The following is a 144,179-nucleotide window of genomic DNA, read 5'->3' as shown; positions in this document are numbered from 1 at the left end:
AAACCAAATCAACTGATGACTCTCTCATCACAAGGGAGACAATGGTTATCAGATGCAATGAATGATGAACATGATATATATATATATAATCATCATCCATGCAACAACCCCAAACCTCATAAATACCTCCAACAAGAGTATAATCGTCATGATACCTCCACGTATCCCACCAAGCATATGTACACACTACACACGTATAATCAACCAAAAATCTCCAGTAATCCCACCAGACACATGTACACAAAAATATAAGTACAATCAACATGTATCCTCCAATAAAAACATAACGGACATGTGTATATACTCCAAACATACCATCAACACAACTCCTCCAAAAGTACATGACAAATACGTGTGTACATACAACATGCAAATGCACGGTCAACAAGATGACTCATATAACACATACCCACCTATGTACAGTCCACATCATATCCCCAATCAGCATGGTAATACCAACAACCCGACAATCCCTACAAGACATACTCTACACGTGTAATCACAACAGAGTAGATATTAAAAGTGAAGACTGTATGAATTACATAGATCATCACAAGGGTCAAGCATAAGTATCATGCAGGAAAAACAGCAAACGAACACGATATAGGGTAAAGCAACCTAATCCGTCAAACAACAACCATGCACTAAGCTCAAAGAAAATACATAGAGGCAAAGGAAGAAATACCCGCCTTTATCTGTCAACCGCGTCAGATAAATCAATTCCACTTCGAGACGCTCGTCCCGAATCCAAGTCCTGCGAATCACATGGTATATATATAATGTTTAGCTAATCACATAATCAACAATAAACTAAACCCGAAACCTAATCCTACGTCGATTAGGTAACCCTGTTTAGTTTCAACCCAATGATCCAAACCAAAGTAGATGATAGGTCCATCCTTAAACTCCACTCTTTCTAAATCCAACCACAATCCATAATCTATTAATCAATCCAAAACTCATTAATCAACACATCTTAAATCCAACTCACATAATTCATCATCAATCAAACACTAATCCAAACTCATCATAAATCCTTCAAATCATAAACTAAACACCCCACATCTAATAATCAATCTAATGATCCCAATGACAAATATGAAATCATGATATTCATCCACCCTATATAATCCATCAACAACTAATCAACCAAAACGCAACAACTTACAACTAGAAGTAAAACCCTAAACCTTCTTTCAACCTTCCATGATCACCCAAAATAAAGCAAACCTAATAAGAACCTAGTGGCAAACACTTACCTTGAGGCATAGCCACCAATCAAGAGCTCACAACCCCTACTCCCACTGTCCAAAATCTACAAAAATGCCTACACACCAATTCCTTCCAAAATCAATCCACAACCTAGTAGTAGAGAAATTAGTTTGCTAAAACCCCAAAATACAGAGTCTTACTCACCTCAAACAGGCCTCCACCTCTACACTGGAACCTTAACAGTTGCAAGAATTGAAGAAGATGAAGCTCTGCTCAGGGGAGGTCCATCACTAGGTTGATCCGAAGCTTCCCCTAGCCCAAAACAGAATGATGTCAACATTAGAACCCATAGAAACTGAAACCTTGAATCCACAAGATTTGCCCGACGAAACTTTACCTCAATCGATCACCTACCGCTGGTGTGGCACAATCCCCCTCATCTAGTGATGATCCAGTTTGCCCTCCAGCGAGCAGATCGAAGAGGAGAAGAGAAAGGGCTCGATCGGCCGGAAAAGATACGAATCAACCTCTTCACGTCGTGCCCTAGATGCCAAACCGCCGCCCATCGCGCACAAGGAACCGACGAGGAAGCGATTGGTTAGCACCTTCAAGATTCCGATGAGGTCCTCAGGCGGCGCTGTGAGGCCGAGACTGTCGGGGAAACCGTCGGCGTCGGGGTTGCCCGTGCGCATGAGAGAAATCGAGATAGAGGGAGAGATCGGCAAGAGGAAGGAGAGGCTCCACACCTTGAGAGGGAGAGGGGGAAGGAGGCTCGACGTCGATGATCGGGCGGAGAAATCGCCGGAGAAGAAAGGGGATTTCGGGTGTGAGGTCGAGGAAGAGGAGATCGGGGAAGAGGGGAAGAGTTCGGGTGAATTCGGGGATGAGAAAAGGAAAAGAAATTAGAAGAAATAAAACCTAGGTTAGATTAATTAAATCCTAAGTCCATTCACAAATCAACTCCCACTTAAATGGGTATTCCAAACAGGCTTTCACTGTACCCCAAATCCATCCCCTCAAAACGGGTCATACGGACTCCGTTTAAATCCCGAAAAATTTCTAAAAAATTCGGAAAAATCCAATAAGATTTTTCGTCCAATAATAATTATTATTTAATTTTATCGTATTTTACAAATCAAGTCAAGTCTTCCAGCTCTAGTCAAATCTAACTGGACTAAAGGACTTAACTCGACTTACCAAGTGAAAGCTGCTGCCCTCTAGGCAATCAACAAGTAACTAAAGGTTAGACAGTTGGTGAAGGAAATATTAAGATTAAGCATGCTTGTACTTTAGGGCTCTGATACCTGATCAAAACAAATTTTGACTCATGCTTGGACTTAAGGACCAACCAATTTGATTAACTGAACTAAATATTTAGTTTCTCCCTCTTCTTTCTAAAAATTAAAAAGTTCTTACTCCTATGTTTTCAACAATAAGTATTATTTTATTCAAATTAAGCTAAGTGTCTTTTTAACTTAAGCTCTATTTTCAAAATTCAATCTTTGCAAAAGACTAAGCTAAGTATTTCATATAGAAACCTTCCAACTTTTTCAAACTTAGTTTTTATAAATTCTTACTAAGCTACTTTTACTTACCTAAAAGTATTAAAAATCACTACTTTCAAAATATTTCTTTTGCTAAGTAAAAAGAGACTTCAATTTTCTTTAAGATTTTCAAAATTTAGCTAAGTATATTTCAAAAACAACTAAGTTTCAAAAATTGCTAAAATCGTCCTTCACAGTCTACTATATATTAGCCTTTTAAAACTTAGGTGAAAATTCTTTTCAAAAGTCAATTTAGCTTTTATCCAGTCTTTCAAGCCTAATATGTCTTTCAATAAGAAAAATTAAAAATTACTTAAAACTGACTTGTTTTTTTTGATAAATGGCAAAGAGGGAGAGTAGGAAATTCAAAAGTAAAAATTCAAAAAGGAAACCCTAAATTAAGGGGGAGCTTCACAAAAGTTTAAGTGTTAGCTTAAGTTATGCTTTTATTTGAAATTTATATACTTAAGTTTGCTCACTTTAAATACTTATACATTTGTTTTACTTAACTTTGAATTTGGATTGCCATAATCAAAAAGGGGGAGATTGTTGGTGCGGGAACATCCGACGATCAAACCTGAGTTTTGATAATGGCAAAGGATTCAAAGTTAAGGTGTGTTGTGATCTAACAAGACTGTTGAGTGTTTCAGGAAAAGACCTAACTGTGGTTAGGCAAGGTAAAAACCCTAGGGGGTGGTAACCCTAGGTCATAGGGGGTGGCAACCCTATGCGGAAAGTCTTGGTGAGTCTAGTGCTTCAGGCAAAAGTCCTAGGGGGTAACCCTAGGTGGAAAGTCCTGGTGTCGCGAACTAAGTGAAAGACTGGACCAGCCGGGAAGCGGAAGTCCAGCAGAAAGTCCGGAAGCATCGAGCACCGAGTAAAAGTTCAGTCGATCTGGAGGATCGCACTGGCATCAGGTAAATCTCCTGAGTGGAGTAGGTGAGGATGCGTTCCCCGTAGAGGGAACAGTAGGCGTCGGGTCGACCTAGGGTTTCCGGTTGGAAATCCGAAGTCAGACCCAGACAGTCCGGAGACTGTCATAATATTCTGTTATCATATTTACTGTTGTTTTGTGCTAACTTGGTTTTGCAAGGTATGCGTTTGGGACTAACACTTTTGCAGGACCAAATGAGCACAAGTTTACCTCGGATGAACAGTGTCCGAGGCGCCTCCATGGAGCTTGGAGGCGCCTCGGGTGCAAAACATGAGCTGGCTGTGAAGCAGGCTTGGAGGCGCCTCGGGTGCAAAACATGAGCTGGCTGCGAAGCAGGCTTGGAGGCACCTTGAAGGAGGCTCAAGGCGCCTTGGACTGGAGGATGAAGGTGCCTTGAGGAACCATGAAGGTACCTTGAGCCTGATAAGGTTCGACCAGTTCAACCCTTATCGCAGCGTGTGACTCGGCCAGCATGGAGGCGCCTTGGATGGCTTTCAAGGCGCCTTGGATGGCTTTCAAGGCGCCTTGAATACCCTTTATAAGAGGGTTTCGACCAACAGCTCAACATATCTGATTCCAAGCAATCCTTCTGATACAAGCTGCCTACGAGACGATCCCGAAGTGCTGTGACTTGACACCGACAACCCGAAGCTCTTCATCTACTATTTCTCTTGTTGTTGGTAAATTTAACAGCTTTTATTGTAATTAGTTTGTAACACATTTCTGAAATATAGTTGTTGCCCACGGAAAGCGATCAAGGATCGCGGGTCTTTGAGTAGGAGTCGATCTAGGCTCCGAACGAAGTAAATTCTCCTGTGTCTCTGTGTTTGTTTCTTTATTCCACTGCGTGTTTTAACTCTGATAGTTTTACGAATCGAACGAAATAGCCGTGAGCGCTATTTACCCCCCTCTAGCGCTTCTCGATCCAACAACCTTCTCCTGATCCTCCCGGGCAAGCGGTACTTGGTGGTACCCTTGGTATGTGTTGAGCATGCAGATTAGCTCGTAGCTTGCTGTAGAGTCCACCATCTGATCGATTCTTGGAAGTGGGTAGAAATCCTTTGAGCACGCCTTATTCAAGTCATGGAAGTCGATGCAGACCCTCCATTTATTGTCCGTCTTGGAGACCAACACAACATTAGCGAGCCAACTCACGAATTGGACTTCCCGGATGTATCCATCCTCCAGTAATTTTTTGATCTCCGCCCGGATGATCAGGTTATGCTCCACGCTGAAGTCCTTCTTTTTTTGCTTCACGGGCTTAGCGTCCGGTCAGACATGAAGCTCATGCTGAGCCACACTCGGCGAAATCCCAGGGAGCTCATGTGTCGACCAGGCGAATGTTGGTGCAACCTTAGGTCAAGGTTGACCTGGTTGACCTGACTCGAGTTGACCTGACTCGAGTTGTATTTTGATGTTTGACGAGAATAGAAAAGTTCTATTCTGATGTTTGACGAGAGTAGAAAAGTTGTATTCTGATGTTTGACAGAATACAAACTTGGGAGATTGGTGAGTGAAGCCAGGCAAGGGAAAGTCCTGGTGAGTGAAGCCAGGCAGTTGGAAAGTCCTGGTGAGTGAAGCCAGGCAAGGGAAATCCAGATAGGTCAAGGTTGAGTCGACCTGATTCGGGAAATCCTGGTGAGTGAAGCCAGGTGAAAGTCCTGGTGAGAGAAGCCAGGCAAGGGAAATCCAGATAGGTCAAGGTTGACCAGACATCTGGTGAAAAGTCCAAGCAGGGAGCTTGGCACGAGAAAAGTCCAAGTATGGAGACTTGGCACGAGAAAAGTCCAAGTATGGAGACTTGGCACGGAAAAGTCCAAGTATAGAGACTTGGCACGAGAAAAGTCCAAGTATGGAGACTTGGCACGGAAAAGTCCAAGCAGGGAGCTTGGCACGGGAAAAGTCCAAGTATGGAAACTTGGCATGGGAAGTCGGAGAGGGCTTGGTAGCTCGTTCTCTAGACCGGACGAAGTCGGAGAGGGCTCGGTAGCTCGTTCTCCGGACTAGGTCAGAGAGGGCTCGGTAGCTCGTTCTCTGGACCGGACGAAGTCGGAGAGGGCTCGACAGCTCGTTCTCCGGACTAGGTCAGAGAGGGCTCGGTAGCTCGTTCTCTGGACCGGACGAAGTTGGAGAGGGCTCGGTAGCTCGTTCTCAGGACCAGGTAGGGTTTAGGGCTGGGAGCTCTAAACCTGGATCGGTCTGGTGACCGATCCGATGTCTGTTGGTTGGTGATCGGTCAGTGACCGATCGGTAACCAACATGTGTTTCGTGAATTACGATCGGTCCGGTGACCGATCAATAATCTGAAGCGAAGAAGATCGGGAGAAGAAGAGGGGATCGGTCCGTGGACCGATCCATTGAATCCTGATCGGTCCACGGACCGATCGAGGATCTCTCTATGTGAGCGTGCTGATCGGTGCGGGACCGATCAGGAGGTCTCGATCGGTCCCAAGACCGATCAGAGAAAGTCTGGACCGATGGGTGGAGCTGATTTCGATGTTTGAGTCACAACGGCTAGCTTTCTGCTGTGTCCTCTGCCCTCTTCACAGGTTCGCAGGTTCAGGGATATAAAGGGGTCGAGTGCCTCTACAGTAGGTGTAGCCTCTCTTTTCTTTCTGATCTTACTGCAATCAGAGCTTTGCTGAGCTCTCATTTTCCTGAAGCTTCGTGGAAGCTTCCTTCGGCTGGTTCCTGCTGTTGTTGGTATTTCGTGAAGTTGCTGCTTCATCCAGTCGACGAGAAGGCAAGCTATGTTTTTACATTCTTACTTCCTTTGTATTGTGCTGTATCTTTGTACTCCTATCTTGCTGTTGCAAGAAGTTTGTGGCGAGGTTTCTCCACCCAGAAGGAGTTTCTATTAGCCGATTTTCCGGGGTCTCATCCACCGACGGATTGATAGGCTTCGTCCACCTTACGGACACACCGAGGAGTAGGAGTATCATCTCTGAACCTCGTTACATCATCGTGTTTGAGGTTTGATCTTCTCCACTTTCGTTTCTACATTGTATTTCCGCTGCGCTAACCTAAATTGTAGGAAGAAACGATAATTTGAGGTCGGCTATTCACACCCCCCCTCTCTAGCCGCATCCGAAGGTCCTAACAGCGAACACGTTGTGATTTTGTATGAGGCAGGCGACTAGCTCTGGCTTCTTCTCACTTTCCAGGTCATCGGCGATAAAGGTATTTGCCTCCGACGGGCTTGGATGAATTTGCACCTCCTCCTTCTCGTCATAATCCAGCGTCGGAAGCTTCTCTGTGATAGCGTTAACCTTCAAGCGTAGGTTCTTCCGAGCGACCCTTGCTTCTGATTTGACCATCTCGACATAGCATCGCCGAGTGGTCAACTGGTCACCCTTGACTTTGCCCACTTTGTCGTCCACCGGGAATTTAATCTTCTAGCAAAAAGTGGACACTACCACTCGGAACTCATTAAGTGCTGGTCGGCCCAGTGTGACGTTGTAGGCCAACTGCGCGTTCGCCATGATGAAATTTGTGGTCCTTGTCCTTTTCAGCAGTTCCTCTCTAAGTGAGACAGCCAATCAGACTTGGTCAATTGATAACACTTTGTTTCTTGTGAATCCGTAGAGTGGAGTCGTCATAGGTAGTAAATTGCTCTGATCGATTTGTAGCTAATCAAACGTCTTCTTGAATATGATATTCACCGAGCTCCCTGTGTCAACAAAGGTTCGGTGAATAACGTAGTTAGCGATTACCGCTTGGATGATCAGCACGCCGTCATGAGGGATCTCCACTCCCTCTAGGTCCCTCGGGCAGAAGCTGATCTCGGGTCCTTCGGCCCTCTCCTTGCTGCAACCAACAACGTGGATTTCAAGTCGCCAAGCATGCGACTTCCTCGCTCGGTTGGAATTATCGCCAATTGGCCCTTCAGCGATCATATCTATTTCTCCCCGAGTGGAGTTGCTCAGGTTCTCCTCCTCTTGAGCCGAAGGCCTGCTTCACTTGGCGGATGCTCGGGCGGGACTTGGGTGGTTCCTTGCTGGGGATGGTGGTGTTGGGGCTCAGCCGTTGTCCTTCTTCCCTTTGTCTGGTTGATCGTCGCCTATGTCTCTGATCAGGAGATGGTGATCGACGTCGATACCCCCTTGGGGCCAGCTTGTTGGCTATCAGCGCCAGGTCGTAGCAGTCCTAGGTGTTGTGTGTCACTGACTGATGGAAGGAACAAAACATTAGCGTCCATATTTTGCCCTTTACAGCTTTTGGTCGACCGATTGCCACATGCTGCATGGCATGCATCCTGGGCTCATTGTGTGGCTGAGCTCCTCTTGATCGAGGCCCCTTAGGGGGTTGATGGTTGCTCCGCTACCGCCGTTTAGATGCTCTTGCGGGCTCGGCGGGCGTCTCCCTCTTCCTCGCCGTCTGGGCTTCTTCCACATTGATATATTCGATAACCTTCTTTTGTAGGTGGCCGAAGTCCCTTGGCGGCTTTCGAATGAGCGATCGGAAGAACTCGCCTTTGGTGAGCCCCTGGGTGAAGGCGTTTACCAGCATGTTTGAGGAGATCGCTGAGATGTCCATGGCCACCTGATTGAAGCATTGGATGTAGACCCTCAATGCTTCTTTTGACCCTTCCTTCATTGAGAACAAATTCCCGCTCGTCTTCTAATGACGATGGCTGTTGGCGAAGTGGTGTAGGAACGTCGCTCGGAAGTCCTTAAAGCTATGGATTGATCCGTCTGGCAACCTCTTGAACCAGCGTTGTGCTGACCCGGAGAGAGTGGTGAGAAAGACTCGACACTTCACTCCATTGGTGTACTGATTAAGTGTGGCCGCGTTGTCGAATTTGGCCAAATGGTCGTCCGGGTCGATAGTTCCGTTATACTCTCCGATCGCTAGCGACGTGTAGTGCCTTGGTAGAGGGTCATTCAGAATCCCCTGCGAAAATTACTGATTGATCCTCTTGGGTGAATCATCCTCTTCGGGTGCCTTCCCTTTCCTTGCATCTTGAACGGGTGCATCATCTGAAGAAGACCTCCGGTCCTTGTCCACTCGGCCCCATTCCTCTGATGGGGGTTGGAATCACTCTTAGTGGAAGAGGATAGGCACATTGGGCACTTCCCCATACGTGCTAATCGACTTCTTGCTATTACCCCGAGCGGATACTCGGTTTGCTCGGTCACTGTGTTCAGCTGGTCGATCAACGACTGATGCTGCGGGATCCTGTGCTTAGTGTTCGGCCAGTGCTTGTTGTTGTTGCTGCTCCACTATCTTGGTTGCTCGAGCTTGTACTAGTATGTCAAGCTCCTCTTGTGTCAGCGTCACCGTGGTGAATCGTCCAACGTCCTCCATCTTTTTGTTTGGATGCAGGCCACGTTCCCTAAGATGGCGCTAAAATGATCTTGTCCGAAAGTGGGAAGGTGGAAAATTGGAGATGTGGTGGCTTTGCTGACCGACTATAGACCTCGCTTCGCTCTACAAAACAAGTAATGTCAGTGTCGAGCTAGGGAAGAGATCTCGGCATCGGCCCTCTGACGCTCAAGTCAGTCACTGGAAGTAGAAGAAGTGGAGCAATAGTAGAACTAGCACCAAACACTACTGGTGATGGACCCCCCTTTATATAGAGCCCTGGTGGGCGACGTGAATGCTTCTCGAGGTATGGGCACACTCTCCAATATGTCCTATGAAAGGACCTGTCAGGAAAGTACCTCTGATAACATACCTTAATAAGGCATGCATATCCTTAACGAGACAGTAGAAGCTTCCGTAGTACGATCCGCTTGTCGATCATGCCTCGTGTCAGCGGCACTACCTCCCAAAAGGATGTCGAGAGATACTATAGTGGTCCCGTTGCTTGACTGAGTAGGATAACCACTCGGCCGGGATTCAGCTCCGTCCACGGTCAGGTCCCGCTGCTTGGCCGTGGGGGTAGCTGCTCGGCCGAGAGCGCTCCGCTCTGGTGACCTCAGTTGCTCTCCCTTGCGGTGACTGTTGGTTGCTACTCGGAAAACCTAGAGGTTCCACTGTACAAAAATTTTGTACAAAGGTCTGAACCTTTTCCTAGCTACCATGTGTTCTTTTAAATTAAATTTTGGATCGCCTGCGGAACTTAACACGTTTGATCCAAAACTTAATCTATTTGTTCTTTTAGGTTTATACTTGGATCTCCTGCGGAACTTAACACGTTCGACCCAAATCACCTTAAGTTATTAATTTCATTAAATATTAATTTCCATAATTGGTTCCCAGTACTGACGTGGCGAGGCACATGGCCTTCTTGGATATGGGAGCAACCACCACCGACTAGACAAAACCTTTTATGGAAAGCTAATATTTAATTTCCTAAAATAACTTTAGGTTAACCAAAAAGAACAATCAAATCACAAGGAAAAGAAAAACAAAAGAACACTATATCGAAAACAAATTCGAAACACTATAATCGTATGCCTCTTGTATTTAGTATTATTTCCAAAAATATCTAGTATGATGCGGAAAGAAAAATACTAGTTATACCTTTTAGAAAAACCTCTTGATCTTCTACCGTAATCCTCTTCTAACCTTGGACGATGTGTGGGCAACGATCTTCCGAGATGAGAACCACCAAGCACCTTCTTCTTCCTTGCAAGTTTCGGCCATCAAAACTTCTTCTCGGATGAAGAGGTTCGGCCACCACCACCATGCTCCAAGGGATGCTAGAAAAGAGCCATCTTTTCTCTCCTTCTTCTCCTTCTTAGATCCGGCCACCAAAGCTATCTCCACCATGAGAAAGTTTCGGCCACACAAAGGAGAGGAGAGAAAAGAAAGGGCCGGCCACACCCAAAGAAGAAAAGAGGGAGAAAAATAATAGAGACGTTCACCATGAAGCCTCCTCTACCTCCTCTTTTATAATCCTTGGTCTTGGCAAATAAGGAAAATTTAATAAAAACTTCCTTAATTCTTTTGCCATTGAAAAGGAAAATTTATTTAATTAAAAATAATTTTCTTTTCATCATGTTAATGACCATTAATCCCGTTAATCGAGGAAGTTTTAATTCACACAAGAATTAAAACTTCCTAATTTGCTTCCGGAAATTTATAAAAATTTCTCAAATAATTTTTTCCTTCATGGTGGTTAATAAAAGGAAATTTTATAAATTAAAATATTTCTTTTAAACATGTGGATAAAAAGAAAGTTATCTCTAAAAATTAAAATCTCTTTTAATCTACAAATAAGGAAAGATATCAAATCTTTTCTTAATCTTTTGTAGAAACTTATAAAAGAGAATATTTAATTTTAAACTCTCTTTTAAATCATGAACATGATTAAAAATGAAAGTTTTCTTAAAATTTAAAATCCTCCTTTAATCAACAAATAAGGAAAGATTTCAAATTTTAAACTCTCTTTTAAACATGTAGATGATTTACAAATAAGGAAAGTTTTTACCAAAAATTAAAATCATCCTTTTAAACTACAAATAAGGAAAGAGATTAATCTCTTCTCTTAATCTTTTGTAGAAAGTTATAAAAGGAAATTTTTAATTTTTTAAACTCTCTTTTAAAATCATGATATCCACATAAGAAATAATTTTAATAAAAATCCTTTTTAATATTCTAGTGGCCGACCACCTAAGCTTGGGACCCAAGCTTTAGCCGGCCACCTACATGACTCATCCACTTGGTCTTGGCCGGCCTTAGCTTGGGTTCCAAGCTAGCTTGGCCGGCCCCATTGGATGGGTAAGAAGGTGGGTATGCGGTGGGTATAAATCTCTATATACTAGAGGCTACGATAGGGACCGAGAGGAGGAATTGGTTTTGGTCTCCCGATGAAATTAAGCATCCCGTGTTCGCCCCGAACACACAACTTAATTTCATCAATAATAATTCATTCCACTAAAAAACTATTATTGAACTACCACACCAATCCCAAATTACATTTTGGGCTCCTTCTTATTATGAGTGTGTTAGTCTCCCTGTGTTTAAGATAACAAATGTCCACTAATTAAGTAAGTTACTGACAACTCACTTAATTAATATCTAGCTCCAAGAGTAGTACCACTCAACTTCATCGTCATGTCGGACTAAGTCCACCTGCAGGGTTTAACATGACAATCCTTATGAGCTCCTCTTGGGGACATTCTCAACCTAGATCAAGGACACAGGTTTCCTTCTATAATCAACAACACACACTATAAGTGATATCATTTTCCAACTTATCGGGCTTATTGATTTATCGAACTAAATCTCACCCATTGATACATTAAAGAAATAAATATCAAATATATGTGCTTGTTATTATATTAGGATTAAGAGCACACACTTCCATAATAACTGAGGTTTTGTTCCTTCATAAAGTCAGTATAAAAGGAACGACCTCAAATGGTCCTACTCAATACACTCTAAGTGTATTAGTGTAATTATATAGTTAAGATAAACTAATACCTAATTACACTACGACTTTCCAATGGTTTGTTCCTTTCCATCTAAGTCGTGAGCTACTGTTTATAATTTATAAGGAAACCGATAACATGATCTTTTGTGTGTGACACCACACACCATGTTATCTACAATATAAATTAATTGAACAACTACATTTATCATAAATGTAGACATTTGACCAATGTGATTCTTATTTCTAGATAAATATTTATACCAAAAGCTAGGCTTTTAGTATGCACTCTAACAATCTCCCACTTATACTAAAAGACTAAGCTGCCATATCTGCTGCCATACATCTGATTCTCAACCCTTCAACATGCCCAACAAAAGCTCTTGCCTTAAGGACCTTAGTGAAAGGATCTATAGGTCATCACCTGATGCAATCTAGGCGGCAACAACTTCTCCTCGTTTATACGATTTCTCATATTGGGTGGTACTTGCGCTATATTGTGTTTACTTGCCTTATAGACTTATGGTTTCTTCGAGTTTGCTACTGCACCAACATTATTACAATAAATTGTAATAATCTTTGGACAAACCAGAAATCATATCTAAGTCTATCTTGAGGTTATTGAGTCATTCAGCTTTTATGGCTACCTCAGAGGCTTGCCATATACTAAGCTTCTATGGTGGAGTCCAGAAAAACACCTATGTTTATCACTCTTCCATAGTTATGACTTTACCTCCTAAAGTAAACACAAAACCCCGAGGTTGACTTATTATTGTCCCTATCCGATTGGAAGTCAAAATCCATGTAACTCACAAGGACCAAATTAACTGCCTTGTAAGCTAGCATATAATCTCTAGTGCCTCTAAGGTACTTCAATATATGCTTTACTGCAGTCCACTGCCCTTGTCCTGGGTTACTTTGATATCTGCTAACTATGCCCTTGGCAAAACAGATTTCTGATCTCGTGCATAGCATACATTAGGCTTCCGACAGCCGAAGCATAAAGAACTGCCTTTATTTCCTTTATCTCCTTTGATGTCTACAGAGACATATCTTTAGATAAAGTTACTCCATGCTGAAAAGGTAAGAAACCTTTCTTGGAGTTTGCATGCTTTAAAACGAGCAAGGATTTTTCCGATGTATGAAGCTTGGGATAAGTAAAATATTCTTTCCTTGCGATCCCTTATTACTTTGATCTCAAGAATATATACATTCTCCCAAGTCCTTTATATCGAATTGTTTGGACAACCATACCCTTACTTCTGACAACATTTTGATATTGTTTCCAACTACCAAAAATGTTATCTACGTATAGTACAAGAAATACCACCACGCTTCCATCATACCTTTTGTATACACAAGACTTATCCGGTTACTAAATCCATAGATCTGGATTACTTTGATAAACCGGATGTTCCAAGACCTTGAATCTTTGCCTCAGTCCATAGACTGATTGAGCTTGCACACAAGATGCTCTTAGCCCTTTGCAATGAACCCTTCTGGTTGCTTTATATGGATGCTTTCTTCAAGACTTCCATTAAGGAATGCTGTCTTGTCATCCACTTGCCAAATAGATAAAAGAATCCGGATAGACTTAAGCATGGCTACCAGTGAAAAAGTTTCCTTTTTCATCAAGCCTTGCTTTGAAAGTTACTACTTTCCTGTCTATCCCTCTTTTCCTATTATAGACCTTTTTACACCTAACGGCTTTTACACCATTTGGTGATTCTACAAGCTTCCAGATTTTATTAGAATACATATATTCTAATTCTGCTATTCATTACTCTTTGCCAAGATACTGCATCTTTATCTTGGAGTACTTCATCATATGACCGGAGATCAGGTTCATGTCCTCTAGGGATCGAATCCAAAAACTCTCCCAAAACATGAACCTATTTAGGTTGCCTAACAACCCTCCCACTACGACAAGACACTTTCTGCAATTGTGTATCATTTGTGATACGTGTTGCAGTTTTCTTGTGGTATCTCATCTTGTACAATTGGTACTAGGTTAGACATGTCCTTTATTATTTCCTTAAGAACAAATTTACTTATGAGCACGTGGTTCATTATATAGTCCTTTTCTAAAAATCAGTCATTGATGCTAACAATGACCTTCTGATTTTTAAGACTATAATCTTACTTTTGTTTATCTAGGATAACTTACAAACAAGTGAACTCCTATCCAACTTATCATTGTCTCTCTTTAACATATGTGTTGGATTACCCGAATCCAAATATGCTTCAAAATAGGTTTTCACCTATTCATCAATTCTATATGAGTAGAGAGTTCTAACTTGGAAGGTACTATGTTCACTTTCGTTTTCAGAGTTTATCCTTAAAATAAATTTGGTAATTTTCTGAATAACTCATCATCTATCTAATTATTCCACAAGAGTCCTTTACCTTCTTTCTACTACACCATTCTGTTGGGGTGTACCAGATGCAGTTAGTTGGGATTGAAATCCAACTTCTGATAAGTGACTCCTAAAATCTCTCAAGAGGTACTTGCCACTACGATCTTCCATAGTGACTTTTTACTTTAACATTTCTCCGCATCAACCTTGTACTCTTTGAACTAATCAAAGTACTTAGTCTTGCGGTTCATTAAGTAAATTTATCTGTATCTTGAATAGTTGTCTATAAAATAGACAAAATATTCAATACTACCTCTTGTCTGGATAGTCATAGGATCACACAAATTAGAATGAACCGATTTCAACATATCTTTGACTCCATACCCCTTGGACTTAAAAGCTTCTTGGTTATTTTCCTTCCAAGTAAGACTCGCAGGTTGGAAAGATTTCCACTACCAATGAACCCAAAAGTTCATCAGCCACCAATGAATCCTACTCAAGTATAACCTAGCTTTAGATGCCAAAGATATAATTGGTTCATTTCCGAAGGTTGCTTTCTCTTAAAATTAGAAGATGTGTTACTAATTTCCATTTGTTGCATCGTGGGAGTTATTGGATTATAAATTGTCAACAATCATACTAGAATAGATAACTTCTCTATTTTTCTTGATAACAACTTTGTTATCAAAATAGACACAATATCTATAATAGTTTAGAAACTGAAATCAGGTTCTTTCTAAACTTGGTACGTAAAGACAATTACTTAAAATCCATATTTTATTCTTATCAAAGGATAAACATCTCCCACTACAACAGCTACCACTTTTACAGTAGTGCCCATGTGGACGGTGATTTACCTTTCATTTAGTTGTCGGGTTTCCTGGAACCCTGCAATGAATTACAGACATGATTAATGGCATCTTGTATCTACACTCCAGGTTCTGGTAGATAACACCACTAGACATGTTTCAACTAATGAATTAAATACACCTAAATTGTTCTTAGTTCTTAGAAGACAGTCTACCTTAATGTCCAAGTCCTATTTCCAATCATTACAATTGGGACTACTAAGTCTTTTCTATAGTATAACAACTAGGGAATTGACAAACATTTTAAATCCTAAGAATCACAAAAATATTTGGTCAAGATCAATTCCTTAAAATCCCCATGAATTTTATATGCCACGATAGTGTGGACGTATACAAAATCAAAGAGGAGATTTTATCCATTAATTTTATTATCTCGTCAACTTACTTTATGACGAATAAAATTAATAGTTGATCTGTCTTTGATCAAATATTTGGTCAAAAACTTTTGAATTTAAAAAAAATATTGATTCCTCAAACAATATTATTTAAATTCACCAACACCTCAAACACCGTGACTTTTGCATGCAACGTTAGTGTGGACGTATACAAATTCAACATTTGTAAAAGGAGAGTTTTAACCCATTAATTTTATTATCTTGTCAACCTAACTTTTTGACAAATAAAATTAATAGTTGGTATCATTTGGTCACACAAATAATAGCAGTGACTCCGATGGGGAGGATACTATTAGATGTGTCTAAGTGTATACCATTACTTGACACTAAGTCCATTAATAAGATTATGCCCCTTCCGTTGGGGAAGATCACACGCTCTTAATTAACTTCCTATAGTCATCCAAAAATGGAAGTCTGTTCTAGTGATCCACAAACAAGCTCATCAGTTATGGAGGAAGGCACTCAGAGCCAACGCGCAAGCTTGTTTGCATCACTTACAAACCAGTAATGGAGACCATGGGATTTACTTAAAAATCCCTCTCCCACTTAGTTATTTATAAATGAGGAATTTTAACTATGCTAGCCTACTAACATGCACACACAGCACAATATAAAAGAAATAAATAGAAAATCTAATTTTCAACTATTATGGCTTTTATCTCTTGTTGTCCTCCGTGTGTTGTCATCCCAAGCTGCTGTCATATTTGGCCACTGCCACCGGGTCTAGCTGTCGCATCCATCTTGCTCCTAGTTCCGCTGTGCCTCTGGTCCTTAGAAGGTTTCACGCTTTGCAAGATTCGATCCGCGACATATATAAAATTTTACATTTTGATCCTATATTCCTCGAAGGAATGTACATGTAAACTAGATCGAACATAAAATAAAATTTACATCCATCGATCCTATATTCCATAAAAGGAATGTACATGTAACTAGATCAAAAATAAAATCCTAATAAAACTAAATACAGCTCCTGCTGTATTTTATAATACAATCATGCACACACAATAAAATGCCCTTGACATGTCCAAGGGTCCAATCACACACATAATAACTATAAGCCATAATAGTTGGATCCTGCATCCACAAAGTTAGCACATCCTACTATTATCCTGCCTAAATTATGTATGACATGTGCATAATTAAACTAATACCAAATACACAGAGGCAAAAACCTAGCTCTGATACCAATTGTTGGTTGCTACTCGGAAAACCTAAAGGTTCCACTGTACAAAAATTTTGTACAAAGGTCTGAATCTTTTCCTAGCTACCATGTGTTCTTTTAAATTAAATTTTGGATCGCCTGCGGAACTTAACACGTTAGATCCAAAACTTAATCTATTTGTTCTTTTATGTTTAGACTTGGATCTCCTGCGGAACTTAACACGTTCGACCCAAATCACCTTAAGTTATTAATTCCATTAAATATTAATTTCCATAATTGGTTCCCAGTACTAACGTGGCGAGGCACATGACCTTCTTGGATATGGGAGCAACCACCACCGACTAGACAAAACCTTTTATGGAAAGCTAATATTTAATTTCCTAAAACAACTTTAGGATAACCAAAAAGAACAATCAAATCACAAGGAAAAGAAAAACAAAAGAACACTATATCGAAAACAAATTCGAAACACTAGAATCGTATGCCTCTTGTATTTAGTATTATTTCCAAAAATAACTAGTATGATGCGGAAAGAAAAATACTAGTTATACCTTTTAGAAAAACCTCTTGATCTTCTACCGTATTCCTCTTCTAACCTTGGACGTTGTGTGGGCAATGATCTTCCGAGATGAGAACCACCAAGCACCTTCTTCTTCCTTGCAAGTTTTGGCCATCAAAACTTCTTCTCGGATGAAGAGGTTCGGCCACCACCACCATGCTCCAAGGGATGCTAGAAAAGAGGCATCTTTTCTCTCCTTCTTCTCCTTCTTAGATCCGGCCACCAAAGCTATCTCCACCATGAGAAAGTTTCGGCCACACAAAGGAGAGGAGAGAAAAGAAAGGGCCGGCCACACCCAAAGAAGAAAAGAGGGAGAAAAATAATAGAGACGTTCACCATGAAGCCTCCTCTACCTCCTCTTTTATAATCCTTGGTCTTGGCAAATAAGGAAAATTTAATAAAAACTTCCTTAATTCTTTTGCCATTGAAAAGGAAAATTTATTTAATTAAAAATAATTTTCTTTTCATCATGTTAATGGCCGACCACCTTAATCCCTTTAATCAAGGAAATTTTAATTCACACAAGAATTAAAACTTCCTAATTTGCTTCCGAAAATTTATAAAAATTTCTCAAATAATTTTTCCCTTCATGGTGGTTAATAAAAAGGAAATTTTATAAATTAAAATATTTCTTTTAAACATGTGGATAAAAAGAAAGTTATCTCTAAAAAAATAAAATCTCTTTTAATCTACAAATAAGGAAAGATATCAAATATTTTCTTAATCTTTTGTAGAAACTTATAAAAGAGAATATTTAATTTTAAACTCTCTTTTAAATCATGAACATGATTAAAAATGAAAGTTTTCTTAAAATTTAAAATCCTCCTTTAATCAACAAATAAGGAAAGATTTCAAATTTTAAACTCTCTTTTAAACATGTAGATGATTTACAAATAAGGAAAGTTTTTACCAAAAAATTAAAATCATCCTTTTAAACTACAAATAAGGAAAGAGATTAATCTCTTCTCTTAATCTTTTGTAGAAAGTTATAAAAGGAAATTTTTAATTTTTAAACTCTCTTTTAAAATCATGATATCCACATAAGAAATAATTTTAATAAAAAACCTTTTTAATATTCTAGTGGCCGGCCACCTAAGCTTGGGACCCAAGCTTTGGCCGGCCACCTACATGACTCATCCACTTGGTCTTGGCCAGCCTTAGCTTGGGTTCCAAGCTAGCTTGGCCGGCCCCATTGGATGGGTAAGAAGGTGGGTATGCGGTGGGTATAAATCTCTATATACTAGAGGCTACGATAGGGACCGAGAGGAGGAATTGGTTTTGGTCTCCCGATGAAATTAAGCATCCCGTGTTCGCCCCGAACACACAACTTAATTTCATCAATAATAATTCATTCCACTAAAGAACTATTATTGAACTACCGCACCAATCCCAAATTACATTTTGGGCTCCTTCTTATTATGAGTGTGTTAGTCTCCACGTGTTTAAGATGTCCACTAATTAAGTAAGTTACTGACAACTCACTTAATTAATATCTAGCTCCAAGAGTAGTACCACTCAACTTCATCGTCATGTTGGACTAAGTCCACCTGCAGGGTTTAACATGACAATCCTTATGAGCTCCTCTTGGGGACATTCTCAACCTAGATCAGTAGGACACAGTTTCCTTCTATAATCAACAACACACACTATAAGTGATATCATTTCCCAACTTATCGGGCTTATTGATTTATCGAACTAAATCTCACCCATTGATATATTAAAGAAATAAATATCAAATATATGTGCTTGTTATTATATTAGGATTAAAAGCACACACTTCCATAATAACTGAGGTTTTTGTTCCTTCATAAAGTCAGTATAAAAGGAACGACCTCAAATGGTCCTACTCAATACACTCTAAGTGTATTAGTGTAATTATATAGTTAAGATAAACTAATACCTAATTACACTACGACTTTCCAATGGTTTGTTCCTTTCCATCTAAGTCGTGAGCTACTGTTTATAATTTATAAGGAAACCGATAACATGATCTTCTGTGTGTGACACCACACACCATGTTATCTACAATATAAATTAATTGAACAACTACATTTATCATAAATGTAGACATTTGACCAATGTGATTCTTATTTCTAGATAAATGTTTATACCAAAAGCTAGGCTTTTAGTATACACTCTAACAGTGACTGTGCAGTAACATGTGTTCCCCCGTTCAGACCAGCTATCCGATCTCCCTCGACGTCCCGCTACTCTGTATTGAGCGTCGGCTGTCTTATATATTATCCTGAGCTGGACTGGAGGTCTGCTCGGTCATGTCTCCCGCCAATCGGGCCTTGACTGCCCGACCGGTCATTGCAATTGTCCTCCATTCGACCCTTTGACACATAGGCATTGACCACCTTAACTTTGACCTCTACCCTGGCAGTTGACTCGGTGCCAAGTTCACCGCATCAACTCTAAAATTTTTCATTGATAGATTATGTTCTCTTCCATCTGAAAATTTTAATGAAATAAGTTATGGAAACTTTTTCACTATAAATTTTTTTCCTTAATTTTACTTTTCGCTCTCTCAAATAAACTGACCTTCGACACCATACCCCCAAGCTTCTCATTTCTACTTGCTCCAACGATAGTCACTAAATAGAAAATTCTACTCCAAATTATATATATATATATATATATATATATATATATATATAGAGAGAGAGAGAGAGAGAGAGAGAGAGAGAAATGTTATGCTAGGCGCAGCTCAATTTCACTACAAATAAAATAATCCACAAAAGTTACTCTCTCCCTTTCTCGCCTTTGTTCAAAATTTCGACGGCACTTATTACCAAAAATAAAATCTCCCTCGCCGCTCTCTCTCTCTCCCTCCCTCTCCCTCGCCGCTCTCTCTCCCTCGCTCCCGGTCCCCTCCGACGTCCGTCCTCCGGGCGACCTGACGCTTCATTTTTTGTCTGGCTCGCCGCTCGCCCCCTTCCCTTAATCCCTCCGTCGAAACTCGTCCCTCGCGCTCCCGGTCGGAAAGTTGCTCCGGCGTCTTCAATCGCAGGTCTACTGTGAGATCCTACCACCTCACTCCAATTTAATTTCTTAATCCACACCGTTATTACCTTGTGAAATCGGTATAAAAATAGCTGTAATAATTGTATAAAGATGCACCGCGGCTTTGCTCCCATTTCTAACCGTTGCATCAACTACTACGACTGATGAAACCGTGCTTGTAGGATATGACTTGGATTGGTCGTGGTAGAAGGTCGGAAGGACTTATGCTATGACCGGGATGGTCGATGGCTCCAACAACCGCCTGCTCTCCGGTGGACTTTCATTTTGCTGCTACAAGGTGTAGCAGCTTCATGGGGAGGAAGCTGCTACAACGTGTAGCAGTTAACTGTGCATGAAGCTGCCACACCTTGTAGCAGCTACCTTGATATTTTCTAGCAGAGATTAACGTACTCGGTACCCATAGTTTTCATATTGTCTTTATCAACCCGATTCAAAAATTATTCTTAAAAAAAATTTTCACTGCTTCAGCGCCTTTCCTGCTACAGATTGATTGGAATTCTCTCTCCTTCGCTCCCTCCGTCTCCCTCGTCTTCGTCGAAGGTCGTCTGGCTGACCACTTGGGCCCCTGCCGGGAAAGTGAAAGGTCGGCTGCACCAACCGCCTGCTCTCCGGTGGACTTTCATTTTGCTGCTACAAGGTGTAGCAACTTCATGGGAAGGAAGCTGCTACAACGTGTAGCAGTTAACTGTGTATGAAGCTGCCACACCTTGTAGCAGCTAACTTGATATTTTCTAGCAGATATTAACGTACTCGGTACCCATAATTTTCATATTGTCTTTATCAACCCGATTCAGAAATTATTCTTAAAAAAAATTTTCACTGCTTCAGCGCCTTTCCTGCTACAAATTGATTGGAATTCTCTCTCCTTCGCTCCCTCCGTCTCCCTCGTCTTCGTTGAAGGTCATCCGACTGACCACTTGGGCCCCTGCAGGGAAAGTGAAAGTCGGCTGCACTAACTGCCTGCTCTCCGGTGGACTTTCATTTTGCTGCTACAAGGTGTAGCAGTTTCAAGGGGAGGAAGCTGCTACAACGTGTAGTAGTTAACTGTGCATGAAGCTGCCACACCTTGTAGCAGCTGACTTGGTTAGTCGGATTTCTAGCCCCTCTATTTTCTAGCATAGATTAACACTACACTTTAGCCATTAACCCTCTATTTTCAGCAACAATGTTGGTTTGTCGGTCTTCTAGCAGGCCTATTTTCTAGCAGAGATTAACCCAGTAGCAGAGTTTTCATCTTGCTAAAAAAAATGTGAAAATGTAAGATGCGATGTTGCACCGGCTTTGCCTTGTTTTTGTGCCACGCGTTGAAGCAGTTACTTCGACTAATAAGCACTACACATTGTAGCAGTTACCTCAACATGTAGCTGCCACAACTTGTTGCAGCTAATGCGGTAAGGCCCATTTTTAGTAGCAATATTTTTGTAATAAGATTAACCCCAAAAATATTTACTGGTCATGTCTTTAATTAAAATTGCTTAATATTTGATTTAAAAATATTTCAGATGCTTCAACACCTTTGATTTTATTTGCTTTGCTGCGACGCGGTGTAGCAGCTCCCTCTGCTAATAACTGCAACACCTTGTAGCAGCTACATCTACATGTAGCTGGCAAAACATGTGCCAGCTAAATTCATAAGTCCTATTGTTGGTAGCCATGATTTTCTTATTGTACACAGATTATCAACATGAAAAAAAAAGTTTTTAAAATTATCTCCTCTGCCTGAGCTGGTTTGGTTAGTTTTTCAATTATTGTGATAATATATATTTATAATGTTCAAATACAATTTTACCTTCATAGATCAAAGTTTTTTACCCTAAACTCGCCGTGTGACAAATATTTCGAAGAAATTTCTTCGATAGTTGTTCGGTGGGCCACAGAGTCTTCATCAATCAACCTCTCTGCTCTGCGACGTTCTTTGTGTCATTCGAAGCTTCGCCTTCATTGTAAGTAATATGTTAGGGTTTATGTTCCAAAGCTTCGGCTACTTGGATATTTTGAATATTTAGGGTTGAGAACCGTCTCCTAGCTGCTAGGGGTTTAATGTTTTTAGGTCGCTCACCAAAGATGGTTTACTTTGAGGGATCAATGAGGTTAAAACAAAAATATATATCTTTCGTGGTGCAGCTCTTGTCGTTGAACTGCTACAAAATGAAACAACTCGCTTAACCACTACAGTCTCCATTATCTTCTTACATATGTTGCAGCTACTTGACACTAACTGCTACAATGTGTAGAGTACTCATGTTAAGCACAACTAGTCACATTGATATATATAGGAGAGATTATAGAACTTGTAATGTATTAGATTATGGTTACTTATAACAGTCTCAGGTTTCATATTATGGTTGATAATATAGAGATTATAGACATGGTAATGTATTAGGGTCTGGTTACTACTTACTAATAACAGTATCGGGGTTTATATTATGGTTTATAATATAGAGATTACACATAAGGGAAGTGAGTAGCATTATGAGCTTATGTTTGTGTTTGACAGAACTAAATGGCGAGCCAGAGAACTGCAGCTTCCCGTGCATATCGTAAGAAAGTGCACTGGAAAAGTAACTACCCTTACTTCAAGGGGTTTATATCATCACTCCACATAACCGACCGGCAGCTGGAGATGATCAATGGAAGCCCATTTGCTTGGGCATTAGCCATGCCTGAAATTACAAATATTCGTAGTCTTATTCAAAATATGTTTGACAATTGGGACGTGCAAGCCAGATGCTTCATCTTTCATAACAAGGAGATTAGCTTCACCAGGAAAGACGTCTCTTTGATACTTGGACTTCCAGACCACGGCGCTGAAGTTATTTTGCAACAGCATGCAGCTACCACCCCACTATTTCTACAACACTTCCATAATGTGGAGTGTACACAGAAGGAGCTGGAGAAGAAGATGATAAACCTCAGCAACCAACCTCCCTCTGCTGAAACCGATACTCTGTTTTATCAATTATTAATATTGTATTTCTTTGTTAGTGTTTTATTTACTACTACTAGCAGCATATCTAGATTACCAGTACAATCACTAATAGATTGCGTAGATGATTTTGCCAATTTAGGTAAGTATAATTGGTGTAAGGCTGTATATGACTATATCAGCTCGTAGCTGGAGGCCATTGGTTCGATGCTTTCACTGAGGGTGAAACCTGAGGGCCTTGCGGGAATGCAAGCTCCCATGCTCAGAGGGTTCGCACATCTCCTTGTTGTAAGTCTCTAAATATAATGATAGTCTCATAAGATAAATCCAGAATGTATCAAATTTTAATAGTTTTTATTATATTGCAGGTCTGGATGTGTGAACATGTCAGAATAATGGATCCTTACAGATAGCATGCCCTTCCAAGAATATGCAGATGGAAGTGGTCAGGCTCCCGCGTGGAGACAATAAAGTCGAGGATCGCTGAATTACCTCCTGCACAAATAATTGTTGATTTGCAACCTTCGGACCTAGAGACACACCTGCTCTCAAACGATCCCCTAGAAGATATTGTAGAGCATATAGATCAACAAATTGCAGAGGGTTTTTACAATTAGCTTGGGAGGGCAATGCTGATCAAATTCCTGAGCAATCTAATGAAGAGGCAGTCGATGCTCAGGGTATTCCCCACCAAGTTCCTGTACAGGCAGTAGAATGTATGGAAAAGTCGTATCGAGGTCTAGAGCCATTTTCTGTAGAATATGTTGAGGAAAAAGAGGCTTGTACAAAATGTCAAGCCTGGGAGGCAGAAAAATCTCGACTGGAGTCTGTGGTTGAGGGCAAGGACCAGGTCATTGCCCAGATGGAGCGCATAATAAGTGAGCTAAATCAGGGGAAAAAATATTTTGCAAGTAATGCAGAAAAATCATTATCTTCCAAGGATAAAATAATAGATGAGAAGGACAGAAGTATAAAGTTAAAAGAGCAAAATATAGCAGAACAAGAGAGGAAAATCAAAGAGCTTGAAAGTCAGTTGCTTGCCAAGGTTATTGACCCATTACCTGCCACGCGGCCAGTACCCAGGACAAAGACTTGTGCTACAAAGAGAAGGAAACCCCCAACTGGCAAAGAGATTAAGGGATTGCACTTGGCCAAAAGGAGTAAAAGAGTAATTTTTGAAGATGAGCATGAGGTAGAGAAGGCCAAGGGCAAAGGAGAGGCAGTTGGGGAGGCTCCTGTTAAAGTACAAGAAGGCCATGTACCATCTACTGATGTAGCTGCCACATCTTCATCGAATGAAAATTTGTCTACCCTTACCCAACTTAAATCCAAAATACTTAAGGTGCCGGTTAGGTTGGTTAAATGTGTCTTCTATTACTCTTAATTCACATTTGAATACTCACGTTGAAACCTTGCCTATATATTGTGTTTCAGCAATCGAAGTCATATTTTAAGAAAAATAAAGATGTTGTTGTGGCAGAGACGTTGTTGAAACTGAGGCAGCTAACGTGAGTTGGAAGTTTCTTGAGTTATATACCATTTGATTGTCAACACAAGGTTATTTATCTTGGAAGTGGTTTTGCTTAATTAATAGTGAATCAAACATTTCATTGTGTTTAAGCAAATCTACTGCTACACCTGATATTAAAGTTTATATAACACATATAATTTAGGCAACTGCTTTAAGTGTAGCAGCTATTGGGAGGGGTGACATAAACAAAATTAATGTAAAGGTTTTTTTTTTAATTTTTTTTTTTAGGGTTACGACAAAACCAATATGGTCCAATGGAACTATATCATTGGGTTTGGCATCTTTCATGGGTATCTTTGATTGGACTGGCTACAGAGATGGTGATTGCATAAATACATATTTTGCAGTAATTGCAGAGGAAGCCAAAACTTTCGGCATCCCTTATTGGCCATCTATATTTTGTCCGGTTGGTTTTGATGTAAGGATGACAACAACTACTCCTATGTAGTTTTTATTTTCAATATATGCCTCCAACAATGTTTGTCTGCATACATAGGATTTGTTTGCAATGATATCATATGAGGCATTTGGCCTAGCAGCAAGCACTGACACCGACAAACCACTCAGGTATATATTGTAACGACCCAAATTTCCTCATTTTGAGCCCCAAAAATAATTCAAAAATATTTAGAAATACCTTTAAAATATTATAGAGATTTTTAGGAATTTTTAGAGTATTTTTACGTAATTTTTGGAGTTTGTTTGGTATTTTTACCAAGAGGAAGAAGTTTAAAAATAATAATAAAATAAAATAAAAAGTGTTAAGGTCGGGGTTTGAACCCAAGATCTCGGACCGAACTAGACCCTAACCAAAGTCAGCCAACCAACTGAGCTAAGCAAGTTTTGTTAAATATATATGGTGCGAAATATTCTTAAGCCGTAGTTAGATAATAGGAAACCCTAGTATAAGAAAGGAATTGAGTTTCTTTTTTTTTTCAAAAACCTAGAAATTTCTCTCATAATTCCCGATCCCTTTCCTCTCTCGGCGACGGTGACTCTCTCGCGCGACAAAGGCAGCTCGGGCGGCTTCTCTCGGGCGAAACCGCAGCCAAGGCTAGGGTTCTTCTCTCCGGCGCCGGCAAAGGGTTTTTCTAGCAGGTCCTCAACCGTGTGCGACCACCATTGTCGAGGGGGATCTGTGGGCGCAAGAAGAAGCCGAAAACTCAAGTTAACCGAACCCTAGAAAGTTCCTCCTTCAGCTGTGAGTCAAGGAAACGGAAGTAAGTCGCTTACTCACCTGAGGTAAGGGTAGCTCTCGAATTCATTCTTTGATTTTGGTAAAGTTTGTAGCTTTAGAATTTTATGCCGTGAGTTTTATAAAGAAGATTGTTCTTTTTTTGGGCTTTCGGATTTTGTTGTAAAGAATTTCGGAATTTCTAGGGACTTAGTTTCTTCTTGCTTTAGAATTTTTGCTGTGAAGATTGGGTTTAGGGCTTGCTGCCGTGAGACTCAAAGTAAGGATATGGAAGAGTTAAGTATGATTGAGCAATTGGTTTCCTTATAGTTTCCTTGTCGTAGCACTGAACAGCGAGAATTGTTGTGATTTTGGTTGCAAGTTTAAGCTGTGAACAGGTTTATTCGAGTTCTGTTCTTAATTTCCAGCAAGCCTTATTGACCTTGCTGTGCAGGTCTAGATCTGTGCTATGAGAGGGGCACGAGCAACCTTAATGTAAGTTTCGGTTGTGCTATCCAATGAATAAGAACAGCCCATAAGTTTATACCAATTTTAGACCGTAGTTAGTTTCGTTGTTACGATTTTGGTTGTGTAGCCTTGCAAATCTTGGTTTGTGATTGGTATGGAATTGCTGCCGTGAGTTTCCAAGGGATTGAACCTTGAAGTTCTACCGTGGGTTGAGGTTTTGGATTAGATTTCTTTTGGGTATTTAATAGACCACGAAATACCTGCCTTGGTGTTAGAATAGATTTTTCTTCCTTGCAATTCTGCCGAATCAATGAATCAGTTTATATAGTTTTTGCTTTAAGTCTTGAGCAGGTTTAATTGGGTCTGTTTTGGGCTATGTATGGGATTCATGAAAGCTTTTCTGCTAATTAAGTTGCTAACATATATAGATATTAATAGTGGTTGTATATTACTTGATGGTTTTTGGTTTTCATGGAGGAAAGGAACACGAAAGAGGAATAGCTGGGTGATTAGAGGTAGAATTGAAGGTGCCCTTGGTTTTGAGTTAGTTATGATCTGGTGGGAAAGTTTAAAAGGGTATAACATGAATTCAAATTGGTTCTGTTTTAAGTGTTGGCTTTAGATGTTGATTATTTCCTTTTGGACAGATAGCAAGTTACTGTTTTGTTTTGAGATGCACTGGATTTGAACAAGTTCTATATAGGTTTCGAATTAGTTGTTAGAGATAAGAGTAGTTTCAAGATTTTACCCTCTTCTTTACATTACTGTTGAAACATGCTTGAGGATTCTATTGCTCTATATAAGTATGAGATTTCAGTTTCAGATTTAGTTTCTTATGCTTCCTTAATTAGTTAGAACAACCCATTCCTCTTGTGCTATATGATGAACAAGAACAGCCCATTAATCCTATACTAGTTTTAGAGCTTGCATGCAGATTTGATGCAGTTTAAGGATATGCTGCTTTGTGTTCCTTGCATTGTTTAAATAACAGAGATTTAGAACTGAAAAAAAAAGAAAAAAGTTGTAAGTATAACAAGTTTTTAAGCATATAGTGATTTCTGTAATAACCTTAAAACCATGAATTGAGATAGATATCATATTGATTGATTTATGGGAAGAAAATGCATAGATTTAAGGGATTGTTAGATTTTGAAAAGATGATGATCAAATGTTGATGACGTAAATTAAGGAAGGAAACTTTACCTTCGGATTTAGCCATAAAGAATTTCGGAAGTGCTAGAGTTTCAAGTTCTAACAAGTTTAGACCTTTTTTTTTTAGTGTTATTTAATGGGTAAGGATAGCCCTTTGTTAAAGTATAAGTATTAGTTCTAGCTATGAAATGGGCACAAACAACCCCCTTTGGAGTTTCTGTTTAGATGTTTTATTACGGTTTTAAGAAGCATGATCAGCCTTGTTTTTTTTTAGCATGGCAAATTTAGTTTCCGTGCATTGATAAGCATGAACAGTCGTAGCTATTATGCAGATTTTTATTAAGTTAGTATGCAGATTTCTGTTAAGCTATTATGCAGATTTTTATTAAGCTAGTATGCAGATGTTTGTTAAGCATTAGTGCAGATTTTTGATAAGTATTGTATGTGCAAATTTCTTTTGTATTCTATGCATGATTACGTGTTACATAGTCAGTTTCATTCATAGATGCATACGAAAGATACCCTAACAGTATTTTGGGTTTAAGAAAAGTATAAGAAAGATAAAGAAAAGAAAGAAAAGGCCAAGGCCTTAAGTAGATCCCAAAGTCAAGACTTTAGGGATTTTTGGCACACAAGGTGCCTATTAAAATGCCAAGGCATTTAAAGAAGTAAACAAGATAATAAGTATTTTACTTTTAAGAAGAGGCTAGTACCCGACTTCACAAGGTTGTCGTTAAACAAATCCAGGTGTCCAATTCCAAGGTCTTGGCCCTAGTAGACCGAGGTCTGCTCTTTTAGGATTGGTGGCTCGCTACCCCAACCTATTAGGGAACGCGCATAAGATGGTACTATGCCTGGGCCCAAGAAGAAGTTGATTATTATTTTGAAGTATTATAAATATAAGTTTTTGAACAAGTAAAACGAGTTTTACATAAACATAAAGTATTAAAGATTAAGTTTAGAACAAATGAAATAAGTTTCATATAGTTCTAAAATCAACAAGTTTAGTTCTTTACGCTAGTATGATTGTATAGATTTACTTTACATGTTTAGCCTTTCAGTATGTTTCTTTCACTAGTAGATGAGCATGAGTAGATTTCCTTTTGAGCATTCAGTTTTAGATTTCAGTATATCCTCATGCATATCGAGATTTTGTGAGTTAGATAGCGCTTACTAAGCAAATTTTGCTTATAGATTGCACTTCCTCTTACTGCAGATACAGGAAAGGAAAAGATATATAAAGGAAGGCGACAAGGAGGTGTTCGAAGGATGTGTGATGCCAGGACTATGGAAGCCTTGGGACTAGGAAAGAAGTTTTATTTTAGTTTCCATTGTCTTTTGCTATGTTAGGAGTATTTGAGATAGTATTTGTTATTTTGATATGATTAGGACATAGTAGAAGAATTATAATCTTGTGTGATGATTTCTGGTGTTGTTTTCTTTATTTTGGATTTATTATACTGCGTGGTTGATTGATATGTGTTCCAGCCGCTTGTGGCTGAGTATATATTGCATGTATTGTTGAATATGGTCACCGGTACAGGGGAGACTCTGTCGAAATTTTTCGGTAGGGTTTCCATGTGATTTTTAATCCTACCGGTTAAGTAGAGTTAGTAGTTAAGTAACGGTCATCCTTAGAGTGTAGTAGTAGTAAGAAGGGTGGTCGTTACATATATTCTGTCCATTAAATAATGCAGATTATCACTGGCACCTACTGATCATAGACCTCCAAGAAGCTCAATATTTGCATTACAACTCACTTGGATCCTCACAACTATACACATCTAAGTTTCGAAAGTTTGTAAGTAACTTCCATGTTGAGTAAATCATATTGTAATGGATGTATGTGTTGTAGGATCGAAAAGAATTTAGATATCTCCACAATGACATGATATTGTCCACTTTGGGCCCTAAGTTCTCATGGTTTTGCTCTTGGGCTTTACCCAAAAGGCCTCATGCCAATGGAGATATCTTTTTCTTATAAACCCATGATCTTTTCCATGTGTTTTCAATATGGGACTATGTTTGCAACCTTGCAACCCCAACAATCCCCCCTCAAACAAAGGACCATGGGCTTCCCACGTCCGATCCTCGACCCACCAGGTCTTCCTGCCCCTCGGTCTACTCGACCTACTAGGACTTCCTACCCCTCGGTCTACCCAACCTACTAGGACTTCCTTGCCTAGCCGCAACTAGGACTTCCTGCCCCTCGGTCCACCCGACCTACTAGGACTTCCTGCCTGGTGTCTGGTCCTCTTGATCCGAACATAGGAGCACCCACTTTCTTTGTTCGAGGTCAATATTGTACTCACATGGTTCAATCAGACCATAACTCTTGTGCACAGTCGGCGGTTAAATCTTCTGGCAGTCCGGGCTCTGATACCAATTGTAGGATCGAAAAGAATTTTGATATCTCCACAATGACATGATATTGTCCACTTTGGGCCCTAAGTCCTCATGGTTTTGCTTTTGGGCTTTACCCAAAAGGTCTCATGCCAATGGAGATATCTTTTTCTTATAAACCCATGATCTTTTCCATGTGTTTTCAATATGGGACTATGTTTGCAACCTTGCAACCCCAACATGTGTGTATTGGTTACAAACTTTAAACTCGTGCAGGTTGATATTTTTAAAAATATTGACCCACCTTACTATGAAATGTGGTATCAAGGGCTACATTCCTTAATGTCAAGAAAATTTGAGGTTTCTACGATCCCGGGGCCAACACAAGTTAAATCGTAAGTAGATATGCTTAATCATAAATTTGATACATGTCCTCTGCTACTAATTATGTTATTGACAGTGTGATATTAACTCTATCTTGCAGGCTAGATTGTGCAATTTTTGTGATGCGATACGCTGAGAGTTTAATGTATCGAAGGCCAACAAATTTTGGACAAGATGGAATGAGAGAATTTAGTTTTCATGTTGGTCATAAAATTTTTAATAGCAAATACTGGATTAATGACAAGGTGGGGGTGTAAAGGTATTGATAATCTGATTGTAAACGCATTGTGAAACTGATTAGAGTAAAAAATTTAGGCTTCGTGGTGGTAATTTATTTGTAATACTGTTGTTAATGTCTTGCGAAGATAATACATTGTATAGCAGCTAAAGATATGTATATTAAATGTGGCAAAAGACAATTGTATATTTTTTTGATAGGAAGTAGATACTACAACTTGTTGATGCTAATCGTGAGCAGCTTAAAAAATGTAGCGTGATAAATTATACTAAATTTTTACCACCCCATCAGGTTGCCATTAATGCGGTTTATGGAATGGAGGAGAAAAAACTGCTACAATATTGGTATGTATAATAAGTTGAAAAAAAAATGTGAAATACTTCTACTCAGCAGTTGCTACGACAACGTTTTGGGCATGCAATGCACTAGTGGCCGCGCGTGGTAGTAGATACATCATAAAGTATAACACTAGCATAACTGCTACACGTTGTAGCAGATAATACTAGGTAGCTGCTACAAAGTGCAGCAGATACAATTAAGATATATTGCTATAAGCTGTAGTAGCTGATCCGCACTAACTGCTACTTAGTGTAGCAGCTAATCTTGATAAGCTACTGAAATTTTTATCACTTTACACCTCTTTATTGACAAAAATATTATTTTATATGACTGACCCCTTCGGTTGCAATTAATGTGTAATATGGAAACGAAGGTTCAGCTACAAGTGCAAAACTATGGTTATCCGGTGTCTATAATCATATTGCAGTAGATGCTACATAATGTAGTTTCTACTCAGTACTAGGATAACAAGATATAGCACCAATACGATACGTGACTACGTTAAACCTATAAATTAGCTTACGTGAGTAATTATAGACAAACCCAGCGCATGTTATTGACGAGTCAAAAGGTCGACTCTTTTCGAGGACTTGTTGCACAAAAGCTGCTACACCATGTATTGAATTCCTGCCTGCAATTAATGTACTAAAGCTGCTACACCATGTATTGAATTCCTGCCTACAATTAATGTACAAAAGCTGCTACACCATGTCGCAGCTTAAATTGTTTATAACTTATATTTTATTACACCTGGGAAAAGGGGATGATGCTAAGCCAGATAGAAGTAAACAAATACTAGCTGCTACAAAGTGTGGCAGTTGACTGTTGGTAAGCTGCTACTATATGCAGCATCAAATTACAAGAGAATCTTGTTTGTGTTACGTTATTAGCTTTATTTACAATATTAAATTTATTACATGAACAATATCAACTCCTTGTGAATATTACCATATCACAGACCCCGCCCGTTGCTACTTTGGTGTACCAGCTATAATATTGTAGCTGCTACGACGTGCACCAGATTTACCAATACCATGTTCCTAGTTATTGACAATGATATAGAATAATGAATCCATTTTATTTTACCGATTAAGCATATCCCCACATGCCAATGAAATATAATTAGACTAATACATTAATTAGTAGCTGCTACAGATATTCCATAGTAACTGTAAACTCGCCGACGCCATAATGTATATGTAAATCAAATAGAATTCCTGAGGGAATGACTGAGGGGTTGTGGTGCACAAACGGAAGATTGTACAAAAGTCAGACCACTCCCTTACAGGCCATAACGCAGGAACGAACGATGATCCTTTGATAGTGGTGTTCACAAAACTAAAATTCCTTGCCGGTGGGAGAAGTGGGAGAAGGTCGTGGAAGCACGATTCGTAGAGTTACTCCATTATGATTTCCTCAGTGAACTCTAAGGGTCTAATTGCGAAGACAAGAGTGTTGGGCGATGATAGACCACCATAGCTTATCCACATTATTTGGTCAAGGTTGGGAGAAGTTCGTCGTCACAAGAATCATATGGAGCCTCGTTACTGCATGAAAGAAACACTTGAATATGTTGCCTAGTTGCAATGAAAGAAAAGAGGATGGTGGTGTCGTGAAAATGGCGTAAATCCAAGTTGAACTACTCATCTTGGAATCAGATGGTCATGTAAGCAGCCTCCCTGCCGGTGTTATATAGAAAACCAGAGTCGCTTTCTATTCGATATGGGAATAGTTGCCTTGCCATGACGCGGCCACAGCTGTGCTTCTGACAAGCCCCATTTTGTGAGTCTTCATTAGTCAAGATTTATGACAGTTATGAGTTGTCATAGCTTTCATAAAAACATCTATGAGTGGTCATTCCATGGACGTGACGGATGAATGGACCTTGATGTGGTATGTTACAATTATTTATTTGGTGTGTCTCTATAAATTTATTACTTTCACAAAAGCAGCGTCTTTGATTTGCTGTGTCTCTATAATTGTAGTTAAATTAAATGGGGTGTAACAATTTAAGTTTTAAATGTCTTGTGAAGTTGGCTAGTCCAACTTGTAGCATCACATCTACAGCTGATAAAAATATTAATACTATGTTAAATGGAAAAAAAATGTGAAAAAAATTTAATCACCCCTAGCTAGTACATTTGTGGTCCTAGTTATTGCAGTAGTTGCTAGATGTTGTAGCAGCTAGATCATAAAGTATAAAAATAGAGTCAATGTTAAACGGTGTGGCAGTTAATCCAATTAATCTGCAACCCCATGTAGCAGCTTATCGCCATTAACTGCTACATGTTAAATTACTATCCTTTTGTTGTGTTATCTGTCCTTGTAACATAAAATTCTAAATGTTGGCGCAGCTAGATAGTGGGTACGGAACGTATGTCTAATTAATTGTATGATTTAAATATTTTTAGATGCGACCTGTTGCAGGAGCCGTTAGACAATACATGCACGGTAGGAATTCATACCCGAGGGTTCATTAATCCTTGTATTTACTATATGTAAGATAGTCCTATCTTTTTCCAGCTCGTAATGGGGTGTAGTGAGAGTTTCAATGGCCCATTTACTTGAAAAGACGCGTCCGTTTGACTTCTGTATAGGAAGCGGTAGGGTTTGGTAGGGGCTTTTTCCTATAATTACGCGATTCACTGGACAGACTCATCCAACTTGCCTTGCATTTGGTATCCATTTACATCTCTTTCATGATCATGTCTATATTTAGCAGAAAGACGAAACCTACTATGGGTGGGGTTAAACACCCCCCTTTGGAAGAGGATTCAAGCTGTGCCTCTTCTTCACCAGAAATATCATCTGTATCACTGGATCCGTATGCTTCCAGGTTTGTATTATTTCATCGTGTTGTTCTTTATAAATATCTTTATTTATTTTGAATCTCGATTTTTCCAACATATTCGTGACAGGTATCTCAGTTTATCCATGGAACATCATATAGTTTGTGGCTATCTTAAGAATCTCACAGAACAACGAGACCAGGCGAGGAAGGAGTTAGAAGCTGCCCTTTTCCGAGAGAAAAAGAACCAAACAGAAATTGTGCAGCTACGACGTAAACTGTCCCAAGTCAATGGGGGCATTAGAGGAGGCCGCAATTCAAAATAATGAGTAAAATATCACTCTTTGTGAAGCTCTGCCTCACATCTCCATAGGAATGCTGCCTTTCAGCAGGAGAAAAAGAGTACAATTATATGTGTCCAAGGAGGATGATACCTATGTCTTTGTAATGTATCATTAGTTACTGCTATAAAGGGAATGAATTACACACTAATGTTTGAATAAACTCTTTGTTAAGATATTGTTTGTCTTATGTTATTATGAAACCTAACTATAGACTCCAAGCCTTCCTCGTCTACGCTGAACAATATTTGTAGTCCCTCAATCTAAATGTTGACTTTGGATATCATTTTTGGCCATCTTTACGTTTTATGTATTTGTTTATAGTTAGCCACAAGCTGCTACATGTTGTAGCAGCTTCAACGGTACAATGTTGCAATATCATCAGCTTGTAAGGAGGTGCTCCTTGTCCCCACAGGATGGTCTAGTGGCCAACACATGAGTTGTTACCGGCATGACGTCTGGGGTGCAATACTCGGCCAAGCCGAGATTAAAAGCCTCTCCTACACTTTGTAGCAGTTTGTACGGATTGGATGCCACCTCGTGTAGCAGTTACTTTGAATTGGCTACCACATCGTGTGACAGTTAATTTGAATTAGCTGCTACAACCTGTAGGAACTAATCCTATTTTGTGAGATCCAAGAAGATGTAGCCATTGTTAATGCTGAAGTAACTAATAAATACATTTGTATGCAGACTTATCAAATAGAGTATAGGTGACCTACGACATCTTTCCATTCATCCGTCACATCCATAAATGACGACTCATACCTGTCAGTTATGGGAGGTGTGACAAGCAATACCTGTCATAAACCACGGTTAGTGAAAGGAAATCCGAATCTTACTTTTTCAGACCGCCAGTTGGATGCGTGAAGTGGATTGATTTTGCCCCCTCCCGCTTTCACAGCGCACCCCTCTTCCGCCGTCTCTCTCACTGTCAAATGACAGTTGTACCCTTATTTTTCCTTTTTGTTCAATTTTATTTAATGTATATTTTTTTAATTTTTTTATAATTTTGAAGATTTTTAATTTACTTATTATTTTTTTATTTAATTTATTATATAATTTTTCCATCAAAATTTATATATATATTAGTAATTTTATTTACATTTTTATTAGTTTTATGTTTAAATGATTATGTTTATCCAAAGAAATATAATAACCTAACACAACCAAGATTATATAAATTTATATAGGTAATTTAAAGACTGAGGATTTTCAGCTTAGTACCAGTGATGTAGTAGCTGGATTTTCTTCATTGAATGGTCTAAAATGTCTTATTATATAAAGTGTCCTTTGTGAGGATTAAAGTATAGCGCCAATAGAACCAACTACCCTTAATATTCATGCCCACAACGAATATGGTAGTATAAGATTGGAGACAAAAGGTAAAATGATATGACATTATGACCTATCAAGTAAATGCTCTACATTGTACCAGTATACCTTTCAATTAGCTGCTACACGTTGTAGCAGTAAAATATCCACGCATAACTCGCCTCTACTCCACGTTGTAGGATGTTAGGGTCCTAGCTGCTTAATTAGCTTACCGCGTGAAGCGTTATTGTGTATTTTTTTAATTATTTTTTTTGCCATCTGCAGCATTAACGCGTTCATAAATTTGAACGCGTTAATGCTACAGTAAATAAAAAAACGCCACGTATCTCTGCAGAAGTAAAAAAAAGGTGCCACGTCGGCGTTAATGCTTAGGCATTAACGCCCGTTGCAGATGCTCTAAAAATTTGTAATCGTAGCATAAATCTTTGAGGGTCTATTGAATGACCACTCAGAGCAGGCATCGACCCTAGAATGACCACTCAGAGCAGACCCATCACCCATATGACTATACATAGCTGACATAATTAATGACCCCTGCCTCGTTTTCTTCTAAGTAGCTTTCTCAGTCAGATTTGTTTTTGCTCGTGCCTGCACCTGATTTCTATTTATAATTGAGGGTCGCACCGTTCATGAATGTGGCAAAGGGTAATGAGTAGCAGTTTCATCGGTTGCCCACATTTTATCGGCACCACCTCTGTCAATCCATCCATGCCTTCCTATATAAAGCTGGAGGTGCATGAAGCTCCCAAATCACAAAAGGCAAAGCGATCAACTAGACTTCTACACTCTAGAGTACAGTTCCATATGTTAAATCCTATTTCCTTAATACAATCATCATCGTCTAGCTCTCATCAACATACGTGGATGATAGGCGGATGGTCATGCAAATTTCTCACTTCTGTCTTAAATCATGTGTGCGCAACAAAGTGCTTCTTCATCGCCCTGAGGAATCGTCATGGAGCACATTCTTTGTGATTCTCTCCTCCTCGAACTTGGACCAACCTCGACCAAGTGATGTGAGGTGTATCAAGCTCCTATTTTGCCCAAGACAAAGCGGTCATGTATCCTTCCGCGGTATAGATTATGGTTCCATACTCATCAAATTAGTTCCTCATTCCAAACACCATCGTCAAGCCCTGATGCGTGTATGTTGATGAGGTTTGGCTGCTGGAATACATTAGGGAGAGGATGATGGCCTCGAATAAGTTTTCCCAGCCAGTCATAAAGGATGCGAGGCATGTGGAAAATAATACAATCACTTTACTGGTCACAACACTCTGTACGATTGATGAAGGGTGTTTCCGAATGGAGATGAATGTGGATGATATTTGACCTATATGAATATGACGTTGCTGGTATGAGAGCAGTAGGTGTTGTTGGAGGTTTTAAACACTGGTCAATATATGACCACTGATGCAATGGAAATGTAAATGTATTAACATTATTAGCTCTTGTCTTTGTAATAATTCAATGTACGGGTGCTATACATTGTTATCCACGTACTAAGTATCTACTACATTATATAGCAGTTACTACAATATATTGTTAACCACATGAATTTTTTTTAAATTTTATTATTCTCATTTTGTGTCGTAAGTGTATCGTAGAAGCATGAACTGATATATTCAAGTGGACTAATGCATACTTGAACAAGCACGCGACCTCATGAACTGACGTCCACGCTGGAGCAGCTACGTTGTGGCAGACAGAAACACCGTTATAGGAACTTAATTACCCTTCCAATATTAACACCTCCGGGAGAAGTCGGTGATAATAATTTTAACTTACGTTAAAGTGTAGCAGTTACTAGTCTGTAACTAAACCAACACAGACCACGTCCGTCTGTATATTTATTGGAGGTGTCAAGGTTTGTAAAAATTTATTTCCAAACTATATTTCTAAGATGTTAATTGTACGAAATAGTTTGTTCGACCGTTGGGCGTTGGCTACTTCAAAGTGTAGCAGCTATTCGGCCGGAACTACGACAGAGTGTCGCATCATCTCTTAACAAGCTACCAGAAGGCAGAAAGTGTAGCAGCTATTAGGTCCATGTTGTAGCAGCTACAACATTATAGCTGCTACACCAATGTAGCAACGGATGGGGCCGGAGAAATGTAAATCTACTTAAGGTGATGATATAGCAGTTACGGATGACAAAAAACTTATAACTTATTGTTATAGTAGTTACGGTTGTAACAAGTTACAAGTACTGCCAACTATCTGATGTCATTACTCTGATTTCTGTGAGGTATCTGGAAAAGGCGAAAAGCATACTAATTGTTTCCTTGTATATTTTATGTAGGAGAGTAGATGCTACAAAGAGGATTTGAATTGACAGTAACCAATACACCAGTTGCATCTCCATATAGGGGGTAGCTGCTACAATGTCTAGAAACTAATTTGAATTAAATGCTAAAGAAATCAGCAGCTCACGGTCAGTGCCTTCTCCGAAAATGTGTAGTAGCTAATCTATAGAAACTGCTACTGAGTGTATCAGCTAATCTATAGAAACTGCTTCTCCCATCTTAAGTTCGACCGTCAGGACCGTCGTAGCTCCCCCCAACCTCACTGCGACATCTTGTTTCCGCCTTTGATTCTTCGACTTTTGTAAGTTATTTTGACTCTTCACTTTGGGAATAGGGTTACGATGGTAAGGGTTCAGATGGAATATTTTCTCCTTTTAGATTATCGTACTTATATCTTCGATCATATAACCATTTTCGCAATCTAATATTTTAACATAATTAGTCATCATCATTGATTGTAATTCATACCTACAATCGGTCCTAAATATGTCATCCTCTAGCAATGACAGACACCACTGAGGGTCCTCACCTATACAATCCCCAAGTGGGGGAAGATCGAAAACCACAGATTGGGATGGAATTTCCATCATTGGAGGAGGCCTTCGCGTTCTATAATCAATATGCACGTGAATCCGGCTTTAGTGCAAGATTAGGTAACAGTAAGAAGAATAAGCAGACAAATGAAGTTGGATGGAAACAATTTGTATGCTTTAAAGAAGGGCATACAGATGAAAAACGGAAAAAAGTTGCTCATGTTGACAGTGTAAAGGAAAGAGCACGTGGGGAAGTAAGGACTGGATGTAGGGCAAAATTATCACTTGTTAAAGAACAGACCGGTGCAAATTGGATTGTCACTAAATTCTTGGAAAGTCATAATCATCCACTCTCAACACCTTCGAAGGTGCATTTGCTCCGCTCACATCGCCATGTTTCTGAAGCCAAGAAAGTTTTGACGTAGCAGTTTGTAGAAGCTAATATCCCAACTTGTCAACAAGTCCGATTATTGGAGATAGATTCCGGAGGCCCTGAGTTTCTAGGTTGCACGAAACGGGATATTAGAAACTTTGAGAGAGAGTTAAGGGATGAACAAAAGGGAATTGACGCTGAAATACTGATTGAGTTTTTTGTGACTGAGAAAGAGAAGAATTCCGCCTTTTTCTATGCTTATGAGATTGATTCAACAGGAAGATTCACTAGGTGTTTCTGGGCGGATCATGTATCAAGGAGGGCATACAGCGTCTTTGGTGATGCTGTTGTATTTGATACAACCTATAACACCAACAAATATGGGTTGATTTTCGCACCCTTCATAGGAGTTAATCATCATCATCAGAGCATCGTATTCGGTTGTGCCTTTTTAAGTGATGAGAAAACTGAGTCGTTTGTTTGGTTGCTTACAAAGTTCATTGAAGCAATGCCTAAAGGTCCACCAACTGTGATTATCACTGATCAAGATCCAACGTTGACTAAGGCCATTGGCCAGGTTTTACCTCAAACAGTGCATCGGTATTGTTTGTGGCACATACTCAATAAATTTCAAGATAAATTACCCCCCTTGACTTTTCGCAACTACTATCAAAGGATGTAATTGTTAACTCCTCATCCCCAGCCGAATTTGAGAAGACATGGGAAGAAGTTATCAGGTGTTCTGGATTGGAGAACAATGATTGGTTAACATTGATGTATGAAATAAGACAAAGGTGGGTCCCATTATTTTTTAACCATGTTTTTTCTGCTGGAATGTCAAGCAGTCAGCGATCTGAAAGTTCACATTCATTTTTCAAGAAGTATGTATCACATAAGAATTCATTGATGGATTTTATCACACGTTTTAATAGAGCATTGCGACACTAACGACACAATGAGTTAGTTGCCAACCATATTGATATGGTCGAGCAACCTAAGATTAAGACAAACTGGCCTATGGAATATCAAATGGTCAGGGTGTACACAAAAAAAAATGATTGGACTTTCAAAGTGAAATGACTGTGAGTCATGGTTATTATGTGCAACAAGCATCTATGGTTGGTGATTTAGTGGGTTACCATGTCATGAATTTTCAAAGTGGTTCATCTGCAAAGCCAAGGGTCCTCACACATGACAAACTTGCAGACTACATATCGTGTAGTTGTAGTAAATTTGAATTTGAGGGTATTCCATGTAGGCATATGTTAGCATTTTTCCGTATCAACCAAGTGTTTCTACTGCCTGATAAGTACATATTCAACCGATGGACAAGAAATGCCAAGGTGGGGGCAATCTATGACTTTGGTGCGCAAACTTCCATCGACACTCCAGATGCAAAGTTGATGGCAAGACACCCTAGGCTATCCTATAAAGCTTCAGTAGTTATTGATGTTGCATCTTTAACTGATGAGGGGACAAACATGTTGGATGATCAATTCGATTGTATATACAGTAAACTTCAAGATCTTAACATTAGCAGTAAAAATGACAACCAAAGTCAAAGAAACCAAAGCATCGATGGGGGGCCCTCTATTGTTGACCCTTCTTTGGTCAGGGCAAAGGGGTGTGGAAAACGATTGAAATCGTCAAAAGAGACAACAACCTTAAAAGTGAGGCTATGTCGTGGATGCGGTCACCGAGGTGTCTCACACGACAAGCGCAATTGTCCTTTACTGCAGCAGAGGTATGCGTCCATTAGTTATCGCCTTAGATCATACATATTTAGCTGCGCATATCAATTTATATCATCCAAAAACAATATAGTAAATAACTATATGATTTCCAAATCAAATGCTACAGAGAAGGATAATACCAACGACGACTAATCGTATGAAGAAGATTTGGCATCTATAGCTGGTACAATCATGTTTTTGTGTACCTATATGACTCAATCTGGACGCATATTTTTCTTATAATTTTTGCACTAATCTTGTAGGGTTTAACACCTTGCCCTTTTCGTTCTGAGGATAGGTACTACCACTCTCTAGTCTAAGTTGAAGAGAGTAATATAGGCAATCCTAGAGGTATTGAACATTGTGCAAAATATATCTGAACACGCCCTCGAAATGTAAATGTTTTGACATTACTTTCTCAGGTAATTATATTAGTGAAATGTATGGATGCTATAACGTGTTATCCTCGTACTAAGTAGCTACTACATTTTGTAGCGCCAACTACCATATATTACTCTATTTGTAAACACCGGATTAAGTTATTGTTGCACATATCACTGATCCATCATTTCCATATGGAGCGCATATTAGCTGCTACACTATATGGCAATTAGTGAGGATTAGCTGATATACGATGTAGAATCTAATTCGATGATGTGACGTGATCTGCTAAGGCCACACCGGTCACACATATTAATACCAAATATATTTATACTCGTTAAGAGCTGCTACACGAGGTAGCATGCTGCTACAACGTCTAACAGTTTTACTAGCGGTAAGCACTACACACATACATCCAATAGATTATAATTTACTGAAACATGGAAGTTACTTACAAACTTTTTAAAGGTAAATAAAACAATAACAAAGAAATACAAATTTGGGTAAATGCAACAAGTTATGGAAGCTACATGTATATGTAAATGCTACAATGTGTGGCAGTTATTAGTCATGGTAGCTGCTACAACGCTTTGCAAACCAAAGGAATTCCGATGCATCATCACATATCGCTTTTTTCAGTGCCTTTAAACAATATGATATACAATTACAAACAGGTGTAGCAAGTTATTAGTCTAGGAAGCTGCTACACCGTGTAGCAGCAAACCTAAACACATGGCCCTGCAGAAGAATAAAAATTTTTAAAAAATTTTAAAAAATTTTAAATCTAATGTATATACATGTTCCAATCATCCTGTAGCAGGAAAGACGCTGAAAGAGCGAAAAGTCATGCATCAAAAATAATTTTTCAATCAAGTTGATATGTACAATATGCAAACTATGGCTAAAGTGTAATGTTAATCTATGCTAGAAAATAGAGGGGCTAGAAATCTGACTAACAAAGTCAGCTGCTATAAGGTGTGACAGCTTCATGCATAGTTAATTGCTACACGTTGTAGCAGCTTCCTTCCCATGAAGCTGCTACACCATGTAGCAGCAAAATGAAAGTCCACCGGAGAGCAGGCGGTTTGTGCAGCCGACCTTTCACTTTCCCTGCAGGGGCCCAAGTGGTTAGCCGGACGACCTTCGACGAAGACGAGGGAGACGGAGGGAGCGAAGGAGAGAGAATTCCAATTAATCTGTAGCAGGAAAGACGCTGAAGCAGTGAAAATTTTTTTTAAGAATAATTTCTGAATAGGGTTGATAAAGACAATATGAAAACTATGGGTACCGAGTACGTTAATCTCTGCTAGAAAATATCAAGTTAGCTGCTACAAGGTGTGGCAGCTTCATGCACAGTTAACTGCTACACGTTGTAGCAGCAAAATGAAAGTCCACCGGAGAGCAGGCGGTTGGTGCAGCCGACCTTTCACTTTCCCTGCAGGGGCCCAAGTGGTCAGTCAGACGACCTTCGACGAAGACGAGGGAGACGGAGGGAGCGAAGGAGAGAGAATTCCAATCAATCTGTAGCAGGAAAGGCGCTGAAACAGTGAAAAAAATTTTCAAGAATAATTTCTAAATCGGGTTGATAAAGACAATATGAAAACTATGGGTACCGAGTACGTTAATCTCTGCTAGAAAATATCAAGTTAGCTGCTACAAGGTGTGACAGCTTCATGCACAGTTAACTGCTACACGTTGTAGCAGCTTCCTCCCCATGAAGCTGTTACACCTTGTAGCAGCAAAATGAAAGTCCACCGGAGAGCAGGCGGTTGGTGCAGCCGACCTTTAACTTTCCCGGCAGGGGCCCAAGTGGTCAGCGGGACGACCTTCGACGAAGACGAGGGAGACGGAGGGAGCGAAGGAGAGAGAATTCCAATCAATCTGTAGCAGGAAAGGCGCTGAAGCAGTGAAAAATTTTTTTAAGAATAATTTTTTAATCGGATTGATAAAGACAATATGAAAACTATGGGTAACGAGTACGTTAATCTCTACTAGAAAATATCAAGGTAGCTGCTACAAGGTGTGGCAGCTTCATGCACAGTTAACTGCTACACGTTGTAGCAGCTTCCTCCCCATGAAGCTGCTACACCTTGTAGCAGCAAAATGAAAGTCCACTGGAGAGCAGGCGGTTGTTGGAGCCGTCGACCATCCAGGTCGTAGCATAAGTCCTTCCGACCTTCTATCACGACCAATCCAAGTCATATCCTACACGCACGGTTTCATCAGTCGTAGTAGTTGATGCAACGGTTAGAAATGGGAGCAAAGCCGTGGTGCATCTTTATACAATTATTACAGTTATTTTTATACCGATTTTACAAGGTAATAACGGTGTGGATTAAGAAATTAAATTGGAGTGAGGTGGTAGGATCTCACAGTAGACCTGCGATTGAAGACGCCGGAGCAACTTTCCGGCCGTGAGCGCGAGGGACAAATTTCGATGGAGGGATCGAGGGAAGGGGGCGAGCTGCGAGCCAGACAAAAAATATTGAACTTTCCGGGGAAGCGTCAGGTCGCCCGGAGGACGAACGCCGGAGGGGACTGGGAGCGAGGGAGAGAGAGCGGCGAGGGAGAGGGAGGGAGAGAGAGAGAGCGGTGAGGGAGATTTTATTTTTGGTAATAAGCGTCGCCGAAATTTTGAACAAAGGCGAGAAAGGGAGAGAGTAACTTTTGTGAATTATTTTATTTGTAGTGAAATCGAGCTGGCGGTGCCACGTCTGCGCGTCGCTCACGGTCGCGCACAAAGCATCGCCCAGCATAACATTTCTCTCTCTATCTCTCTCTCTCTCTCTCTCTCTCTCTATATATATATATATATTATATATATATATATATATAAGACAAAGGACGCCCCACTGAGTGTGCCATTAATTAATTAGAGGGTACATAATAGGCACGGATCCATTCCGGATGAGATGAAGCAATAGATTCACAAGTCGAAGGGAAAGTTGGGTTCGAATCCGCCGGAATCGAGCAATAGATTCAAGTCCACAGCGTAGGAATCGTACTCGTTCGTCAGAGCCGCAGCAGCAGCGACCACCTCCGCGAGTTCAGACGCCGTCCCGGCCGCGTGCGTCGCCGACGGGGAGACGTACGGAGGAGAGAAGACGCTCGCCGGAGTAGATACGAAGGCCGAGGAGCCCCGCTCCCGCTCCTCCTCCATGTTCGAGCCCACGCGATCCGTTTCCACCTTGAGGCTCTGGAAGCTCAACAGCAGCGACTGATCTTGATCCGGCCTGTGCCGCGACGTCGTCGTCGACGACGACTCCACGCAAGTGTGCTCTCCTCGGTAAATGATCTCGAAGACGGAGGGGTCGTCGTTGGATCGCTGCACTTGCTTCATCGCCTGACACCCGGCTGTGCTCTTGTGTGTGCATCTGAAGTATGCTCTGCAATTATATTGCAGATAATTAATCACTGATCAGATAAAGATTAATTAAGAAGCAATTCAAGCAAATCGATCGATCGATCGATCGATCAAAGTCCTTAATTAATTCGATAGTTTGGAACAGTAGTTGCCGATCTGCACCTCGGATGCTTGGCCCCAAGGATCATCTTTTGCCCGTACTTGCGCCAGCTATAGTCATCCTTGTGCGTGCCCAAATAAGACACGTGAACTCGTCTCGTCCATTTCTTCGATATAGTCTTCCTGTTTTACATGCATCGATCGATATATTATATATATATCGAATTCAGCTGCTAATTAATTAATTAATTAATTAATTACCTCTTTTTGCACATCTCCCTGCGGTCTTGTTCCCTGAGAGCAGCTGCCTGCTCGGGGGCTGCGAGTCGTCCTTTGGCCATTCGAATCGCCTGGCGGACGCAGGATTGTGCGCGGAGGAGGAGCTGCTTCTCCGGCTCCGCCGCCAAGCAGGCGTCCAGCTGCGCCAAGTGCTCTTCGCCTTGCGTTAGCACCTCCACCAGCGAGTCGAGGTCCCAATTGCCGCCGCCGGAAGAGGCCTCCATTGGGAGAGTACTTTCAGGAGGAGGAGGAAAATGCTCAATGCAGTGCAGTGCAGTGGCTGAGAAATGTATATAATGGGACTTTGACTTGTAGTTGTTATTAATAATTAATTTTCGTGGTTTTTTATTCTTCTACGTTGACTGACTGTTCTCTGGTCAAATGTTCCACAGGATGAATAGACGGAGAAACCTCTGTGCTGGCCGAAATCAGCCCTTGTTTATTTTTATAAATCTATTATATAGGAGAAAAGAAAATTTGTGTGCGAAATGAATGGACTGTAGAGAGGGAGAGAGGGGATGAGGAAGGCGAAGTGACGTTGGATCAGTGTCGCCATTTTGGATGACGTAGCAAGTGACATAGATGGATTTGGATTTGGCGGTTGACTGGTCAAGGAATCAGTTAGGAATTAGACGGTCCTCTACTTCTGCATATGAGAATCCATTGACAGGCTCATGACTGGTTGCCAACTAAAGTTGAGTTTAATTACTCATGTATCTACGCTTGCAAACTTACATACTGTCATTTGAAAAAACAAAAGAGGAGAAAAAATAAAAAGAGATATAATAAACTCTCGTACCATTAATATAATTAGAGTTCAAATCTCTCATAAAATATATATTATATGTCTATGGTCTCGTGATATTATGATATTATGATTTTAGGGCCTTAAGCAAACATCAAAATTGGTGCCCCCAAAATTTGATATTCATATATTTTTTCAAGCAATGTAAATATAATAGTATTTGTAACATAAATTCTAAAAATAAAATATAGATAAAATAAATCATCCAAAATAATATGTCATAAGTAAATACTAATAAAACCAAGATGATCCAAATAAAAAATAAAATTCATGTTCCAAATCACTTGAATATTGCCCGTCTCACAGTTTCAGAAGTGAAAATATTATTTATTAAGTTCTCATAATCAACTTTCTTAACCATTTTTTTCTCAATAAATAATATAGCCAAGCTATTTAGTTTTTCTTGTGACATAATTGATCGGATATAAGTTTTGATCAATTTTAATTTGAAAAAACTCTTTTCGACAGATCCAACTGTAATTAGTAAGTCAACAAAATTCGATAAGCGATATAAGTATTTGGATAATAACCATTCATTTTCTTCAAATAATTCAGCACATTAATTATTCTTTTTGTTTCTCTTAGTAATGAGTGTCTTAACAATTTTAGTTCTGGATATTGGATCCATCAATATCAGAGTGTCCATTATGTGTTAAATAATCTCGAAGATTGACACATGAGTATAGGAATCTATCATCATCAATAGATTTCAATCTCTCTAAACTAAATAAAACACAACTATTTCTTCGCATTTTTGAAATTGTTCAAACCAAATTTGAAGTGAAGAAAGAGCTTGCTCAATTATAAATAGAAAGTAATTAACTCTAAAAGATTCTTTAGGAAACTAGATTACCTCTTTACTGTTGATCTCATCAAATTGTCTCTTTCTTTGAATGTTGCATTTTTAACTCTATAATGAACCAGTCATGGCCGGTCCCAAGCTAGGATAAACGAGGATTGCGTTAGGTTGTCAGCCAACATTAAAACTATGACAAATGTTCAATAAATGGATCTATTGAACTATTGTGCTAATGTTAAAATGTTAAAAAAAAATGCATTGTAGTGTCCGATTGTAATGTTTTGGTAAGGACCGCTATATTTTCAGAACTCGGGTATAGTACTAAATATGTAAGAGTTCACGTTGTAGGATTTGACTATAACGTATCGGCAAGAATTGCTACATTTCCATGAGAACTTGGGTGCAGTGTTAAATAGGCAAGAGTTCTCACATCGTAGATTGAATAAGAACAAATATGATCATAGGAAAATTAATAGTCTAAGATTTGGAATATGAAGTATAGGAACCTTCACTGGTAAATCAATAGAGGTAGTAGATATGATGATTAGGAAAAATATTAGTATTTTGTGTATATAAGAGACAAAATGGATAAGCGAGAAGGTAAAGATGATAGAGAACTTTGGTTTTAAGTTATGGTACATAGGAAAAAGTAAAATAAGTAATGAAGTGGATATTATTGTAGATAGTTCGTTATATGATAAAGTTGTAGGAGTAGTTAGAAAAGAGGATAGAATTATAACCCTTAAGATAATAGTGACGAAAGAAACTATGAACATAATTAGCGTATATGCATTGCAAGTAGAATTAGATGAAACTAACAAATCAAGGTTATGGGATGACTTAGATGAAGTATTACAAAATATTCTATCAAATGGAATGATTTTAATAGGAGGTGATTTAAATAGATATGTTAGAGTAAAAATTGAAGAATATAAAAGGGTATATGTGGGTATGGGTATGGAATGAGAAATGAAGAAAGGAAAACTATATTAGATTTTGCAATAGCATATGACCTTATATTAACTAATATATTTTTAAGAAAAGAGAAAAATACTTAGTCATGTTCAAAACTAGGAATAATAAATCTTAAATTAACTTTCTTATGATTAGGAAAAAAGATAGAAAGATTTGTAAAGATTGCAAGTCATCGCTGGAGAAAGTTTAACTATCCAACATAGGTTAGTAATGCTTGATATACATCTCAAGTATAGTATCATTAGAAATAAAATATATATGACTCCTAGAATTAAGTGGTGGAAGTTAAAGGATGGAAAGTGAAATATATTTAAGGAGAAGGTAAGAATATAAGTATTAGGTGAAATATATGGTGACTCTAATACAACATGAGATAAGATGATATCAAAGTTGAAAATAATAGCTAAGAGTGTATTCGGTGAGTTAAAGGGATATGCACCACTAAATAAAGAATCTTGGTGGTGGAATGAGAAAGTACAAGAGAAATTGAAGGAAAAATGAACAGTTGATAAGGAATTATATATTTATTGAACGCGAAAAGTCTAAAAAAATAGATAATAACCAAGAAAGATGCCAAGAAAGTAGTGAATGAAGTAAAAAAAAAAAAACTTTTGAATGATTATATAAAAAATTAGATACAAAAGAAGGGGAAAAAGATATTATAGAATAGTTAAAGTGAGAGAAAGGAAGACAAGAGATCTTATCCAAACAAAATTTGTTAAAGATGAATATAATAGGGTACTAGGAAATGATGGAGAAATGAAAGAGTGGTGGAAGAGGTATTTTCATCAACTTTTTAATGAAGGTTTAGGTGACCAACTTAAATTAGGTAATTTAAGTAGGTCAATTGAGCATAGAAATTTAAATTTTTATCATAGAATTCAAACTTCAGAAGTAGCTAGAACAAACTTTAAATGGGATGCACAATAGAAAAACTATGGGACTAGATGATATTCTGATAGAAGTATGGAAGTGCCTAGGGAGACAAGGTATTGAATGACTTATAAAACTATTTAATATGATATTAAAAATAAAAAAATATTTAATCAATGAAGGGTAAGTACTCTAGTTTCCTTATATAAGAACAAAGAAGATATACAAAATTGTGAAAATTATAGGGGTATTAAACTAATGAGTCATACCATAAAATTTTGAGAAAAAGTAATAGAAAAAAAGATCAAGGAAGGAAACAACGACGATCGAAAATTAATTTGGGTTCATGCCTGAAAGGTCGACAATAGAAGCTATACATTTTCTTAAATAATTAAAAAATATTAGGAGCAAAAACAAGATCTACCCATGGTATTCATTGAATTAGAAAAAGTTTATGATAGAGTCTAAGAGAAATTATATGAAAATTCTAGAAAAGAGAGGTGTTAGTATAATATTTATTGAACTCATTAAGGATATGTATGAGGATGTAATGACCAGAGTAAAGACTTCAGGTAGAGTAACTGAAGCATTTCTAATAAGGATAGGATTACATTAAGGATCAACTCTAAGTCCCTATCTTTTTACACTAATTATGAACGAACTTACTGCATATATTCAAGACACAGTACCGTGGTGCATATTGTTTAGAAATGAAACAAGTGAAAGAGTAAATGCTAAATTGGAATCTTGGCGGGAAACACTAGAAGGGAAAGATTTTGGGCTTAGTAGAATAAAGACAGAATATATAGAATTTAAGTTTAACAATATTAGATGTAATGAAATAATTATAAGATAGGAGATGATGTGTTGTTCTAAACTAAGAGGTTTAAATATTTAGGATTATTTTTGCAAAACAATGGAGGGATTGAGAGAGATGACTTATATAGAATACAAGCAGGATGGTTAAAATGGAGGAGAACTTTGAGTGTTTTATGCAACATTAAAGTACCTCTAAAACTTAAAGAAAAGTTCTACAAAATTATCGTTAGACTTGCTATATTATATGGAGCTAAATGTTGGGCTATGACTCGAGCACGTGAGCAAAAAATGTGAGTTGTAGAGATGAGGATGTTAAGGTGGTGTGTAGACATACGAAGATGGACAGAATAAGAAATGAGAGCATTAGAGCGAAAGTAGGAGTTGCATTTATTGAGGGAAAACTTTGAGAGACATGTTTAAGATGATACGAACATGTACTTAGATGATCAATAAATGCTATAGTTAGGCAAGTGAAACTATGACAAACACGCATATCAAACAAGAAAGAGGAAGAACAAAAAAGACTTGGTTAGTAATAATAAAACAAGATAAATTTATTTAAGTATAAATGATGATATAATAGGAGATAGAACTCAATGACATAAAATAATCCATATAACCGACCCCACCTAGTGGTGAGATAAGGTTTGATTGTTGTTGTTGTTGTTAGTTTGAATGATGCATTTTTCTCAAAAATTAGGTTCAATTTCCATTTCATTTGCAGTATGTTCAACTTGAATCAGTGCTTGATCAAATTCAAATTCTCTAAACTCTTGGAGAGGAGAAATAAGTCCCTTTAACTGTCTAATGGAAACATTAATATCCATGTTTTCTTCTTAGGAAAACTTACTAACAATGTTAATCTCATATAACAACTTGTACCAAATTACCATTCTAGACATGAACTCAAAATTCTCAAGTTCAAATAATGCCAACATCTCAACTTCACTCTTTATTTTTGAGTCATCAGAAATGTTTGCCAAATCAATTAAAGCATCTCGTATGTTTGAAGTTTGATCTTTTATGGGCTTCATGTTATCAACATCATTTCCCCATCATGTTTGTGATAATGGTTTGATTGTAAGACCTTACACATGATCTTTAAAGATTTTCCACCGCTTGGTAGAAGAAGAAAATACTGAATATATGCATTGTATAACAACGAAAAAGGATATTGCTTTAGGACAACATTTCACCATATCACATAATGTGAAATTAAGACTGTAGAAAGCTTTAGAATTAATTTTAAGTAATCTACTTTGTACACTCTTGTGCTTTCTTTTCATATTAGATCCATTGTCATATCCTTGACCTCTTTTATTATCAATGTCAAGTCCGAGATTGCTCAAAATATTTTTTAGCTCTTTAAAAAGCCCAATCCCTTAAGTTTCATTAACTTTCAAAAATCCAATCCAAAATTCCTCAACTACTATTGCATTTTTTGAATCATCCACACATCTAATTACTAGAGACATCTATTCCTCGGGACTTGCATCTAGAGTGCAATCAAGTATGACAGTGAAATACTTTACATGTTTAATTTTTACAACAATTGAACTTTTTACTTCAGCCACCAACATCTATATCAATTCATTTTGGATTTTGGGCCCAAGATAAGTGTAATGAATTTGTCTTTCTTGAACACGCCGAAGGTACTCCTCTATTATTGCGTTAAATTCAACAATCATTTCAATTAACTATAAAAATATTCCATTATTCTCAACATAAATCTTCTCATTATCTCCCTAAAGTGCCAAGTTAGTTTTTGCAATTCTTTGTACAACTGTAATTACTCTCTTCAATACCTGTTTCCAATGTTCTCTCTCATTGTTAATTGCTACTTGCATATTTTTATCAATTGTCTTTTTTTTTCTTTCGAAGTCTTCTTTCTAATTCAATCCAACTAGTCATGCAATCAATATGACCATTACTAGTTTCATGAAGATTGAGACATTAACTGATATTATTCCAATCCTTGTATCCTTTGTCAGCCAGATACCAAGTTTCATTATGGTTCTTTGAGTCTTGAATAACTTGCAATAGAAACAAAAGATTTTGTTCATAGAAATAGAATACACAAACCATTTTCTGTCACTTTCCTCACCATTTGGTAATTGCCTCTTATAATGTGATGGATTGAATTGTCTTCCAGTGTTACCAAGAGGAGACAAAATACCATCATCTTTTCTAGGACCTCTTTCAACGAGAAAGTCCCTAATATTTTAAATTTTGTCCCAATTTCCTTGATCATCAATAGTTAAAGGAAATAAGATCTCTTGATTTATATTTTCATCATTATCATTTTCATGTATATTGACTTCACCTTTATTATTTTCAGATTGTTTTAGGCTTTTATTGTGAAGTTCATTCAATTCACTATGTTCTTGATCATTCAACTTATTATCAGTGTCATCCTGATTCACTTATTTTATTACTTCTATTTGTTCTACTCTTTGCTAGTAAAATACTTATTAAGACTTCTTGCTTGGCTTTGGATCAAAACTTTTTCATTTTGTTTTTCTTCCTTTTTCTTGCTCCAAACAATTGTTTTTTTATGGGAGGCATGTTTGCTAAAAGTATAAATGTTAATATGCACCGACAGTTCATAGATTAACATAGTTCCAACGTCTAAATGCAGAAAAGATTCACCAAATTATAATCCATTTAAATACCATCATGCTAAATCATAATCATAATCATATTTTTATCTAATCTTAAAAACTATGGCGGGCTTAAACAAATAATTTAAAGATTTTGTACATATGTCATTATGTGTAAAATGAGAAATTACCACATCATTAGTACAAGTACACCCACTTCAGTCGAATTAGACTATAAACTTTCAAATAAATTCAATCACAATGGTTATAACTCAAAAGAGTCAACTATATTCATCTCTACTATTTTTGCAAGCCGTCAATTTGTTTCAACTGAGATCCTTTGTTTATTTTCCATTTTTTTATACAAATTTTTTCTAATTAATAACTGAAGTATAACTGTAACAAATTAACAGCACACAACCTACCATTGTCATTGACGATGTCTAAATATTTTCTATAAACAATAAAAATAGAGAAGAAATATCTGATTTAAAAATTTGGATGATTGAAAAAACAAACTCTAAATATGAAATCTGTTTGAAGTTGAAAGAGAAATGCTCGCCTTTTTGGAGTATTACGAAATATGTTTGAAGTTGAAAGAGAAATGCTCGCCTCTTTGAAGTATTACTAATTTTATTGAATGATGTTTAAAAGTGAGATTAAAATGATTTAATTTATGTATAAATAAATGGATAATGAGCTTCAATGTCACTCATGAGCCATTAAATAATATTCATGATGGATGTGCATAGACATAGTTATATAGTCAATATTAATTATTTTTTCAAAAAGATTTTGGTGCCCCTCAAATTTATGGATCTAAGGCACTGACCTCACATGCTATATAAAAGGTCGAGGCCTATCCGCTATGACCCATTTATGTTTTGTGAATTTATTTTAATGGTCGATAAAAAATTTCTATGGAATCATACCGGTGACCTTTAAAATTAATCGATTTGAACAGTTGGAGACATGTATTAACAAAAAAAAAAAAAAATTGTCATGTCAAAATTTATAGGGTAACGGGAGTTATAATATCTTATAGGGTATATCATACATCTATCGTGCTCGAACCCCTCGTAATATTGTACCTTTTGTTATGAATCATTTATACTTTCTGGATTTACTTTAACGGGATGAAAAATTTTGATGGGCGAAACCAATACCTCCAACATTAATGGATTCAAAGGCTGAGCTATGACTTAACGACGGAAGAAAAAAAACACCATGTCAAAATTTAGACATCTAGATTATTAAAAAGACCTTTAATTTTTTTCTTGTTAAATAAGTATTTTTTAAAAAGGTGAGAAAAATGAAGAGAACTCTGAATCAGAAAAACAGAGGAGATTGAAAAAAAATGAATAAATGACAATAAGGAATTTGAAAAATGAAATACATACTAAATGTAATATATAAAATTTCCTAAGATTGAGTCCTAAAAATATATCCTTGTTTCAGCTACTGTAATATTAAAGTAAATCATTTTTCTTTTTTACTCAACTTAATAAAAATATTAATTATATAAAAATACTTTTATACTTATAAAAAAATATTAACTTATCAAAATTATTTAAATTTAATTAAAATCATTTTAATACGATCAAAATCATTGTAAAATTATTGAATTGAGTTTAACAAATTTTTATAATGATTTTGACCATATTGAAATGAGTTCATTAAATTAAGCGATTTTGATTAAATTTATGTATATTTAACTAAGTTAAAAATAGAATTTTTTTATACATATAAAAATATTTTATGTATATATTAATATTAATTTTAATTTTTAAAAAAAATAAGAGTCACCTTCTTGTTTAAAATAATAATTAAAGGTCTCAAAATTTTGTGTTGAAAGGTATTCATTCTTCCACCCACATCCAACGCTTACGCAACACCGGTCTTAGTTGGAGTTGTAAATGAAATTCATTTATGAGCAAATGGAATTGGTCTGCTTTTTCTTTTCCTTCTTCTCTTTTTTCTTCAGCTTTCTAAATCACCAGGAAAATACAAATAAATAACCCGCCCTCAAGGCATATATGCAATCAATTACGACGGCGACGTCTGGTTCAACGTCACACATCATGTAAATTAATCTGGTGGAAATTGCTCGGCAGAACGTTCTGTTGTAGCAAGTCTTTGTTCTAAGTTTGGACTTTGAACACTTCAAAATTTGAAAATTTGTAAACCAGATCGATCGCTCTCTAGATCTCACCCATACAAGACGTAGACGCCATGACCCATTCAAACTAATCAAGACTTAACAAGAAGCTAGGGAGAAATAAAGAGTTGCAGATCTAAGCTTTCAGGGTCTGCATGCACACAGATGCAAAAGGTGATTAAGGTTGATGTCTTTGGTTTGGGAGACAATATCAGGACTAGAACTAAAGCAAGCTCTGTATGAGTTGACTTGACGTACAGTGTGTTAAAATTATATGCCCTTTGATCCTGTTTGCGAGATGGAGAGATAGTGCGCTGGTAATGATGATTTGATCATTGATGAAGAGAAGACCTCTTGACTTTGAGAAGATGATTTCCTTTAAATTCTGTGCACATTTAGACGATCTAATAAGACGTTAGTAACTAAAGACGAAGGAAAGGATCTCTGGCAAGACCCTCCAATGCTCAAGTTAGTACGATCTCTAGTGAGTGAGATGAAGAACAGTAATGTATCTGTGAGAGCGTAGGTTTCAGATGCAAATGATGCATACCTTGCCAACGGAGAGGATCCTCCTTTTTATATAACCTCTCACAACCTCCGTGATCATGAGATGACATCGTGCGTTGGAGTATGTTAAGTGATGGAAAAAGTATAATTTGGATGATATACAGTAACAGTCTGAGGAATCTTTTTTCTATCATCAGATATACCTCTTTTATCGTTTATGGCTTAAACCCTTGATGAACTTGCCGAGGAAGTATGCTGTCATAATTAACCTTCGTAAGAAGTACCCAGGAATATTCCCAGACAATCTTGACAGACTGTTAAAATATTGTCCGCTGCTTGTTTGTTGAGTATATTTCGGCCAATCCTTAAGTTGACCTGCTTGTTTAACTGATGTACTTTGCATTGAATATATCTCGGCTAGTTCTTAAGCCGATCTCTTTTATTGAACTATTCAATTACATTCTGCATTGCCCTGGAAAGTTTAATGCATATGAGGACTTTAAGTCCAGACAATCGGTCACATACATGGGAATTGATGAAGTTGAGTACCTTTAACTCGACCGATCTTTATCTGACCGATCACACATATAGGAACTGATAAAGCTAAGCGCCTTTATTTCGACGGGCATTATTTGACCGGTCATACACATGGGAACTAATGAGGCTAAAGGTCTTTATTTCGACTGGGCGTTGTTCGACCGGTTATATACATGGGAACTGATGAGGCTAAAGACCTTTATCTCGGTTGGGCGTTATCCGACCTATTACACATATGAGAATTGATGAGCTTAAGAGCCTTTATCTCGGTCAGACTTTACCCGACCGATTACACATATAAGAACTGATGAGGCTGAGCACCTTTATCTCTACTGGACTTTAGCTGACTGATTACACATATAAGAACCGACAAGGTTGAGCACTTTATCCCAGTCGAGCTTTATCCAACCTGTTACACATATGGGAACTGATGAGGCTGAGCGCCTTTATCTCAGTCGGGCTTTATCCGACCGATTACACATATAAGTACTGATGAGGCTAAGCACATTTTATCCCTGTCGGGCTTTATCCGACCGATTACACTATGAGAACTGATGATGCTGAGTGCCTTTATCCCGGTCGGGCTTTATCCGTTCGGTCGAATATTCATAAGATCATAGCATACATGCTTGCCCTGACTTTAAGACCAAATGCATGCACATACACACTGTCGTTTATGATTGATATGTTGTTGAACGAGTCAGCATTCTAGCCGCTATGCAAGACCTCCCCAAGGTCTAACTGCCCTTGAGACATTATACACCTTAGTTTGCTCGGCTTAACAACTGACCATCTTCCCTTGGTCGGATTAAAACTCGGTCTGGTTAACCCAAGGATTTTAACACTGGGAAACTGATCCAAGCCAAATGAGAGGATATTACTCCTTTCGGTGTAGGACTACCATGTCATCTTGACTTTGACTGCCACATCACTGTTAGGATGTATACTAAAAGTCTAGCTTTTGGTATAAATATTTATCTAGAAATAAGAATCACATTGGTCAAATGCCTACATTTATGATAAATATAGTTGTTCAATTAATTTATATTGTAGATAACATGGTGTGTGGTGTCACACACAGAGGATCATGTTATCAGTACCTTATAAATTATAAACAGTAGCTCACGACCAAGATGGAAAGGAGCAAACCATTGGAAGGTCGTAGTGTAATTAGGTATTAGTTTATCTTAACTATATAATTACACTAGTACACTTAGAGTGTATTGAGTAGGACCATTAGAGGTCGTTTCTTTTTATACTGACTTTATGAAGGAACAATGACCTCAGTTATTATGGAAGTGTGTGCTCTTAATCCTAATATAATAACAAGCACATATATTTGATATTTATTTCTTTAATTTATCAATGGGTGAGATTTAGTTCGATAAGTTAATAAGCCCGATAAGTTGGGAAATGATATCACTTATAGTGTGTGTTGTTGATTATAGAAGAAAACTGTGTCCTAGTAATCTAGGTTGAGAATGTCCCCAAGAGGAGCTCATAAGGATTGTCATGTTAAACCCTGTAGGTGGACTTAGTCCGACATGACGATGAAGTTGAGTGGTACTACTCTTGGAGCTAGATATTAATTAAGTGAGTTGTCAGTAACTTACTTAATTAGTGGACATTTGTTATCTTAAACACAGGGAGACTAACACACTCATAATAAGAAGGAGCCCAAAATGTAATTTGGAATTGGTGCGAAAGTTCAATAATAGTTCTTTAGTGGAATGAATTATTATTGATGAAATTAAGTTGTGTGTTCGGGGCGAACACGAGATGCTTAATTTCATCGGAAGACCAAAACCAATTCCTCCTCTCGGTCTCTATCGTAGCCTCTTGTATATAGAGATTTATACCCACCACATACCCACCTTCTTACCCATCCAATGGGGCCGGCCAAGCTAGCTTGGAACCCAAGCTTGGGCTGGCCAAGACCAAGTGGATGAGTCAAGTTGGTGGCCGGCTAAAGCTTGGGTCCCAAGCTTAGGTGGCCGACCACTAGAGTATTAAAAGGATTTTTATTAAAATTATTTCTTATGTGGATATCAAGATTTTTAAAAGAGAGTTTAAAAATTAAAAATTTTCTTTTATAGATTTCTACAAAAGATTAAGAGAAGAGATTAATCTCTTTCCTTATTTGTAGATTAAAAGGATGGTTTTAATTTTTGGTAAAAACTTTCCTTATTTGTAAATCATCTACATGTTTAAAAGAGAGTTTAAAATTTGAAATCTTTCCTTATTTGTTGATTAAAAGGTGGATTTTAAATTTTAAGAAAACTTTCCTTTTTAACCATGTTCATGATTTAAAAGAGAGTTTAAAAATTAAATATTCTCTTTTATAAGTTTCTATTAAAGATTAAGAAAAGATTTGATATCTTTCCTTATTTGTAGATTAAAAGAGATTTTAATTTTTAGAGATAACTTTCTTTTTATCCACATGTTTAAAAGAAAGATTTTAATTTATTAAATTTCCTTTTTATAAACCAATCATGATTAGATAAAAATTATTAGAGAAATTTTATTTTAAAATTTCCGGAAACAAATTAGGAAGGTTTTAATTCTTGATTGAATTAAATTTTCTTTGCTTAGTTTATTGTGGCCGGCCATGTTGATTAATAAAAGAGAAATTGATTTTATATCAATTAAATTTATTTTTCATGGAAAAAGAATTAAGGAAGTTTTTATTAAAATTTCCTTATTTGCCAAGACCAAGGATTATAAAAGAGGGGGTAGAGGTGCCTTCATGACAAGAACTCTATTCTATTTTTCTCCCTCTTTTTCTTCCTTGGTGTGGCCGGCCATCCTCTCCTCCTCTCTTCTCTTTGATGGCCGAACCTCATCCTTCTTGTGGAGATTCATATGGTGGCCGGATCAAGTTTAGAGAAGAAGAAGAAGAAGGAGAGAAAGAAAGCTTTGTTTCTAGCATCCCTTGGAGCATGGTGGTGGTGGCCGAACCTCTTCATCCTAGGAGAAGTTTTGATGACCGAATCTTGCAAGGAAGAAGAAGGTGCTTGGTGGTTCTCATCTCGGAAGGTCGTTGCCCACACAACGTCCGAGGTTAGAAAAGGAATACGGTAGAAGATCAAGAGGTCTTTTTAAAAGGTATAACTAGTATTTTTCCTTTCCGCATCATACTAGTTATTTTTGGAAATAATACCAAATACAAGAGGCATGCGATTCTAGTATTTCGAATTTATTTTTGATGTTGTGTTCTTTTGTTTTTATTTTTCCTTGTGATTTGATTGTTCTTTTCGGTTGACCTAAAGTTATTTAAGGAAATTAAATATTAGCTTTCCTTAAAAGGCTTTGTCTAGTCAGTGGTGGTTGCTCCCATATCCAAGAAGGCCATGTGCCTCGCCACGTCAGTACTGGAAGCCAATTTTGGAAATTAATATTTAATAGAATTAATAACCTAGGTGATTTGGATCGAAAGTGTTAAGTTTCGCAGGAGATCCAAGTCTAAACCTAAAAGAACAAATAGATTAAACTTTGGATCAAACGTGTTAAGTTCCACAGGCGATCCAAGTTTAATTTAAAAGAACACATGGTAGCTAGGAAAAGGTTCAGACCTTTGTACAAAATTTTTGTACAGTGGAACCATTAGGTTTTCCGAGTAGTAACCAACAATCACCTCCCGGGTCCATCCGTTATAACCCGTATCACTAGCCTCCCCTTCAAGTCTAGTTGAAGGAGGTATAACCGACTGATTAGACTCAAGTCTTAAATTTTCCCGCTCCATCTTTTCGAGCTTCCTTCCTTTTGTACCTTGAAAACTTGGCAAACTTTTCAAAAACTATTCACCCGCAACTAGCTTTTCCCAGCGGAGATTAACGAGGATGCGCGTAGAGGTTCATGGTCAGAGGAATAATATAGTTGCCACTTCCATCATAAATGCCTGCTTATGAGCTGAAGCCACGTGACTTCCTTTTTATTTTCCAAAATGGCTTATGACGCATGCCTCTTCGTGCATCTTAACCGCACGTATTTTCCTGTATATCAACGACCTTTCCAGCATAGGTCGTTTTAATCCAACGGTGATAATTAAATTTCACTTTATAAAACTCTAAGCAACGTGTGCTCTCCGTACTTTGCATTTCCTCTTCCTTGCTTTTCTTCTCCGGCAATCCTTCCTCTCCAAACTTCTCCTTTTTTTCTACCCTTAAGCGATTCAAATTCCCCTTCTTTTGAATTTACATCCTATTGTGGCTCAGGAATCATTCGCCCCTAGTATACCTTTACATGCTCCCCTTTAACAATTCCAATAAGGCTAACATCCGATCCAAGTTTGAAATCCCTAAAGAGTATACCGTCATCTTGCCTTCTTCCGACGATTGGCCTCACCTTCCTCCCCCTAATCACGTTACCTTCGTTTCTAACCAATTATCGGCAGGTTTATGCTTTCCTGTCTAACCTTTTTTATCGAAAGTAAGTTGATACTTTCAAATCCCTTTGTAACAGTTGATTCCAAATGATTTCCGATACATGTGTAGTGTAGGTTGGTCCTAGGAAGATTGTACCGATTCCACTGTACAAAAATTTTGTACAAGTCCCGAACCTTTCCTAACAACCTATTGTGTTCTTTAGAAATTAAATTCGGAATCGCAAACGGAACTTAACATTATTGATTCCAAATTTAACTTATCTGTTCTTAATAGTTTAGACTTGGATTGCAAACGATGCTTAACACTATTGATCCAAATCCACCTATGTTATAAATTCAATTAAATATTAATTTCAATAATTAGCTTCCAGGACTGCATGGCGAGGCACTAGGCCTTCTTGGATATGGGATCATCCACCATCGCCTAGACAAAACCTTTTAAAGAAACCTAATATTTAATTTCCTTATATAACTCTAGGTTTAACCAAAAGGAACAATCGAATCACAAATTCGAAAAAACAAAACAAAAGAAATACAACTTCGAATATCTAATCCGAAAATCTAGAATCACTAGCCTCTTGTGTTTGGAATTCATACAAAGAAAACTAGTATGATGCGGAAAATAATTACTAGTTATACCTTTCTTTGTAAGCAATAACCTCTTGATCTTCTACTGTATTCCTCTTTTTATCTCGGGCGTTGTGTGGGCAACGATCTATCGAGATGAGAACCACCAAGTCTCCTTTCTTCTAGCAAGATTCGACCACCAACCAATGAGCTCCAAGGGATGCAAGAGGAAAGCCTCCTTTCTCTCCTTCTTCTCCAAGCTAGAACCGGCCACCAATGACTCCTCTTGTGTTGATGCCGCCGGCCACCAAGGAGGAAGAGAAAAGGAGAAGAGAAAGGAGCTTATGGCCGGCCACCACCAAGGAAGAGAGGAGAGGAAAATAGAGTAGAGTTCTCTCTCATGAAGGCACCCCCTCCCTCTCTTTTATAATCCTTGATCTTGGAAAATAAGGAAAATTTAAATAAAACCTCCTTATTTTCTTTGCCATAAAAAGGAAAATTTAATTGATTAAAATCAATTTCATTTTCTCAAAACATCATGGCCGGCCACCTCATAGCTCCAAGCAAGAAAAGTTTTAATAACACAAGAATTAGAACTTTCTAATTTGCTTTCGAAATTTTTAATAAAAATTTCTCTAATAATTTTTCCCTTCATGGTTGGTTATAAAAGGAAATTTTATAAATTAAAATCTCTCTATTAAAACATGTGGATTATTACCAAAAAGGAAAGTTTTCTTTAAAATTAAAATCTTCCTTTCAATCTACAAATAAGAAAAGATATCAAATCTCTTCTTAATCTTTTGTAGAAACTTATAAAAGAAAATATTTAATTTTAAAACTCTCTTTTAAATCATCAACATGGTTACAAAGAAGGAAAGTTTTATCAAAAATTAAAATATTCCTTTTAACTTCAAATAAGGAAAGATATCAAATCTTTCACTTAATCTTTTGTAGAAGGAAATATTTAAATTTTAAACTCTCCTTTAAAACCATGATATCCACATAAGAAAAGATTTTAAATAAAATCCCTTTTATTTTTCTAGTGGCCAACCACCTAAGCTTGGGATCCAAGCTTTGGTCGACCACCTTAATTGACTCCACCCTTAGCTTTGGCTGACCCTAGATTGGGCTCCAAGCTAGCTTGGCTGGCCACCTCAAGGTGGGTATGCGGTGGGTATATTCTCTATATACAAGAGGCTACGATAGGGACCGAGAGGAAGAATTGGTTTTGGTCTCCCGACGAAATTAAGCTTCTCGTATTCGCCCCGAACACCCAACTTAATTTCATCAATAATAATTCATACCACTAAAGAATTATTATTGAACTACCGCACCAATCCCAAATTACATTTTGGGCTCCTTCATATAATGTGTGTGTTAGTTTCTCTGTGTTTAAGATGTCAAATGTTCATTAATTAAATGAGTTACTTACAACTCTCTTTAATTAATATCTTAGTCCAAGAGTAGTACCACTCAACCTTATTGTCATATTGGACTAAGTCCACCTGCAGGGTTTAACATGACAATCCTTATGAGTTCCTCTTGAGGACATTATCAACCTAGATTACTAGGACATAGTTCCTTCTATAATCAACAATACACACTATAAGGAATATCATTTCCCAACTTATCAGGCCTTTTGATTTATCGAGCTAAATCTCACCCTTTGATAAGTTAAAGAAATGAACACTAAATATATGTGCTTGTTATTATATTAGGATTAAGAGCACACACTTCCATAATAACTAAGGTCTTGTTCGTTTATTAAGTCAGTACAAAAAGAACTTACCTTAAATGGTCCTGCTCAGTACATTCAGAATGTACTAGTGTAATTTTATAGTTAAGATAAACTAATAACAAATTGCACTACGACTATTCCAATGGTTTGCTCCTATCCATCTTAGTCGTGAGCTCCTGTTTATAATTTATAAAGAACCGAAAACATGATCTTCTGTGTGTGACACCACACACCATGTTATCTACAATATAAATTAATTGAACAGCTACACTTAGCATATAAATGTATACATTTTTGACCAATGTGATTCTTTATTTTAAAATAAATGTTTACAAAAACTAGGCTTTTAGTATACATTTTAACAATCTCCCACTTATACTAAAAGACTAAGTTGCCATATCTGCTGCCATACATCTGATTCCCATCCCCTCTACATGCCGATCAAAAGCTTTCGTCGGAAGGGCCTCAGTGAAAGGATCTGCTGATGCAATCTTAGTGACAACAACTTCTCCTCGCTTGACAATGTCTCGTATCAGGTGGTACTTGCCCTCTATATGTTTACTCGCCTTATGGGCTCATGGTTCCTTCGAGTTTGCAACTGTATCGCTATTATCACAATAAATTGTGATGATTTTGGGCAAACCAGGAATCACATCTAAGTCCATTAGAAAGTTCCTAAGCCATATAGCTTCTTTGGCTGCCTCAGAGGTTGCCACATACTCAGCTTCCATGGTTGAGTCTAAAACGTATTTCTTCTTAACACTCCTCCATGCAATGACTCCATCTCCTAAAGTAAACACATAGCCTGATGTAGACTTACTATTGTCCCTATCTGATTGGAAGTTTGAATCCGTATAACCCACAGGGAGCATATTATCTGCTTGGTAAACTAGCATATAATCTCTAGTCCTTCTCAAGTACTTCAATATATATTCTTTACAGCAGTCCAATGTCCTTGTCTAGTGTTACTTTGATATCTGCTAACCATGCCTACGGCAAAACAGATATCTGGTCTCGTACACAGCATTGCATACATTCGGCTTCCCGCAGCCGAAGCATAATGAACTGCCTTCATGTCCTCTATCTCCTTTGATGTCTTCGAAGACATCTCTTTAGATAAAGCTACTCCATGCCGAAAAGGTAAGAAACCTTTCTTGGAGTTTTGCATGCTAAAACGAGCAAGGATTGTATCTATATATGAAGCTTGAGATAGACACAACATCCTTTTGTTGCGATCCCTTATAACTTTGATCCCAAGAATGTGTGCACATTCTCCTAAGTCCATCATATCAAATTGTTTTGACAACCATACCCTTACATCCGATAACAATTTGACATTGTTGCCAATTAACAAAATGTCATCTACATATAGTACAAGAAATACCACCATGTTTCCGTTACACTTCTTGTATACACAAGACTCAGCCGGACACTAAATAAATCTATATGACTGGACTACTTCATTAAACCAGATGTTCCAAGATCTTGAAGCTTACTTTAGTCCATAAATGGACCGATTGAGCTTGCACACTAGATGCTCTTTGCCTTTTTCAATGAACCCCTCTAGTTGCTTCATATGGATGTTTTCTTCAAGACTTCTGTTAAGGAAAGCTGTCTTGACATCCATTTGCCAAACCTCATAATCCATATGAGCGGCAATAGATAAGAGTATCCGCATAGACTTAAGCATGACTACCGGTGAAAAAGTTTCCTCATAATCGATTCCCTCTTTCTGAGTGTACCCTTTCGCAACAAGCCTTACTTTGAAGGTTTCTACCTTCCCGTCTATCCCTCTTTTCCTTTTGTAGACTCACTTGCACCCAACGGCTTTTACACCATTTGGTGGTTCTACAAGCTCCCAGACCTTATTAGAATACATAGATTCTATTTCTGAATTCATCGCCTTTTGCCAAGATACTGCATCTTTATCTTGGAGTGCTTCGTCATATGTCCGGGGATCAGGTTCATGTTTACCCGGGATCAAATCTGAAGACTCTCCCAAAAACATGAATCTCTCAGGTTGTCTCACAACCCTCCCACTACGACGAGACAATGTCTGTAACTGTGCATCATTTGTAACACGTGTTACAGTTTCTTATGGAACTTCATCTTGTACTGGTGGTATTAAAGTAGACGTGTCATCTCTAATTTCTTCTAGAACAATTTCACTCATGGGCTTATGGTTCATTACATAATCTTCTTCTAAAAATCGAGCATTGGTGCTAACAATAATCTTCTGATTTTTAGGATTATAAAACAAACCACCTTTCGTTCCCTTAGGATATCCCCAAACAGACAAACTTCTGTACGTGATTCCAACTTGTCAGTATCTCCTTTCAGCACATGTGCTGGACTACCCCATATCCGGATATGACTCAGACTAGGCTTACGCCCATTCCACAATTCCATGGGAGTAGAAGGAACTGCTTTAGAAGGTACCATATTTAGAATGTACACTGCTATTTCAAAAGCATATCCCCAAAATGAATTTGGTAATTCTGAATAACTCATCATCGATCTAACCATTTCCATAAAAGTCTTATTCATTCTTTCTGCCACACCATTCTGTTGGAGTGTACCAGGTGCAGACAATTGGGATTGGATCCCGACTTCTGATAAGTAATTCCTAAACTCTCCAAAGAGGTATTCGTCACCACGGTCAGACCGTAGTGTCTTGATACTTTTACCAAGACGTTTCTCCACATCAACCCTATATTCTTTGAACTTATCAAAACATTCAGACTTGCGGCACATCAAGTAAATGTATCCGTATCTTGAATAATCGTCTATGAAAGAGACAAAATATTCATAATCACCTCTTGCCTGGATAGACATAGGACCACACAAATCAGAATGAACCCGTTCTAATACATCTTTGTCTCTATACCCCTTGACCTTAAAAGGTCTCTTGGTCATTTTTCCTTCCAAGCAGGATTCACATGTTGGAAAATTTTCCAACATTAACGAACCCAAGAGTCTATCGGTTATAAACCTTTGAATCCTACTTAAGTTAATATGACCAAGACTTAGATGTCAAAGATATGTTTGGTTCATCTCCGAAGGTTCCTTTCTCTTATTGGAATTAGAAGATGTGTTATTAATTTTTATTTGTTGTTTTATAGAAGAAATTAGATTTAAAGTATATAAATTGCCAACCAATGCACCAGAACAGATAATAACCCTATTTCTCTTTATAACCACATTGTTATTAAAAGAAACAGAATATCCATCCAAATATAGTTTAGAAACTGAAATTAAATTCTTTCTGAAACTGGGTACATAAAGACAATTTCTTAAAATCAAACTTCTATTCCTATCAAAAGATAAGTAGACGTCTCTCTCTGCAACAGCCGCCACCTTAGTAGCATTACCCATGTAGACTGTTATTTCTCCTTCAAATAGTCGTCGGGTTTCCTGGAACCCCTGCAAAGAATTGTAGATATGATTAGTGGCTCCCATATCTACACATCAGGTGCTGGTAGATAATACCGCTAAGCATGTTTCAACTACTAGAGAATGAGATATACCTTTATTGTTCTCTTTCCTACGAGGGCAGTCTGCCTTCCAATGTCCAGTCTGCTTGCAGATGAAGCACTTGCCCCTTTGGCTTCTTCATTCCAGCTTTAGATCCAGTACCTAGAGATCTATTCACTTTCTTTGCTGAGCCAGCTTGTTTCTTCTTCTTCTTGCCTTTCGACTTAGAAGAGGAAACATTTTCAACAAAGTGAATCTGAGAACTATGACGAAATATTCCTTCTGCTCCCTGAAGTTCTGTCAGAAGTTCTACAAACGTATACTCCCTTTTGTTCATGTTATAGTTCAGGCGGAACTGCTCAAAACTTTTGGGTAGCGTTTGGAGAATAATATCGACCTGGGTTTCCCCATCGATTTCAACTCTAAGGATCTGTATTTCATTCAGATAACCCATCATCTAGAGGATATGATCCCTTACGGGTGTCCCGTCTGACATGGTGGCTGTCATTAACTTTCTCATTACCTCATGCCTAGCAGCCCTACTCTGGTGTCCGAAGAGTTCTTTGAGATTGTTTATTATGTCATAAGCAGTTGGTAAATCCTGATGTTGATGTTGCAGCACATTTGACATTGAAGCCAAAATGTAACACCGCGCAATCTCATCTGCCTTTACCCATTTCTTATGAGCCTCAATCTCCTCTTCACTAGAATCACTATTAGGCATATTAGGGCAGACCTCCAACAGTACAAACTTATAGCCTTCAGCAGTTAGGACAATGTCCAAATTTCTTTTCCAATCTATGTAATTGGGACCAATAAGTTTGTTCTCTTTCAGTATAATGGCCAGTGGGTTGAAAGTCATCCTAAAAATCACAAAACAAACTTTAGTCAAGACTCTAAATTTAGAATAATATTGATTCCTCAAATAAAACTATTTAAATTTAGCAACACCTCAAAACCCCGTGAATTTTGCATGCCACGTTAGTGTGGACGTATACAAATTCAACATTTGTAAGAGGAGGGTCTTACCCATTAATTTTATTATCTTGACAAATAAAATTAATAGTTGGTTTTCCTTTGGTCACGCAAAACAACAGCAGTGACTCCGTTGGGGAGGATACTATTGAATGTGTCTAAGTGTGTACCATTACTTGATACTTAGTCCATTAAATAGGATTGTGGCCCTTCAGTTGGAGAAGATCACACGCTCCTAAATAATTTCTTATAACCATCTATAAAGGAAGTTTGATCTAGTAATCCGCAACAAACCCATCCGTTGTGGAGGGAGGCACTCAGAGCCAACACACAAGCTTGTTGCATCACTTACAAACCAGTAATGAAGACTGTGGAATTTATTTAAAATCTCTCTCCCACTTAGTTATTTAAGGTGAGGAATTTTAACCTAGCAAGCACACATCACACACACCACAGTAAATAAAAGCAATAAATATGGAAATTCATTTTCCAACTATTATGGCATTTTCCATCACTGTCCTTCGCGTGCTACCAGCCCTAGGGTTCATGCCGTCGGGTCCATCGAGCTTCCTTTTCTGCTGCGCTTCTGGTCCTCCAATAGCACCACGCCTTGCAAGAATACGATCCGCGATAAAAATATAATTTTACATATATCGATCCTATATTCCACAAAGGAATGTACATGTAATCTAGATCGAAACAAAAATGTAAAATCCTAAAACTAATACCGCTCCTGCTGTATTTAATACATACAATAATATACACACAAAAATACCCTTGACATGTCGAAGGGTCCAATCACACACAATATCTATAAGCCATAATAGTTGGAGCCTGCAACCACAGCGTTAGGACATCCTACTATTATCCTACCTAAATTATGTATGACATGTGCATAATTAAACTGAAAACCAAACACACAGAGGCAAACCCTAGCTCTAATACCAATTGTTGGTTGGTCCTAAGAAGATCGTACCGATTCCACTCTACAAAAATTTTGTACAAGTCTTGAACTTTTCCTAACAACCAATTGTGTTCTTTAGAAATTAAATTCGGAATCACAAACGGAACTTAACATTATTGATTCCAAATTTAACTTATCTGTTCTTAATGGTTTAGACTTGGATCGCAAATGATGCTTAACATTATTGATCCAAATCCACATATGTTATAAATTCAATTAAATATTAATTTCTATAATTGACTTCCAGAACTGCATGGTGAGGCACTAGGCCTTCTTGGGTATGGGATCATCTACCACCGCCTAGACAAAGCCTTTTAAAGAAACCTAATATTTAATTTTATTATATAACTCTAGGTTTAACCAAAAGGAACAATCGAATCACAAATTCGAAAAAACAAAACAAAAGAAACACAACTTCGAATATCTAATCCGAAAATCTAGAATCACTAGCCTCTTGTGTTTGGAATTCATACAAAGAAAACTAGTATGATGCGGAAAATAATTACTAGTTATACATTTCTTTGTAACCAATAACCTCTTGATCTTCTACCGTATTCCTCTTCTTATCTCAGACGTTGTGTGGGCAATGATCTACCGAGATGAGAACCACCAAGCCTCCTTTCTTCTAGCAAGATTCGGCCACCAACCAATGAGCTCCAAGGGATGCAAGAGGAAAGCCTCCTTTCTCTCCTTCTTCTCCAAGCTAGAACCGGCCACCAAGGACTCCTCTTGTGTTAATGCCGCCAGCCACCAAGGAGGAAGAGAAAAGGAGAAGAGCAAGGAGCTTATGGCCGGCCACCACCAAGGAAGAGAGGAGAGGAAAATAGAATAGAGTTCTCTCTCATGAAAGCACCCCCTTCCTCTCTTTTATAATCCTTGATCTTGGCAAATAAGGAAAATTCAAATAAAACTTTCTTATTTTCATTGCCATGAAAAGGAAAATTTAATTGATTAAAACCAATTTCCTTTTCTTAAAACATCATGGTCGTCCACCTCATAGCTCCAAGCAAGGAAAGTTTTAATAACACAAGAATTAAAACTTCCTAATTTGCTTCCGAAATTTTTAATAAAAATTTCTCTAATAATTTTTCTCTTTATGGTTGGTTATAAAAGGAAATTTAATAAATTAAAATCTCTATATTAAAATATGTGGATGATTACTAAAAAGGAAAGTTTTCTTTAAAATTAAAATCTTCCTTTCAATCTACAAATAAGGAAAGATATCAAATCGCTTCTTAATCTTTTGTAGAAACTTATAAAAGGAAATATTTAATTTTGAAACTCTCTTTTAAATCATAAACATGGTTACAAAAAAGGAAAGTTTTATCAAAATTTAAAATCTTCCTTTTAACTACAAATAAGGAAAGATATCAAATCTTTCACTTAATCTTTTGTAGAAGAAAAGATTTAAATTTTAAACTTTCCTTTAAAACAATGATATCCACATAAGAAAATATTTTAAATAAAATACCTTTTATTTTTCTAGTGGCCGGCCACCTAAGCTTGGGATCCAAGCTTTGGCCGACCACCTTAATTGACTCCACCCTTAGCTTTAGCTGGCCCTAGCTTGGGCTCCAAGCTAGCTTTGTCGGCCACCTCAAGGTGGGTAGAAAGGTGGGTATGCAGTGAGTATATTCTCTATATACAAGAGGCTACGATAGGGACCGAGAGGAGGAATTGGTTTTGGTCTCCCGATGAAATTAATCTTCCCGTGTTCGCCTCGAACACCCAACTTAATTTCATCAATAATAATTCATACCACTAAAGAGTTATTATTTAACTACCGCACAAATCCCAAATTACATTTTGGGCTCCTTCATATAATGAGTGTGTTAGTCTCCCTATGTTTAAGATGTCAAATATCCATTAATTAAATGAGTTACTGACAACTTTCTTTAATTAATATCTTAGTCCAAGAGTAGTACCACTCAACCTTATTGTCATGTCAGACTAAGTTGTTGGTTAGTCCTAGGAAGATCGTACTGGTTCCACTGTATAAAAATTTTATACAAGTGTCAAACCTTTCCTAAACAACCACCATCAATTCTCCAAGAGAAGTAGAGGTCCAACCACCACCACCAAGCTCCAAGGGATGCAAGAAACAAAGCCTCCTTTCTCTCCTTCTTCTCCTAGCTAGAACCGGCCACCATCACCAACTCCAAAAGAAAGATGAAACCGACCACTAAAGAAGAAGAGAAGAGGAGAGGGAGAACCTCTAGGGTCGGCCACACCAAGGAGGAAAAAATAGGAAGAAAAGAATAGAGTTAGCACCCATGAAGGCACCTCTACCCCCTCTTTTATAATCCTTGGCCTTGGCAAATAAGGAAAGTTTAATAAAACTTTCTTATTTTCTTTGCCATGAAAAAGAAAAAAATTAATTGATAAAAATCAATTTTATTTTCTCTTATTAAAGTGGTCGGCCACCTTAAGAGCTTCCAAAACTAGGTAAGTTTTAAACAAAATTAAAACTCCCTTATTTGTTTCTAGAAATTTTAAAAAATAAAATTTCTCTAATAATATTTCCCTTCATGGTGAGTTATAAAAGAAAATTTTATAAATTAAAATCTTTCTTTTAAACATGTGGATGATTTTCAAAAAGGAAAGTTATCTCTAAAAATTAAAATCTCCTTTCAATCTACAAATAAGGAAAGATATCAAATCTTTTCTTAATCTTTTATAGAAACTTATAAAAGAAATATTTAATTTTTAAACTCTCTTTTAAATCATGAAGATGGTTAAAAAGGAAAGTTTTCTCAAAATTAAAATCTACCTTTTAATCTACAAATAAGGAAAGATTTCAAATCTTTTCTTAATCTTTTATAGAAAGCTATAAAAGGGAAGATTTAAATTAAATTTTAAATTCTCTTTTAAAACTATGGAATCCACATAAGAACAATTTATAAATAAAATTCCTTTTAATGTGATGTGACCGGCCACATCATGCTTGGATTCCAAGCATTGGCCAGCCACCAACTTGGCTCAACCACTTGGTCTTGGCCGGCCCTAGCTTGGGTTCCAAGCTAGCTTGGCCGGCCCCCTTGGGTTGGATAAAAAGTGGGTATGTGGTGGGTATAAATCTCTATATACAAGAGGCTATGATAGGGACCGAGAGGAGGAATTAGTTTTGGTCTCCCGATGAAATTAAGCTTCTCGTGTTCGCCCCGAACACACAACTTAATTTCATCAATAATAATTCATACTACTAAAGAATTATTATTGAACTACCGCACCAATCCCAAATTACATTTTGGGCTCCTTCTTATTATGAGTGTGTTAGTCTCCCTGTGTTTAAGATGTCGAATGTCCACTAATTAAATGAGTTACTGACAACTCACTTAATTAATATCTTAGTCCAAGAGTAGTACCACTCAACCTCATCATCATGTCGGACTAAGTCCACCTGTAGGGTTTAACATGAGAATCCTTATGAGCACCTCTTGGGGGCATTCTCAACCTAGATTACTAGGACACAGTTTCCTTTTATAATCAACAACACACACTATAAGTAATATCATTTCCCAACTTATCGGGCTTATTGATTTATCGCGCTAAATCTCACCCATTGATAAGTCAAAGAAATAAATACTAAATATATGTGTTTGTTATTATATTAGGATTAAGAGCACACACTTCCATAATAACTAAGGTCTAGTTCTTTTATCAAGTCAGTATAAAAAGAACTTACCTAAAATGGTCCTACTCAATACACTTAAAGTGTACTAGTGTAATTTATTAGTCAAGATAGACTAATCCCTAATCACACTATGACTTTACCGACGGTTTGTTCCTTTCCATCTTAGCCATGAACAACTATTTATAATTTATAAAGAACTGATAACATGATCTTCTGTGTATGACACCACACACCGTGTTATCTACAATATAAATTAATTGAACGACTACACTTAGTATATATAAATGTAGATACTTGACCAATGTGATTCTTATTTTTAAATAAATGTTTATACAAAAGCTAGGCTTTTAGTATACACTCTAACATAAGTCCATCTGCAGGGTTTAACATGACAATCCTTATGAGTTCCTCTTGGGGACATTATCAACCTAGATTAGTAGGACACAGTTTCCTTCTATAATCAACAACACACACTATAAGAAATATCATTTCTCAACTTATCGAGCATTTTGATTTATCAAGCTAAATCTCACCATTTGATAAGTTAAAGAAATGAATACTAAATATATGTGCTTGTTATTATATTAGGATTAAGAGCACACACTTCCATAATAACTAAGGTCTTGTTCTTTTATTAAGTCAGTACAAAAAGAACTTACCTTAAATGGTTCTACTCAGTACACTCAGAGTGTACTAGTGTAATTTTATAGTTAAGATAAACTAATACCAAATTACACTACGACTATTCCAATGGTTTGTTCCTATCCATCTTAGTCGTGAGCTACTGTTTATAATTTATAAAAAACCGATAACATGATCTTCTGTGTGTGACACCACACACCATGTTATCTACAATATAAATTAATTGAACAACTACATTTAGCATATATATGTAGACATTTTTGACCAATGTGATTTCTTTATTTCAAAATAAATGTTTACAAAAGCTAGGCTTTTAGTATACATTCTAACAGTGTGGAATGTTCATTTTGTTCCGCCTATTTGACATTCCACCAACACTCTGTAATATTTTTCTCTTCTCCTATCCCAAGAAATCAGAACCTAGTGCCTTTCTCTTCCAGACCCGACTAAAGGCAGTCTTCTTCAAAGATATGCCATTTTCGAACAAAGGCTGGAAATCTCATTTCTTTTTTAAGAAAATGTCTGGGCCGGTTACCTAGCCTATCGAATGGCGATCCTCTTTTCCTTCTCTTCTTGACCTAGGCCAATTCAGACATGATCCTATTTTTGTTTCGTATCTTCCTAAGATGAATAATCAGCGTTTTAGAATTCATAGATGGCTACACAAAGGCTTCCTATATCTATTTGTCTTAAGCCCCATCCGTAAGAAGCTACCCCTCTCTTTCGATAAGTTTTGGTAATTCAATCCTTATGTTATTGCTAACTAAGGTGTTTTTTTATTTTGTGGAGTGGATGCCAGTTTGAAGTCCTTGGTCGATGCAGGAATTGACCTGATCGTCGAAAAGATTCATGCCAAGGAACAAGAATTGCTAATCGAACGAGGTTTACCCTTGGTCGCTTCTTCTGACGAGGCTTCTGGACACCACACAACTGCACCCATTGAGGCTACCCCTTCTGAAGAATTACTCCTTGATGTTCTTCCAGCATCGGAGATTTGTCCGATAGAGAAGGATGTCTCCCAAAAGAAAAATGCAAAGGGTGAAAGATTACCCTTGCCCCTCCTCCCAAGAGGTTAGCGGTCCTCACGGAGACATCTTCTTTACCGTTGTCTTCTGCCCAGGAGGATTCTGCCTCGAGGGATACATAAGAGAAATCTCTTAAGCAAACCTTAGCTGCCCTTTATCCGACCCTCTCAACCCTCAGTCCAACTCAAACTCGAGAGGACGTTCCTTTGCCGGGTAGTTCTTCAAGCCCCAGTTTCTCCGTGTCCCCTCATGTAGAGACCGCCACCGTTGCTCCTGAGTGGCTTCATCAATCATCCATCATTTTTTCCTTACCCTTTGCCCAAGCTCTAATTGCTTCAACATCCACCCCTTTTTGTACCCTTCCAATACTATTAGGAGATCATTTAATAAATGCCTGGGAGGATGTAGAAAACAAACTTAGCTAGCTTACTCCTATAGAGCTGGCAGACGAATTTTCTTATGAATAGACTAAGGTAATGTAACTTTAATTGATTGTATTTCATCCATTATGAAGGCTCATAATGACGCTCTTCTTTTAGCATTGGGCAATTAGCATGTGTTGCTCAACAACTATACAACTTGGCCTAGGAGAACGGGTTGCTAAAGCAATGAGTCATCGAAGCAACTTCTGAGCGTACCTCTAACCGAATTAATGAGCTAGATGCTCAACTACATGAAGCTCAACAGTTAGCTAAAACCAAGCAAGAGAAGGCAATCCAATGGAAGACTACCCTGAACACTTTCAAATCTCAACTTCAATTAGAAACAAGTTCCCAGGTAGAAATACAGAAAAAACTAGATGAGAAAATGACAAAGAACATACAATTGTCTGCTCAAGTACAAGAATTGAAGGTAGCAAACATTCTTGAACTATCTATCAAAGAATCTGAACTAGTGACTCAAAAGGCCAAGTGAGATTCTATGCTATCAAATCCGATGACTACTCAAATTGAATCAATAGCAGTCTGGTCGGAGTTGGCAGCCTATCAGGTGGGAGAGGACGAGCGATTTGAGGCCAAGAAAAAAGCTTTGTTTCTAACACGTGACTTCAACATCCCCATTGTTGGCTCCATTACTAAAGCTCTCTTCCTTGGAGCAGAAGGTGCAATGAAGAAATTAAAAGAAGGCAGATATCTCACCTCCGATCCTCCTACCAATTTTTTGGATCACAAAAAGATAACCCGTAGCGCTCCTCCTGATCTATTTCCAAACCTATTGTGATCCATCTTGTTCTCCTTTATTTGTCTTGTTCAATGAATTAGATACTGGTTTCTATTGTATGATTGAACTTATCAAATATCTTTTCCTTAAAGCTCGATTGTATGACCATTTATGGTTTTACTTAACACATGTATACCATCTTATGGATCATCTAAATCTGACCGGCCAAAAATCCGAATGGGATAGGGTAAGAATGCTTAGGGTTGACCATCTAGGTCGATCGAGCTATAGCGCCTAACACTTGTTCACCTAAGGATACCAATCTTTACGACCAGTTATAATTAAAACCTGTTCTAGTTTATTCTTGATCGGGCTTACACTCATTCGTACCTTATGTTTTAGGATAATACAAACTGCGACTAGTATTATTTACTCTAAACTAATCGAAATTGAACTTGCTCGCTACAACCTTGTCTAAGTAAACAATCTATCTTGTATACATTCGTTCGAGCTTCTATCTATTATTTCCCTTATCAAATCACTAAAGGCTCGTTTGAACTTGGGATTGGCCATGCTTCTAAAAGAGTTACACAAGAAACCAAGCTCACCTCAAAAACATCACCAATGCTGATGTGGAGAAACGTCATGGTAAAAGTATCAAGACACTACGGTCTGATCGTGGTGGCGAATACCTCTTTGGAGAGTTTAGGAATTACTTGTCAGAGGCTGGGATTCAATCCCAACTGTCTACACCTGGTACACCCCAATAGAATAGTGTGGCAGAACGAAAGAATAGGACTCTTATGGAAATGGTTAGATCGATGATGAGTTATTCAAAATTACCAAATACATTTTGGGGATGTGCTCTAGAAAGAACAGTGTACATTCTGAATATGGTACCTTCTAAATCAGTACCCTTTACTCCCATGAAATTGTGGAATAGGCGTAAGCCTAGTCTGAGTCATATTCAGATATGGGGTAGTCCAGCACATGTGCTGAAGGGAGATACTGACAAGTTGGAATCACGTACAGAAGGTTGTCTGTTTGTGGGATATCCTAAAGGAACAAAAGGTGGTTTGTTTTATAATTCTAAAAATCAGAATATCATTGTTAGCACCAATGCTCGATTTTTAGAAGAAGTGTTGGAGTGTATATTGAAAGCCTAAGCTTTGTAAACATTCATTATGAATAAAGAATCACATTTGGTCAAATTGTCTACATTTAGTTGTAGTTGTTCAATTAATTTATACTGTAGATAACATAGTATGTGGTGTCACATGCAGAAGATGATGTTGTCAGTACCTTATAAATTATAAACAGTAGCTCACGACCAAAATGGAAAGGAACAAACCATTAGAAGGTCGTAGTGTAATTAGGTATTAGTTTATCTTGACTGTATAATTACACTAGTACACTTAGAGTGTATTGAGTAGGACCATTTGAGGTCGTTTCTTTTATACTGACTTTATAAAGAAACAAAAACCTCGGTTATTATGGAAGTGTGTGTTCTTAATCCTGATATAATAACAAGCACATGTATTTAATATTTATTTCTTTAATTTATCAATGGGTGAGATTTAGTTCGATGAATCAATAAGCCCGATAAGTTGGGAAATGGTATCACTTATAGTGTGTGTTGTTGATTATAGAAGGAAACTGTGTCCTAGAGATACTAGGTTGATAATGTCCTCAAGAGGAGCTCATAAGGATTGTCATGTTAAACCCTGCAGGTGGACTTAGTCCGACATGACGATAAGGTTGAGTGGTACTACTCTTGGACTAAGATATTAATTAAATGAGTTGTCAGTAACTCACTTAATTAGTGGACATTCGATATCTTAAACACAGGGAGACTAACACACTCATAATAAGAAGGAGCCCAAAAATATAATTTGGGATTGGTGCGGTAGTTCAATAATAGTTCTCTAGTGGAATGAATTATTATTGATAAAATTAAATTGTGTGTTCGGGGCGAACACGGGATGCTTAATTTTATCGGGAGACCAAAACCAATTCCTCCTCTCGGTCCCTATCGTAGCCTCTTATTTATAGAGTACTATACCCACCTATACCCACCTTCTATACCCACCAATAGGGGGCCGACCAAGCTAGCTTGGGAACCAAGCTAGGGCCGGCCTAGGTATAAAATTGGGTGGCCGGCCCTAGCTTGAACCCAAGCTAGAGGGGCCGGCCAAATTAAATTAAAAAGGGATTTTAATTTTAATTTTTATTATGTGGAAGAAATAATTTATTAAAGAGAATTAAAATTAAAATATCTCTCTTGTAAAAGATCTACAAAAGATTAAAGAAAGAGATTAAATCTCTTTCCTTATTTGTAGATTGGTGAGATATTTTATTTTCTCTTTAAAATTATCCACATGTTGATAAAATTAAAATTATAGAAATTTCCTTTTATCAACCATGAAGAGATTTTTAAAGAGAAATTTTATTTTTAAAATTTCCAGAAACAAATTAGGAAGTTTTAATTTGTTGATTAAAACTTGTCTAATTTATTTCCTCTTGATGTGGCCGGCCATTAGAGATTAATTGGGGAAATATTATTTTATTTTTCTCAATTAAATTATGTCAAGGGAATTAAGGAAATTTTATTGTAATTAAATTTTCTAATTTGCCTAGGCCAAGGAATATAAAAGAAGGGGTGAGGGTGCCTTCACAAGACACAACCTCTATTATTCTCCCTCTCCTATTCTTTGGTGTGGCTGGCCAACATCTTCTCCCTTTCTTCCTCTTTGTGGTGGCCGAAATTCTCTATTGCTTGGAGCTCTTGTGGAGGCCGGATACTACTTGGAGAAGAAGAAGAAGGAGAGAAAGCTTGCATCTCTTGGAGCTTGGTTGGTGTTTTTCTTCTTCCTTGGTGAAGCTTTATTTTTTTGTGGTCGAACCTAGCTAGGAGGAGAAGAAGGTGGTTGGTGGTTTCTCATCTCGGAAGATCGTTGCCCACACAACGTCCGAGGTTAGAAGAGGAATACGGTAGAAGATCAAGAGGTTTTTCTACAAGGTATAACTAGTAATTTTTCTTTCCGCATCATACTAGTTATTTATGAAAATAATACCAAATACAAGAGGCTTACGATTCTAGAATTTCGAATATGTTTTTCGATGTTGTGTTCTTTTGTTTTTTTCTTTTCCTTGTGATTTGATTGTTCTTTTCGGTTAACTTAAAGTTATTTTAGGAAATTAAATATTAGATTTCTATAAAAGGTTTTGTCTAGTCGGTGGTGGTTACTCCCATATCCAAGAAGGCCGTGTGCCTCGCCACGTCAGTACTGGGAACCAATTATGGAAATTAATATTTAATGGAATTAATAACTTAAGGTGATTTGGGTCGAACGTGTTAAGTTCCGCAGGAGATCCAAGTCAAAACCTAAAAGAACAAATAGATTAAGTTTTGGATCAAACGTGTTAAGTTCCGAGCGATCCAAAATTTAATTTAAAGAACACATGGTAGCTAGGAAAAGGTTCAGACCTTTGTACAAAATTTTTGTACAAGGAACCTCTAAGTTTTCGAGTAGCAACCAACAATTGGTATCGAGCTAGGGTTTTCCCTGTGTATTTGGTATTAGGTTAATTATGCACATGTCATACATAATTTAGGCAGGTTAATAGTAGGATGTGCTAACTTTGTGGATGCAGGATCCAACTATTATGGCTTTTAGTTATTATGTGTGTGATTGGACCCTTGGACATGTCAAGGGCATTTATATGTGTGTGCATGATTGTATTAAAATACAGCAGGAGCTGTATTTAGTTTTATTAGGATTTTATTTTTGATCTAGATACATGTACATTCCTTTTATGGAATATAGGATCAAAAATGTAAAATTCTATTTATGTCGCAGATCGAATCTTGCAAAGCGTGGAACCTTCTAAGGACCAGAGGCGCAGCGGAACTAAGAGCAAGATGGATGCGACAGCTAGATCCAATGGCGGTGGCCAAATATGGCAGCAGCTTGGGATGACAACACACGGAGAATAACTAGATATAAAAGCCATAATAGTTGAAAATTAGATTTTCTATTTATTGCTTTTATATTGTGTTGTGTGTGCATGTTAGTTTACAAGTTTAGTAGGCTAGCATAGTTAAAATTCCTCATTTATAAATAACTAAGTGGGAGAGGGATTTTTAAATAAATCCCATGGTCTCCATTACTGGTTTGTAAGTGATGCAAACAAGCTTGCGCGTTGGCTCTGAGTGCCTTCCTCCATAACGGATGAGCTTGTTTGCGGATCACTAGAACAAACTTCCATTTTTGGATGACTATAGGAAGTTAATTAAGAGCGTGTGATCTTCCCCAACGGAAGGGGCATAATCTTATTAATGGACTTAGTGTCAAGTAATGATATACACTTAGACACATCTAATAGTATGCTCCCCATCGGAGTCACTGCTATTATTTGTGTGACCAAATGATACCAACTATTAATTTTATTTGTCAAAAGTTAGGTTGACAAGATAATAAAATTAATGGGTTAAAACCTTTCTTTTACAAATGTTGAATTTGTATACGTCCACACTAACGTGGCATACAAAATTCACGGTGTTATGAGGTGTTGGTTAATTTAAAATAGTATTGTTTGAGGAATCAATATTATTCTAAATTTAGAGTTCTGACCAAAAGTTATTTGTGATTCTTAGGATGACTTTCAACCCACTGTCCATCATACTTCAACAGAATAGACTTACTGGACCTAATTACATAGATTGGAAAAGGAACTTGGACATTGTTCTGACTGCTGAAAGCTATAAATTTGTATTGACTGAACCATATCCTGATGCACCCACTGGTGAATCTACCCAAGAGGAGATTGAATATCATAGGAGATGGGTAAAGGCAGATGAGATGGCGCGATGTTACATTTTGGCTTCAATGTCAAATGTATTGCAACATCAGCATTTTACCAACGACTTATGATATTATGAACAATCTCAAGGAACTCTTTGGTCATCAGATAGAGCTTCTAGACAAGAAGCTATGAGAAAGATAATGACCACCATGCAAGAGGGTACTGTAGGGATCATATCCTAAAGATGATGGCTTATCCGAAGAGATACGGATCCTTGGAGGAGAAATTGATGGGAAACCCAGATCGATATGATCCTCAAACACTACCTAGAAGTTTTGAGCAATTCCGAATTACAATATGAACAAAGGGTATATTCATTGGCGGAACTAATTATTTCGTCACAATGCTCAAATTCACTATCGAAAATGGTTCTACTTCTAAACCGAGAGGAAAGAAGAAGAAGAAACAAGTTCAGGAAAGAAAGTGAATAAGTCTCAGAGATTTAAAGCTGGAGTGAAGAAGCCAAAGGGCAAGTGCTTCATCCGCAAGCAGTCAGGACAGGACTGTCCTCGTAGGAACCAAAACAAAGGTATATCTCATGCTCTAGTTGTTGAAACATGTTTAGCGGTGTTATCTACAAGCACCTGGTGTGTAGATGTAATTCCTTGCAGGGGTTCCAGGAAACCCGACGACTATCTGAAGGAGAAATTATTATCTACATGGGCAATGCTACTAAGGTGGTGACTGTTGCGGTGGGAGACGTCTACTTATCTTTTAGTAGAAATAGGAATTTGGTTTTAAGAAATTATCTTTATGTACCCAGTTTTAGAAAGAATTTAATTTCAGTTTCTAAAATATTTTTAGATGGATATTCAGTTCATTAATGATGTAGTTATTAAAAGAAATAAAGTGATTATCTGTTTTGGTGCATTAGTTGGCAATTTGTATACTTTAAATCCAATTTCTTCCACAAAGCAAAACATGAAAATTTATAACTCATCTTCTAACTCTAATAAGAGAAAAGAACCTTCGAAAATGAACCAAGCATATCTTTAGCATCTAAGGCTTGGTCATATTAACTTAAGTAGGATTCAGAGGCTTATAGCCGATGGACTTTTGGGTTCATTAGAGTTGGAAAATTTTCCAACTTGTGAATCCTGCTTGGAAGGTAAAATGACCAAGAGGCCGTTCAAGGCCAAGGAGTATAGAGCCAAAGAAGTGTTAGAGTTGGTTCACTCTGATTTGTGTGGTCCTATGTCTGTCCAGGCAAGAGGAGGTTTTGAATATTTTGTCTCTTTCATAGACGATTATTCAAGATATGGATACATTTACCTAATGCGCCGCAAGTCCGAGTGCTTTGATAAGTTCAAAGAATACAAGGCTGATGTGGAAAAACGACTAGGTAAAAGTATCAAGACATTACGGTCAGATCGTGGTGGCGAATACCTCTTAGGAGAGTTTAGGAATTACTTATCAGAGGCCGGGATTCAATCCCAATTGTCTGCACCTGGAACACCCCAATAGAATGGTGTAGTAGAACGAAGGAAAAGGACTCTTATGGAGATGGTTAGATCAATGATGAGTTATTCAGAATTACCAAATTCGTTTTGGGAATATGCTCTGGAAACAGCAATATACGTTCTGAACTTAGTACCTTCTAAATCAGTTTCTTCTACTCCCATAGAATTGTGGAATGGGCGAAAGCCCAGTCTAAGACATATTCGGATTTGGGGTAGTCCAGCACATGTGCTGAAACCAGATGCAGATAAGTTAGAATCCCGTACAGAAGTTCGCGTGTTTGTAGGATATCCCAAAGGAACGAAAGGTGGTTTATTTTATAGTCCTAAAGACCAGAAGGTCATTGTTAGCACCAATGCCCAGTTTTTAGAAGAAGACTATATAATGGATCACAAGCCCAGTAGCAAAGTTGTTTTAGAAGAACTTAGAGAGGACATGTCTACTTCAGTACCAACAGTACAAGATGAAGTACTACAAGAGACTGCAACACGTGTCACACATGATACACAACCAGCGCCTCGTCAGAGTGGGAGGGTTATAAGAAACTGAAAGATTCATGTTTTGGGAGAGTCTTCGACTTGATCCGGGTAAACATGAACACGATCCACGAACATATGACAAGCACTCCAAGATATAGATGCAACATCTTGGCAAAGAATGAATTCAAATAGAGTCTATGTACTCTAATAAGGTTTGGGAGCTTGTAGAACCACCTGATGGTGTAAAAGCCGTTGGATGCAAGTGGATTTCAAAAGGAAAAGAGGGCAGACGGGAAGGTAGAGACCTTCAAAGCTAGGCTTGTTGCGAAAGGGTACACTCGGAAGAGGAATCGATTATGAGGAGACCTTTTCACCGTAGCCATGCTTAAGTCTATCCGGATACTCTTATCCATTCTTGCTCAAATGGATTATGAGATTTGGCAAATGGATGTCAAGAGCGGCTTTCCTTAATGGAAGTCTTGAAAAGAACATTCATATGAAGCAACCGGGTTCATTGAAAAGGCAAAATGCATCTAGTGTGCAAGCTCAATCGGTCCATTTATGGTGAAGCAAGCTTCAAGGTCTTGGAACATCCGGTTTAATGAAGTAATCCAATATGGATTTATTCGGTCCTGAGTCTTATGTATACAAGAAGTGTAACGGAAACGTGGTGGTATTTCTTGTACTATCGTAGATGATATTTTGTTAATTGGCAACAATGTCAAGGTATTATCGACGTAAGGGTATAGTTGTCCAAACAATTTGATATGAAGGACTTAGGAGAGTGTGCACACATTCTTGGGATCAAAGTGATAAGGGATCGCAAGAAAAGAATGTTGTGTCTGTCCCAAGCTTCATATATAGATACAATCCTTGCTCGTTTTAGTATGCAGGATTCCAAGAAAGGTTTCTTACCTTTAGGCATGGAATAGCTCTATCTAAAGAGATGTCTCCAAGACATCAAAGGAGATAGAAGACATGAAAGCGCTTCGGCTGTGGGAAGCCTTATGTATGCAATCGATATTTGTTTTTCCGTGGGCATGGTCAGCAGATATCGAAGTAACCTGGAGACAAGGACATTGGACTGCGATAAAGCATATATTAAAGTACCTGAAGGACTAGAGATTATATGCTAATTTACCAAGCAGACGATTTACTCCCTGTGGGTTACAGGATTGATTTCCAATCGATAGGGACAATAGTAAGTCTACATCGGGCTATGTGTTTACTTTAGGAGGAGGAGCCATTTCATGGAGGAGTGTTAGCAGCGTGTCGGACTCAACCATGGAAGCGAGTATGTAGCAGCTAAGAAGCAGTATGGCTCGGGAACTTTCTAATGGACTTAGATGTGATTCTGGTTTTGCCCAAAATTATCACAATTTATTGTGATAATAGCGGCGAACTCGAAGGAACCACGAGCTCATAAGGCAAGTAAACATATAGAGCGCAAGTACCACGATACGAGATATCGTGAAGCGAGGAGAAGTTGTCATCGCCAAGATTGCATCACGGATAACTGGCGATCCTTTCACTAAGGCCCTTCCAGTGAGACTTTTGACATGTGGAGGGAATGGTAATCAGATGTATGGTAGAAGATATGGCAGCTTAGTCATTAGTATAAGTGGGAGATTGTTGGAGTGTATACTGAAAGCCTAAGCTTTGTAAACATTCATTATGAATAAAGAATCACATTTGGTCAAATTGTCTACATTTAGTTGTAGTTGTTCAATTAATTTATACTGTAGATAACATAGTATGTGGTGTCACATGCAGAAGATGATGTTATAAACAGTAGCTCACGACCAAAATGGAAAGGAACAAACCATTAGAAGGTCGTAGTGTAATTAGGTATCAGTTTATCTTGACTGTATAATTACACTAGTATACTTAGAGTGTATTGAGTAGGACCATTTGAGATCGTTTCTTTTATACTGACTTTATAAAGAAACAAAGACCTCGGTTATTATGGAAGTGTGTGCTCTTAATCCTGATATAATAACAAGCACATATATTTGATATTTATTTCTTTAATTTATCAATGGGTGAGATTTAGTTCGATGAATCAATAAGTCCGATAAGTTGGGAAATGGTATCACTTATAGTGTGTGTTGTTGATTATAGAAGGAAACTGTGTCCTAGAGATATTAGGTTGATAATGTCCCCAAGAGGAGCTCATAAGGATTGTCATGTTAAACCCTGCAGGTGGACTTAGTCCGACATGACGATAAGGTTGAGTGGTACCACTCTTGGACTAAGATATTAATTAAATGAGTTGTCAGTAACTCACTTAATTAGTGGACATTCGATATCTTAAACACAGGGAGACTAACACACTCATAATAAGAAGGAGCCCAAAAATGTAATTTGGGATTGGTGCGGTAGTTCAATAATAGTTCTCTAGTGGAATGAATTATTATTGATAAAATTAAATTGTGTGTTCGGGGCGAACACGGGATGCTTAATTTTATCGGGAGACCAAAACCAATTCCTCCTCTCGGTCCCTATCGTAGCCTCTTATTTATAGAGTACTATACCCACCTATACCCACCTTCTATACCCACATAAAGGGGGCCGCCAAGCTAGCTTGGGAACCAAGCTAGGGCCGGCTAGGTGGTCGGCCCTAGCTTGAACCCAAGCTAGTGGGGCCGACCAAATTAAATTAAAAATGGATTTTAATTTTAATTTTTATTATGTGGAAGAAATAATTTATTAAAGAGAATTAAAATTAAAATATCTCTTGTAAAAGATCTACAAAGGATTAAAGAAAGAGATTAAATCTCTTTCCTTATTTGTAGATTGGTGAGATATTTTATTTTCTCTTTAAAATTATCCACATGTTGATAAAATTAAAATTATAGAAATTTCCTTTATCAACCATGAAGAGATTTTAAAGAGAAATTTTATTTTAAATTTTCCGAAACAAATTAGGAAGTTTTAATTTGTTGATTAAAACTTGTCTAATTTATTTCCTCTTGATGTGGCCGGCCATTAGAGATTAATTGGGGAAATATTATTTTATTTTTCTCAATTAAATCATGTCAAGGGAATTAAGGAAATTTTATTTTAATTAAATTTCCTAATTTGCCTAGGCCAAGGAATATAAAAGAAGGGGTGAGGGTGCCTTCACAAGACACAACCTCTATTATTCTCCCTCTCCTATTCTTTGGTGTGGCCGGCCAACATCTTCTCCCTTTCTTCCTCTTTGTGGTGGCCGAAATTCTCTATTGCTTGGAGCTCTTGTGGAGGCCGGATACTACTTGGAGAAGAAGAAGAAGGAGAGAAAGCTTGCATCTCTTGGAGCTTGGTTGGTGTTTTTCTTCTTCCTTGGTGAAGCTTTATTTTTTTGTGGTCGAACCTAGCTAGGAGGAGAAGAAGGTGGTTGGTGGTTTCTCATCTCGGAAGATCGTTGCCCACACAACGTCCGAGGTTAGAAGAGGAATACGGTAGAAGATCAAGAGGTTTTTCTACAAGGTATAACTAGTAATTTTTCTTTCCGCATCATACTAGTTATTTATGGAAATAATATCAAATACAAGAGGCTTACGATTCTAGAATTTCGAATATGTTTTTCGATGTTGTGTTCTTTTGTTTTTTTCTTTTCCTTGTGATTTGATTGTTCTTTTCGGTTAACCTAAAGTTATTTTAGGAAATTAAATATTAGATTTCTATAAAAGGTTTTGTCTAGTCGGTGGTGGTTGCTCCCATATCCAAGAAGGCCGTGTGCCTCGCCACGTCAGTACTGGGAACCAATTATGGAAATTAATATTTAATGGAATTAATAACTTAAGGTGATTTGGGTCGAACGTGTTAAGTTCCGCAGGAGATCCAAGTCAAAACCTAAAAGAACAAATAGATTAAGTTTTGGATCAAACGTGTTAAGTTCCGCAGGCGATCCAAAATTTAATTTAAAAGAACACATGGTAGCTAGGAAAAGGTTCAGACCTTTGTACAAAATTTTTGTACAGTGGAACCTCTAGGTTTTTCGAGTTGCAAGCAACAGGAAGATTATGTAATAAACCATAAGTTCATGAGTGAAATTGTTCTAGAAGAAATGAGAGAGGGCATGCCTACTTTAGTACCAACAGTGCAAGATGAAATATCACAAGAAACTACAACACGTATCACAAATGATACACAACAACAGACAGTACCTCGTCGTAGTGGGTGGGTTGTCAGGCAACCTGAAAGATTCATGTTTTTGGGAGAGTCATCGGACTTGATCCCAGGTAAACATGAATCTGATCCCCGAACATATGATGAAGCACTCCAAGATAAAGATGCAGTATCTTGGCAAAGAGCAATGAATTCAGAAATAGAATCTATGTATTCTAACAAAGTCTGGGAGCTAGTAGAACCATCAAATATTGCAAAAGCTATTGGATGTAAATGGATCTACAAAAGGAAAAGAAGGACAGACGGGAAGGTGGAAACCTTCAAAGCAAGGCTTGTTGCGAAGGGGTATACTCAGAAAGAGGGAATCGATTATGAGGAAACCTTTTCGCCAGTAGCTATGCTTAAGTCCATCCAGATACTCTTATCTATCGCTGCTCATATGGATTATGAGGTTTGGCAAATGGATGTCAAGACAGCTTTCCTTAATGGAAGTCTTGAAGAAAACATTCATATGAAGCAACCAGAAGGATTTATTGCAAAGGGCAAAGAGCATCTAGTATGTAAGCTCAATCGGTCTATTTATGGACTGAAGCAAGCTTCAAGGTCTTGGAACATCCGGTTTAATGAAGTAATCCAGTCATATGGATTTATTCAGTGCCCGGATGAGTCTTGTGTATACAAGAAGTGTGATGGAAACGTGGTGGTATTTCTTGTACTATACATAGATGACATTTTGTTAGTTGGAAACAATATCAAAGTGTTGTCGGAAGTAAGGATATGGTTGTCCAAGCAATTCGATATGAAGGAATTGGGAGAATGTGCACATATTCTCGGTATCAAAGTAATAAGGGATCGCAAGAAAGAATGTCGTGCTTATCTCAAGCTTCATATATCGATACAATCCTAGCTCGTTTTAGCATGCAAGACTCCAAGAAAGGTTTTCTACCCTTTAGGCATGAAGTATCTTTATCTAAAGAGATGTCTCCGAAGACATCAAAAGAGATAGAAGAGATGAAGGCAGTTCCTTATGCTTCATCTGTAGGAAGCCTAATGTATGTTATGTTGTGCACGAGACCGGATATCTGTTTTACCGTGGGCATGGTTAGCAGATTTCAAAGTAATCCAGGACAGAGACATTGGACTGCCGTAAAGCATATATTAAAGTACCTGAGAAGGACTAGAGATTATATGCTGGTTTACCAAGCAGATGATTTGCTCCCTGTGGGTTACACGGATTCCGACTTCTAATCAGATAGGGATAATAGTAAGTCTACATCAGGCTATGTATTTACTTTAGGAGGTGGAGCCATTGCATGGAGGAGTGTTAAGTAGAAATGTGTTTCAGACTCAACCATGGAAGCTGAGTATGTGGTAGCCTCTGAGGCAGCCAAAGAAGCTGTATGGCTTCGGAATTTCCTAATGGACTTAGATGTGATTCCTGATTTGCCTAAAATCATCACAATTTATTGTGATAATAGTGGTGCAGTAGCAAACTCGAAGGAACCACGAGCCCATAAGGCGAGTAAACACATAGAGCGCAAGTACCACCTGATACGAGACATCGTAAAGTGAGGAGAAGTTGTTGTCGCCAAGATTGCATCAGCAGATAACCTGACAGATCCTTTCACTAAGGCCCTTCCGGCGAAAGCTTTGGATCGACATGTTGAAGGAATAGGAATCAGATGTATGACAGCGTTTATGACATCATAGTCTTTTAGTACAAGTGGGAGATTGTTAGAGTGTATACTAAAAGCCTAGCCTTTTGTAAACATTTAATTTGAAATAAAGAATCACATTGGTCAAATGTCTACATTTATATGCTAAGTGTAGTTATTCAATTAATTTATATTGTAGATAACATGGTGTGTGGTGTCACACACAGAAGATCATGTTATCAGTTCCTTATAAGTTATAAATAGTAGTTCACGACTAAGATGGATATGAACAAACCATTGAAATAGTCGTAGTGTAATTTGGTATTAGTTTATCTTGACTATAAAATTACACTAGTACACTCTGAGTGTATTAAGCAGGATCATTTGAGGTAGTTTCTTTTTATACTGACTATATAAAAGAATAATACCTCTGTTATTATGGAAGTGTGTACTCTTAATCATGATATAATAACAAGCACATATATTTAATACTTATTTCTTTAATTTATCAAAGGGTGCAATTTAGCTCGTTAAATCAATAGGCCCGATAAGTTGGGAAATGATATTATTTATATGGTGTGTTGTTGATTATAGAATGAAACTGTGTCCTAGTAATCTAGGTTGATGATGTCCCCTTGAGAAGCTCATAAGGATTGTCATGTAAACCCTGTAGGTGGACTTAGTCCGACATGATGATAAGGTTGAGTGGTACTACTCTTGGAGCTAGATATTAATTAAGTGAGTTATCAGTAACTCATTTAATTAGTGGGCATTCAATATCTTAAACACAGGGAGATTAATGCACTCATGATAAGAAGGAGCCCATATAGTAATATGGGATTGGTGCAATAGTGCAATAATAACTCTTTAGTGGAATGAGATGTTATTGATGAACTCGAGTTGGATGTTTTGGGCGAACACGAGAAGCTCAAGTTCATCGGGAGACCAAAACCAATTCCTCCTTGTGGTCCTTATCATAGCCTCTTATTTATAAAGTCTTGTACCCACCTAAACCCACATTCTTACCCATCAATAGGTGGCCGGCCAAGTCAAGCTTGGAGCCCAAGCAAGGGTCGGCCAAGATAAGCCTTGGATGGATCAAGTGGTGGTCGTCCCTAGCTTGGAGCCCAATCTTAGGTGGCCGGCCACAATAAAATAAAAAAGATTTTATTTTAAAATCTTTCCTAATGTGGAAGACATAATTTTGAAAGAGAGTTTTAAAATTAAAATTTTACCTTTTATAGTTTCTACAAAGGATTAAGAGAAAGATTTGATATCTTTCCTTATTTGTAGATTGAAAGGAAGATTTTAATTTTGGAGAAAATTTTCCTCATTGTAATCATCCACATGTTTTAATAGAGAGATTTTAATTTATAAAAGTTTCCTTTTATAACCAACCATGAAGGGAATTTTTAAAAGAGAAATTTTTATTTTAAAAATTTTCGGAAATAAATTAGGAAGTTTTAATTTTGTATTTAAAACTTTCCTTGTTTGGAGGAGTTGTAGGGGTTGGACACATTAAAGGGTTAAAAGGAAATTTTAATTAAAATTTTCTTATTAACCATTGGCAATGAAAATAAGGAAGTTTTAATTATGTTTAAAACTTTCCTTATTTGCCAAGACCAAGGAATATAAAAGAGAGGGTAGAGGTGCCTCACCTCACTGTTAGAGTGTATACTAAAAGCTTAGCTTTTGTAAACATTTATTTTTGAAATAAAAGAATCACATTGGTCAAATGTCTATATTTATTTGTTGAATATAGATCATGTTATCGGTTCTTTATAAATTATAAACAGTTGCTCACGACTAAGATGGAAAGGAATAAACCATCGGAATAGTCGTAGTGTAATTAGATATTAGTTTATCTTAATTAATAAATTACACTGGTACACTCTAAGTGTATTGAGTAGGATCATTTTAGGTAAGTTCTTTTTGTACTGACTTTATAAAAGAACTAGACCTTAGTTATTATGGAAGTGTGTGCTCTTAATCCTAATATAATAACAAGCACATATATTTAATATTTATTTCTTTGACTTATCAAAGGGTGAGGTTTGGCTCGATAAATCAATATGCCCGATAAGTTGGGAAATGATATTACTTATAGTGTGTGTTGTTGATTATAGAAGGAATCTGTGTCCTAGTTATCTAGGTTGAGAATGCCCCCAAGAGGAGCTCATAAGGATTGCCATGTTAAACTCTGCAGGTGGACTTAGTCCAACATGACAATGAGGTTGAGTGGTACTACTCTTGTCACGCCCCAGGTAGTCCCTGTCCGAACAAATTTCGGCAGCATCTCCCCTGTACGGCGGACAATATGAAGCTCAGTATACATATATCTCTATACCTCGGCCACACACGGCCGGAATAATACAATACAAATAAGAAACAAACCACGCAGTTTATATCAACATTCCACACAGATATAATATATGATCAATCCACGCAGTTTAATAAAGAAAGACGATATAGAACCTCGAAGATATATGTAAACAGCCTACTCCACTACAACGAAGAAACAAATCCACGAAGTAATGGAAATACAACCGCAGCGGAAAACAAAAGTAGCAAACCCGAATGTGCAATGTAAAGTCCACAATACAAACCCACAATACAAGTATATAAGATGCAAAAGCAAAATATAATCCGACAAAGAAAATCCTCGCGATAATGGGGCTAGCGACTGGAATCTCTCCTGACGGCCTCAACCTGAAAAATAGTAACAACGGGGTGAGTTCAAAGAACTCAGCAGGTAATCCAATAGATATGTACAGCAACATATAACTACCAGTAATATCCTAAGGTACAGTCTCCTAAACCATAGGATCAAGAGTACAGTTCTCTAACCATACAACCTACGGTGTAGTCTCCTAACAGAATAACAGGTATGCATAGCTGAATAAACTGTAATGAGTAACCAGAAGCATGTAATACAGTTTACAGCAAGAATAATAAGAAATGCATAACTGAAATAAACTGTACTCACCTGCGAGGCTTGGGCGAATGACTGTGGACATACACAGATAAAGATAGTCAGGACAAATACGCATGTATCCTGTATGCATGTCAATCATATGCAGTCACCCAAGTGCATCATCCAATATGCAACAATCACAATAAATGCAATCTGTGCATATGATGCGATATGACATGGTCACCCCTGACGCCAGTCTGTATCTCACACACAATGGTGAGACCGCGTGGGTAGGGCTGTGACACCGTGCACTCTGCCGTCACTGAGTGGACGGGATGCTGTCGGAGTACACCTATCCTCCTACCTCAAACATAGTGAGGGAGCGCAATGCTCTCAACTCCCGGTACGCGATGACGGGGAGGGATCCCGGCTGCAACCCCGCTGTATCGTGCTACCCATGAGCACCCCGGCGGTGCACCACCGAGCAACCCGCCATACACACCCTGAGGGTTGTGCCACTACCCATGCAGTGAAACACGTTGTGTGCAGGCCCGTGTAGCCGGCTGACGAGCACAACAATAATGGAGTCGTCAATCGTCCAGCATGCAATCATGCAGGATGGTGCATGATGCTACAGTATGTCATACCTGAACATAGCCTCCTCCATATATGTGTGTGCCCAAAAGGTAAACGCATATATATAACCATGATAAAAACAGCATAAATCCAAAGACATCACATATAACAATGATGTAAGTAACATGAATCCAAGAGCATGTATCACACATGTAAGCAACCAATCCAGTAGAGTAGAGCACTATAGATATGCATCTCAATGAACATATATACACATGGCAAGAGGTAAATATCCAATCCTGAAGTAAAGCAACTAACAGATGAAGCATGCGATAGGTATCAACTAGCTAAGACCAGGGAAGAAATAAATCTACCACCTATCACTAGTAACTATATATAAACTATACATATCATAAGACAGTATCAAAAGATAAGTCAAAGGGTACCCGCCTCAAATAGAAGGTACGATCAAGCAATCCAAGGTCGAGACGTCTGTCTCTAATCAGAGTCCTGTGTCAATCAAATAATATATATATTTTATTTAGCTAAATCCAAATGAATAGCTAAATAAAATCCCTAAACTAAATTAGGACAAAACCCTAATCCATACAACCTCAATCTACTTAATTAATCTAATGGTTAATTAGGGTTAGTTACCTAATCCATAATCGCCAATTAGATTAGAAATCTAATAGTTGACTAGGATTAATAACCTTAACCCTAATCATTCCATTAAATTAATCTAAACAATTAATTCTAATCACAATAACTAACCATCTAGTAATCATGTAATCCAATTATCCCTAATTCAACACATAAACCTAAATTAACCATTCTACAACAAGATCAAAACCTACACACAATCAACAACTAGTATAATCCATCCACAACATGCTCATGTATCAATTACTCCTACACATACCTCAATCAAGCTACTGTTGATGCTGGTTTGAGGGCTGCCGGCAAGGAAACACCACAGCAAGAACAGAACAGCCCCCACAGCCCTAATGTAGCTACTGTCCACCAACCCGATACCTCTGGTGAGCAAGGGAAAGGAAGAACCGGTCACACAATCATCTCAATATCCTAAATCAACTTTAGAACAGAGTAGATCACACCATGGGAACCGTAGATCAAAACAATACCCTAACCTCACCTCAACCAATTGTCTCCATAAGGTGTCGCCCGATCCGATTCTGTGTACCAAGGATTCCTCTAACCCTCAATCAACAACAAAAATGAAGGAATCCATGACCTAACCTGAGATCACCCACAATCAGCGAGGAAGCGAACAAGAATCGGAAAAGAAGACTCGAACTAGGGTCGGAATCAGAGAACAGAAAAGAGGATGGATCGGTCGCTTACCCTCAAAACCCTAATGGTCTCTTCACGCCGGCGATCGGATGGCAAAGACTCGACCCAGTGGCGTCGAATCGGGGAAGGAAGAATCGACAGAACAGGGAGGAAAGCTCAGGGAAGACCTGAGAATAATAGATCGGGATGATCCGAGCCTCCTGGTTCTGTCTCCGGCAACCTCCAGCAACGAGCTCCTCCGGCGAAGTCGACGATCGCCACAGATCCGTCCCAGTAGAAGACCCTCGTCGGCGATCAATTCCCTGGTGGCATCGATGTCCGATCCGGCCTCAGCGTCGCATCGGAGAAGAGACGAGCGGAAGAAGGGGAGTTTGGGGAAGGAGGAAGAAGACTAGGGTCAGGTGAGGAGAGGATCGGCGTTAGAGGAGGGGGGAAAAATAAGAAAAAGAAAAGAATTTATATAATCAAACATTTCCTCTCTTAAATGGGTATCCCAAACAGACTTTATCCGTACACGTTAATTGATCCCCTCAAAATCCGTCGTACGAGCTCCGAAAAATTCTCAGAAAATTCCTAAAATTCCAGAAAAATTTTATAAGGCTATTTCCCAAATAACCCTATTATTTAAATTTTCCGAGATCTCACATCCTCCCCTACTAATAAAAATTTGGTCCCCAAATTTCGCTATAACCAACAGCAAACACTGAAATATAACCATGCAGTATAAATGCTGAAAGGAACTCTAACCCACATACCTCAAGTAAAAAGATGAGGGTATCGAGCTCGAATCGTATCCTCCAACTCCTAAGTAGCCTCCTCGTCAGAATGATGCTGCCATCCGACTTTAACCAGTCGGACAGTCTTGTTCCGCAGCTGACGCTCTCTATGGTCCAGAATCCGCACCGGAACCTCCTCGTAAGTAACATCAGGCTGAATAGGAACAGCTATATCTGACAGAACATGTGCCAGATCGGATACGTATCTCCTCAGCATAGATACATGGAATACATCGTGAATGCCAGCTAGAGATGGTGGTAGCGCCAGACGGTAAGCTACTGCTCCAATCCTCTCCAAGATCTGGAAAGGTCCGATATATCGCGGAGCTAACTTACCTCGAAGACCAAATCTCTTCACCCCTTTCGTGGGTGAAACCCTCAGAAATACATGATCACCAATAGAGAACTCCAGGGGTCTCCGTCTCTGATCAGCATAACTCTTCTGACGGTCCTGAGCCTCTGACATCCTCCGTCTGATAGTGCGAACTAACTCTGCATCCTGCTGAGCTCTCTGAGGTCCTACCAACTGAGCCTCCCCAATCTCTTCCTAGAGGATGGGTGTCCGACAAGGCCTACCATACAACGCCTCAAACGGTGCCATCTGGATAGCCGAATGATAGCTGTTGTTGTATGTGAACTCCACTAATGGCAGGTGGTCCTCCCAACTGCCTCCGAAATCCATAACGCAAGACCTCAACAAGTCCTCTAAAGTCTGAATGGTCCGCTCTGACTGTCCATCTGTCTGCAGATGGAATGCCGTACTGAAACGAAGCTGTGTGCCCAAGGCCTGCTGCAGACTCTGCCAGAATCGGGACGTGAATCGTGGGTCTCTATCTGATATGATGCTCAAAGGAACACCATGTAATCTAATAATCTCACGACAATATAACTCAGCTAATCGATCCAGAGAATCAGTCTTCCGGATCGCTAAAAAGTGTGCGGATTTGGTTAATCGGTCAACGATTACCCAAATCGCATCATGGCCTCGACGAGTCCTAGGCAAACCGACCACGAAATCCATAGTAATGTGCTCCCACTTCCACTCGGGAATAGGGATCCTCTGAAGTAATCCAGCAGGTCTCTGATGCTCGGCCTTCACCTGCTGACAGACAAGACATCTAGCTACAAAATCTGCGATGTCTTTCTTCATACCGTTCCACCAATAGGAACGCCTCAAATCCCGATACATACGGGTCCCACCTGGGTGGATAGCAAACCTAGAACGATGAGCCTCCTGAAGTAACTCCTCCATGACCGGGTGAGACTGAGGTACACATAATCTGCCTCGGAAATAAACAATACCCTCGTCATCTCGTGTAAACTCGGTCTGCTGTCCGGAAGCTATCTGGCTGCTAATGAACTGTAAATGCTGATCTCCGGCCTGGGCCTCTCGAATCCTCATCCTGATCGACGACTGAGCAACCATGGTAACAAGAATACCCTGCTCTGTCCGTCCCTGCTCCTCAAGGCCCAACTCGGCGAATCCCTGAATCAAGTCCGTGACTGTAACTCGATGACAAGCTAAAGTCCCTCTGGACTTCCTGCTCAGTGCATCAGCAACCACATTAGCTTTACCCGGATGGTAGCTAATAGTACAATCATAATCCTTCAGGAACTCCATCCATCTCCTCTGTCGGAGATTGAGTTCCTTCTGGGTGAAAATATATTTGAGACTCTTATGATCAGTAAGAATCTCAAAAGTAATACCATAAAGATGATGTCGCCAAATCTTCAAAGCAAAGATAATAGCGGCTAGCTCTAAATCATGTACTGGGTAGTTCTTCTCATGCTCCTTCAACTGACGAGAAGCATAGGAGACTACCTTACCGTGCTGCATCAATACAGCGCCCAAGCCCTGAAGAGATGCGTCTGTATAAAGTATGAATCCGTCATCACCAGAAGGTAAAACCAAGACCGGTGCTGATACCAATCTCCGCTTCAGCTCCTGGAAGCTGGTCTCGCAAGCCTCTGACCACGTGAACTTCACGCCTTTCCTAGTCAGACGTGTCAATGGCATAGCAATGCTGGAGAAACCCTCAACGAATCGTCGATAATATCCAGCCAAGCCCAAGAAACTACGGATCTCCTGGACTGACTTCGGCTGCTCCCAGCTAGTGATAGCCTCGATCTTCTGAGGATCTACAGAAATACCTCGGCTAGACACCACATGTCCCAGAAAACCAACTGAGGATAGCCAAAATGCACATTTGCTGAACTTCGCATACAGATGATGTCGTCGAAGAGTCTCCAGGACTATGCGAAGGTGCTGCGCATGTTCCTCCTCGGAACGTGAATAGATCAATATGTCATCGATAAACACAATCACAAACTGATCTAAATACTCCAAAAAGATACGGTTCATCAAATCCATAAATACTGCAGGAGCATTGGTAAGCCCAAATGGCATTACCAAAAACTCGTAATGTCCGTATCTGGTGCGGAATGCTGTCTTCTGAATATCAGAATCTCTGACTCTCAGCTGATGATATCCAGACCGCAGATCAATCTTGGATTACACTGATGTATCTCTAAGCTGATCAAATAAATCCTCAATCTGTGGCAAGGGGTACTTATTTCTGATAGTCACTGCATTCAGCTGCCTATAATCGATGCACAACCTCAGAGTACCATCCTTCTTCTTGACGAATAGTACTGGAGAACATTAAGATGAAATACCATGGGGTTCTCCATAAGGACATCGAAATGCTCCTGCCCGTGCATGCCATATACAGCTGCTGCAGGGGGAGCTGTCCTTTGTTGACGATGCGAAGATTGGGCTTTCGGCCCACCTCGCTGAATCTCGGACTGACCAAATTGTCCTCCCAGAACAGAAATCCCGGAAGCTACATACTGAGCCTTCAGCGAACAGTCTGGCTCAAATGTCCAGGCAGTTTGTAATAATAGCAAACTGACTGTCCCAGAGTGCATGCAGAGATGATGTGATCTCGAAATCCGCATTGGATGTAGTGAGAGTCATCGGTGGACTGTTTCCGATTTTGCTGAGAAGACCGAGAACGTCCTGATGAAGATCGTCCTAATTTCTAGGGTCGGCCAAATGGCCCAGAAGTGTCCTGACCCGTCTGAGTGCGACTGCTCTACTGCTGCCCATGAGTCTGTGTCTGCTGGCTCTATCCGAAAGTCCGATCAGTCTGCTTCCTCTTCTTGCCCGCTTCACTCTCGGATGAGTAGACTCAATCATAAGAGCTCTATCCAATGTCTCTGTGTATGATGAAGTACTAAACCGGAAATCTTCAGTTGAAGATGCCCGTCCAGTCCCTGGACAAACTAAGCATACGAGATCTGCCATCGGCAACTAACTCGGGACAGAATCTGGCCAACCGATTAAATTCAGCATTATATTCCATCACTCAGCGGTTATTTTGTCGAAGACTCAGAAAATCCTACCGTCGTGTCATCTGATACGCCCGGGGAAAACACTGACTCTCGAATGCCTCTCTAAATCTCGTATATATAACATGCTGCTCGCCTATAATCGAGCGCTGTGTGTCCCACCAGATCTCTGCCCCGTCTCGTAAGTGGTAAGCAGCCAGCTCAGCCTTCTCCCACTCGGAGCAGGCCATGTAAAAGAATGTCCGCTCCATAGACTCTATCCAAGATTGAGCCACGCTCGGATCAGTCTCCCCGCGAAATAGCGTGAATTGGCTTTTCACCAACTCCGCCAAGGCTGGGATCCATGCTCGTGCCACAACCATATCCGTAGATATCGCTGCGGTACTGGGCAGAATCACTGGAGTTGATCTTATGGGTGGTACTGATGGATAGGTTGGAAGAGGTACCACTGGTGCTGCCACATAAACAGGGTAGGAACCACTAGTGGAACTACAGAGTAGGCATAAGTAGGGACGACTAAAGGTACGATGGGCGGTACCGGGTAAGATGTAACTGGTACTGCTAGTGCAGGTACCGAGTATGTAGTAACCAGTACAGATGTCTGTGGTGGTACCGAGTACGCAGTAGGCACGGCTAGAGAAGGTGCCGAGTACCCTATAGGTACTACTGGCGGTACAGGCGAGGTAGGTACCTCTGACGTCGGAACTATCGGGATTTGGTACGCAGACGTACCCACAATGACCGGAGGAGTCTGCCCCTGACGGGCAGGCTCAGCCCTAGCAGACCTCTCTGAAGACTCTGCCTCAGGAGAATCTAACGGCCTCTTACGTGGCCGCCCACGTCTCGGTGCCGGTACACGTGTAGGCGGCATATCTGTAAAGAATGTTACCCATATATCACTACAAGTATAAGAACTGAAAAATTACCTAAATTACCTATTTGCCGTCTGGAGATATCCTGTCGCTGCTTAGCCCCAAATAGAACCAATAAAACTCGTCAAAATGCCTCGAAATTCCGAAATGAGTAAGTCGACGAAATCCGTACAAATCTGAAATACCGAAATATCCAAGCTAAATCAAAAATTTAGCTCTGATACCAAATAAATTGTCACGCCCCAGGTAGTCCCTGTCCGAACAAATTTCGGCAGCATCTCCCCTGTACGGCGGACAATATGAAGCTCAGTATACATATATCTCTATACCTCGGCCACACACGGCCGGAATAATACAATACAAATAAGAAACAAACCACGCAGTTTATATCAACATTCCACACAGATATAATATATGATCAATCCACGCAGTTTAATAAAGAAAGACGATATAGAACCTCGAAGATATATGTAAACAGCCTACTCCACTACAACGAAGAAACAAATCCACAAAGTAATGGAAATACAACCGCAGCGGAAAACAAAAGTAGCAAACCCGAATGTGCAATGTAAAGTCCACAATACAAACCCACAATACAAGTATATAAGATGCAAAAGCAAAATATAATCCGACAAAGAAAATCCTCGCGATAATGGGGCTAGCGACTGGAATCTCTCCTGACGGCCTCAACCTGAAAAATAGTAACAACGGGGTGAGTTCAAAGAACTCAGCAGGTAATCCAATAGATATGTACAGCAACATATAACTACCAGTAATATCCTAAGGTACAGTCTCCTAAACCATAGGATCAAGAGTACAGTTCTCTAACCATACAACCTACGGTGTAGTCTCCTAACAGAATAACAGGTATGCATAGCTGAATAAACTGTAATGAGTAACCAGAAGCATGTAATACAGTTTACAACAAGAATAATAAGAAATGCATAACTGAAATAAACTGACTCACCGCGAGGCTTGGGCGAATGATCGTGGACATACATGATAAAGATAGTCGGGACAACACGCATGTATCCCGATGCATGTCAATCATATGCAATCACCCAAGTGCATCATCCAATATGCAACAATCACAATAAATGCAACTGTGCATATGATGCGATATGACATGGTCACCCCGACGCCATCCAGATCTCACACACAATGGTGAGACCTGCTGGGCTGTGACACCTGCACTCTGCCGTCACTACCCTCAAGAGTGACCGACGGGATGCTGTCGAGTACACCTATCCTCCTACCTCAAACATAGTGAGGGCGCAATGCTCTCAACTCCCGACGCTGATGACGGGAGGGATCCCACTGCAACCCCTCAGATCGTGCTACCCATGAGCACCCGGCGGTGCACCACCGAGCAACCCGCCATACACACCACGAGTGCTGTGCCACTACCCATGCAGTAGACACGTTGTGTGCAGGCCCTCATGTAGCCGGCCGACGAGCTCAACAATAATGGAGTCGTCAATCGCCCAGCATGCAATCATGCAGGATGGTGCATGATGCTATAGTATGTCATACCTGAACATAGCCTCCTCCATATATGTGTGTGTCCAAAAGGTAAACGCATATATATATAACCATGATAAAAACAGCATAAATCCAAAGACATCACATATAACAATGATGTAAGTAACATGAATCCAAGAGCATGTATCACACATGTAAGCAACCAATCCAGTAGAGTAGAGCACTATAGATATACATCTCAATGAACATATATACACATGGCAAGAGGTAAATATCCAATCCTGAAGTAAAGCAACTAACAGATGAAGCATGCGATAGGTATCAACTAGCTAAGACCAGGGAAGAAATAAATCTACCACCTATCACTAGTAACTATATATAAACTATACATATCATAAGACAGTATCAAAAGATAAGTCAAAGGGTACCCGCCTCAAATAGAAGGTACGATCAAGCAATCCAAGGTCGAGACGTCTGTCTCTAATCAGAGTCCTGTGTCAATCAAATAATATATATATTTTATTTAGCTAAATCCAAATGAATAGCTAAATAAAATCCCTAAACTAAATTAGGACAAAACCCTAATCCATACAACCTCAATCTACTTAATTAATCTAATGGTTAATTAGGGTTAGTTACCTAATCCATAATCGCCAATTAGATTAGAAATCTAATAGTTGACTAGGATTAATAACCTTAACCCTAATCATTCCATTAAATTAATCTAAACAATTAATTCTAATCACAATAACTAACCATCTAGTAATCATGTAATCCAATTATCCCTAATTCAACACATAAACCTAAATTAACCATTCTACAACAAGATCAAAACCTACACACAATCAACAACTAGTATAATCCATCCACAACATGCTCATGTATCAATTACTCCTACACATACCTCAATCAAGCTACTGTTGATGCTGGTTTGAGGGCTGCCGGCAAGGAAACACCACAGCAAGAACAGAACAGCCCCCACAGCCCTAATGTAGCTACTGTCCACCAACCCGATACCTCTGGTGAGCAAGGGAAAGGAAGAACCGGTCACACAATCATCTCAATATCCTAAATCAACTTTAGAACAGAGTAGATCACACCATGGGAACCGTAGATCAAAACAATACCCTAACCTCACCTCAACCAATTGTCTCCATAAGGTGTCGCCCGATCCGATTCTGTGTACCAAGGATTCCTCTAACCCTCAATCAACAACAAAAATGAAGGAATCCATGACCTAACCTGAGATCACCCACAATCAGCGAGGAAGCGAACAAGAATCGGAAAAGAAGACTCGAACTAGGGCCGGAATCAGAGAACAGAAAAGAGGATGGATCGGTCGCTTACCCTCAAAACCCTAATGGTCTCTTCACGCCGGTGATCGGATGGCAAAGACTCGACCCAGTGGCGTCGAATCGGGGAAGGAAGAATCGACAGAACAGGGAGGAAAGCTCAGGGAAGACCTGAGAATAATAGATCGGGATGATCCGAGCCTCCTGGTTCTGTCTCCGGCAACCTCCAGCAACGAGCTCCTCCGGCGATCTAGGGCACGGGTCCGCAAGAAGAAAGCTCCGATGAAGCTAGCCCCTCTCTCTCAGAACTCCAGTAGAAGACCCTCGTCGGCGATCAATTCCCTGGTGGCATCGATGTCCGATCCGGCCTCAGCGTCGCATCGGAGAAGAGACGAGCGGAAGAAGGGGAGTTTGGGGAAGGAGGAAGAAGACTAGGGTCGGGTGAGGAGAGGATCGGCGTTAGAGGAGGGGGGAAAATAAGAAAAAGAAAAGAATTTATATAATCAAACATTTCCTCTCTTAAATGGGTATCCCAAACAGACTTTATCCGTACCCGTTAATTGATCCCCTCAAAATCCGTCGTACGAGCTCCGAAAAATTCCCAGAAAATTCCTAAAATTCCAGAAAAATTTTATAAGGCTATTTCCCAAATAACCCTATTATTTAAATTTTCCGAGATCTCACAACTCTTGGAGCTAGATATTAATTAAGTGAGTTGTCAGTAACTTACTTAATTAGTGGACATTCGTTATCTTAAACATAGGGAGACTAACACACTCATGATAAGAAGGAGCCCATAATGTAATTTGGGATTGGTGCGGTAGTGCGATAATAACTCTCTAGCGGAATAAGTTGTTATCGATGAACTTGAGTTGTGTGTTCGGGGTGAACATGGGATACTCAAGCTCATCGGAAGACCAAAATCAATTTCTCCTCTAGGTCCCTATCGTAGCCTCATTAAAGCCTCAAGTTCATCCAAAGAAAGACCCATCTTGGTGTCCAAGAAGGGGGCCGGTCCATTGCTTGGTGACCAAGCAATGGCCGACCACATTATTCTCTTAAGGGGCTGACCCCTTTGCTTGGTGCCCAAGCATGTAGGGGCCCTCCACAATAATTCAAACAAGGAGGGGTGTTTTGAATTTTTAAAATCTTCTCTTTGTAGAAAACTACAAGTTTTAAAAGAGAGATTTTAAATTTTAAAACTTTCCTTATTTGAATTAGGTCACATGTTTTAAAAGAAAGTTTAAAAGGTTTTAAAACTTTCCTTTTTTAACCATCCTCATGGTTTACGAAAAAAAAGGAAGATAAGTTTTAAAATTTAAATTTTTTATCACCATGTTAAAAAAGAAAAGTTTATAAGAGAAGTTTTAAATTTTAAAACATGGTTTTAATTTTTAGAACTTTTCTTTTTTTTTTAACTCCTACTTTAGAAAAGAGAGCTTGTAAATTTTATAAGAGGATTTATTCTTGTAAAATTTTAAAAAATATATTTCCTTATCCTTGATGTGGTCGCTGGCCACCTTGCTTGGAGCCCAAGCAAGGGGCCGGCCAATTATAAAAAAAAAATCATCATCTAATTGATTTGGTGATTGATTCAATCAAGAGGAAAGAAAAGGAAAATTAAAAGGGAAAAGGAAAAATTAGAGGAAGATTTTAATTTTTGTAAAAATTCTTTCCTTATTTGCCTTGGGCAAGTATTATAAAAGAAGGGGTGGGGAGGCTTCATGAGACACAACTCTTATTCTCTTGCTTGGAGATCTCTTGGTGGCCGGTCCTCTCTCTTCTCCCTTTCCCTTTGCTCTCTTCTCGTTGGTGGTGGTGGTGGCCGGATTTTAGAGGAAGAGGAAGAAAGCTTTTGGGTGGTGTTCATCTTGGAGGATCGTCACCCACACGATGTCCAAAGCGAGGCGAGGAATACGACAGAAGATCTCGAGGTCATTAGTTTACAAAGAGAAGGTATAATTAGCAATTGTTTTCCGCATCATGCTAGTTATTTCTTTTTGTAAGAATTCCAAACACAAGAGGCATTAGATCTAGTTTTTCGGATTAGTTTTTCAAGTTTGTGTTTTCTTCTTTTTCGAATTTGTGATTCGATTGTTCTTTTTAGTTAACCTAGAGTTATTTAAGGAAATTAAATATTAGCTTTCCTTAAAAGACTTTGTCTAGGCGGTGGTGGTTACTTCCATATCCAAGAAGGTCATGTGCCTCGTCATGCAGTCCTGGAAGCCAATTTTGGAAATTAATATTTAATGAAAATAATAACATAGGTGGATTTGAATCAATAGTGTTAAGTTTCGCCTGCGATTCAAATTTAAACCATTAAGAACAGATAAGTTAAATTTGGAATCAATGATGTTAAGTTCCATCTGCGATTCCTAATTTAATTTCTAAAGAACACAATAGGTTATTTAAGGAAAGGTTCGACACTTGTACAAAAAATTTTTGTACAGTGGAACCGGTACGTTTTCCTAGGACTAACCAACAATTGGTATCAGAGCTAGGGTTTGTCTTTGTGTGTTTTGGTTTTCAAATTAATTATGCACATGTCATACATAATTTAGGCAGGATAATAGTAGGATGTGCTAACTTTATGGTTGTAGGCTCAAACTATTATGGCATTTAGATATTGTGTGTGATTGGACCCTTGGACATGTCAAGGGTATTATTTTGTGTGCATGATTGTATGTATCAAATACAGTAGGAGCTGTATTATTTTTAGAATTTTATTTTTGTTTGATCTAGAATACATGTACATTTCTTTATGGAATATAGGATCGATATATGTAAAATTCTATATTTGTTACGGATCATATCTTCGCGAAGCGTGGTTCTATTGGAGGACCAGAGGCGCAGCGGAATAAGAGGCAAGATAGATGCGACAACCCGACCCGATGGCGGTGGCTAAAGATGACAGCAGCTAGGGTTGGAGCATACTGAAGACAGTGATAGAAAAGGCCATAATAATTGGAAAATTAATTTCTAAATTAATTTCTTTTATTTACTGTGATGTTTATGTGCATGTGATGTAACGACCACCCTTCTTACTACTACTGCACTCTAAGGATGATCGTTACTTGACTACTAACTCTACTTAACCGGTATGATAAAAATCTTTAGGAAAACCCTACCGAAAAATTTCGGCAGAGTCTCCCCTGTACCGGTGACCATATCCGTAAATACATACAGAATATACTCAGCCACAGGCGGCTGGAACATATAATTTCACAACCACGCAGTATAATAGCTCAATAAAAATATGAAACTACTCTAGCAATGGCAACAACCATATCACTCCAACAATAGGAGGTATCAAACTACAAATGCGGAAATAAACTCAATCTCAATGTAACATTAAAAGAGAACTAAGGGAAAAGTCTTGACAATTTTGCCAGCTAATTCTGGATCTCTCCATAGTCCTGGCATCACACACACTGTCACAGCATCTCCTTGTCGCCTTCCTTCTTATACTTTTCCTTTTCCTTTATCTGCAGTAGGAGAAAAATAGTATCTATAAGCTAAAAGCTTAGTGAGCGCTATCCTACTCACAAAAACTCGATATGCATGTATATCAATAAAAACATGCTAAAACTGAATGCTAACATGTAGAGCTACTCATGCTCATAAATAGCAAAGAAATCAACTAACTGAAAAGCTAACATGTATAGCTAATCATGCTCATAAATAGCGAAGAAACTAACTGAAAAACTAACATGTATAGCTAATCATGCTCATAAATAGCGAAGAAACTAACTGAAAAACTAACATGTAAAGCCAATCATAGAACTATCATGTGTATCAATAAGAAACTGAATTGATACCTAAGCTAAACTAATTAATGCTAAACTGAGTCTAACTTTTATTCACATAACTAATTTGTGAAGTTTTGAAAACTATTTACATAATAGATTAAAATAATAATCATGCTGCTGATGGGCCCGGCAACTGTACTTGCTGTGCGCGCATCCCTAACTAAACCCGGGATTGCAAGTTCCGAGTCTAGTAGGGTTTACTAGGTTATCTAAACCTAGGGACGACTGTGGGAGCCCAACCCAATGGATATCTAATCTAGTACAGTGCCACTGCTGAAAATAAAATACTGATTTCATAGCTAATTTTCTTACCTTGCTTTAACTAGGTTGTCTGAACCTAGAACTAGGTTATCTGAACCTAGAGGCGACTGTGGGAGCCCACCCATTGGACCGTAGTCCCATATAAGCTGAAGCAAGACTAAATAAGTTATTTTAAATGCTTCTACTGCATTAACTGAGCTATTAAAATGCCTACTGTAGCATTATATTGAGCTAAGCATTTTATCAAGCACTTGGTGTGCACTAGAACACACCCTACGTACTGAAAATCTGTATACAAAGCTTAACATAAATCTGCATGCAAAGCCTAACAAAAATCTGCATATTAAGCCTATCAAAATCTGCATACTTTACTTATAAAAATCTGCATGCTATAAAGATAGAGTAAAGAAAGCAACTTGGACTTTCTAAACATGCTATAAAATAGAGCAAAAGAAAGCTAACTTAGACTTACTAAACATGCTGTAAAATAGAGCAATTGAAAGCTAACTTGGACTTTCTAAACATGCTGTAAGGTAGAGTAAAATAAACTAATTCTGAACTGTTATAACAAGGTTATTCTTGCCCTTAAACCAGTAACAAATAATCTATCCAAACTTACTAGTATACTAAGTTGTGCATGCTCATTTAGTGGCAAGGGAAACTGAATCAGCATACTACTACATGCTATAATCCTTAACATAATTGGAAATAAGCACCTTTCATGGAAACCGAGATATAAGAAGGGATATTGCTGTTATCAAACATCTACGCATGATATACTAAAACTTCGTGTATGGATTAGCTACTAAGGATCCAACTGAAACTTCCCTAATTAAATCTGTTCATTGTTGTTCATTTACAACCCGATCATGCTTAAAAAAATAAATCTATTTGACTAACTGTTCTTAAACTAATAGCAGGTTCCAAAGGCAAGGAAGGACTAAATCCCTAGCAACCATAATCTGTTACAGCAGGTTCCAAAGGCTGTTCTTTTCAATGCATGGCACAAACAAAGCTAAAATCTGCTGAAGCTTAAAATCTAATTAAAAATCTCTTCTCCTCTTCTTTATCAAACTCACGGCAGTAACTAAATGGTTCTAAAACTGCACACTAAATCTGAAACAGGAAACACTGAAACACTTGCTGTACAGAAAAATCCAAGCATGGAATCAAAGCATACTAGAATCCTGACTGTAACAAGCTCTAAGAGGGGATGTTCTAAGCTCTAATTAAGCTGTTCATGGTTACGAAATGCAATTAAAACTGCATGTACAATCCGGAACCAACAGCAAGGGTTGTTCTTGCCCACTAGCAAACTAACAGATCCAAGGGTTTCATACATGCTCCGGCAACAAAAAAGGAAACCATTGTAACTAGTAAGGGGTTTGCTACTGGAAAACAAAACAAATACCATTCCTCATACTCAAATTTAACAAAAGAAATTCTGGAATTGAAAACTATACTACACAACCAATGGATCAAATACTGTATGCTTAAAACTAACAACAAAGAAATCTATTCCAGAATCTCTACAAGCTGAAATGCTAAACTACATGTTCATCTGATTAATTTGTTCCTTTTCCAAACCTAAACAAATCTGAACTTGAGATTCACGGCAGCAAACCTCAAGAACAACAATCCTACTGCATACTTCGGCCAAACAAGAAGAGAATAGAATCCAGAAAAAAGAAAGAAACAAGGAATAAAACCTCGGAGCTATCCTACTGCAGGTGAGTAGCAACTCACCTTCGTTTCCTTGACTCACAGCCAAAGGAGAAACCTCCTAGTGCTTCTAGGGTTCGGGTGAGCTCCCAATCCCGGCTCTTCTTCGTGCTCCCGACTTCCTTCTTGACGAGAGGGGCCCGATGGTACGAAGACTCCACGGAGAGGGGTGCTCGTCGGAGAAGCCCTAGCTTCCTCGGCTTCATTTTCGCTCACGAAGATCGCCGACGCCGTCGCCCGAACAGCGCTGTCGCGCGCGCGAGAGAGGAAAGGGCGAAGGAATTAGGTCACGGGAGAGAAAAGAAATAACTTAACCCCCTCTTAACTTGTCCTTTTATAACTTAACAATATTACATGTTCTTGTCTGTTCATGAAATAATCGCGGAACAGTTGGTCAGCCATGTTTTGACCAAATCAAAGGTCTGGGTTTCGAATCCTCAGCCGCGCATTTTTATTTCCAATTTATCTTACTGTTCCTAACTACTACTTAAATATATATCGCTCCATATATGATTAACAAAACGAGCGTAGCTCGGCTGGTCGGCTGCGTCCGGTTAAAACCTGGTTTGGGTCCGAGGTCTTGGGTTCAAAACCCGGCTTCAACATATATATTTTTTTATTATTTTTTTTAACTTCTTTCTCTTGGTAAAAATATCAAACGAACTCCAAAAATAGCATAAAAATACTCTATAAATTCCTAAAAATCTCTAGAATTTTTCTAAAGTATTTCTATATTTTAATAAGGTCTTTTAGGACTCCAAATCATAAAATTTGGGGTGTTACATGTGATGTATGCTAGCATAGGTTAAAATCCTTATTTTAAATAACTAAGTGGGAGAGAGATTTTAATAAATCTCATGGTCTCCATTACTGGTTTGTAAGTGATACAACAAACTTGCGTGTTGGCTCTGAGTGTCTCCCTCCACAATGGATGGGTTTGTTGCAGATCACTAGATCAAACCTCCTCTATGGATGATTATAGAAAATTATTTAGGAACGTGTGATCTTCTCCAACTGAAGGGGTACAATCCTATTTAATGGACTTAGTATCAAGTAATGGTATACACTTAGACGCATACAATAGTATCCTCCCCAATGGAGTCACTACTATTGTTTTGTGTGACCAAAGTGAAACCAACTATTAATTTTATTTGTCATAAAGTTAGGATGACAAGATAATAAAATTAATGGGTCACACCCTACTCTTACAAATGTTGAATTTGTATACATCCACACTAACGTGACATGCAATATTCACGGTGATTTGAGGTGTTGGTTAATTTAAAATAGTATTGTTTGAGAAATCAATATTATTCTAAATTTCGAGTCTTGACCAAAGTTTATTTTTGTGATTCTTAGGATGATTTTCAACACAATAGCCATTATACTGAAAGAGAACAAATTTACTGGTCCCAACTATATTGATTGGAAAAGGAACCTGGACATTGTTCTTACTGCTGAAAGCTATAAGTTTGTACTGACTGAGGCTTGCCCTGATGCACCTGACGGTGACTCTACCCCAGAGGAGATTGAGTATTATAAGAAATGGGTAAAAGCAGATGAGATGGCGTGGTGTTACATTTTGGCATCAATGTTAAATGTATTGCAACATCAGCATCAAGATTTACCAACAACTTATAATATAATGAACAATCTCAAAGAACTCTTTGAGCACCAGAGTCGGACTACTAGGCAAGAGGCAATGAGAAAGTTAATGACAGCCACCATGTCTGAGGGAACACCCGTAAGGGATCATATCCTCAAAATGATGGCGTATCTGAACGAAATACAAGTTCTTGGAGGAGAAATCGATGGAGAAATCCAGGTCGATATAATTCTCCAAACGCTACCCAGAAGTTTTGAGCAATTCCGCCTGAACTATAACATGAACAAAAGAGAGTATACGTTGACGGAACTTTTGACAAAACTACAGGCAGCAGAAGGTATATTTCGTCAAAGTTCTCAGATTCACTATGATGAAAATGGTTCTACTTCTAAGCCAAACGGCAAGAAGAAGAAGAAACATGTCTTTTAAGTAAAGAGAGTGAATAAACCTCAGGGACAAAAGGTTGGTATGAAGAAGCCGAAGGGCAAGTGCTTCATCTGCAAGCAGTCAGGACATTGGAAGGCGGACTGTCCTCGTAGGAATCAGAATAATAAAGGTATATCTCATGCACTAGTAGTTGAAACATATTTATCGGTGTTATCTACCAGCACCTGGTGTGTAGATACGGGAGCCACTGATCATGTCTGTAATTCTTTGCAGTGGTTCTAGGAAACCCGATGACTATTTGATGGAGAGATAACCGTCTACATGGGCAATGCTACTAAGGTGGCGGCTGATGCAGTGGGAGACGTCTACGTATCTTTTGATAGGAATAGAAATTTGATTTTAAGAAATTGTCTTTATGTACCCAGTTTTAGAAAGAATTTAATTTCAGTTTCTAAACTGTATTTGGATGAATATTCTGTTTCCTTTAGTAACAATGTGGTTATAAAGATAAATAAGTTGATTATCTGTTCTGGTGCATTGGTTGACAATTTATATACTTTAAATCCAATTTCTCCCACAAAGCAAAATATGGAAATTAATAACACATCTTCTAACTCTAATAAGAGAAAAGAACCTTCGGAAATGAACCAAACGTATCTTTGGCATCTAATGCTTGGTCATATTAACTTAAGTAGGATTCAAAGGCTTGTAGCCGATGGACTCTTGGGTTCATTAGAGTTGGAAAACTTTCCAACATGTGAATCCTGCTTGGAAGGTAAAATGACCAAGATACCTTTTAAGGCCAAGGGGTATAGAGCCAAAGATGCGTTAGAACTGGTTCATTCTGATTTGTGTAATCCTATGTCTATCCAGGCAAGAGGTGGTTATGAATACTTCGTCTCCTTTATAGATGATTATTCAAGATACAGATACATTTATCTGATGCGTTGCAAGTCTAAATGCTTTGATAAGTTCAAAGAATATAGGGCTGATGTGGAGAAACGTCTTGGTAAAAGTATCAAGACACTACAGTCTGACCGTGGTGGCGAATACCTCTTTAGAGAGTTCAGGAATTGCTTATCAGAAGTCGGGATTCAATCCCAATTGTCTGCACTTGGTACACCCTAACAGAATGGTGTGGTAGAACGAAGGAATAGGACTCTTATGGAAATAGTTAGATCGATGATGAGTTATTCAGAATTACCAAATTCTTTTTGGGGATATGCTTTTGAAATAGCAGTGTACATTCTGAATATGGTACCTTCTAAAATAGTTCCTTCTACTCCCATGGAATTATGGAATGGGCGTAAGTCTAGTTTGAATCATATCCGGATATGGGATAGTCCAACACATGTGCTGAAGGGAGATACTGACAAGTTGGAATCATGTACAGAAGTTTGTCTATTTGTGGGATATCCCAAGGGAATGAAAGGTGGTTTGTTTTATAATCCTAAAAATCATAAGATCATTGTTAGCACCAATGCTCAATTTTTAGAAGAAGATTATGTAATGAACCATAAGCCCATGAGTGAAATAGTTCTAGAAGAAATAAGAGAGGGCACATCTACTTTAGTACCAACAGTACAAGATGAAATACCACTAGAAACTGCAACACGTGTCACGCAGGATACACAACTAGAGATGGTGCCTCGTCGTAGTGGGAGGGTTATGAGGCAACCTGAGAGATTCATGTTTTTGGGAGAGTCTTCGGACTTGATCCCGGGTAAACATGAACCTGATCCCCGAACATATGACGAAGCACTCCAAGATAAAGATGCAGTATCTTGGCAAAAGACAAAGAATTCTGAAATAGAATCTATGTATTCTAATAAGGTCTAGGAGCTTGTAGAACCACCTGATGGTGTAAAAGTCGTTGGATGCAAGTGGATCTACAAAAGGAAAAGAGGGACAAACGGGAAGGTAGAAACCTTCAAAGCAAGGCTTGTTGCGAAAGGGTATACTCAGAAAGAGGGAATCGATTATGAGGAGACTTTTTTGTCGGTAGCTATGCTTAAGTCTATCCAGATACTCTTATCCATTGTCGCTCATATGGATTATGAGATTTGGCAAATGGATGTCAAGACAGCTTTCCTTAATGGAAGTCTTGAAGAATACATCCATATGAAGCAACCAGAGGGATTCATTGAAAAAGGCAAAGAGCATCTAGTGTGCAAGCTCAATCGGTCCATTTATGGACTGAAGCAAGCTTCAAGATCTTGGAACATCTGGTTTAATGAAGTAATCCAGTCATATGGATTTATTCAGTGTCCGGATGAGTCTTGTGTATACAAGAAGTGTAACGGAAACGTGGTGGTATTTCTTGTACTATACGTAGATGATATTTTGTTAATTGGCAACAATGTCAAGGTATTATCGGACGTAAGGATATGGTTGTCCAAACAATTTGATATGAAAGACTTAGGAGAATGTGCACACATTCTTGGGATCAAAGTTATAAGGGATCGCAAGAAAAGAATGTTGTGTCTATCTCAAGCTTCATATATAGATACGGTCCTTGCTCGTTTTAGCATGCAGAACTCCAAAAAATGTTTCTTACCTTTTAGGCATGGAGTAGACTTATCTAAAGAGATGTCTTCGAAGACATCAAAGGAGATGGAGGATATGAAGGCAGTTCCTTATGCTTTGGTTGTAGGATGCCTTATGTATGCAATGCTGTGTACGAGACCTGATATTTGTTTTTGCCCTGGGCATGGTTAGCAGATATCAGAGTAACCCTGGACAAGGACATTGGACTGCTGTAAAACATATATTAAAGTACCTGAGAAGGACTAGAGATTATATGCTAGTCTACCAGGCAGATGATTTGCTCCCTGTGGGTTACACGGATTCGGATTTCCAATCAGATAGGGATAATAGTAAGTCTACATCAGGTTATGTGTTTACTCTAGGAGGTGGAGCTATTGCATGGAGGAGTGTCTCAGACTCAACCATGGAAGCTGAGTATGTGGCAGCCGCTGAGGCAGCCAAAAAAGTTGTATGGCTCAGGAACTTTCTAATGGACTTAGATGTGATTCCTAGTTTGCCCAAAATCATCACAATTTATTGTGATAATAGCGGTGCAATTGCAAACCTGAAGGAACCACGAGCCCATAAGGCAAGTAAACATATAGAGCGCAAGTACCACCTGATACAAGACATCGTCAAGCTAGGAGAAGTTGTCGTCGCCAAGATTGCATCAGCAGATAACCTGGCAGATCCTTTCACTAAGGTCCTTCCGGCGAAAGCTTTTGATCGACATGTGGAGGGGATGAGAATCAGATGTATGGTAGCAAATATGGTAACTTAGTCTTTTAGTATAAGTGGGAGATTGTTAGAGTGTATACTAAAAGCTTAGCTTTTATAAATATTTATTTTTGAAATAAAAGAATCACATTGGTCAAATGTCTATATTTATTTGTTGAATATAGTTGTTCAATTAATTTATAAGGTAGATAACATGGTGTGTGGTGTCACACACAGAAGATCATGTTGTCGGTTCTTTATAAATTATAAACAGTTGCTCACGACTAAGATGGAAAGGAATAAACCATCGGAATAGTCGTAGTGTAATTAGATATTAGTTTATCTTGATTAATAAATTACACTGGTACACTCTAAGTATATTGAGTAGGACCATTTTAGGTAAGTTCTTTTTGTACTGACTTTATAAAAGAACTAGACCTTAGTTATTATGGAAGTGTGTGCTCTTAATCCTAATATAATAACAAGCACATATATTTAATATTTATTTCTTTGACTTATCAAAGGGTGAGGTTTAGCTTGATAAATCAATATGCCCGATAAGTTAGGAAATGATATTACTTATAGTGTGTGTTGTTGATTATAGAAGAAATATGTGTCCTAGTTATCTAGGTTGAGAATGTCCCCAAGAGGAGCTCATAAAGATTGTCATGTTAAACCCTACAGCTGGACTTAGTCCGACATGACAATGAGGTTAAGTGGTACTACTCTTGGAGCTAGATATTAATTAAGTGAGTTGTCAGTAACTTACTTAATTAGTGGGCATTTGTTATCTTAAACACAGGGAGACTAACACACTCATGATAAGAAGGAGCCCATAATGTAATTTGGGATTGGTGCGGTAGTGCGATAATAACTCTCTAGTGGAATGAGTTGTTATCGATAAACTTGAGTTGTGTGTTCGGGGCGAACACGGGATACTCAAGCTCATCAGAAGACCAAAACCAATTTCTCCTCTAGGTCCCTGTCGTAGCCTCATTAAAGCCTCAAGTCCATCCAAAGAAAGGCCCTTCTTGGTGTCCAAGAAGGGGCCGGTCCATTGCTTGGTGACCAAGCAATGGCCGGCCACATTATTCTCTTAAGGGGCCGGCCCCTTTGCTTGGTGCCCAAGCATGTAGGGGCCGACCACAATAATTCAAACAAGGAGGGGTGTTTTGAATTTTTAAAATCTTCTCTTTGTAGAAAATTACAAGTTTTAAAAGAGAGATATTAAATTTTAAAACTTTCCTTATTTGAATTAGGCAACATGTTTTAAAAGAAAGTTTAAAAGGTTTTAAAACTTTCCTTTTTTAACCATCCTCATGGTTTAAGAAAAAAAAAGGAAGATAAGTTTTAAAATTTAAATTTTCTATCACCATGTTAAAAAAGGAAATTTTATAAGAGAAGTTTTAAATTTTAAAACATGGTTTTAATTTTTAGAACTTTTCTTTTTTTTAACTCTTACTTTAGGAAAGAGAGCTTGTAAATTTTATAAGAGGATTTCTTCTTGTAAAATTTTAAAAAATATATTTCCTTATCCTTGATGTGGTGGTCGGCCACCTTGCTTGGAGCCCAAGCAAGGGGCCGGAAAATTATAAAAAAAATCATCTTCTAATTGATTTGGTGATTGATTCAATCAAGAGGAAAGAAAAGGAAAATTAAAAGGAAAAAGGAAAAATTAGAGGAAGATTTTAATTTTTGTAAAAATTCTTCCCTTATTTGCCTTGGGCAAGTATTATAAAAGAAGGGGTGGGGAGGCTTCATGAGACACAACTCTTATTCTCTTGCTTGGAGATGTCTTGGTGGTCGGCCCTCTCTCTTCTCCCTTTCCCTTTGCTCTCTTCTCCTTGGTGGTGGTGGTGGCCGGATTTTAGAGGAAGAGGAAGAAAGCTTTTGGGTGGTGTTCATCTTGGAGGATCGTCGCCCACATGACGTCCAAGGCGAGGCGAGGAATACGGAAGAAGATCTCGAGGTCATTAGTTTACAAAGAGAAGGTATAATTAGCAATTGTTTTCCGCATCATGTTAGTTATTTCTTTTTGTAAGAATTCCAAACACAAGAGGCATTAGATCTAGTTTTTCGAATTAGTTTTTCGAGTTTATGTTTTCTTCTTTTTCGAATTTGTGATTCGATTATTCTTTTTGGTTAACCTAGAGTTATTTAAGGAAATTAAATATTAGTTTTTCTTAAAAGGCTTTGTCTAGGCGGTGGTGGTTGCTCCCATATCCAAGAAGGTCATGTGGCTCGTCATGCAGTCTTGGAAGCCAATTTTGGAAATTAATATTTAATGGAATTAATAACATAGGTGGATTTGAATCGATAGTGTTAAGTTCTGCTTGCGATTCAAATCTAAACCATTAAGAACAGATAAGTTAAATTTGGAATCAATGATGTTAAGTTTCGTCTGCGATTCCTAATTTAATTTCTAAAGAACACAATAGGTTATTTCTGGAAAGGTTCGACACTTGTACAAAAAAATTTTGTACAGTGGAACCGGTATGTTTTCCTAGGACTAACCAACACTCACAACATATCTTCTATTATTTCTCTCTTCTCTTCCTTGGTGGTGGCCGACCCTCATCCCTTCTCCTTCTCCTATTTTTCTTCCTTGTGTGGCTGGCAGCATCTTCATCTCAAGGAGCTTGGTTGGTGGCTGGATATTGTTAGAGGAAGAAGGAGAGATAGGAGGCTTTGTTTCTTAGCATCCCTTGGAGCTTGGTTGGTGGCGGAAAGTTCTTCATCTCTTGAAGCTTATTGGTGGCCGAAACTTACTTGGAGAAGAAGGAAGCTTGGGTGGATTTTCATCTCTGTAGATCGTCGGCCACATGATGTTCGAGATAAGAAGAGGAATACGACAGAAGATCGTGAGGTCTATTAGCTACAAAAGGTATAATTAGTTATTAGTTTTCGCATTATAACTAGTTTAACTTTTTGTTTAGATCTTGAAATACCAAACACAAGAGGCTAGTGATTCTAGGTTTCATATTTATGATTCGAATTTGTGTTTCTTTTATTTTTCGATCTTGTGTTTCGATTGTTCTTAATGGTTAAACCTAGGGTTACTATAAGGAGATTAAATATTGAATTTCGTTGAAAGGCTTTTTCTAGGAAGTGGTGGATGATCCCATACCTAAGAAGGCCTAGTGCCTCACCATGTTTAACCTGGAAGTCGATATCTGAAATAAATATTTAATCGAATTTTTAACATAGGCAAATTTGGATTAATAATGTTAAGTATCGTTTGCAATCCAAGTCTAAACCTCTAAGAACAGATAAATTGAATTTGGAATCAATAATGTTAAGTTCTATTTGTGATTCCAAATTTAATTTCTAAATAACACAATAGGTTGTTAGGAATGGTTCATGACTTGTACAAAATTTTTGTACAGGGGAATTAACGATATTCTGAATAGCAACCAACACTAACAATAAGGACAAGACCTAAGGAAGCTCTTGAAGGCAAAGCGTGAATGATGGGGAAGCATCTAAAGGATGTAAGGCTGATGGAGGAGGCTAGAAGACAAGATCAAGGTTGTATGGGTGAGGACGAGTACTGGGAGATTATACTCAGGGAAAATCCTAGGTTTAGAGTTTACCAGTCGATTGGTGTATATACCAGTCGACTGGTGGTTGGACTGGGAGAGAACAAAATGCTTTTGTTCTCTCAACAAAAGTGGACCAGTTGATTGGTCTTGGAGCTAGTCAACTAGTATCGAGCTATTGGGGCTATAACAGTCAAATTACATAGAGGGCCAATTGGTTGGTAGTGTGAGTAATCAACTGGTAACGGTAGAAATAGCTTGGCTATTTCCCCCAAGCTCTATATAATGGAGTTTGGGATGGCTGGCTTGGGTGAAAAAATTAGACTTGGTCAACTAACTAGGAGCTTGTATTCAAGTCTTTTAGAATCTCACAAGCCCTTGTGTGATCGGTGTGCTTGTATTCAAGTATTTATGGTGAGGTTTCTTCACTAACTAGGAGCTTGAGCTAATCGGAGGTTTTCTGGAGAATTATCTACCAACAAATCAGGATCATCTACCTTACAGGCAGTCATAGAGTAGGACTAAGCTATCTCCGAACCACGTTACACGGACGTGTCGGTTTGTTTTCTTGTTTACTCTCTTCTAGGGTTTAACTTTCTACTTGTTAGTTTTGTTTTTATATTCCACCGTGCGCTAACAAGTTATAGAAAGCGAACAATATGGGTGATCGGTTATTCACCCCCTCTAACAGGGCGTCAAAGGTCCCAATATAAAAGACTTAGTTTTCCATGTGTAATCATAAAACATTAAAATATTCTATTTTTGCATGAACAGAATAAGTTGGCAATCTTATCTAACTGAAATAAACCCATATTCAGGATAGATAGTATATAGGAAAATCATAATATATTTCAATTTGTGAAATATAACTACCAATAACTTTTACCTATTAAATGGAATATAAACTAGTTTAAGTCTAGGGTTGAAATCTAACACTATGACTCATAGACAAGATATAACAACAAGCAACTGCAGGTCCTCTTTCTTATCAGTATTCTAAATCTTTACAAGATATAACCTTTAATTCATCTAGATAAAAATTTAAAGTAGTTACTTCACCATTCTCAAGATATAATTTAGTTAATGAAACCTTTTACTAGTAAGCATGTTGAAGAATACAAATAACATAGATGATGTTACAATATCAAAATCAAGAATACGGATACAAGAAAGATGCTAAACCTTCATTCATCCTAAGGCATGTTGTTTGAACCTGCAACAATAATGACAATTACTAACTTAAATTTCTTAATCAACCACTAAAATTTAATAAAAATAAACTTTGATAGAACCGACTACATATAGTAAATCTTCTTCATATGTGTTGTCATCACTCTTCGCATTTTGATTATCAATAATTGATCTGAAAACCAATACATTCTCATATTTACAAAATTTATTAAAACTAATTGATTGGGAATTAAAATTATAATACAAATATAGAATTAATTGACACATACCCTTGCTGTAAAATAGGACAGTTGCACTTGTCATGTGACACACCTCAAAGCTCGCATCCACGACATATCCTGGATTTTGAAGTTGATTTCTCTATTGATGCTTTCAATCTCTTCCTAGATTCTTGTGTTCGTATTATGGATCAACAATACCAAGGGTTTCATCCATGGATTTCTTTCTTTGACTTTCATTGTCACATGTTCTACTAATATTCATCTCTTAAATTTTGCTATAGATACAATCTAATTGTTAATCCAAGAAATTTGTCCCCTCATCCATCAAAGATGCATCATCAATTATTACTAAAGCTTTAAAGGATAATCTTAAGTGTCTTATCATCAAAAACCAGCGCCAACCTTTGCATCTCGTGTCCAACATTTGAGTATATACTTATCATGCAAATGAAACACTTGGTTGATACAAAAATAAACTAACATATCCTACATGGAATGCCCTCGAACTCAAATTTCATACAACTACAGGAAATGTACTCTATTGGTGATGTGTGAGCACCCTTGGTTTGGAAGAAGCATAACTTTAAAAAATCAGTACATGGTAAATCACTGAGTCAACTAATGTTGATGTTTATTGCACATAATAACCATGACTATTACTCATTTCACTTTTAAACTCTAGCCATATTTTTTATGTATAGCCTAATCATTTAAATTTTTATTTGCCAATTTATCTTAATCTCAGGATGCTCATTCATATCAATATGGTTCACAATTAACTGATTATGTCTTTAGTATCTTAGTTCCCTATTGGAATGGGTGATAAAATCTATCAATGAGTTCTTATTTGAGATATACCTTTTAAAAAAAGAATGTGAACTCTTAGATCTCTGACTATTTGACATTCTAGCAAAAAATATATGCCTCAAATAAACTGACATCCACTTGTATTGCAAATCATATATCAAAGACAACCAATCATTTTTCTCTAACTTATAACACTTGATAACCTCCTGCCATAACTTCTCAAATTCATCAGGTATTGTAGAATTTGTAATGACATTCTTTATGCTTTGATAGTGGTTTCAAAAAGTCAAATTGTGTAATTTATTTGGGAATTTATTCATTATGTGCTACAAACAATATCAATGCAATGTCTAGAGAAAACTTGGCTAATGATTTTCGTCATTTCAGGATCTTGATCAGTGATGATCACATTTGGTGCACTTTTAGGCATGATTTCTATGAGCTTCTTAAGCAACCAAATAAATAACTCAGTTTTCTCATTACTTAGAGATCAACAACCAAAACCAATTGTCTAATGATGATGATTAACTCCTACAATTGGTGCAAAAATCAACTCATATTTGTTGGTGTTATATGTGGTATCAAATACAATTATATCACCAAATACACTATATGCCCTCCTTGATACATGATCCATCCAAAAATACGTATCAAATTTGTTATCTAAATCAGTATCATAATTTAAAAAAAAACTTGAATTCTTCTCTTTCTCACAATCAAATAACTCAATTGGTGTTTCAGAATCGATATCCTTTTATTCATCCCTTAACTCTTTCTCAAAGTTTCTAATATCTCTTTCTGTGCAACATACATACTCAGACCCTCCATACTCTATATCTAATAATCTTACTTGTTGACAGGTTGACACATTAGCCTCTGAAAACTGTTGAGCCAATGCTTTCTTTATAGCTGAAACACTCCGATGTGAGCATAGCAAATACACCTTTATAGGAGATGAGAGCACATGATTATAACTTTCAATTAAGTTAGTGATAATCCAATTAGGTTCAGTTTGTTCCTTCACTAATAAAATCTTTAACTTACATCCAGTTCTAACTTCACCATGTGCTCTTGTCTTTTTGATTTTATCACCTTATGTATGCAAATTCCATTGAATATCTATATGTCCTTCTTTAAAGCATACAATTTTTTTCGAGACTATACTTCATTAGTTTTCTTATTTTTCCAGCTATTGCTTATTCTTACGCTAAATTCAGCTTCTCATGCATATTGATTATAGAACAAAAATACTTCCTCTAGTGATGTAAACTTCATCCTAATTATGTTTTTGTTGGATCAAGACGCGCGTGAGAAGGGGGTGAATCACATGATTTTTAAAAATTATTCTTTTCGATTTTGAAAACAAAGTATGCAGCGGAAACTTAAGTAAGACAATGAAATAGAGAAACAAGCAAAAAACATAATTCGATTTTTACTTTGTTCAGAGCCTTAGGTGACTCCTACACCAAGACTCAGGTCTTACAGACCTATCAATGGGTAATTCACTAAATCCTCTTCAAGAACCACCAGAAGAGTAATCTAATACAACGAGAGTCGGAGAAGTGTAACACACTAGACTTCAAGTTTACAAAAAGTAAGTATAGTAATTAACTTTTTATCAAACACTGTTTGCAATCGGTCAGCTCGAACTCAGTGTTTGGGTAGCTTCTTGATGGCATCCAGGCGTAGTAGAGTCATAACAGGGCAGTAGGAGCAAGCTGGAGTAGTAGGAAAGCCGATTAGATGTGTAGAAATTCGTATGGAAGTTGTGTTCAAAACCTTGGGTGAAACACCCTTATAAAGAGTGTGGAAGGTGTCTTCTATAGCCTTGAATGCACCTTCTATAAGCCAAATTCTATCTTGCGTTCGTTGCTCCTTATTTGTGATGAACTCTGAAGTTTATCTCTTGGAAGGCGCCTTCTATGAACAGTGCGGAAGGCACCTTCCATAGCATGGAAGACGCCTCGGGCACTGTTCACCCAAGGCCTTTTGTACCCTTTTGCCCTGAAAAAAGTGTTAATCCAAAAACCTGTAAGACAATATTAGCACAGTAATAATGAATAGTAATTAGATCTTGTCATCCTAAGAGTAAGATCTAGTCAGGGTCTCAATTTATATTTTCGAAATGGATCTAAATTGGACCAACGTCTACTGTCCTTCGAACGAGGACGCGTTCTCACTTAGTCACTCTCTTCTAGTGACTTACCTCTACTTATTAGGTGTAGAGTTACCCCTGGAATCACACATTCAGACTTCGGGAATCAAACATTCCAACCTACTGAAATCACACATTCAGACTTCGGGAATCAAACATCCCAACCTACTGGAATCACACATTCGGTCTTCTCTAATCGGGAATCGTACATCCTAACCTACTAGAATCATACATCCAGTCTTCTTCAATCAGGAATCAGCAAGACCTGCAGTAGAAGAGTTCTCAGTAAAAATTGATTTCTGAAGCTCCTGCCTGGGGCTTCTTTTATATGCTGTTCCGGGCACCTGAATCCCTTCCGGGCGCCTGGAGTGTGACGTAACTGCTCAAACCAAGATGCTCCATGTGGCGACGACTTGGCTGGATAAAATTCGCCTTCCGGGCACCCGGACCACCTTGTTCCAGAAAGACTCCTTTTTCCTGCAAAACAAAGTTAGTCCGAGGCAAATATACATCCTGTAAAACAAATTGTTAGCACAATTAAAGTTCAACAGATGGATAAAGAGAGTATGACTTAGATTCCGTCTTTCCGAGACCGTAATCTAGTCATGATCTTGACTTAGACATCCGAAATGGATCAAAGCCGGATCGACGCCTAATGTCCCCTTCCCGGGAACGCGTCCTCACAGTCACTCCCCTCTAGTGACTTACCTCACTTACCTGCCAGATGTCCGGTCAGCCCGTCGACCCGTCTGGACTTCTCACCAAGCGTCCGGTCAGCCCGTCGACCCGCTTGGACTTCTCGCCAGCTATCCGGTCAGCCCGTCGACCTAGCTGGACTTCTCGCCAAGCGTCCGGTCAGCCCGTCGACCCGCTTGGACTTCTCGCCAGCTATCCGGTCAGCCCGTCGACCTAGCTGGACTTCTCCTGCACACTCGATCAAAGTGTCAGACAACAACAAGACTAACTTAACCTATTTATCATTCATCAAAACCTAGGTTAAATCGTTAGTGCTAGCCGCACCAACAATCTCCCCCTTTTTGATGGAATGACAACCTGGTTAAGTTAGTGAAAGCATATGCAAGAAACAACATGCATTTGTGTGGTTTTAAAGTTAGTTTGTGTTTTCAAATTGGTTTAGCTAACTTAACCACCTAACCCTCCTCCCCTTTGGCATTCATCAAAAAAAATGAACAAAGGTAAATAATCATAGTGAAGAGTTACTATAACAGGTAATCAAATTTTGAAAGATAAAATTGCAATTTTTAACACCAAGTCAAAAAATAGTCAAGTTGACTCTCAAGCGTGTGGAATAGGTTTTTCAAATTTACTTTTTATGTTTAAGTAACATCTACTTTTCAAAAAGGTAAATTTTTCAACTTCGATTTTTCAAAACAAAGCAAAAATTAAATAATTTTTCAAGAAATAAAATTTTTTCCAAAATTAATTTTTAAGGCTAATTTGATAAAGGCTAAATTTGGAAATAGTTAATTTTTCAAATCAGGTTTGAAAATTGGGTGGAATCAAACTTTCACATTTTTCAAATACTTAGTTAAATTTAAATTTTGTAAATCAATGTTCAAACATAGGTTAGGTTTTAAAAGGCATTTTTCTCCCCCTGAACTTGATATTTAACTTTAACCAGCTGTCTAACCAATTAGGTACTAACTAGCTATCAGAAGATAGTAGCTTTCACATGGTTAGTCAGATTAAGTTGATTACAAGCAGTCAGTTTTTTTAACTTGACTGATTAACTTTAATCTGATTAATATCTGAGTTGTATTTAACGTCCAGACTTATGTTGATGCACTGAAATAAGCATCTTAAGTCCAGACAGTTGGCCTATGCATCTCACCCCTTTCTATATTTGTCAAACACAAGCAAGGTAAACCTAGGGTGTTGGTGAGATGCTCAAAAACTAGTCCTATGGGTACATGCTTTCTAAGGATTCAAAACTAGTCTAAGGCAAAAACTGTTTTTGAAAATCTAAGAATGGAGAGTTTGAAAACAAATAAATTTTACTTATAATTTGGTAAAATCATTTTTGAAAGTATTTTTGAAAGATCCTAGTCTATTAAGCAAATCCCTAATTTTCGTCGTAAGTTACTAAATTCACTTTCAGGGAGAGGTTTTGTAAAAATGTCAACTAAATTTGATTTGGACTCAATGTACTTGAGTTCAATATCACCTTTAGTAACATGATCCCTGATGAAGTGGTGTCTAATTTCAATATGTTTGGTTCTTGAATGATGCACAGGATTCTTGGTTAAGTTAATTGAACTTATATTGTCAATTAATATTTTTACATTTGTGATATTTAAGTTGAAATCTTTTAGAGTATGCATCATCCATAATATTTGTGCAACACATTCGCCTATAGCTATGTATTCTGACTCAGTTGTAGACAGAGCAACACAATGTTACTTTCTACTAAACCAGCTAACAAGTGATGCACCTAATAATTGGCATCCACCACTTGTGCTTTTGCGGTCTAATTTGCATCCAGCATAATCTGAGCCAGAATACCCTATTAGTTCAAAATTATTTGTCCTAGGATACCAGATTCCTACATTTGTTGTTCCTTTAAGATATCTAAAAATTCTTTTAGCCTGTGTCAAATGGGATTCCTTAGCACAAGTTTGGTATCTAGCACACATACTAACTGCAAATAAAATATCAGGTCGGCTTACAGTTAAGTACAGTAGGCTACCTATTGCACTTCTATAATATTTTAAATCAATTGGTTTTCCATTTGGGTCACTATCTAAGATTGTGTTTACAGCCATCGGTGTTTTTATTTCTTTTGTATTTTCCATTCCGAATTTTTTAAGTAATTCTTTGGTGTATTTATGTTGAGAAATATAGTTTCCTTCATTTGTCTGTTTGATTTGTAATCCTAAGAAATAGGTTAGTTTTCCCACTAAGCTCATTTCAAATTCTTTTTCCATTAGATTAATAAATTCTTCTAAAAATTCTGAATTTGTTAAGCCAAATATTATGTCATCCACGTATATTTGTGCAATAAATATGTTTGTATTTAATGATTTAACAAACAAGGTTGGGTCAATTTGACCTTGTTTGAATCCTTTAGATGTTAGGTAAGATGTTAGCCTCTCATACCACGCCCTGGTGCTTGTTTAAGTCCATATAGGGCTTTCTTTAATTTAAAAACATAATCAGGGTGTTCTAAGCTTTCAAAACCAGGAGGCTGACCTACATAAACTTCTTCTTTGATTAGTCCATTAAGAAAGGCAGACTTAACATCCATTTGGTATAGTTTAAATCCCTTATGGGCTGCATAACTTAGTAACATTCTAATGGATTCTAATCTGGCTACTGGGGCATATGTTTCGTCATAGTCAAGTCCTTCCACTAAATCCTTTGGCAACCAGCCTAGCCTTATTTCTAGTAATTTCCCCAGTTTCACTTAGTTTGTTTCTGAATACCCATTTTGTTTCTATTATTTTCTTATTCTTAGGTGGTGGGACTAGGTCCCAGACCTCATTACGCTCAAATTGGCTAGTTCTTCTTGCATAGCTATAATCCAATCTGGGTCTAGTAGGGATTCATCCACAGTTTTAGGTTCAATTTTTGAAATTAATGAAATTTGACTTAGGTTTCTAAAAGATGATCTGGTTTGAACTCTTAAGTCTGGGTCACCAATTATTTGATCAGTTGGATGATTTGGGTTTACCCTTATTGTTTTAGGAGGTTGATTCTCTTGATGTTGTTCCTCTTCTTCATGACTTAGTGTTTGGTTGATTTCTGGAACAAACTCCGGTGGTTGTGTAGGTTCTATGTCTTGTTTAGTTTCTTTAAATTTTACATTAGTAGTTTCTTCAATTTTTAAGGTAACCTTATTATAAATTCTGTAGCCTCTACTATTTAGGGAATATCCTACAAAGATTACATTTTCAATTTTAGAGGTGAATTTTCCTAAGTGTTCTCTTGTATTTAAGATAAAAACTGGGCACCCAAATACCTTAAAGTATTTTATGTTTGGTTGTTTATTATAAAATATTTCGAAGAAAGTTTTGTTATGAGTTTTATTTATTGTTGTTCTGTTCTGTACATAGCAGGCTGTACTAACGGCTTCTGCCCAAAAGTATTTAGGTAGGTTATACTCATTTAACATTGTTCTAGAAGCTTCAAGTAAGGTTCTATTTTTTCTTTCTACAATTCCATTTTGTTGGGGGGTTTTAGGGCATGAGAACTCATGATGGTAACCGTTTTCTAGACAAAAACTGTTAAAGTTGTGATTTTTAAATTCTCCCCCATTGTCACTCCTAATTCTTTTAATTTTAATATCTTTTTCGTTTTCAATCTGTTTGCAAAAATTTGTAAGAATTTCAAAAGTTTCATCTTTATGTTTTAAGAATTTTACCCAAGTAAACCTAGAGTAATCGTCTATAATTACTAGACAATATAAGTTTCCATTAATGGATTTGACTCCATGGGAGTCAAAAAGATCTAAATGTAGAAGTTCTAAGATTGAGTTAGTTTGTGGGTTGATTTAGTTTGTTTTCCTTGTTGACAAGCATTACATATAGTTGAATCTAAGTTAGGTAACTTCGGTAAGCCTTTTACAAGTCCATTTAGTTTACTTATATTTCTAAAGTTGGTGTGAGACATTCTCCTATGCCATAACCAAGTTTCTTCTTTTTGTGTTAAATAGCACTTAATGGAAGAAATGGTTAAGTTGATGACATAGATGCTGTCTTTTCTAAAACCTTTTAGGCTTATGGTAGGATTATCTAGATGTTTGATTGAGCATTCTGTAGATAGAAACTTGACCTTATACCTAGCATCACACAATTGACTTATACTTAGAAGATTATATTTAAAGTTTTCAACAAGTAAGACATTTGTAATTATAAAGTCTAATTTTAATTCAATATTACCTATACCAATTACCTTGAGTTTGTCGTTGTTTCTAAAGGCAACTGTTCCTAGGCTTTTGTAAGTGAGTTGAGTGAACTTGGTGTGATCTCCAGTCATATGTTTGGAGCAACCACTGTCCAAAATCCACTTGGTTTCCTACAGTAAGTAGGATTTAAAGTTAGTCTTTTGAGCATGCATTAATTTAAGTTTAAAATTAAGATTTTGAAAATAATTTTTAAGTTTAAAATTAAAATTTTGAAAATAATTTTTAAGTTTAAAATTAAAATTTTGAAATTAATTTTTTTTTAAAATTAAAATTTTGAAAATAATTTTTTTTTAAGTTTAAAATTAAAATTTTGAAAATAATTTTTAAGTTTAAAATTAAAATTTTGAAATTAATTTTTAATTTTAAAAATAAAATTTTGAAAATAATTTTTAAGTTTAAAATTAAAATTTTGAAGATAATTTTTAAGTTTAAAATTAAAATTTTGAAATTAATTTTTAAGTTTAAAATTAAAATTTTGAAATTAATTTTTAAGTTTAAAATTAAAATTTTGAAATTAATTTTTAAGTTTAAAATTAAAATTTTGAAATTAATTTTTAAGTTTAAAATTAAAATTTTGAAATTAAAATTTTAAAATTAATTTTTAAGTTTAAAATTAAAATATTGAAAATAATTTTTAAGTTTAAAATTAAAATTTTGAAAATAATTTTTGAGTTTAAAATTAAAATTTTCAAAATAATTTTTAAGTTTAAAATTAAAATTTTGAAAATAATTTTTAAGTTTAAAATTAAAATTTTGAAAATAATTTTTAAGTTTAAAATTAAAATTTTGAAATTAATTTTTAAATTTAAAATTAAAATTTTGAAATTAATTTTTAAGTTTAAAATTAAAATTTTGAAATTAATTTTTAAGTTTAAAATTAAAATTTTGAAAATTATTTTTGAGTTTAAAATTAAAATTTTGAAAATAATTTTTGAGTTTAAAATTAAAATTTTGAAATTAATTTTTAAGTTTAAAATTAAAATTTTGAAAATAATTTTTGAGTTTAAAATTAAAATTTTGAAATTAATTTTTAAGTTTAAAATTAAAATTTTGAAAATAATTTTTGAGTTTAAAATTAAAATTTTGAAAATAATTTTTAAGTTTAAAATTAATTTAAGTTTAAAATTTTAAAATTAATTTTTAAGCCTTATTCATCTCACCCGATCTATTTTATCAATCAGGGAATCCTATGATTTTGTGAGATGAAATTGGTTTGATTACAGAGTTTTGGTTTAACTTGTGTTAGATTCAGACTTAGCTTTAGTTTCCACAAATAGGCATTCTTCGGATAAACTTCTAAGCTTGGTGAGTCACAAGGACATCATTAGAAATAACCAACCTTTCGAGGTTTTCCGAATAGTCCTATCCACGGAACTTAGTACTAAATCTTGGTCTAACTGGTTAGGATTCGTTTAAGGGTAGCTTCGGTCAGTTCCACTTGGCCAAATGCACCAGATCGAAACCATATCTTTCTAGACATGCGATGCCCAAGTTTCCCTAACGTACTATCATCCAAAAATTTCACCAATACCATGATTCAAGTTAAACTTGGTCTCTAATTCCAATTGCCCTGCCGGGTTTGTTAGTTTTGGGTTACCCTATCGGGTAAGTTAGTTTTGGAGGTGCCAGCTATTCTGGAGCCTCCCCCTGAATTATTGGCCATTAATTTAAGTTTTGATTTTAGGCTTGTGTCGATTCTTTTTATAGTTATAGTTAACTTGGTGATAATTTTGTTGTTTTTTAAACTGTTTAGATTTTGAATTTGATTTAGGTTTGTATTTTGGATTTTGGTTTGGTTTATTTAATTTTATATAATGTATTTTTTCTTTAGGTATATAATATTGATTAAGTCCTACTTACGTGGTTAGACACGCTTTCGGAACCCAAGCTAGATTGGTTGACTTGTATTGGGTTATTAATGATTTGAAGGTTTTATTTGAATTCAACTTATATCCTAGTCCGGTTTTATTATAACATGCTTTTTGATTATTTAGGATTAAGTCTAAATTTTTTGATCTTGTTGTGAATTTTTCTAACATCTCCTTTAAATTGTTTATTTCATTTTTTAATGATAAATTCTCCTCCTCAAGTGTTAGATCTTGAGTTGGATTTGAATTTTTTAATTGTTCCTTGAGGTTTTGATTTTCCTCAAGAAGTAATTTGTTTTCATTTTCTACTTTGGTTAATTTACTATTTAAACAAGAAATGATTCTAAAAACTTTTTGTTTAAATTAAAATATACCTCATTCGAGCCTTCGGAAACGAGTACGGACTCGTGGCTTGTTTCGGGTTCAGACCCGTCTTCATCTTCCGACTCATTTTCAGTTTCGGCTTCGCGGGCCATCAGTGCGAGGTGGCTCTGATGTTTCTGCTCTTCTTCCTCTGATTCGTCCGAGGAGTCGTCCCACGTTGCTTTGAGTGCTTTCTTTTTTGTTGGTTTTGGTTTGTCGAACTTTAGTTTTGGGCATTCGTTCTTGTAATGTCCCTTTTTGTTGCAGCCGTAGCAAGTCACGTTCTTTTGTTCTGAGGGAGAGCTGATCTTTTGAAGATCCTTTTTGCTGAAGCTCCTCTTTCTCCTGGTGAACATTTTTCTTACCAAGTTCACCAGGTGTTCTTCGTTTTCGGAGTCTTGGTCAGATTCTTCTTCAAATTCAGGCTTGCTTTTCTTTTCTTTGGAGGACCCTGCAAATAGAGCTATACCTTTCTCGGCTCTAGCATTAGTTTGTTCGTGTAATTCTAATTCACAAAAAAGCTCATCTAATTTTAAGTTAGAAAGATCCTTAGAAATTTTGTAGGCATCCACTATTGATGCCCACAAACTATTACGTGGAAAGGCATTTAATGCGTACCTTATTAAGTCTCTGTTCTCCATCTGGTGGCCTATCGCATGGAGCCCGTTGAGGATGTCCTTGATCCTCGCGTGTAGTTGATTCGCCGTTTCACCTTCCTGCATTTTTATATTAAAAATTTTATTTAAGAGAAGGTCTCGTTTTGTTACCTTGGCGTCGCTCATTCCCTCGTGCAGCTCGATCAACTTGTCCCATAGCTCTTTAGCGTTTTTGTGTGGACCGACCCTGTTCAGTTCTTCTCTTGTCAATCCGCATTGTAGAGTGTTGATCGCCTTATTTTCTGTTGATGCTTTTTTCTTGAGATCTGTTGTCCAGTCTTCAGGATCCACTAGATTCCCGGCGTTGTCCACTGGAATTTTGTAGGGTCTCGTGATGCTCATCCACTGGTCGAAGTCTGTTTTGAGGTAGACCTCCATGCGCTTCTTCCAGTAAGGGAAGTCATCCCCGTTGAAGAGTGGAGGTCGCACTGTGCTGAATCCTTCTTGTTGGGACATTCTGTGCACAGGTAAATAACCAAAAAAAAACCCAAGACTTGGTCTTGGATTAGTAGTGCGGGAAGAGAAAAATAGAAAGGAATTTAGATTCGTGTTGCACTAATTTAAATTGATTAGAGAAATATTAAGTTAACGAAACAACAGTTTTAAAGTTAATTTAAAAAAAAAAAATTCACCCCCTGTCTGATTGGTGGTTGCACCAAATCAGAGGCGAACCGACTCGATACCACTTGTAGGACCGTTAGATTCGATAGAGGGGTGAATATCGATTCGAAAAGACGAGTATAAACGCGGAAAAATAAAGTAGACACAGATGTTTTTACTTCGTTCGAGCCTGTGACGACTCCTACTCAAGGCCCGTGGTCCTTGACCACTTTCGTTGGGCAATCACTAACAAGTCAAAATATGATTACAGAATAATAGGAAATGCTAGTAATAATAAAGCAATACCGACAAAGAAAAATCAAATAAACACCGGAGGAGCACTTTTGTCGGAGTGTTGTTGACGTCACACTTGAGCCGGCGGAAGACCAGCGATGAAGAGTTCTCAAAAATTGATTTTGCTCCGCCGGGCTTCTTTTATATGCCGCTCGGCGCTGGATCCCTTCCGGCGCATGAGGTGACGTGAATCGCTCAAACCAAGATACTCACGTGGTGACGACTTGGCTGGATAAAATTGCCTTAGGGCACCGGACCACCTTGTTCGAAAGACTCCTTTTTCCCCGCAAAACAAAGTTAGTCCGAGGCAAATATACATCCTGTAAAACAAATTGTTAGCACGATTAAAGTTCAACAGATGGATAAAGAGTATGACTTAGATTCCGTCTTTCCGAGACCGGAATCTAGTCACGATCTCGACTTAGACATCGAAATGGATCTAAGCGGATCGACGCCTAATGTCCCCTTCCCGGGAACGCGTCCTCACAGTCACTCCCCTCCAATGACTTACCTCACTTACCTGCCAGACGTCCGGTCAGCCCGTCGACCCGTCTGGACTTCTCGCCAAGCGTCCGGTCAGCCCGTCGACCCGCTTGGACTTCTCGCCAGCTATCCGGTCAGCCCGTCGACCTAGCTGGACTTCTCGCCAAGCGTCCGGTCAGCCCGTCGACCCGCTTGGACTTCTCGCCAGCTATCCGGTCAGCCCGTCGACCTAACTGGACTTCTCCTGCACACTCGATCAAAGTGTCAGACAACAACAAGACTAACTTAACCTATTTGTCATTCATCAAAACCTAAGTTAAATCGTTAGTGCTAGCCGCACCAACAACTACAATCATAATCTCATCCAAAATTTAGTATGTCTATAAATTTCTTTGTTTGGACAAGAAAGGGAAGAATTCTATAAAGGTCAATGTGAATTATAAAATGATTATCATAATAGTATTAATGATACAAAATCTAAAAAAAATACTTTGTAATACTAGGTACGTTAGTGCTATTTTTTAAAAATCAGCACCAACGTGGTGCTGATGGTTTTACAAAACTAGCACCACCATTATAGTTTATTTTTCACCATGATTAATGTTGTAGTTGATTTATAGCAGCGCATAAGAGCTAAAATTTTAAATGCTATTTCGAAGTTTCATATGTAATGGCTTTGTTGCTTTGAATGTATTGCCCTTTTTGTTAATTCACTATCACGTTGGTGCTGGTGTTTTTAAGACCAGCACCAAGTTAGTGCTCACCACATTGGTGCTAGTTTTGAAAGACCAACACCAATGTGGTGTTGGTCAATGTTGGTTGTTGGTGTTGTTGGTTGCTATTCGGAAAACCTAGAGGTTCCACTGTATAAAAATTTTGTATAAAGGTCTGAACCTTTTCCTAGCTACCATGTGTTTTTTTTAATTAAATTTTGGATCGCCTGCGGAACTTAATACGTTTGATCCAAAACTTAATCTATTTGTTCTTTTAGGTTTAGACTTGGATCTCCTGTGGAACTTAAAACGTTCGATCCAAATCACCTTAAGTCATTAATTCCATTAAATATTAATTTCCATAATTGGTTCCCAGTACTGACATGGCGAGGCACAAGGCCTTCTTGGATATGGGAGCAACCACCACCGACTAGACAAAACCTTTTATGGAAAGCTAATATTTAATTTCCTAAAATAACTTTAGGTTAACCGAAAGGAACAATCAAATCACAAGGAAAAATAAAACAAAAGAACACAACATCGAAAACATATTCGAAATACTAGAATCGTAAGCCTCTTGTATTTGGTATTATTTCCAAAAATAACTAGTATGATGCGGAAAGAAAAATTACTAGTTATACCTTTTAAAAAGACCTCTTGATCTTCTACCGTATTCCTCTTCAAACCTCGGACGTTGTGTGGGCAACGATCTTCCGAGATGCGAAACCACCAAACACCTTCTTCTCTTTCTAGCTAGGTTCAGCCAAAATAAGAAAGCTTCACCAAGGAAGAAGAAAAAAAACACCAACCAAGCTCCAAGGGATGCAAGCTTTCTCTCCTTCTTCTTCTTCTTCTCCAAGTAGTATCCGGCCACCACAAGAGCTCCAAGCCAAGAGAAAGGTTCGGCCACCACAAAGAAGAAGAGGGGAAGAGAGGTTGGCCGGCCACACCAAGGAATAAGAGAGAGAGAAAAATAATAGAGGTTGTGTCTCATGAAGGTACCCCAACCCCCTCTTTTATATTCCTTGGCCTTGGTAAATTAGGAAATTTAATTACAATAAAATTTCCTTAATTTCCTTGACATGATTTAATTGAGAAAAATAAAATAAAATTTCCCAATTAATCTTATAATGGCCGGCCACATCATAGAGAGGAAAAATTAGGCAAGTTTCAACCAACAAATTAAAACTTCCTAATTTGTTTCTGGAAATTTTAAAAATAAAATTTCTCTTCAAAAATCCCTTCATGGTTGATAAAAAGAAATTTCTATAATTTTAATTTTTAACATGTGAATAATTTTCAAAGAGAAAATAAAATATCTTTTCAATCTACAAATAAGGAAAGAGATCTAATCTTTTTCTTTAATCTTTTGTAGATCCTTTTAAGAGGGCTATTTTTATTTTAATTCCCTTTAATAAATTATATCTTCCACATAATAAAAAATTAAAATTAAAATTCTTTTTTATTTTATTATGGCCGGCCCTCTCTAGCTTGGGTTCAAGCTAGGGCCGGCCACCCATAAACCAAGCTTAGGCCGGCCCTAGCTTGATTCCCAAGCTAGCTTGGCCGGCCCCCTTTAGGTGGGTATAGAAGGTGGGTATAGTACTCTATAAATAAGAGGCTATGATAGAGACTGAGAGGAGGAATTGGTTTTGGTCTCCCGATAAAATTAAGCATCCCGTGTTCGCCCCGAACACACAACTTAATTTTATCAATAATAATTCATTCCACTAGAGAACTATTATTGAACTACCGCATCAATCCCAAATTATATTTTTGGGCTCCTTCTTATTATAACGACCACCCTTCTTACTACTACTACACTCTAAGGATGACCGTTATTTAACTGCTAACTCTACTTAACCGGTATGATTTAAAAATCACATAGAAACTCTACCGAAAAATTTCGGCAGAGTCTCCCCTGTACCGGTGACCATATCCGTAAATACATACAGAGTATACTCAGCCACAGGTGGCTGGAACATATAATTTCACAACCACGCAGTATAATAGCACAATAAAAATATGAAACTACTCTAGCAATGGCAAACAACCATATCACTCCAACAATAGGAGGTATCAACCTACAAATGCGGAAATAAACTCAATTTCAATATAACATTAAAAGAGAACTAAAAGAAAAGTCTTGACAATTTTGCCAGCTAATTCTGGGTCTCTCCATAGTCCAGTCATCACACACCGTCACAGCATCTCCTTGTCGCTTTCTTCCTTATACTTTAGTTTTTCCTTTATCTGCAGTAGGAGGAAAATAGTATCTATAAGCTAAAAGCTTAGTGAGCGCTATCCTACTCACAAAACTCGATATGCATGTATATAAATAAAAACATGCTAAAACTGAATGCTAACATGTAAAGCTACTTATGCTCATAAATAGCAAAGAAATCAACTAACTGGAAAACTAACATGTATAGCTACTCATGCTCATAAATAGCAAAGAAATCAACTAACTGAAAAACTAAACATGTATAGCTACTCATGCTCATAGATAGCAAAGAAAATAACTAACAGAAAAGCTAACATGTAAAGATAATCATGCTCATAAACCAATAAGGAATCATACTAACTGAAATACTAAACATGTATAGCTAATCATGCTCATAAATAGCAATAAGGGATCATACTAACTGAAATACTAAACATGTATAGCTAATCATAGAACTATCCTGAGTATCAATAGGAAACTGAACTGATACATAAGCTGAACTAATTAATGCTAAACTGAGTCTAACTTGTATTCACCTAACTAATTTGTGAAGTTTTGAAAACTATTTACATAATAGATTAAAATAATAATCATGCTGCTGATGGGCCCGGCAACTGTACTTGCTGTGCGCACATCCCTAACTAAACCCGGGATTGCAAGTTCCAAGTCTAGTAGGGTTTACTAGGTTATCTAAACCTAGGGACGACTGTGGGAGCCCAACCCAATGGATATCTAATCCAGTACAGTGCCACTGCTGAAAATAAAATACTGATTTCATAGCTAATTTTCTTACCTTGCTTTAACTAGGTTATCTGAACCTAGAGGCGACTGTGGGAGCCCACCCATTGGACATCTAGTCCATAAAAGCTGTAGCAAGACTAAATAAGTTATTTTAAATGCTTCTACTATTGAGCTATTAAAATGCCTACTGTAGCATTATAGTGAGCTAAGCATTTTATCAAGCACTTGGGGTGCACTAGAACACACCCTACGTACTGAAAATCTGTATACAAAGCTTAACATAAATCTGCATGCAAAGCTTAACAAAAATCTGCATATTAAGCCTATCAAAATTTGCATACTTTACTTATAAAAATCTGCATGCTATAAAAATAGAACTGCTCATGTTATTCCAATAGCAAATAGGAAACTAGAACAACTTAAGCATGCTGTGAAAGTAAAACCAATTCAACTACTAAGCATGCAATAGAATCTAGAAAATAAGGAATCGTTGTTGTATGGAATTAACAGAATATCATGCTTCACGGAACTTAAACTAGCTTCAAAGGAACTAACAAATGAAAATCTAACTCTTCTCATATCTAATTTCCTTTATGCAGAATTACGGCAGGTTGAGGAAGATATAAATGAACAATTAAAACCCACAGTAAGCTCCTCTGTCCGTGCCCCTCTTGTAACACAATTTAAGCTATAACCTACTGGAATTTAAGAGAAAACTAGGTGAAGCTTGTTCACAATAATTCTAACATACATAAATCTGTGCACAAATTTATAGCATTCACAACTCTGTCACAAGGTTCAGCAAGTACTAACTCGTTCATAAAAACAATTCCAGTATGTTAATCTGTTCCAGAGATTTCAGAACAATAGGAAGCTTAAGCATTATCTATCAAGACTAAATCCCCTAGCAATCTGTCCAAAACTTTCGGGAGCAGTGGGAAGGATCCGAACATCACCAAATCCCATAGAATCCATCAACCTCTTGATCCAGAATCCCAAACTAATTGAAGGAAAATTGCTACTGAAAACCTAAATTTTATAACTGTTCTTCATGCTTAAAATCCCTATCTTCTTTCTTTAGGGTTCATGGCAGTAAGCATCAAAAACAAAACCCCTCAAACTTGCTTCGAAATCCAAAAGAAAACAAGAATGGAAACGAATCAAAGCTCGAAACAACTCCTACTGCAGGTGAGAAGCAACTCACCTCGCTGTTCTTGGACTTACAACCGAGAAGAAGGAGGCTTCTAGGGCTTCGGATATATGCTTCCTCGACGATCTCTTGGTATCTTCTTGCTCTCCTCGACGAGAGGATCACAAAGGTATGAAGAACTCACGGAGAAGGGTGCTCGCCGGCCGCCGGAGACGAAGCCCTAGCTTCGTCTCTGTTTTCGCCCGAGAGGAAAAAACGCCGTCACGAGAGGAGGAGAGGAGAAGATTTTGTCACGGGGAAAACCTAAGTTCTCTTCTTATAACTTTAATATTCTGTTAACTAACTATTGCTTAAATACAACTTGATTCGGGTTTTATTAAGAAAAGTTCGGCTGGTCTGTTGGTGGGCTGCGTTCTACTTAAGGCCTAGCGCATGGGTTCGAAACTTGGCTGCAACCATTTTTCCTTCCTATTTATTTCCTATTCATTAACTACTTCTTAAATAGAATATTTCTCCTTTTTAAATAAGAAACGATCGCTAGCACACTTGGTCAGCCCGGCTTTAACCAAATCCTAGGTCGCGGCTTCGATTCCTCAGCCGCGCACTTTTATTTCCAATTTATTTTACTGTTCCTAACTACTACTTAAATATATATCGCTCCATATATGATTAACAAAACATCCGTAGACCAGATGGTTGGGTTGAGTTCGTTAAGATCTGGTTCGGGTCCGAGGTCTTGGGTTCAAAACCCGACTTCAACACTTTCTTTTTAAAACTTCTTTCTCTTGGTAAAAATACCAAACGAACTCCAAAAATTCCATAAAAATACTCTAAAAATCTTTAGAATTTTTCTAAATCATTTCTAGATTTTAATAAGGTCTTTTAGGACTTCAAATAGTGAAATTTTGGGATGTTACAATTCTCCCTCCCTTATAAAAAGTTCGTCCTCGAACTTAGAATAACTCTGGACATATTTCTGTCTCATGCTGTCTCCACGCTCCCCTAGTAACTTTCTCGTGCTTCTGGTTCTACCAGATGACTTTTACTAATGACACTTCTCTGTTTCCTAGTATCTTGTCTGCTCTGTCCACTATCTGTGTCTGCTCTCATAGCTAAGATCCTCTTGGATCTACACTGTCTGAGGCTGAATCACTTGGCTAAGGTCGTTAATACACTTCTTTAGCATGGAGACATGAAATACATTGTGTATTGCTGACATATCTTGAGGCAAGTTTAGCTTGTAAGCTACCTTCCCAATTCTCTCTGTGATCGGGGTAGGGTCCTACGTATCGAGGACTTAACTTGCCCTTTTTCTATTGGGTTCTCCAATGTACTCGAACTGTGCTTCTGCTTCAGGTTGGAATATGACTTTCTGTTTACGGCACTCTATGGAGGCACTGTATCTGATCAGGAAGTTTATTCCAAATATGACATCGTAGTCAGTCATGTCTAGCACTATCAGATCACAAAAGAGTTCTCTGTCTGCTATCATGACTGGCACTGTTTTGAACCAGTGCGTGGATGCCATAACTTCTCCCGAAGGTAATGTTGTCAGAAACTGACTACTGAGTACCTCTGGGGCTATTGCCGACTTTACGGCGAACGCCCTAGCTATATAAGAATGGGTTGCCCCAGTATTGAATAAGACAGTTGTACTTTACTGTAAAATACTAATCTGACCTGTAACAACTGTCGAGGCATTTGCTACGTCCTCTCTGGTAAGTGAGTAGATCCTCGCATTCGCCATAGCTGGAGGGGCTTCTAATCTGCCCTGGCTGATAAGTGGACTTTCTAGAGCGGCCTGCATCTGATATAACTGAGCTGGCTGGCCTGCATACTGAATCTACTGTGGCTGAGGGAGACCGGTCTTGTTCGGGCACTGCTTGGCCATGTGCCCTTCTTGTCCACATTCAAAGCATCCTCGTGTGCCCTTGCGACAAACCCCTGGGTGGAATTTCCCACAAGTAGCACACTTTGGATAACTGGGTCGCTTGCTAGATGGTCCTCCTTTTGGATCACTCCCTGATTTGCGCTTGCTGTTGGAGTTCCCTTTCCAGTTAGAGCCATGTGAGCGGTGGCCCTGCTGTTTCTGGGCACCTGAGCCTCCTTGTCCCTTGGACTCTGAGAAGGCTTGCTTCTGTTGCTTGATGTTGTTCTGGTAGTGCTCGGTGATCAGAGCACTACTCACTAGTTCTTCTGTGGTTTGTGGCCTATGGATGCCACCGGCCACATTTATCGCTATTTCCGGCCTCAACATTTTGAGCATCAGCCGAACTCGTTCCTTTTCTGTGCTGACTAACTCGGGACATAGACGAGCCAGTCTATTGAATTTCTTCACGACTTCCTCAACTGATAGGTTGCCCTGACGAAACTCCGTGAACTCGTCGTAGTGGCGGTTTGTGACCCGCATGTGAAAGAACTCCTCGAAGAATTCTTTCTCGAAGTCAGCCCATGTCATCTGGTTCACTGGGCGCTTCGCTCTGACTCTCTCCCACCACATGCGTGCATCTCCTGTCAGGCAGAAGGAGGCACACTTCACCTTCTCGTGTTCTGGCCAGTCCAGAAGCTCCATCATGCTCTCCAGTGTTTTGAACCAGGCTTGTGCATCCCATGGTTCACTAGTGCCTGAGAAGTTCTCTGGCTTGACTCGCTGCCACTGGATCAGATAGGCTTCCTTTCTTGGCTCAGCTGCTGGGACTGCTGGTGCTGGTAATGGTGCTGGCGTTGGCGCTGTAGGCTGGGCTGGTGGAACCTCTAAGACTTCTGGAGTCGTCAGATTCGGTTCCGGGGTGACTGTGGGGGTACTCTGTTGATTAGCCTTTAAGGTGGCTATTTCCTGTTGCTGTTTAGCTAGCTGCTGCTGTAACTGAGCCACTAATGCTGTAAGGTCTGGAGGAGGCACTGAACTGCCTGCCTCTTGCTGGGGCTCAGTAGCTAGTGCCCTTCTAGCTGGGCGTCCTCGTGCCATTTCTAAAGACATCGAGAACATAACATAACTAATATAATCACAGTTATATGACTACTGATATCATGTTTAAAAACTATCACATACTAACAAGCAGTAGGCATATAAACATGAACTGTAATAACAAAACAAGGAGCATAAATTAAGTAGAGGTATTCTTACTTGGAAGACGGCAAAACTGATGCTAATGTGTGTGATGCTGGAGAATGGGAACTGCTCTGATACCAACTGTAACGACCACCCTTCTTACTACTACTACACTCTAAGGATGACCGTTACTTAACTGCTAACTCTACTTAACCGGTATGATTTAAAAATCACATAGAAACTCTACCGAAAAATTTCGGCAGAGTCTCCCCTGTACCGGTGACCATATCCGTAAATACATACAGAGTATACTCAGCCACAGGCGGCTGGAACATATAATTTCACAACCACGCAGTATAATAGCACAATAAAAATATGAAACTACTCTAGCAATGGCAAACAACCATATCACTCCAACAATAGGAGGTATCAACCTACAAATGCGGAAATAAACTCAATTTCAATATAACATTAAAAGAGAACTAAAAGAAAAGTCTTGACAATTTTGCCAGCTAATTCTGGATCTCTCCATAGTCCAGTCATCACACACCGTCCCAGCATCTCCTTGTCGCTTTCTTCCTTATACTTTAGTTTTTCCTTTATCTGCAGTAGGAGGAAAATAGTATCTATAAGCTAAAAGCTTAGTGAGCGCTATCCTACTCACAAAACTCGATATACATGTATATAAATAAAAACATGCTAAAACTGAATGCTAACATGTAAAGCTACTCATGCTCATAAATAGCAAAGAAATCAACTAACTGGAAAACTAACATGTATAGCTACTCATGCTCATAAATAGCAAAGAAATCAACTAACTGAAAAACTAAACATGTATACCTACTCATGCTCATAGATAGCAAAGAAAACAACTAACAGAAAAGCTAACATGTAAAGATAATCATGCTCATAAACCAATAAGGAATCATACTAACTGAAATACTAAACATGTATAGCTAATCATGCTCATAAATAGCAATAAGGGATCATACTAACTGAAATACTAAACATGTATAGCTAATCATAGAACTATCCTGAGTATCAATAGGAAACTGAACTGATACATAAGCTGAACTAATTAATGCTAAACTGAGTCTAACTTATATTCACCTAACTAATTTGTGAAGTTTTGAAAACTATTTACATAATAGATTAAAATAATAATCATGTCATTGATGGGCCCTAAGAATATTTTTGTGCGCATCCCTAACTAAACCCGGATTGCAAGTTCCAAGTCTAGTAGGGTTTACTAGGTTATCTAAACCTAGGGACGATTGTGGAGCCCAACCCAATGGATATCTAATCCAATACAGTGCCACCGTCAAAAATAAAATACTGATTTCATAGCTAATTTTCTTACCTTGCTTTAACTAGGTTATCTGATCCTAAAACTAGGTTATCTGAACCTAGAGGCGACTGTGGGAGCCCACCCATTGGACATCTAGTCCATAAAAGCTGTAGCAAGACTAAATAAGTTATTTTAAATGCTTCTACTGCATTTACTGAGCTATTAAAATGCCTACTGTAGCATTATAGTGAGCTAAGCATTTTATCAAGCACTTGGGGTGCACTAGAACACACCCTACATACCGAAAATCTGTATACAAAGCTTAACATAAATCTGCATGCAAAGCTTAACAAAAATCTGCATATTAAGCCTATCAAAATTTGCATACTTTACTTATAAAAATCTGCATGCTATAAAAATAGAATTGCTCATGTTATTCCAATAGCAAATAGGAAACTAGAACAACTTAAGCATGCTGTGAAAGTAAAACCAATTCAACTACTAAGCATGCAATAGAATCTAGAAAATAAGGAATCGTTGTTGTATGGAATTAACAGAATATCATGCTTCACGGAACTTAAACTAGCTTCAAAGGAACTAACAAATGAAAATCTAACTCTTCTCATATCTAATTTCCTTTATGCAGAATTACGACAGGTTGAGGAAGATATAACTGAACAATTAAAACCCACAGTAAGCTCCTCTGTCCGTGCCCCTCTTGTAACACAATTTAAGCTATAACCTACTGGAATTTAAGAGAAAACTAGGTGAAGCTTGTTCACAATAATTCTAACATACATAAATCTGTGCACAAATTTATAGCATTCACAACTCTGTCACAAGGTTCAGCAAGTACTAACTCGTTCATAAAAACAATTCCAGTATGTCAATCTGTTCCAGAGATTTCAGAACAATAGGAAGCTTAAGCATTATCTATCAAGACTAAATCCCCTAGCAATCTGTCCAAAACTTTCGGGAGCAGTGGGAAGGATCCGAACATCACCAAATCCCATAGAATCCATCAACCTCTTGATCCAGAATCCCAAACTAATTGAAGGAAAATTGCTACTGAAAACCTAAATTTTATAACTGTTCTTCATGCTTAAAATCCCTATCTTCTTTCTTTAGGGTTCATGGCAGTAAGCATCAAAAACAAAACCCCTCAAACTTGCTTCGAAATCCAAAAGAAAACAAGAATCCGAAAGCCATGAAAACGAATCAAAGCTCGAAACAACTCCTACTGCAGGTGAGAATCAACTCACCTCTTCTTGGAATTCTTGGACTTACAACCGAGAAGAAGGAGGCTTCTAGGGCTTCGGATATATGCTTCCTCGACGATCTCTTGGTATCTTCTTGCTCTCCTCGACGAGAGGATCACAAAGGTATGAAGAACTCACGGAGAAGGGTGCTCGCCGGCCGCCGGAGACGAAGCCCTAGCTTCGTCTCTGTTTTCGCCCGAGAGGAAAAAACGCCGTCACGAGAGGAGGAGAGGAGAAGATTTTGTCACGGGGAAAACCTAAGTTCTCTTCTTATAACTTTAATATTCTGTTAACTAACTATTGCTTAAATACAACTTGATTCGGGTTTCGGCTGGTCTGTTGGTGGGCTGCGTTCTGCTTGAGGCCTAGCGCATGGGTTCGAAACTTGGCTGCAACCATTTTTCCTTCCTATTTATTTCCTATTCATTAACTACTTCTTAAATAGAATATTTCTCCTTTTTAAATAAGAAACGATCGCTAGCACACTTGGTCAGCCCGGCTTTAACCAAATCCCAGGTCGCGGCTTCGATTCCTCAGCCGCGCACTTTTATTTCCAATTTATTTTACTGTTCCTAACTACTACTTAAATATATATCGCTCCATATATGATTAACAAAACATCCGTAGACCAGATGGTTGGGCTGAGTTCGTTAAGATTTGGTTCGGGTCCGAGGTCTTGGGTTCAAAACCCGACTTCAACACTTTCTTTTTAAAACTTCTTTCTCTTGGTAAAAATACCAAACGAACTCCAAAAATTCCATAAAAATACTCTAAAAATCTTTAGAATTTTTCTAAAGCATTTCTAGATTTTAATAAGGTCTTTTAGGACTTCAAATAGTGAAATTTTGGGATGTTACACTTATTATGAGTGTGTTAGTCTCCCTGTGTTTAAGATATCGAATGTCCACTAATTAAGTGAGTTACTGACAACTCATTTAATTAATATCTTAGTTCAAGAGTAGTACCACTCAACCTTATCGTCATGTCGAACTAAGTCCACCTGCAGGGTTTAACATGACAATCCTTATGAGCTCCTCTTGGGGACATTCTCAACCTAGTATCTCTAGGACACAGTTTCCTTCTATAATCAACAACACACACTATAAGTGATATCATTTCCCAACTTATCGGGCTTATTGATTCATCGAACTAAATCTCACCCATTGATAAATTAAAGAAATAAATATCAAATATATGTGCTTGTTATTATATTAGGATTAAGAGCACACACTTCCATAATAACTGAGGTCTTTGTTCCTTTATAAAGTCAGTATAAAAGAAACGACCTCAAATGGTCATACTCAATACACTCTGAGTATACTAGTGTAATTATATAGTCAAGATAAACTAATACCTAATTACACTACGACTTTTTAATGGTTTGTTCCTTTCCATTTTGGTCGTGAGCTACTGTTTATAATTTATAAGGTACTGATAACATTATCTTCTGCATGTGACACCACATACTATGTTATCTACAATATAAATTAATTGAACAACTACAAACAAATGTAGATAATTTGACCAAATGTGATTCTTTATTCAAAACAAATGTTTACAAAAGCTTAGGCTTTCAGTATATACACCAACAGGTGTTAGTTTTGAAAGACTAACACCAATGTGGTGTTGGTTGGTGATGGTAGTTGGTGCTAGTTTTGAAAGACCAGCTCTAATGTGGTGCTGGTCTTGCTGGTAGTTGGTTTTGATTTTGAAAGACCAACACCAAGTTAGTGATGGTTTTGAAAGACCAGGACCAATGTTCTGCTGATCAGTACTAGTTTGGAAAAAAAATCAGCACCAGCATGATGATGATTTTGAAAGGCATTGACTACACGTTAGTGCTAGTTTTAAAAGAATAAAACTCAACATTTGTGTCGGTCTTTCAAAACCACCACGTTGGTGCTGGTTATGAAAGAAAACCAGCTCAACTTTTGTGCTGGAACCTTAAAATCAACAATTGGAGTTCATAAGGTCAAAAATAAATATAGATTTCGAAACATGAGCAGAAAAAGGAGAGGAGGGAGATAACTAGTTGTATAGTTGTGAGCAAAAATCCTAACTCACTTGGTGTGAGCTGAGAGTTGAAGATGATAATCTTTATCTAGGATTGGACGTAGAGGAAGAGAGGAGCGGATGAGCATTGAAGAGGGTTAGGTCTTTCAATTTAGGGAAGAGAGAGAAGCGAAGGAAGAAAACGAGAACAAATAAGCTCGGGCTAAGGAAGAGAGAGATTGAAAAACTTGAAGTTGACGTCGCGTCACCATGCCACGTTTGCTACCGCCCAAGGTCGCTCATGACATATATATATATATATATATATCTATATATCGGGTAAAGATGAGTAGGATTTTACCACATCCACCTTCATATCCATACAGGCAAATATACATACCCGAATATCCAATTACTATAATCGGATCAAAAACTTCCCTCCATATCCTTCTCCATTCTGGTCAGATGTCAGATTCCCCATTAGATTCAAGGGAAATTGTCATCTCCACTCGCTATGAGCATTTTCATATTTAACTTGATAATCGATGAGAAGTTTTCATAAGATCCTGGATTGATAGACTAGACACATGATGCTATATATATATATATATATATATATATATAAGATAGAATGTTTTTGAGTCTAAACTTAGATTGTCATTATAAAACAAGCAACAAGCATAGATCTTATTTAGTAGAGAATTTTTACAGAGAGTTACATAAAATTTTTACATAAAGATAACTTACATAGAAAACAACATATATTATATAAAGGTACCGAATTTTTACATATTTTGCAGGTTCCTCTTTTATCTAAAGATGGATAATAACTACAAAAGAAACAAGGAATGTTATCAGTTCCTGTTTTGAGTATCCACTCATGTAGGCAGTTAAGTTCTTCTGCAGTCTTATTGTTAAGTTGTTTAAACATTAGATTTGTATCTGGAAATGGAGAGTCTTCCCATAATTCATCTAGATTGTCTAATGTATCATAGGGTATGTAATTTTCAGGATATAGGTTATATTGCTGATGCGAGGGTTGCAATTAAGTTCTTCTGCAGTCTTATTGTTAAGTTGTTTAAACATTAGATTTGTATCTGGAAATGGAGAGTCTTCCCATAATTCATCTAGATTGTCTAATGTATCATAAGGTATGTAATTTTCAGGATATAGGTTATCTATGATGCGAGGGTTGCAAGAAAGAGTTTACAAGATTGTAATCAGAAGAAGGAACAACTTCTTCTATGTCATCTACAGAAACAATAGAGTAGATGGAGGATGTATCAGAAACATCTGATTGTACTTCTATTAAATCTAGATTTGTACAGGTAACTAGTTTTGCTTCTCGGGTATATAAATTCTTTTTATTTGGGTAGGCAGAGGATAAATGACCTGGTTCATTACAGGCAAAACATGTGATAGTATTGGCATATGTCTTCTTTGGTTTGAACTTCCGTACATGTTTTTCTTTATTTAAGTAAGGTTTCTTTTCTCTACTTTTTCTAAGATAATAAGTCTTTTTAGGTTTTATTGCCTTTGGCCTTGTTACCAATTTTCTAGGTGTTCTTGATGAATGATTTAGTCTTGGTCTAGGTTGGGTGAGGCCATATTGTTGAGGGGTATATATCTGGCTACAAAATCCATATTGTTGATTTTTTAATTGCTTTTCTATATGGATATAGGTACATTTTTCTTTAAGTATGGAAATAATGTGTTGAATTCTTACTCCAATGTTATCGTATTGTGGTGCTACATTCATGTCTGTCCAGGCTTTATGTATTTCCTTTCCTAAGTCTCCTGGAAGTTTGCTAAAAAGTCTTTCCCCTAGTTCCGGGTTACAATAGTTTCTCGAGACTGCTGTTAATGCTAGAAAGTCATTACAAAAAGGTTTAATCCAGTTCCAACTAAAGAGTTGTAATTGTTCTAAGTCTCTCATAGCTTCTCTTTGTCTTATATCTAATCCAGTATTAGCATCTCTGGCAGTAAACAACCTATGAATTGTATAGAAAAAATTGAGTATGTTATTTCCTTGTGATGTCATCCTGGCTACTTCCTCGGGATATGTAGTTTTATAGGCTTCCCATGCTGCTCTAGCAACATCACCTAGGTAATTTTCTCCTACTCTTATCATGGCTTCTCCTGTTTCTATGTCTAGTTCATGTCTAGCTTGATAATCTCTTTTAACAGAGACAATCCATTGTTCTAGATAAGTATCATAAAGTTGAGGATCATCGCATTCTCCAATATTTAACAAGACCGAATTCTTGCCAAAGTAAGTAATTTCAGGTGGTCTTCTTTTTCCTATTGTTCTTAATAAAGGATTATTATTAGTATATGGGGTAATCTTTGTTCTTGGGGGATGTCCTTCCCCATAATCCATAGTTCTCATAGAGCTTTCAGGGTATCTTACATGTAGCGGTTGTGGTCTGAAGTTACTAGTGCTACTAGATTCAGCTGGATTCATTAGATTTACTGTTGAGAAGTAATCTTGTTTTTTAGCAATTATGTTATGCTCTTCGTCAAAATATAACATCCAGTCAGGCTCTAATTTATGGTGTAAAAGGTCAAAAGTTTCTAATTCTTTTAAATCTTCTTTAGTGAAATAGATGGCTATTTCAAATGGAATGTAAACATATTCATTTAGATCGTCATAAAATAAATAATTACTTTCCTCATTATTGGTTATAGGAGTGTCCAGTATGCTATATTCAATGTTCATTAAATTCATATTAGTTTGAGTTTCTTCATTATCTTCTTCTTGTGATGTTGAAGGTTTATAATTATGAAATCTTACTATAGAGCTTCCATGTCTATCTTTATAAATAATGGATTCTGTTGGTTGTAAGGTTTGTGGTTTATTGTTTAATTCTAAATTAAGAGTCCAATCCAATCCTGCAAGTAATGTTGATGAGAAGTCCTTAGGTTTGAGGAAATAAATGCCTTTTGTCGTAAGGGTTTCAATAACATTAGTAATTTGAACTTTAAAACTATTGTTAATATTTGTCATAGTTTTTCTTAGAAAGATTATGTCTATTTAAATATTTTGTCTTTGAAAGTCTCCATACCCTCTGGCTTGTACTGAAATTTTAATATGTTCTATAAAGTCCGGGATTGTCATATTAAAGTTTGGACAGAAATAGGTAATTCCTAAATTGCTATTCATATCTACTTCAATGAGTCCAATAATTTCCTTATCATTGTCAGAAAATCTTGAGTCATAAAGGACTAAAAATACTTTAGCTCCTATACTTTTTCTAGTAAGTCCTCTTAGTCCAAACACTATTAATCCTAGATGTATGTAGTGATGTTTTCTTTGTAAAAGTGTTCTTGCTGATTCTTCTGTCATGAGCGTTAATCTTTCTTCACCTCCATCTGGTAGATGAAGTGGTTGTGTTCTGTAATGTCTATAAAGTGATGTAGAAAAGGATAATAGTCCTTGATTATATATTCTTTTTGGGTTTAAGGTATTTAATTGTTCGTTAGAAAAAGTGTCTAAATTATGTTCTATGTCTATAAGTTCTTCTAATTGATAAGTGGCAATATTTGTTGAGGACCTCCTGGGTATTATGGATAAGTTTTTATTTGGTTGTCTTAAAGTTTGTGATAATCCAGAAAAACTTTCAGTTTGTTTCTTTGTTCGTAGATCCATTTGAAATGATATCTTGAGTCTTATAAGTAAGAAATTTATAAGTAGTAGGTTGTTGTCGGGTAACTGTTTTTCCTAAAGACAATTTACTAAGGTCTTTGTTAATACTTTCAAGAGTTTCTATTAGATTACTTGTGTGAGTATCTTTATAGATATGATTTTCTAGAGAAAGTAATTGAGTTTCCAATACCGTAAGCATATAATGTAAAGAAGTAAGTAGTGCTAGTATGGTGTTATTTTGTTGTACTAGTACTTGGTCGCCTTGAATTACTAGTGAGACGTTACTGTAACCAGTTTCTTTACTTTTAGCAAATTGTTGGGAAAACTCAATAGCTTCTTCGTAATGAGTGTTTCTAAATTGTAGTTTGTTCATAAATTATAGGGTCCTAAAGGGTCTTGAGGCTCTGATACCAATTTTTTTTTTAAATAGTAAAGTGGATTAACAGTAAATAGTAACAGAAATAGATTAACAGTAAACAGTAACAAAAGTAGATTAACAGTAAATAATAACAGAAATAGATTAACAGTAAACAAAAATAACTTGACAGTAAATAGTAATAGTAAAACTGTAATAGTTAACAGTAAATAGTAAACAGTAAATAGTAAAAGAAAAATACAGTAATAGTGAAGTGCAGAAATAAAGTAGATAGTCACAATACCGTGATGGTATAGTTAAATATATGGACTTTTTAAATTTTTACCCTTTTTTTTTTTACTAAACTGCTTTCTTTTCTTGTTTGTTTTCCAGGGAGTCTCACCTATTCAGGACCTCACCTTTCAATCAGTGCCCCGGCTTATGCGTAAGTTTTTGGGTTGCTACCCTTCTTACAACGCCCGCACAGGTCTTATATGATTTAGGTTATTCCTGATACAATTACTGTTCACCTGTCGGTTACTAAGACAAGGACTGAGGAAAAGAAGCAAGACTAGAGAGATAGAATGTTTTTGAGTCTAAACTTAGATTGTCATTATAAAACAAGCAACAAGCATAGATCTTATTTAGTAAAGAATTTTTACAGAGAGTTACATAAAATTTTTACATAAAGATAGCTTACATAGAAAATAACATATATTACATAAAGGTACCGAATTTTTACATAACTTGACAGAGAAAACTTACAAATACACTTGAGCAAACTTGAAGAACAGCGGAAGAGTATGAACAGTAGTGAGTGTAGTGGGGGAAGTGGATGCTTCAGCAAGAGAGTTTTGGGGTCCTATTATAGGAGGAGGAGAGAGCTTTTCTAGGAGGAGAAGGAAAGCAGAGAAAGAGAGGGACCTGGAAAGAGAAGGCTTGGTGAAGGACAAGTGGAAAGCTCTAAGAAATGGAAAGGGGGCCTAGCAAAAGAAGGGTTTAGTTAGGGGGACAGATGGCTTCGTTTTAGGTGGGTGGACATAGTGGCTAGGTGGCAGAAAAGCGTCATGAATGACGTTTTTTGTAGATGTTACTGTAGTGTTGTGTTCATGGGAGAGGACGTCATGGATGACGTTATTAAGTCTCCATTAAGTTGTCGAGGTTATTGTCACTGGTAAGATCCAGAGAGGGAGTTTGTGAACTTCCGGCTAAGTCTGGCTGCATACTTCTTTGGAGTGCTGCTCTATATGCTCTAGCAGAGAGGACAGAGCTGGCTAGTCTCTTCTGATAGTATCTTTTAGTTTTTCTTTTATAATGTTGAAGCAATTTCGTATGCTGTATTTTGAAGGAGAAAGAGAGGAATCCAGTTCCCATAT

At 37.8% G+C, this 144,179-nt stretch overlaps 1 protein-coding gene across 1 annotated transcript; it reads right to left on the bottom strand.

Moving 5' to 3' along the window:
• Window positions 1-43,436: 43,436 nt before the first annotated feature.
• On the bottom strand, window positions 43,437-44,732 carry LOC121973443 (transcription factor WRKY19-like). The gene is made up of 3 exons (XM_042524872.1): window positions 44,452-44,732; window positions 44,254-44,373; window positions 43,437-44,113 (listed from the first exon to the last, which is right to left on the bottom strand). The coding sequence occupies exons 1-3, from the start codon at window positions 44,691-44,693 to the stop codon at window positions 43,654-43,656; spliced, it is 822 nt and encodes a 273-aa protein (XP_042380806.1). The 5' UTR covers window positions 44,694-44,732; the 3' UTR covers window positions 43,437-43,653.
• Window positions 44,733-144,179: the final 99,447 nt, after the last annotated feature.

The sequence above is a fragment of the Zingiber officinale genome, chromosome 4A (assembly GCF_018446385.1).
Source record: "Zingiber officinale cultivar Zhangliang chromosome 4A, Zo_v1.1, whole genome shotgun sequence".
Lineage (NCBI taxonomy): Eukaryota > Viridiplantae > Streptophyta > Magnoliopsida > Zingiberales > Zingiberaceae > Zingiber > Zingiber officinale.
Note: the sequence above shows the minus strand (reverse complement) of the source record. Positions and strands in the feature narration are given on the sequence as shown.

Bases quoted from the DNA above. Each gene is read 5' to 3' on its own strand.
- LOC121973443 (XM_042524872.1), bottom strand. From the start codon at position 44,693: ATGGAGGCCTCTTCCGGCGGCGGCAATTGGGACCTCGACTCGCTGGTG. The intron at 44,374-44,451 runs GTAATTAATTAA...CATGTAAAACAG, and splicing joins AGGGAGATGTGCAAAAAGAG to GAAGACTATATCGAAGAAAT. The intron at 44,114-44,253 runs GTGCAGATCGGC...ATATAATTGCAG, and splicing joins CTTGGGGCCAAGCATCCGAG to AGCATACTTCAGATGCACAC.